Raw genomic sequence first — 121,896 nt, 5'->3', positions numbered from 1 at the left:
CATCGATCACCCCCAGGGACCCACACTCGCGCATGATCGCTCCGGATGTACCTATGTGAGTGATCGCAGGATTCCACGTACTTGTTTCGCTCGTTCTCGATCGCCGCCGACGCCGCTGTCTCGCGTTTCTAGTCCCGGACGTCAGGCAAAGCTTCGTGTTTCGTTTCAAGTGTGCTTACGCCTCGCACCCCGCACGCCCTGAGGTCCGGTGCGCAATGTTTCGTGCGATGTAAATTTTTGCTTTAGTTATATTTTAATCACTCGCGACGACGGTCGATCGTAGTTCAACTGCCCGTTTTGGTTCGAACGCGCAGTCACTCCTGCATTTCATCCCAGTTTCCTTTGCCCAGTCGGGGAAAACGAGGACCGTTTTGGTGGTTCTTTTTTTGTGATTTTTGTTGTAAATTTTTCTCGGAACGTGCGGCCCTTCGTTAATGTGAGTGCCATTTCTCCTTTTTATTGTTGCTTGTAACTGAACAGAAGCAATTTTTGCACTGCAAACAGAACAGATGTCGCGAAAGTGATCATCATTTCGAACGGAATCGAGCTGTGCTTCCCGAAGAAACTCGCCAAAGGTGCTGACTGTTTCATTTTTTTTTTTTTTTCATTTCAATTTATTATTCACGTCCAGTTTTACGACCGTGTGCCGCGGTGGAATTTGTTTGCCATTTGGATTTGCAGATACAAGAAAAAAGTCTGCTGTTTAGTGCCCGGCGAAAGGAGAATAGAAAATTCGCAGCAGGTTTTAAAAATAAGAATACGCGATTTCTTTAATCGGAAACGCAGCAACAGCAGCAGCAGTAGTGTCACGTCCGGCAGGAGCGAAACTTTGCGTTGGAGTAAACAGCGGTACCAGACAGTGTGTAAGTACACCATCATGGTCGGAATGATTAATTAGCGGTGATGGGATAATGATGGAAAGCTGCTAGTACTTTTGAGAACAGTCCACTGGAAACGGTTTCCAATATTGAGTGTGAAAAACTGACGCCAGATCACAGCTAGAGTGGTGCATGAGGTGGATTTCGTTTCGGTATTTCAACAAATTGATCTCATTATCGTACATAAACCTGATCTAACAGTTACTAGAAAACGAATTTGTCTGGATTTAGATTAAATTTGATATTGTGATACATTGATTGCGAAATGTGTAAGGTTTTCGAACAATTTCGGAGGGTAAGAATATGTTATAAAGGAAGATGTAGAAAAAATTTCACTTAAGAATCTAATGAATTATGAACTACATTCAACACATTTTGTTTAACTTAATTGTAAACGAAGCATATATTACAAGGTATGGAACATAAACTTTCCAATTCCAATAGAATTTCCAAGAACCAAACCAGAGAATATGAAATTCCAGGGATAGGCAAAATAAAAACTCGCTTTCATTCAATTAAGGTGTACGTGGCATCGAAGAGGTTGTAAGAAATCGATTCGACATTCTAAAGAAAAACAATGAAACACAAGTTTTAATCCACCTAGTGGTGTGATGATGCGTTTCTCATACAACTTATACTTCCTTGAATATTACCAGAAGATTCGTCAAATAATTTTTCATTCCGAATGAAAACAAGAATTGACTAAGTTCCGTTTTCAGAGTTTTTGAGCATTATTCCCAGTACCTTCGGAGCCGAGAACTAAGGACCGATGTAGTTGAAATAGATGCGTTTGGATACTACGTGGAATGAAAAGTCCCGGGTCTCTCACAGCAAAGACGAGAATAGTTTCGAACCTTGTATATTTTTGCCTTGCCGATCCCCTAGATGGCCCTATACTAAATCACATGACAATTTATTCACTAGTGTTTGAATAACAGCTTATCGTGTCAGACGAGTTCTAGTTTTCATCAAGCTATGGAAAAAGACGAGTTTCGTGTCCTGATAAAACAGCAACGGTGAAAGATTAGTCCACCACTCCTCGTATTCTCCAGACCTTGCCCCTAGCGATTATTATCTAATTCCAAATCGCGGTTTCTCCAGGGAAAGAAATCTGACTCTCTGCGGAAAACCGGAAACTTCTTGCTAAACTTCGGAAACGCAATTTAATCAACTTTTGCTTTATTATTCAGTTGGGTTGAGTTGAGTTGAGTGGAGAAACCCTAATCAAGAGCAGTGTTTTCGAATAAAGTTTAGAAAGGGCCGAATAACCGGAGCTGGTGCTGGTCAGACTCGAGTTGTTCGAGAGCTTTCACTAGATTGGGAAATGTTAGCTAGAATACTGTACTGCTTCTCTCGTCTGAACGGTGAAATCATGTTTGCAGGTCTCGGTTTCTTTCGAAATCACCGTAATATGAAGCATTTCATAAAGGCCTGTTAGGTCCCAATGGTTACCCATTGTTTTCGGGGTAGTGACCGGAATCAACTACTTCAAAGTAGCGACGCATTTGTCGTGTGATTATTTCGTTTGAGAAATTCACTGGATTATTTACAGAATAGCAACAAATTGCCTGCCAGGGGACGGGTATAGCGTGATGGGTTAGTCGATACCTTTCACGCAGCCCACCACCTGGGTTCGATTCCCAACCCCGTACATAGTGTCAGAAAGTTTTTCTGGCTCGAAGAGGCGAATGACATTATGGTTAAAACCTCTATAATCAAACCAAAAAAAAATTCTTGTCAATTTTTTTTTACTTATACCCTTTTTCATACCTAAATAATTTTTTTTTAATAATTTTTTTTATTACATCTTCTTTTAAATCAGTTTTTGATGAATATTGCAAAATTTCAAATTTCTAAAATAACTAAAAAATCCATGAAAATATTTTTTTATAGACAGCAGCAACGAATTGCATGCCAAACAATTTTTTTAATCAACTTTGATCACTTTTTACTTTTGCAGTTCTTTCAAAATCTGTTTTCGATCAAGAGCCAGATAAATATGCTAGATTTACCACGTATGAAAAATTGTGAAAACTACAGATCATAAAATTTTGGAAAATTTCAACTTTCTAAAATCACCAAAACAATTCATGGAAATACTTTAAAATTTAAAATAAAAATTTACTCATAAACATTTTAAACATTCAAAATTACTTTTTTCGGTTTTTTAACGATATCAAACTAACTGGAGATTATAAGAGGAGAAAGAATATGAAATCATAGAGCCATAGTACTCAAGGAAGAGCAAGGATGTGAAGAATAAAGTGCGGAAAAGTGAGACGTGACAAGGGTCATTTAAGTAAGCAGAAGGCTTCTCGTATCTAAACTTTTACTTTCTACCAGAGGAGTCGAACTTAGGCATCTTAGCGATACGAGTTATCCGAGTCTCTGATATGTCAGAAAGTAAAGGCAAAGGTCATTTGCCATTTACTGTCCGAACCGGCAAAAGTGAAGTTACGAGAAGTTGTCACATTCTGCCCACGACGGTTTCTCACACAATGTGTTTTTCATTGTGTTGATATTTTCTCATACAGTTAGTTATAACACCGGAATGCCGGAAAAAAAAATCAAAATTACTGGGTTTGGATTCCCTCACAATCGGTAGCAACAAATTGCTTGCCAAACGATTTTTTTACTTTACCCTTTTTATGCCTAAATAATTTTGTCGTGAATATGACTTACTTTACTATGGGGCGCCTTTTCAAAATTAGCCATATGGAAGAATGGGCAGAACTTAATCGTGAATATCTCGACTTGTATTAATGGCAGCAACATAATTCATAAACTATTTCATCAAAAATATGATCAGGAATTTAGGAAAATATTCTGAACAGTGTGAGATAACCATAAACAACTCAAAAATTAAGTTATCTGAAAATTTTGAAACAACGCGGAAAACTCTTTACATTTGCTTGGGTTTTTCGCGCAAGGACGACGATTTTGAGGTAGTCAGGCACATCTTCAACTGAACGTTATAAAAGGGGAACCGTGATCGAAAATCGATCATTTCTTCTTGTGCGTTGGATGGAAGCAGACGTCGGGGCGAGAAGGCACTGCGAGCGGATGTGTCGGTTTGTTCGCGAAGCTATTTTCAATTCAAGCAAGAACAATCGCATCATCTGCTGGTCGTTTGTATTGGAGAGAAAGAAAACAATAACGAATAGTGGACAACATTATATAAAATCAACCATTCTAATGGCTCTGAATATTATCTAAAGAACTATTAAGATTACTTCTTTGCTAATCGAAGGTAAATATCATCAAGTTAGTGAAAATCCAAAATGATTTGATTTGGTTCGTGCATTTTTCGCTGTGCGAAAATCGTTCGAGAATAATGTTCCGAACTGTGCTAAAGATCGTAGAGAATTCCACAATCTGGTCCTTCTAAAAGTCAGAAATGAATCCTGTACAGCACCTTGATAGTATCTTTCAATGAAATATGCAAATCCGAAATGAGATAATCGACGTCAAAAATCGTTTAAAATTTTAGTAGTGAAAAGGGGGAAAGTTTCGCAATTCACACAATCGATCAACTATCAATTCGAAATCGAAGGTGTAAAGAAATCATGTCAGTTTAATTCGTATTCACGACATCCAGTTATGTCTCTAACATTACACACCCGTACTTTTTTCTCCATAATTTTAATCGCTTTGTTTTTTTTGCAATTCTCCTTCAATCATATTTTGATGAAGATTGTAAAATTTAAAATTTCTAAAATAGCTAAGAAAATTCGGGGAAATATTTTTCAATTTAAAATAAAATTTTTCATAACAAAATAGAAATTACTGGATTTGCCAGAGAAACTTCGGAAAAATTCTTCATAGTCTGCAGCAACAAATTACTTGCCCAAAAATCACTTTTTAATTTTGCAGTTCTATTAAAATCTGTTTTTGATCAAGAGCCAGATAGACATAAATGTATGAAATAGTGTAAAAAACTACTGATCTTAAAATTTTGGAAAATTTCAACTTTCTAAAACTATTAAAAATACATGGAAGTGCGTAAAAATAAAAAAAAACCTAACAACATAAAAAATTACTGGATTATTTCCAGAAACTTCGGAAAAATTGTTCATAACCGACAGCAACAAATTGCTTGCAAACATTTTTTTTTAAATCAATTTTGATCACTTCAATTTTGCAGACCTTCTTTAAAAATCAGTTTTCGATGACGAGTCAGCTAGATCATGAATGTATGAAAAATTTGCAAAAATTTAAAAAATCTTCCAATCATTAAAAAAATTTAATCGAATTGAAGAAATTTTTCTGAAGAAGATTTCGGAAAAAAAACGGAGAAAGCTTTCTAGTAAGCAGAAAAAATGATAAAATATTAAAAGAATTTAAATATGAAATAAAAAAATTAATAACATTCCGATAGACCTGAGAAGTCTAAGAGAAATATAAAAAACTTAAAAGTTGAGAAATTCTTAAAAGTTCTTGAAATTGTACAAAACTAATCTAAAATTGTAGGAAAATGAATAAAAATCTTTAAAATATGAAAAGAGGAAAATACAAAACAGAGATTTTCGTCGAAAGCTGAGGTCATTGCAAAAACGGAAGCTTATTTTGAAGTCCTTAACTAATTTATTTGATTAAAATGGATAACAATGGAAGATCTATGAGTCGAGTGTATCACTGTAGATGGAGATTATAGGGGAAGGTGTTCGGTTTCCAGCACCCCACCGTAACTTTTGACAGAAAGCATATAGCGTCATTCCGACAAATGTCATGTGTGTGTGTGTGTGTGTGTGTTATAGTAGCATGTTCTTTTTGTGCCGAATAACGAAACAAACAGACGCTTGTACTTTTTGCTGCACTCAAAACAAATTTTAATTACGTGGAAATAAACACCAAAGTTGTTTCTGACTTTTTATAGTATTATAAATTGAAGAGCATCAATCGAAAAGGTGAGTGGATTGAATATTTATTAAGTGAAATCGATCTATTTCGTGATTTAATACCGGATGCTATCGAAATTTTCGCAACCAAAGTTTTATGTAGTAATTTTCAAAACGTCTACCGATTTCGATTACCCGTACCCCAAGGTATTCAGTTACCGACACCCAATTTATTCCACAAGTCGTACAAAACTGATATGCAGAGATGCCAAATCTGCAAATGCCGACATTCGTTAGAACTTACAGACTTTTTAAAATTGGCGCGATCTTTTTTGTTTTTGCTAGCAAAACTTATTGTACTAACTGGCATCTCTGGTGATATGCAACACGTGGACAAATTGACAGCTTCAAAACATCCGTCATATAAGTAAAATAAGTAGATAAGAAGCTAGGAAAATTCAGCTGCCGTAACGTATTCAATGTCGCGAAGCCGGTGGAAGGCCGGCCAAATCAACACCAGAGGCACCACCATCCAAACCATCGGCCAAGAGAGCCAAGGCGAAGTCACCATCAAGCAATGAAGACTTTTGTCCAAAACGTTTCCGAAAAGAACAAATTCCGTTTTTTCTTTGAATAATTGCAGTTTTTACTTACACAGAAAAAAATTATGAATTTTACAAACGATACAAATCAGAACTACTTTTTTTTTTTTTTTTTTAAATAACTATTTATTGGAATATGAGTTAAAATTAAATTATTAAGATTTAAATTGGGTGTTCAGCCACAAGTGGTGACTTTTCAGCCCTGTTATATATATATATATATATATATATATATATATATATATATATATATATATATATATATATATATATATATATATATATATATATATATATATATATATATATATATATATATATATATATATATATATATATATATATATATATATATATATATGATTTGGTTATTACCATGAAGACATCATTTGCTTCCGCAATTCTGAGATTTTTGTGTAGGGAAAATTCTAAACCTACTTGTATTGTGTAATGGGGAAAAGGAACTTATATACTAACTTACTAACTAATACAGAGCGCGAATCGATTCAATTGAAGATTGCATCGATTTTTGTCGGAATTTGCTTATAATATTATGTGACATTACATCTAATGGTTCTATATTTGTGAGTCTGTGTAACTCATTTGTACTAAACCAGGGAGGACGCTTCAGAATCATTTTCAGAATTTTATTCTGAATCCTTTGAAGCGTTTTCTTCCTGGTGGAACAACAGCTTGACCAAATTGGTACCGCATAAAGCATGGCTGGTCTGAAAATTTGTTTATAAATTAACAATTTGTTTTTTAGACAGAGCTTAGAATTTCTGTTTATAAGAGGATATAAACATTTAATATATTTATTACACTTTGCCTGGATTCCTTCAATGTGATCCTTGAAAGTGAGTTTTTTGTCATACGTTAAACCTAAGTATTTAGCTTGATCAGACCATGTCAATTCCAAGCCATTCAATTTGAGAATGTGATTATTGTTTGGTTTAAGAAAAGAAGCTCTTGGCTTGTGAGGAAAGATAATTAATTGCGTTTTTGCTGCATTTGGTTTAATTTTCCATTTTGACAGATAAAAATCAGAACTACTTAATTTTTCAAATGAGGCATTATTCCACTCGCAGAGAATTCTACACGCTCCGAATGTAATTTACACTTGGCTACAAAGTGCCGTTGTACAGATATGAGCTCTGTGGTTCAGTCAAGTAACCGACGTGCTTGTGATCTAATGTTTCTCGGTTCAAGTGGCGCTGCTGCTAACGATCTTTAGTTTTTTATTTCATTCTAATTCAAGCCATGTAATTTTCAAATCACACAATTTCACATGTTCTTGAATAAAAATTTGTGTGAACTGCGACGCTCCATTTATGTGCATCTTATAAGATGTAAAATCACAACATGTTTTCGAACTGTGTATATTTTTCCATTTTCAGCGAAATTTCATGGGGTGCCGGTAACCGAACACCTTTTTTGAATTTATCACTTAACTAAATTGATGATAAAGTTTTCCCAATCAAATAGATCAACTTGGTTGCTTAATCAGTTGTTGCTTAGGGACTTTAGCTTTCCATTGATGTATATATGTCCGCATAATGTGCACTTAGTCAGAAGTTATAAGTTAAAAATAAGAGAGTGCCGGAAACCGAACACTCTCCCCTACAGAAGAATAAAAAAGTTTTCATGGTAACAAAACGACTTTTTCTTTGTTAGGCCCGGGATTTCTAATTCCATGTAGTAATCTACAGTTTGAAACCAGTTACAGCCAAATTTGAAAAAAAATTCGTTTGCTTGTATCGTCGCACTGAATGATGGTTCGAAATTTCAAACACACTTCACCCAGTAATTCCAGAGTCGCTTCGAATATAGTCAATAGCAGCCAATAAGGACCGTAATACCTTTCATTTGAGCCGAAGTTTACGAAAATTGGTTTAGGCATCTCTGAAAAAATGAAGTAAGTTCCGTGTTTTAAGTTTTTGGACTTTCGGAACCAGAACATATCGGAAATAAAATTTCCTGACTAAACACGCACAAAATATGAATTATAAGGCTAGTTCAGAAAACGTTTTTCGCTTTAACGTCGTCATGTATTAAAAATTACAAGTGAAATCATTTGCTTTACTTATCACACTGTAACTCCGGAACTGAATACCATTCCGTTCCAAGATAACGCAGATTTCATTCCCAGAACCTAAGTACAAATTCAAGATGCAGAATTCAGGTTCATAATCCATGTCGAAAATTCATTTCCAGAATCCTAGTATTGGGCGAAAATCTAGAATTCATGTCCAAAATCCAGTTCTATGTTATTATTCAGATCCAGAACCCAGGTCCCGAATGCTGGTCCAGATTCAAGGTTAAAAATCCAAGTCCAGAAATCGGGTACAGAGTCCAGGTTCTGAATTAACGTTCACGAATCAAGTCCAGAACTCCGGATTCTAGAACCAGAATCCAAGTTCAAAATCCAAGTTCAAAATCCAAGTTCAAAATCCAAGTTCAAAATCCAAGTTCAAAATCCAAGTTCAAAATCCAGTTCTCAATTTAGAATCCAGGTCCAAAATTTATTTACAAAATCCAATTCCAGAATAGATTTCGAATTCATGTCCAGAGTTCAGATACGGAATCTAGATTTATTTTAAGATCTAGAATTCAAGTCCAGAATCCAGAACTCTTGTCCAAAATCCAAGTCAACCCACTTAAAACCGATTCTCGAGCTCGACATATTGACATGCCGAATTAGATCGGCAAAACGACATTTTACTGATTCTTCAGTAATTCACATGCTCTTCTCCGAAATTCGTTTCAGTAGTATGCTGATATCTTGGTAAAGCGCATTCTTTTGCCGAAGTTACTGTTTCACAACAGTAATATTTGCTAAGTGGAAACCGGAATTGGAACTGCTCAAATGATCTTGTCGTACAATCAGTTGAAAAATCGGATGTGGAACTTAATCCATTCAGGTTTTTGAGTTGGTTTCACAAGCAGTAATATGAATTAATTTCACATCCCCTACAAAAACATGTTGAATCAACTGTCTAACATATCTAACAAAAATAACCGATATGAAGCAATTGTGAAACATGCCAATTATAACAAGTTTTAATTGTTACTTGGGATTATACTATGCAGAGCTTGTCAGTAAACAACAAATATACCGAAATCAGCAAATCTATTTGCCGAGATTTCGCACAATGAGTTAGCTTTAACTGAAACTTGGTGAGGCACTTAAAGACTGTCCCAGAAAGTATGGACGCACTTTGATTTCGTTATAAATAATTCATAAGTGTTAGATATTCAAATTTTATTCGATATACTGATAATATTAGACTACAAAAACAGAATATTATTCTCAACATTTGCTACTCAGCCATTGTAGACTAGCTGGCGCACCTTCTTACACTTGCCCTTCTCGCACGGTATAATATTGTGGTCCCGGCAAAGATTTGTAATCGAGTTTCACGTAGGTTTCGTCGTCAATGATTATGCAGTTCAAATTTCCAGCAAGAATCGTATCTGATCTATGCTTCTGGTGTCGGACTACGTTTTGGTTATATTTGCTTCTTATAGATTCGAAGATTCAAACGTTCTTTAGAACGAAGAACATTTGACTTCGAAGTGCCCACTTTTTTGGCCACATCCTGAACTGAAACCTCCTTCTTTTGCTCGAACGCCTTCAGTATACGTTTATCCAACTGAGGGTTAGCAGGACCTTACAATTTATTTACAAAATCCAATTCCAGAATAGATTTCGAATTCATGTCCAGAGTTCAGATACGGAATCTAGATTTATTTTAAGATCTAGAATTCAAGTCCAGAATCCAGAACTCTTGTCCAAAATCCAAGTCAACCCACTTAAAACCGATTCTCGAGCTCGACATATTGACATGCCGAATTAGATCGGCAAAACGACATTTTACTGATTCTTCAGTAATTCACATGCTCTTCTCCGAAATTCGTTTCAGTAGTATGCTGATATCTTGGTAAAGCGCATTCTTTTGCCGAAGTTACTGTTTCACAACAGTAATATTTGCTAAGTGGAAACCGGAATTGGAACTGCTCAAATGATCTTGTCGTACAATCAGTTGAAAAATCGGATGTGGAACTTAATCCATTCAGGTTTTTGAGTTGGTTTCACAAGCAGTAATATGAATTAATTTCACATCCCCTACAAAAACATGTTGAATCAACTGTCTAACATATCTAACAAAAATAACCGATATGAAGCAATTGTGAAACATGCCAATTATAACAAGTTTTAATTGTTACTTGGGATTATACTATGCAGAGCTTGTCAGTAAACAACAAATATACCGAAATCAGCAAATCTATTTGCCGAGATTTCGCACAATGAGTTAGCTTTAACTGAAACTTGGTGAGGCACTTAAAGACTGTCCCAGAAAGTATGGACGCACTTTGATTTCGTTATAAATAATTCATAAGTGTTAGATATTCAAATTTTATTCGATATACTGATAATATTAGACTACAAAAACAGAATATTATTCTCAACATTTGCTACTCAGCCATTGTAGACTAGCTGGCGCACCTTCTTACACTTGCCCTTCTCGCACGGTATAATATTGTGGTCCCGGCAAAGATTTGTAATCGAGTTTCACGTAGGTTTCGTCGTCAATGATTATGCAGTTCAAATTTCCAGCAAGAATCGTATCTGATCTATGCTTCTGGTGTCGGACTACGTTTTGGTTATATTTGCTTCTTATAGATTCGAAGATTCAAACGTTCTTTAGAACGAAGAACATTTGACTTCGAAGTGCCCACTTTTTTGGCCACATCCTGAACTGAAACCTCCTTCTTTTGCTCGAACGCCTTCAGTATACGTTTATCCAACTGAGGGTTAGCAGGACCTTTTTTGTCGTGAATACGACTTACTTTACTATGGGGCGCCTTTTCAAAATTTACCCTCTGAGAGTGTGATAAGTTTTTGATCGTGAATATATCTTGTTGTATCTAACGAATCAACATAATTTTTGCTACAGGCTATCGGAAATATGATCACAATTTTATGTTAAAATTTCCAGTTGTGTGACAAAATCTCAAACAATGCAAATTCATAAGGCGCGTTTGCCTTTCTCGTATTTTTAAAGCTCATAGCTCTGTGAAAGGAGTTATATAATTTAACTACCAATAGAAACTAAATTTTTCAACTTAAACGTGTATATCAACAGCATTGAAGTATTTCAATAGTACACTATTGAAAAACCATTTGACCCATGTCAAATCACAACTTATTCTGAGGAAGAGAACAAAATATCTGCTGCTGTACAACAAATCGTTCGAGAAAAATGTTCCGTGCTTAATATCGTAGTGAGTTCCACAATTTAGTACTTCTGAAAGGCAGGAATGAATCCCGTACAGCATCCTGATAGTTTCAATGAATTATGCAACTCCGAAATGAAATAATCGACATTAAAATTCTATATGTTGCCTTTTTTATTGCCGTTCGGACCGCCCGTTAGTGAAAAAGCTCCAAACGAAATCACGTAAAAAGAAACTTCCTAACAAAAATTGGATCAGTTTGGATTTTATCGCCACTTCGAGGAGATGTATTGTGTGTCGTTTGCAAAGCTAGTTTTGCTTCCAACTGCGAGTCGTTTGCATTGGTGAAAAAACAACCAAAAGTGGACAACGGTGGAGAGCATCACACAAAATCGGCCGTTCTAATGGCTCTAAAAGTTTTCTAAAGAACTATCAGGATTTCTTCTTTGCAGATCGAAGGTAAATATCCTCAGTTTAGTGCAAATCTAGAATAGTTTGATTAGATTTGTGCACTTTTCGCTGCGTGAAATTCACAGTAATAAAGATTAAGTGAAGCCTTCTTTGTTGTTTGAATGCTTGCATAATTCATACAATTGATGAACTGATTGATATTCGGAAGTGTTAAGGAACATGTCAGTTGTTTTCGTATTCACGATATCCAGTTATGTCTCTGACATTACTCATCCACCTTTTTCGACCCGTTTTCGGTTTATCCTTAAATGTGTTATCCTCACCGAACTCCCTGATTGCATTTCGCACGGCTTTTTCACCTACTCCTTCCATTTTTGCTATCTTTCTCAGTGACAGTCGATCTATGCACCATTTGTACACAACTTTTCGAAGTTGTTCTGCTGAAAGTCCACGCATTTCGAAACAAACTAATGAAAACGAATAAACAACTGCACAAGTGATTAGAGAAGAGTGTAAACAACAGGACGCAGCCATAAAAATTGACAGATTCTGAACCATTGCGAAATGGCAGCGGTTTTTGGTTGCGTCCATACTTTCTGGGACAGTTTTCATCATCTAATGTCTTTTTTCGATTTTGCAAAGCACCACGTCGCCGTTGCTCGTGGAGCTAGAAAAAAATTGGAGTGAGGAAATAGATTTGTATATTTCGTGCAAAGATAAGTGAAATAAAAAACTATCTACAATGGTCATTTAGGGGTTAACCTTATTTTGTGCTAGGGCACATAACAAATTTCACTATCTTTACGTTTCGTCATATGGGGCATTCTAAGCAAATTAAGCCACCCAAAATTTTTTATTTTCATCTAACTAATTTTTTCGGTTTTTATTTCAATATGGTACGTGGAATTTTCGAGATATGATTTTTTGAAGTTTCGCGTTTACAAAAAAGAGCCTTTTTTCAAAAGCCTATACTGTAAAATCTATTGAAGATACAAAAATTTGTCCAAGACATGAAATGTGCGTCTTTTCCTTAGCTTTCAAATAAGCAATTCCATAAAACTACCTTTATAGTTTATTTAAATGCAAAAAGTTCAAAATTAATAAAAAAAAACCCCTTCTTAATCCACCTAGTGGTATGATAATGCCTTTCTCTTCTTTCATAACAGTCTCATAAAAATATATTTCTTTCATTGATTTTTATTACTATTTTTATGACTTTTATTATATTTAATTACTATTAGTATATTACTATATTTTATTACTTTTAATAAATATGTTCGGATACTAAATTTCGATGTTTTATGCAGTTTTAAGAGTTTCGAGATTAAAAAAAAAATTCGATTTTGCAAATTTCATGTACTCCCCCCTATGGTGCTTTTTCAAGATCGAAAATTGTCAAACCTTTACCACCGGGCAGCACCCCTTACGCATTTCCGATTTAGCTCAAATTTTGCATGAAGGTTTTTTTCGAGGTGCTTAAACTTTTGAGCACTAGAGCTTAACGAAAATAGAGGTGATCCCAAAATTTTGGCACCCTTATATATATAAGAGCGGTAAAAATCAACGTGTTTTGTCGGTTACGTCACATATACCATCATATCTCTGGAACCAAAAGTCACAACAATTTGATCCTCGAACTTGATCAATGGTTCGACAGTAGCTTTCAAACGAGCCCAAGTTTGTTAAAATCGGTTCAGCCATCTGTACGTGTAGAATGCACACACACATACACACATACGTGCACACACACACACAGAGAGAGAGAGAGAGAGAGAGAGAGAGAGAGAGAGAGAGACATTTTCCGATCTCGTCGAACTGAGTCGAATGGTATATAACACTATGGGTCTCCGAGGCTCCGTTCGAAAGTCGGGTTTTTCAGCAATTCTAATACCTTTTCTTTTTTAGTTGAAAAACGAAGCCTTAAGGGTTTAACTCAATCTTGGCAAAGTTTCAGAGTGGAAAGGTTAATACTTTCGATGTAGTGAATTTTTTTAACCATGAACCGCTCGCGCGAACCCTACCGCAGCGCAACTCGCTCGAATATGGGCTTAACTTGTCGACACATGTCGCGCTACTGATCGAATCCTAACTTTGACAGTTTATTGTTAGCAACGTTTCAGTTAAGATTGCGGTGTAAAAATGAATTCAAAAATCAAAAACATTCGTTGCATCGAGTTTTTTCTTCCCTTCTTGAGAAATTCGATTTTTCGCAAGCAAATAATGTTCTATGTTCCTTCTCGTAAAATTGTTTGATTTTTATTATTATTTCAGGCGAAAATTGTTTTCCTGTAAATATGAATATACATGATTTTTAATATACAGGCTTTAAAGTTTGATAAAAAAATTAGTTCGAATTTCGATCGAGATTCAGGATCCAGGATCAGAGTTCTACTCCGAAGAAGGCCCAGAAAGTAGGTCCAAAGTGTAAATTCAGAGTTAATGTTCAGAAAACAGACCCAAAATTCAGATCCAAAATCCAAGTGCAGAGCCCAATTTCATAATTCCTGTCCGTAATCCAGTTCCAGAATTCATGTTCAAAATACATTTCCAGAATCCAAATACTGGTGCAGAATCTAAGATTTGTGTCCAAAAATCAGCTCCTGAGTTTTCACATGCAGGGTGGCTTAATTAGCAAAATAACTTTCCTGAATAGGAGCTAGCTACGGGTTCGAGTCTTGCAATTTTCATAACATACAAACTGTTTTCCTCGTTAGATACAGATTAAATTTAAATCTGGCTCAAGGTGGTTCTACGTCTTAACAAGACTTAAACAAACCATTCAGATTTATATTAATGAATATTCCCATATTCCCAAATCAGTCACTTAATCAAACAGATTTCATCAGAACAGCCAATGTCTATGTTCGGAAACATAATCTTCGAACCCAGTGCGATATTTGACATATGCTTCAGAAATGTTCGTTCACTTTCTCATGTCCAGTATTTTATTTATCTCCCACATCGTCGTGATCTGGCATAGGCCACCATTTACAAACCATCATTCTTAATTGTATTCCATTTCCAAACCACACAAAAGCAACCTTTCAGCACGACGTCCAGCTTCCTCTCGGCCGGGGCGGTTCAATTTCATTCCATTCTGTTCTTATGGTGCTATCTTTCCCAGTTCGGTTGGATCAGCAAATTGCTTGCCTCAGCGCAGCCAATAGCTAGCACTCAACAACAGCAGCAATAATACTCGACTTAGTACGAGTGGGTCATCAAGTAAACCACTTGAAGCTTGCGGAGCACTATCACCGTAAGGTTTTTCAATCTTGGCCGGTGAGTCGCCCTGCATCCGCCAATCTTTTCAACCCACGCGACTAACTAGACGTTCGTTTGTGGGTTAGTGGTGTGTTCTGTTGGTTATTGAATTACTACTGTTGCCCTCGTAATTCCCTGCTCTTGCCCTACCACACCGACCATAGTTTGGTATAGCCATTCACGACGGCAGCAAAGATCACAGAAACTGTATGGCACGGCACGAAGAAACCCGGCTCCGCCCGCGAACAAACCTCAGATGACTGCCAGCATCTTGGTAGCGAGTGTTGTGCTACTCAAACAGACGGATGCTCCGCAGCGCAGTGTGTTTGTTGGCAGATCCAATCCGAAGACCTTCACCGGCATACACGACATTCGTCTTGGTTTGCTTACTCAAAGGGCCATGTTTGGTTCACTACTCGTATCTCCTAGCTGTCCCGGCCTGTGAGTTCGCCTGTAAACGATCAGATCAAATTGTCTGACTTTGCAATGTTGTTGTCACAATCTTATTCGACAATCGAATGCTGTGGTGCGTGGGATGATGATCGAAAAATAATATTTTCTCTGCTGAAATTGATTCGTTATTTTATGGTACCGCTCGGCACCGTCTCGATGTGCTATTTTATTCGACGCCAAGGTTTCGGCAGGTTGATCGGGACACCTGCTAAAGTGTGCGTACGGAACCCCTGGCTGATTTCAGCTTGCTGACGCTAATCAACAGGGTAATCAAGAGCAATGTAAACAAATGAAAATGAAAACAACCCGCCCTGAATAGGCTTTCCGAAGTACTAATTAGATTTGATGTGACATAAGTGCTAATTTGATCCCGGCGGTTGTTTGATGAACTCTTTCGTAGTTTTCCTACGACACGTAAACTAATTAAATCGTGCTTTCGGTTCGAATTCATAAAAGCGAACTCAATCGCCTGATGATGAATCAATTTACACACCGTAGATAAACAACTATCGAATTCGACGCCTATCCGGCAACAGTTCAAAAGCAAACGAGATTTTAGAATTAACAGCATCAAAAGGTGAATTCAATTCCTAGAATGTTCTCAATTTCAATAAATTTTCAATCTCGAACTACCATTGAACGCCCTTATTACTCACATCCGGCAATTGCCTCGCTCACGCCTTGGTACGCCACCGAGAGGTGACAGGTAACGAAGAATCCTTAATTTAATCCGATGATTTCATAACACCTTGGCATTTCATTATAATGTGTGTGTGTATACGCGTTCACTTGTGTGAATAATCCACACAAGAGACCGCAGCGGAACGGTTCGAAAACAAGAAAACAAGCCCACGCATTTTCCGACAAACTCCCGCGCTCTCACCGTCTCAGTTTCAGTGTTTCCCTTTCACACTCTGACGTTTGGCAGATGCTGCCGAGGTAGGAATAGTTAAGGTAAATGTGTTCAATGTTGTACCACTCGATCCGTTCGGTTCGGACAACAATGACAAAAGACTTGGTCGATAAACCGACGTGCTTTGCCGTGACTCTTTGCAAACGATTTCTTGGTAACATCATCGGATTTTGTAAGAAAGATATATGTTAGGCTGATGACAACCGCGTTTAGTCGTTCATTGTTGGTTCTCTATTTAAATAGCTTTCGCTGAATGACGCTATGTGTGAGCTTGTATGCGCAACTAGTAAGCCGTATAAGGAGGAGGTAAATAGGCACTAATCCTCACGAACACCATTTATTCCAAGGCGTAAGTTGAGCCCAAACCGGCTACCTGAAATTTTTAAACCTTTCTCACTATAACCTTTCTTAATAACAATCAGAGAAAAAAAATTATCAGCTCTTGTAACGGATTGATAAGTGAATTCAGGCGTGTGAGAAAGTACACATTTTTTCAATTTTTTTGGTACATATTACCCTGTAATTCCGGAACCGATCAGATTGGGATAAAATTCAATAGCAATCTATGGGACCTAATACATTATTTGTCACATACACACATACATGCACACATACATACACACATACACACAGACATTTGCTCTGTTCGACGAGCTGAGTCGAATGGTATATGAATGGGTTCAAAAGTCGGTTTTCACAGTGATGGTATATCCTTTCTATACAAGAAAGGCAAAACGGTGTATCTCTGCATGAAAATTTCTTCAAATCGTTCAAACTCGGTTATTGATCGAAGAATTGTATCGAAAAGAAGTGAGAAGGATACCGATGGGGTACTTCAAAAATCTATAGACTGAATAATAAGTCGAATGTTTTATTATATATTCAAGAAATGACCAAAATATATAGTTATGAGAAAAAAATAAAATTTAATGAAAAAGCGAAACTGTAGAAATATAAGCTAAATTATGCCTAAAGCTTCAGGCTCACATGAACATTGCTAGAAGCATGGTTGCAGCCTGGGAACAGATATAGCGTAATGGGTAAGTCGATGCCTTTCACGCAGCCCGCCTATGGGTTCCGATTCCCAACCCCGCATATAGGGCAGACAGTCTTTCTGGCCCGAAGAAGCGAATGACGTTAATGGTTCAAATCTCTATAATTGAAAAAGAAAGCTTGCAGCCAGGCAGCGAACGTAACGTAAAGCGATACAACACGATTGCATGCTCTGACAGACTAACTTTGATCAAATATGATTCACTTGTTGATTGAAAAGCTTGGGAAATTAATGAGTTAGAAAATATTTTTTGAATGCTTACGATTAATTCCTAATTTCGATTACAGGAACACATTTTATTATGAAATTTGCTCATACCTTCTAACATAATCACAAACGTAACCCCATATTGCGAACACAAATCTCTATGCAACACATTCCGAAGTGAAACTCAACGCTATAAATTTATTTCATACAAGCAAAACTTGAACACTGAGTTTAAAATATGTTTGTATTTTTTGCATTTATGTAACTTTTAAAAGGACATCAAGAACGGCCGAAACGTCGGGCAATTTAAGAATTAAATCGCTTACCTAGTGATTTGGGACTAAGAAAGCCGTCAATACTTATATAAACCCAACTTCCAGTCGTCACAACCATCATACTTGAACACAGATTTGGCGTTAAGGGATCAAATACCTGAATACAATTCACAAAGGGCATTTTCAAGAGTGTTCTAGTTTTAGATGCATACTTTATGTCAGTTTTAAAATTTAAATCCGTAATCAAATACAGAAAAATAGAACGGCACATCTAAGAGCAAATTCAGCAGCTGGAAGTTTTTAATGGACGATCTATAATAGAACTAAAACTGAAACAAACTTATCCCCAGCCAACCGTTCTAGCTATATTTATTCGAACAGTTCTACTGTCAAAGTTAAAACTGGTATACAGAGCCGTTTTATTTTTTTTTTGTATTTTCGAAACACGAGTAAAGCGCTGCTGGGGCTGCCAGTTTTTTTTTTATAATTTTCAGATTCAAATTTTAAAACTTACATAAATTATGCATTTAGAACTGGAACACTCCTGAACATGCCCTAATAATGTTGAATTTGGCAGTATAAACTGTTCGAATAAATAAAACTATAAACTATAAACTAAGCCCATATAAAACTTCCAGCTGCTGAATTAGCTCTAAGGCTTTATATTATATTATAGTGCTAAATATAATTCCATACATTTCGGCATTTAGTCGTATAATCAACAAATGCAAGAGCACGCCATATGTTATTTGATTTCATATTTTTCCGTTATTTGAATGCATATTTTTCCAAATCACAAATTGGGAATTGTAGCTGAAGATTGAATCTACACAACGGTAGAGATTACTTGGGTAAAAAACTAGTTGTAATGGATGGTTTTTCCTTTTTCCAAAAAGTGTCCGGTTTATCCCCGGTCTCCTCTATATTATTAAAGCTATTTTCTTTAGATATTTATGTCAATTATAAAATGTAAAATTCCCAACATACGACTTAACAACCAACAAATTTTCAAATAATTATACACTGAGGTCTCTTTTTACGTGGGGGATACGTGCCGCGTAAAAAGAAGCCGCCTAAAAAACGCGTAAAAAGAGACCCCAGTGTATACATATTTATATACGTATGGAAATTTATAAACATGTTCTGAAAACCCCGAAACAAACTTCTGAGTACGCGCCTGCCTAGAACAATATTGATAGCTACAATTCGAAACATTTTGGTAGATACCTGAATAACATAACATCATAGTACTAGTTCGTTTTACTATCATTGCTTATTTAGGTATTATTTCATTATTCAAATAGCAAAATAATGCTTCAATTTGGTATAATAGCTTGTTTTACTCTTGTTCCGCAATTTAGAGATAATGTGATTTATGTAGGTAAAAGACCAACGTATTTCATAAATTGTTATATTAATGTTGATACCTTCTTGTTATCAAGTTTAAGGAATGTGGAGTGGATTTGGTGAAAACGCAAGAATTACTCGAATTTCGTGTGATATTTATTCAAATTTTGGATTATAAATTGTCAAACGTAGAAAACTAGTTATTCATCTTTCTATTTTATTGCGGCAAGTTCCATGAAATATTGGGGGTGCACAAAAACTTATTACTACAGATCATTAAATTTTTCAATACATAAAACATTTTTGTAAACGAAAGTGATAAAGTGTAGCACATTTCACATTGTAGTAAATTAGTTTGAACATTTTAGTAACTTAGTTAAGAAATATGAACGATTATGGAGACGAATTACGGGGACAACAGAAAAAAGTGTTACATCATAGGATACTTCTAGCAAATTTTCAAATATTTATTCCAGTTAACAAAACATTGGGAGGGCAACACTTTTTTTGGAGGGGCAAAAAGTTCTTTGCATCGACAAAAGAAATAATTTTTTCGAAACCGTCAATCGTATTCTCTCAAAGATAATTCAAATACATTTCATGTTTAGTCACTGACTTCTACATTTAAATTTTTCTGTACTATTGTTGAGGTATTGGAAATACCTAAATTAGATATTACTCTGTTCATGCGGGTGACTATTTTTAGTATTGACGAATTTCGAGCCAATTCGAACCCTGTTGGCACCCTCTCAGATTTGAATGAAACTGTCTGGACAGGTAGATTTTGTCACAAAAAGTCACTTTGCATACTTTATTTTTCCATAAATAATCTAGACTGTGTTTTGAAAAGGGTCAATTTCAGATTTTCAGCCTATTTTTTCAAATAGTTATGGTGGAAAAACGACAAATTCTTTAAAAAAGTGTTGCAATACATCGCGGTCTCTTTTTACGCTGGGGATACGTACCGCGCAAAAAATTTCCACAGAATTAGTCAAATTTTCGAATAAACGTACTTAAACTTTGTCTCAACAAGGTAATTATGGTAATTATAAAATTTTTACAGTAAATTTTGGAACACGGCTTGTCACTTAAAATGAATCTGCATACTATCGTGAAGACATCAAACAACTCAGTTCAACCGTTATAGCATAATAAAAGTACACAGTTCGAAAAAATCTTGTGATTTTACATCTTATAAAATGCACATAAATGGAGCGTTATATTTCACACAAACTTATATTCTAAGAACATGTAAAATTGTGTGATTTGAAAATTACATGGTTTATAATTGAATAAAATTAAAAAAAAAACAGATGATCGATAGTTACAGTGCGGCTTGAACCGAGACACATTAGATCACAAACCACGCCGCTAATCAACTAAACTACAAAAGAACATATTTGTTTTAAGAATAATTGATACATATAAATCCATACATATAAATAGCCGAATGCAAAATACACTCGGAATCAGTAAAATTCTGTGCGAAAGGATTATGACGTCACATGACAAGTTAAGTAGTTATGAAATGTACCATTTGTAGAATTCTGTTACCTGTAAAATTTTTAATTTTTTCCTGTGTAAGTCAAATCATATTACGAGCACTAACAACAGTGGTGCCTGATATATTGAGATATGAGCCATTGTTCGGACCTTGAATCGGTTTTCCTTTAATAACTTTTTCTAAAAAATGTCAGATAGTTTTGTGGTCTTAGAAGGGTTTCTTGGTTCCTACAAAAATAATACATGCGCTGATTTGTAAAGTCTATAAGATGATCTCCAGCCCATTTTTTTGTGTTAAATGTCCATTTTCGCATACAAAATCCCATACAAACTCCGGCGTGAAAATATAGTTTCACTTAACTAGCTAAAATTTTGCCTAGTTCTTAAGGGATCCAAAAGGTATATACAAAGTTAGATTGAGCGAGGAAATGAACCTTTTCATCTTTTCCCATAGAATCTTGTGCCCATCTTAATGTATGAACGATTGGTAGAGTACATAATCAGCTATCTTGAAACAAAATTTTATCAAAATGAAAAATGGAATTTATTTGTAAATCAATGTAGAACTCGGTATGGATTGCTTTGTTCAATATTTTTATTCGAAAATTTGATTTGATTTTGTGAAAATCAGAATATTCAGAAAGCGTCATTTAAATCTGCACAGAAAAAAATTATCTGTCAATTTTTATGGCTGCGTCCTGTTGTTTACACTCTTCTCTAATAACTTGTGCAGTTGTTTATTCGTTTTCATTAGTTTGTTTCGAAATGCGTGGACTTTCAGCAGAACAACGTCGAAAAATTGTGTACAAATGGTGCACAGAACGCGGACTGTCACTGAGAAAGGTAACAAAAATGGAGGGAGTAATTGAAAAAGCCGTGCGAAATGCAATCAGGAAGTTTGGTGAGGATAACACCTTTGAAGATAAACCGAAAACGGGTCGACAAAAAGGTCCTGCTAACACTCAGTTGGATAAACGTATATTGAAGGCGTTCGAGCAGAAGAAGGAGGTTTCAGTTCGGGATGTGGCCAAAAAAGTGGGCACTTCGAAGTCAAATGTTCTTCGTGCTAAAGAACGTTTGAATCTTCGAACCTATAAGAAGCAGAAATAACCAAACCGTAGACCGAAACAAGAAGCATCGATCAGGCCGAGGGTTCGAAAGCTGTACAATACGATTCTTGCTGGAAATTCGAGTTGCATAATCATGGACGACGAAACCTACGTGAAACTCGATTACAAATCTTTGCCGGGACCACAATATTATACGGTGCGAGAAGGGCAAGTGTTAAACCAGTCCGAGACATCGATTGAAGTCGAAAAATTTGGTAAGAAAGCTATGGTCTGACAAGCAATTTGTAGCTGCGGTAAGATTTCGAAACCCTTCATCACCACTGCTTCAATGAACAGCGAAATATACATCAAGGAATGTTTACAAAAACGACTTCTACCCATAATTCGAAGCCACACGGATCCTGTTGTCTTCTGGCAAGATCTTGCTTCTTGCCACTACTCGAAATCAACGGTAGAATGGTATACTACCAAAAATGTCACTTTCGTCCCAAAAGACATGAATCCACCAAATTGCCCACAACTTCGACCAATTGAGAAATTGTGGGCATTAACGAAGGCACATCTTATTAAACATGTCACGGCAGCCGAAACCATTCAACAGTTCGAAAAAGATTGGAAAAAAGTGTCAAAACTTATCGCCAAGAAGTCTGTACGGAATTTAATGAGGAACGTTTGCAAGAAGGTGCGCCATCTAGTCTACAATGGCTATGTAGCAAATGTTAAGAATAATATTCTGTTGTTGTAGTCTAATATTATCAGTATATCGAATAAAGTTTGAATATCTAACACTTGTGAATTACTTACAGCGAAATCAAAGTGCGTCCATACTTTCTGGGACAGTCTTCAATTCTACAAACAATACAATTCATAACTACTTAACTTGTCAAGTGACGCAATATTCCATTCGCACAGAATTTTACTGGCTCCGAGTTTAATTTGCGCTCAGCTACCAAGTGCCGCTGTATGGATTTATATGTATTAAATTGTTCTTATGTGGCTCAGTCGATTGACGGCGTACCTTGTGATCTAATGTTTCTCGGGTCAAGTCGCGCTGTTGCTATCGATCTTTTGTTTTTATTTCACTCGATTCAAGTCATGTAATTTTCAAATCAACATTTTTAAATGTTCTTGAATATGAGTTTGTGTGAAATATGACGCTCCATTCATGTGCATCTTATAAGATGAAAAATCACAAGATTTTTTCGAACTGTGTGAGAGAGTGTTGCCAACTGCGAATACGATTTGGCACGAAATTCGTCAATATTTTTTAGCTATATTCCGCTCATAGTAAAGAGACATGTCACGTTTTAGCTTTACGTAGTTTTAATGCTTCGGCATTTCGCTACTTTAAGACCTTTTTCCAAATTTTCAAAGTTTTCGAAGATTTTGGCTATGCAATCACTGTGAAAAGCGATTCTTGAACCATAGCCCGAAGGTTCAAGTGTCATATACCATTTGAATCAGTTCGTCGAGATCATATAATGTCTGTTAGTGTATGTGACGATATGCACTCACTTCTCTTCGAGATGGCTAAATCGATTTTCACAAACTTAGATTCAAATGAAAAGTCTTACGGACCTTAACAAAGCTCCTGAACTTTGTTCGAATTTGGCTTCCGGTTACGGAATTACAGAGTGATACAGAAATCCCAATCCGTCGTATAGAGCGACGATGCAAAAGAGAAAAACTCTATTCTAAATTGAACTCAAAACTGTGCCAATGCATAAGTAGCTGGCCATACGAGCCGACTTCGGCTATACCGTTCCACAGAATACGGTCCCGGAAGTACCGGAAACAGAAATCAAAATTTCCAAAAACGGTGCTCACTCTTTTTTCTCCGAGATGGCTCGACTGATTTTCCACAAACAAAAGGTAAAAATAAAAGGTATTTCAGCACTACAGGAAGAAGTGTGTTTAAAATTTCTGATACTGTAAAAACGGTAAAAAAATCTTCTGATTACGACTCAAAGCTATTTCGATTTGTAGTCTGAGCTAGTTTACGTCGGAACAAACTTCCCTGTTTCTATTCAGTGAATAGCGTTTCCAAGAATACAGCAGTAATATTTCTGAGAATACGAGTATTTTGAAAAAGGGCATCATCACACCACTAGTGGATTTTGCTCGAGGTAGGATTGCAACCGGAATTAAGTCAATACCATTGAAAACGAAACCGTTAAGTAAAATTGGACATGACCGAATTAAAAACTACAACTAAAATCAATATCTCCTTAATGATTCTAACGTGTGGAAAAAGAAGAATTTTTCTAAGTCATAGAACCCACTTACCAATTCGACGAGAGAGGCCAGCTCATCGTCATCGATTCGGAATGCATCGAAATTGCTGCCACATTTCACAGCAAGCCCTCGCTCTACTGCCGGGAACAATTTCCAAAGTCTAATTTTAACCAGTGTTTCGGTAAATTTTCACAATTACTTATTCCCACTGGCCAGTCTGGACTGTTTCAGTCGCACAGTTTTCGATATTTTCGACAATTTTCAACCATATGAGTAATGGAGGCAGTCTCGGCATTTCCAGCCGTCAACATGTATTTCATCATCATCATCATCATCATCATCCTCAGCACGACTAACGCACATGGGAATTTTGTTTATTGAGCATATTGTCCCGAACGACGCTAGACTCCCTATTCGGATGTTTGCGTAGGCCAGTATTTAGAACGTGTTTCCCTTGGCTGCGTCGTGTAAAGCTTCTCAAATATGTGTCGATCGATCATTGATCCTCTTGAGTGTGACTGACCGGTTTCTTTGATTACAGTAATACATTTCGATAATGTTCAATTGATTTCGCTTGAATTATTGTTCACAGCTTCAAACACGTCCGGTTATTTTTTGATATTGATTCTGTTCCGAACTCTCCTTCATAATCCAATGTTTGTTTAATGACGTATGGGATCATAGTTCTCTCCACATATCCCAGGGCTCCCAGCCAGTGCAGTGCAAAAACTCGAAACACATGTTCGCCATCGACCGAAATGTTTGTTTATTTATTATTCTACTCAAACCCTCAACCGAAACGCAAAGCAAACGGTAACTATATAGCCAGTAGTGTAACTCAGTTTCTTGAAGTATGAAGGTAAAATCTTGTTTCACCGTTTGCTACACTGTGTTAGTGATCGCAACATGTTGGCCCATTTGGATCGCGTTGGAAGCGATGTTGTTTCAGTTGGGGATACACAAGCAGTCACTCTCCGGCTCCACCGGAGACAGCGACCGGACAACATGTCTCTCGTGCCGACATGTGCATATGGTGAAAAAAGGGGCAAGGAAATTCCGTTTTGATTTGTTTGCCGTACCAAGGCTGGTTTTTGTCTTGGTAGTCTGGTGACACCCACTTCTGTGGTGGAGATAATTGCAAAAATATGCTAATTATTAAACCACTTTTTGCGAGAGAGGCAAAAAAAAAACTCTTTCCAACCGCTACGTTTTCTACTCTACCAAATCCAGATATTTTAAATATCGAAGATATGATTCTAACAGGTAGTTCGGTTGAAAATATGAGCAATTATCTGCGGCAGAATATACTTGTTGGCTCGTTAAAATAAAATCAAAATCTAGGTACTGTGACAAAAAAGTGCATAAGTTTAACGGATATGGTTGAACCGCTTTTAGCAAACTGGAAATTCAAATAACAGGTCATTTTGCCTTATAGCTAACTCATATTAGTTCGATGTACGTTTCACAGGAAGTGAAAAATTGTTAGTGAACATATGAATATATACTATCATCATGTGACGAGGTAACTCGGTCCCCTAGCCTGCTATTGAATTCTATCCGAATCCAGCTTCTGGTTCGAAAGTAACGAGGTAAAATGTGCAAAAAAGTAAAAACAAAGTTCGCTCGATTTTCTGCTCAACCAATTTTTACAAACTTAGGTTCAAATAACAGATGTTTAATTTCATATTGCACTACCGAATTTCATCCGGATACGACTTCCGGTTCCGGAATTACAGGTTGATAAGTATTAAAATTACTTATTCAAGAGCGTGTTTTTGTACATGACACTGAAAAATAGAGCAAAATACTTTCAACTAGTCGCATAATTCTTCAATTGACGGGTTTGGTTAGTAGATGATCAAATATATTGATTTTGGGCATACCGGATCTTCGTTCTCGGTTCAGGAAGTACCGAAAATAGTGATCGTGTACTCCAGACCTGAAATCACTCCTATTTCTTAAAAACGGATGGACCAATCTTAACAAACTTAGATTCAAATGATAGTTGCGAATGGATTATGCTCCCATAAGTAGGTGTAGAATTTTATTGGATCCGATTCCAGAAAAACAGGGTTCAGTGTCATTTAGAGTTTACAACCCGTCATTTAGAGCGATAATGCGAAAAAAGAAAAAAATCTAAAATCGATCCAAAAATTTTTTCAATTTGTAGGTTGTGTTAGTTGCTGATCGAACTAACCGATTTCTGTTATGCCGGTTCCTAGTTCCCGGTTCCGGAAGTCCCGGAATTAGGAGGTCAGATAAAAATCCATTGCCCGGTGGATACCAGTGGATGCAGGTAGACTTCAAGTCTATTCGCACTATGCCGGGCGGCCTATCCGGGACTATGCGGGACGTTTTTCGCACCGTCGGTACCAGGAAAAACTCGGCGAGGAATATCGGTGGCAACCAAATGGATTTTATGAAGGGTCCGGCATTCCAATACATGCATACGCCGGCAGCTCGGTCATCGCCTATGAGGAAAAGAACGTCCCGGATAGCCGCGGATCGGCCGTCCCGGCATAGTGCGGATAGACTTTTATCGTAGATCCGAATTTGATTATCAGATATTACTGCCGTTTAAGAAGGCCAAAATGGGTTTTGAGGACTCGGCGCCTTCCAATATAATATAATATAATATAATATAATATAATATAATATAATATAATATAATATAATATAATATAATATAATATAATATAATATAATGTAATAAAATACAATATCATATAGTACAATACAATATATTTTTATATAGCATAATTCAATTAAATATATAATAATAATAATAATAATAATAATAATAATAGTAATATTATTATTATTATTATTATTATTATTATTATTATTATTATTATTAGTAAGAATACTATTGCATAACCAAGACCGTCAATACATTTCAGAACAGGTCATTGCAATTGTCTCTTACTGGAATTTCGTGAAGAATCAGATATCATTGTACACGCAGAGAAAAATAATGTAAAAATAACTAAATTTGGGTTTTATACAAAGATTATTTTTATTGAAATAGTGACAAAGAACATCTGCGTTGATATTGCAAATATTGCTACTTGAAACTACAAAACATGATTAATAATTTTTCTCAGTGGATTAGTTTGTTGCAATCAATATTTGATAGAAATAACAAATATTTTACTTGTGCATTCCTGTCAATTTCTTGTCAAACAATTTCACAGTAAATTTAATTTGAAAAATTGGTTTTAAATTAACAAACTCTAGTTTTAGTTAGTTTTTTAGCGCTTTAAATTTACAAACTTTTTAGTTGAAATAAATGAGTATAAATTTAGCTATTTCTACTAACGCTTTGGTTTGGTTTCAAGATTTCTTTTTAAAAATTTCTTTTAAAATAATTTGCAAGGTAATTTTTTATTTTTTCGATTTATGCTCGTATTCAGGTTCTTCAAAATTATTCAAATTGAAGCCCGGGTATTTTAATTAGTATCCAATGTTTTGGTGCTTCTTCAGTCCGGTATCTGCATCAAATAATTGTTTTTTAAAAAAAGTTTTATTTAATATTATGCAAATTTCAAGAATATTATAAATCATCAATACGTATGCTTAGATTGATGGGGGTTTTAAATGAATGAATAGAATAAAAGAAGTATATCAAATACTTTCAAAACGCGCACAAACTTTATCCACGAGAGAAAAAATGCTGTTTATTCACGCGGAAAAAAATGTCTCTTGATTATAAGGAATAAATTTAATATGGTCCATTTAAATAGTAAACTTTGTTGTATCGTAACACAAATAAGATCACAAATAAATTGAACCAATTTTTGTCGTGATATAAAGGTACAACAGGATAGTATCAACATAGACAATCAGCCGAAAAAATATTTTTTCGTTTGACTAGACAAAAATTTTGATTCAAATCAAACAGAGAACATTGTTGATGTTGAAGGGAAAAATTCGTTCAAAACAATCATATTCTAGGTAGAAACCATCATGAATCAAATTTAAAAATCTAATAAAAGTTTTTACTTAATTGTTTTCAAAAGAAATACAAATTTGTTGTACCTAGCCTATATTAGCAAATTAGAAAAATTGAAAGGATTCAGGAACCGGGAGTCCGGATGATATTCAGTAATTCATTTGTAATTTTTATAAAAGAAACGGAGAGGTTGGAGCAAATAAAAAGCAACCAAGTATAAATCACAAACATTTTCCCTGCTATTCCAGTAATAACCAATATTCGAAAGTGGTGAAGTATTGCACATTGCACATTGTAGTAAATTATCTTAAAAATTTTAGTAACTTAGTTAAGAAATATGTAGGATTACGGAGACGAAATACGGAGATAACATAAAGTGTTTTGTCCCCCCATAATTGCCGCGCATGATAGCAGTTACAACGAGTGAATAATCACGAAAAGATTCATAAATACAATTTGATTAAAATTTGTAAGCTGCTTTAAAATGTATTGCGTGTTTTGTAAACAAAAGTTACTATTTTATAACAATAAAACCTGAATAAAAGTATAATAGCAGTTTTTCACCCATGAAACAAGAAATGGCTTCAATTTTCTCCGTAAAAAAAACTTGTGCACTAGCGGGCCGCTTAACAAAAAATGACCAAAAAAGCCCCGGTTATAATTGGTAATTTTATCTATACATTCATGATGAAAAAAATTACAAATGTTTTATACATTAGAGACTTAAAAATCAAGGTCAACTTAAAAATTAAAACTTAATGTATTCTTACTGTAAAATCAATAAACGAAATGAGAGATTATTCATTACGGAATTAATTTCATCCTAAAAAAAATGTTTTAAAACTTTCAGGAACTTTGAATCGTTTTGAAATAAATTTAACGCAAGTTTTTGCTGATTTTTCATTTTGCTTTTAAACCACTATAAAATATAAAAATAACAAACTTCACGAGTTTAGTTGGTTTGACGTAAAGTCGACATAACTAAGTTCAGTTTTTGCAATTACTGAGTGGAAACATATATTGGAGAAACCAAATGAATTAAAAACTTACAGATAAGATGATTTTTTGGAAACAAGATGTAGATGAAGATGTATATGAAGATGTAGACCATGTTCGATGTACGCTTTATCATGCCTAGTCGTGTGTTTGAGCTGTGGCTTAGGGTGACGAAACGGTAGCTCGTATGCACGGAATGCAGAAGAACGCAGGTTCGAGTCCTGTCTCTGAGCGTATCTTTTTTCCGAAAAATCATCTTTTCTGTAAGTTTTCCATTCATTTGGTTTCTCCAATATAGGTTTCCACTCAGTAATTGCACAAACTGAACAAACTTCACGAAACTTACCTTTTTCGCTTGATAAAGATGTTTAAGTATAATGGAACTAACGCTCTACTACAATTCGGTTACTCAAAAACTAGCTCATATCAAAAGACAACTTCACACTAACCGGTGTTACCATATTTGAATTGAACATGTTTTTCTCCGTTCCGATATGAACGACTGAATGGCAAAAACGGATAAGTGCAACTCAGTTTGAAAACCCCCGTTTTAGTATTTTGGAATGCAAAAACCGGATAAAAACATGGAACGCAAAAACCGGGCACGGATTTTACAAACAACAAACAGCTGCTTTGCAAGAACCGGGAGGAAAAAACTTCGAATGCAAAAACCGAATAACAACTAAGCCGGTTCTATCGAAACAAATGCTTTTATCCGGATTTGCACTTAATGTTTTTACCCGATTTTTACATTCCAAAATGCTTAAACGTGTTTTCCAAAGTAAGTTGCTCTTATCCGATTTTTGAATTCAGCCGTTCATAGATACGACTCTGTTCCAACAGAAGAGCCATATCTTCCACAAGGAATGATAACGAAAGTTTCATCGGCTTTTAAAGATGGGATCTATGCAATGAATAGGGGAAAGTAGGGAATTTCGAACAATTAGTCTTAGCGATCATTATCTGACATCGATCTATACGACACTTCTCTTCATATTATCTCAGTTCCATCTAATTTTTTCATAAGCAGTCAAAACGTCTTTATAGTTTTAAGACTTAATTTATTTTCCAATATTTTTGGGAAAAATCTAGCTGATAAATAGCTATGAAATCACTGTGTGTAAAAATTATTTACACTATTAAAAAAACATTTGTTCTTCTGTCTGATTTTGTAGAACATTGCTTGTGGGGAATTTCGATCCACTATGTAGTTCATCACTAATGTTCCGTGTTACGTTACGAAACATGATCGATCGGAAACAGCCCCTTCGAAAAAAACAACATCAGTTTGTTATGTACATTTTTCATTAAAATTCTATGTATTTTTATTGCGAAATCAAAAATATACGATTCACGTTACTTTCTGTTCAAAGATCTTGAAGTTGCCCATGATTTTTCAAAATGAGAAAATCGAGTGTTTTTTTATAATCCCTATAAGTGAGATATTAATTCTCATTTTCAAATTCTGCAACTTTAAAGCTGTGCCATTTTGCTTCTACTTTAAACTCTATTGCTACAATTTTGAAAGATTAAGATTTTCTGGTAAGTTATCGATCTGAATCAAAGTGTAGTTCGAATTTTCTCAATTATCTTTAGCTTCTATCGGTAATCATTATCACAAAAACATAGTCATAGTGGCGTTTCTAGGAGGGGTAGCGCAACGTTTTTAGGGGAGCGGCAAACCAATCGTTAGGATTTTTTTGCTCTTCTAAGTTATCATTCCGGAGGTGGAGTACAGAGTATTATCATTCCGGAGGTGGACTCCGCAGCCGACTCATGAGTGTATAGGACTATTTCATGACCAGTGCTACGATCCTACGGACATTAAGAATCCTTCCAAGTCAGGACTCGAACATACGACATCCGTTATGTTATGTTAACAGTTATGTTAATGATAGTTTGTGAAAAGTTTTTGTGAAAGTTGTTGTTTACAATAATACAATAATACTTCATATGTTTAGTAGCATTGAAAAGTCTTTCTATTTTGAAATTTGTACATTGTGTTTTATAATAAAATTACTAAGACAGAAATCAAGCAATCAATTTTCATTATTACAGCTTTTGTTTGCTTTACTGTAAAATGTAAGACTGACAGGTTTTTAGTGGCAATGCTAGGTCATGAAGTAAATATGATATAACATTCTACCAAACAATTGCAGCGTGATGACTTGTTAGCAACTTAGATGAGTTGTTAGCAGTTTCCCAAACTGTGAAATTTTTGCACTAATAATAATAAAATGACAATTTTCGGCTGATGTCATTTAGGATTGCATTCACGTTCAGCTTCGCCACAATGACATCATCTCGCCCGCACAAATGCTCGCCACAGCATTCATAAGTCTACTGGTTAACCTGCAAACTCCACCTCTCCAACGCAGCAATAAATTGATACGGAAATGGCGTTGGCGGATCTCGGAACTGACACACTGTCATAGTGCTGTCCGTGTATTTCCGCGAGGTCATCATCTATCGGAGTGGGATAGGAGTTATGAACTTCCTAACGATGCGTTCATGAGATTCATGTTTCATATGGAAGTGTTGGAAAACACTTTTGGTTTTGCCATTTGGGGCACTCGTTTATCATTTCGACGTTTTTAGAGATGCTTTCACTCAATCACTCCTACAATAAACTGTTTAGGTGATTACAATCAGGTACAAGCGTTTTGCTTCTCACAGTTCGCTCACTGAGTCAATGTTTCAACTCTTCCAAAACCACTAAAACGTGCTCATTTCTGGCCCATTTATATTCCACAGTGTCACTCCTTTTATGGAATCTTCATGGCATAAGAGCTTATTTTTATCTCCAGTGCACGTTTCCTGATGAGCTCAATCAGTTATTGTCTCTCGCTCTCGCTTCTTCTCATCGTTTCCCTGGTTTTATGTATCATTCCGCAAATGCAAAACCTGGCTAACCCCAGGGTCTAAGCGTGCAACCGAATTCCGGCAAAGACCCCCTGAATGTTGTGACACTTCACCGTAAACCTCAGATTACTCTAACAAGATTAATCATACCCAATCAACCATCCGGAATTCGTTTGTTCCGTTACCTTGACTCGGTGACGACTCTCGACTTGGGCCGGCCCGAAATCGGAGATTCGCTAAATAAGGCAAGACCACACACTCGGACTGGCAAAGGCCTTTGCCATGGTCAACCTCGTAGCGGTAGCAACGGCAGCACTTTATGGCAACAATACGCTGCACCGGAGAGATCTCGCTGAAGCAATGCGGGCACTTGTAAACTTTGCGCAGAGCAACTTCGGAGCACGAGGCTTTTGGGCGGTGCGCTGATCGTCAGTATGTGACTGTTATTTATTTATTTTGTTGTTGTGGTGCGCGACCTTCGCCGTAGCAAGGGTTAATAAACTGTGCAGCAGGAAGCTCACTATGTTGGTTATGTTATAAGTACTTTTTTTATCCTGCAATGTTTACGGAGATCGGATGATTTATTTCAAACTTCTAAGTTCTTTCTTCAAAATGATTCATTATTTGGAAAGTGTTTAGCGAATGACAATCAATTCCAGTATAGCTTAAAACAAATTTTATCCAATAGAAAATCCATCAGTAGTACTAATCCAATCTTTGGTTTCTATTTGCAGGACTGCTAAATCATGACAACCACCCGAGAGCGACGAGAAGAATATCACTCCAATGTAGTTCGCACATTGACCCCTTCAGGACCACTTTCACCCGGTACGCACACGACTGAGTTCGATAGTAATCTAGGTAAGAACACGTGAGATATGAGACATTTTTTATGTTATTACTGGAGTAGCGAGATGAATAGCGTAGGAGTTGAAACAGTTGTCTTTCAATATGGTTAACATTCTAATAAAATTCTCCAGTTTACTGCTAATCAAGGCTGTTCTGTCCATCGTCATGTGCTTCTCGAACAAGCGTTGACCAAAAAGAAATCGCATAATCTTTACTTTGCTTAAATAACAACTAACACGAAATACAATAAACAATTTTTAACACATCCGTTTAAAATAATGCCTTGTTCGATTTGCCGTTCTTCATAGAGAGGATATAGAATTGCTGGAAAATCCTAGTTTTGATCGAAGACCCGTAGTGTTACAAACCACTCTACTTAGCTCGATGAGATCGGAAAATGTCTCTGTGATAAATCGGTTATCACTTCCGGTTTCAGAGATATAATGGTATAAGTAACGTAATCAACAAAACGCTCTTAAATTATATTCGTTTAATTTCCTAGAAAATGTCGGAACCGATTTCACCATGCTAAGAATCGCTTGAAAGCTATTAGTGTTTTATTGGTCAAGTTCGAAGATCTAAAGGCTGTCGCTTCTGATTGCGGAAATATAATGGCGTAAGTGACGTAACCGGCAAATCGAATATTTTTCTCGACGTTCAATTTCCTCAGAGATGGCTGAACCGATTTCAACAAGCTTGGCATGGGGAAAGCTTCTATTGAGTCATTGATCAAGTTCAAATATCAAACGGCCATCACTTCTAGTTCCGTAGATATAATGACGTAAGTGACGTAACCGACTAGCCGCACTTTGTTATGTTTTTCGGTTTTTGTTTTCATGTAAATTTAAATTAAAAACGTGATTAATCCACCTAACAGTGAGATGATACCTTTTTTATCAATCCGCATGTGTTTTTTGCATGAATATTCTTCGGTGTTTTAGTTCTCATGACATTATTTTAATGACCGTCGTTTTACGAAGCAGTTTGAGAATTCAGTCATTCTGACATTACCGTGTAATGTCTAAACTGCAAATCAATTTAAACGGGTGACAGTCGATTGAACATTCCATGAGATGTCGAAGTAAATTCCACTTTAGAGTTTACGGTTATTCACGGTACTTCAAGAGCCGGTATTCAGGAACCAGCATAACCTAAACGGATTCGTATAGCCATAAATTAATATGACGAATGAACTGCAATAGTTTTGAGTCCAACTTTGAAGCTTTTTTGGGATGGAAATCTTCTATACTACTTTTCATATGAATCTGAATTTGTAGAAAACGGTTTAGCCATCTCAGAGAAAATTGAGTGAAATTATTTCTCACACACGCATTTGCTAATCTCGACGAACTGAGTCGTATGGTATATGGAAGTTATGTTCTTCCAGCATTTATTGCTGTAAGTAGTTTGAATCAATTTAATTATGGAATTACTTTCAACTCGAAAATGCTGATATCATCTGGTTTACAAATGCCATATTCGAACGATTATGTTGCCAAAAATGAACCGTGCCAAAATCGGTCCGAGGCAAAATGTCATAAAAAAGATGCTGTACACAGTCTTTTTGGTACTTAGGAACAATTGTATGTAACAGTATAAAAAATCGCGTCTCACGTTGCTCCCAAGCATTGCTTTATCATATAGCGCTCAAAACTCCTACTACTGGTATAGGGGGAAAAGTCGCTTATACAAAAATGTCGATATCTCCGTTGAAAATGGATGGATTTTAACAATCTATAGCTTGTTGGATAGCTATTACCTTGTGGAATCTGGGTATAGAAACATATTCTGTTTTCAAGGTCAAGTGTGACAGATACTGTCAAAAAACTAAAAATTTTGACATAAAACTTCGTATAACTCAAAAAGTAAACATCCGATCTCAAAACCATTCAATAGCGTTCTGGGTGACGAGGAGACCTTTTATTTGCGACTAGTTTGATCAAAATCGGTCCAGCCATCTCTGAGATCTCGACCTCTTTGTTGACAACACACACACACACACACACTTACATACACACACACACACACACACACACACACACACACACACACACACACACACACACACACACACACACACACACACACACACACACACACACACGGACATTTGCTCAGTTCGTTGAGCTGAATCGATTGGTATATGACATTCGGCCCTCCGGGCCTCGGAAAATTTTTCTAAAGTTTGAGCGAATTCTATACCTATTTATTAAATTTATAAAGAAAGGTAAAACAACGATTTTATCCCAAGATAGGTAATTATGCAATGTTGTAAATTGCAAAATGGGTGTTTTCACGGAAAAAAACTATTTGAGTAATTTTTGAAGAAAACACTTTTTTAATCCACCTAGTGGTGTAATGATGCCTTTCTCATATTACTTATATTTTCAAAAATATCACTAGAAGATTTTGTGAAAAAACTTTTTTTTTTAAACTTGAACAAAATGAAAAACATTCTTTGAGTATAAACTAACATAACCTTTTCAATTTGTAAACAGTTATGTCAAATTAATATAAATTTTTCTTCAATTTGCATTGTCGCAGTAAATGATTTAACACTCTTTACCCTATAGTACTGGAACCGGAAGTGGGATGCGGATGAAATTAAACAGCAACCTTTGAGACTATAGGAACTTTTATTTAAGCCTGTTTGTTGAAATCGATCAAATCATCTCTGAGAAAATTGAGTGAGTCTTATTTTAAACTTTTTGACCACTATTTCCGGTACTTATGGAACCGGGTACTTGGAACCAGTATAGCCGAAGTCGGTTCGTTTAGTAAGTAACTGATATAGCCTACAAATTGAATCAGTTTTAAGCCAAATCTAGAAGAATTTAACCCTTTTTTGCATCGTCGCTCTAAATGACGGTGCGAAATTCAATAGCAACCTATGAGACTATGAGATTTTTCATTTTATGAGTGACATTATTTGACACATACTCGCACAATTTTTCAAGTGATTGCATAAACTTTCTATATGAGAAAGGCAATAGGTGTACTTTTATAGAAAAGTATCATTATCATGATCTTATAATAACACTAACAAGTAGGTACAAATTGAATAAAAGAATCAGAAATTTACATTTTTTAACCTGAAAAATATAAATTTTAATGCGGCAACTCGGCACGCTATACGAAATTGAACAAAGCACTCTGCGAACGGAGCAAAGCCGCACGTACTAGTTTTGCATCGTCATTTTGAATGACGATTTGAATGTTTTGACACTCATCGCCCTATAATTTCGGAATCGGAGGTCGAATCTGAACGAAATTGAACAGTATATTTAAAGACCATAAGAGCTTTATTTGAATCATGATTATATAAAATCGGCTTAGCAGTTGCTGAGAAATCGAAATGAGTTCCGTTTTATGAGATTTTCTTCACTATTATCAGTGCTTTCGGAAGCGGAAACCGATTACTAGTAGTCCCAAATTAGTTTTGTATATTCACACCAACAAGATCTACCAACTAGATGAGTTTATCAGTAAGTTTTATAAAAATGTGCACCTCGTTTCGTTATCGCTTGTGAAAAAATACTCATGAAATTGAAAATTTTCACTAATCCCACTGTAATACCGGAAGTAAGATCTGGATCAACTTTTCAGGGACTTTTTAAAGAATTTTAAGACCTTTTATTTGCTTCCTGGTTTGTGAAAATCGGTTAAGAAATTTCCGAGAAAATTGAGTGCGCGTTTTTAATAAGTTTGCACATATTTTCTTGTAATTCTGGAACCGGAAGTCGGATCCAAATGAAATGTCAAAAAATTGTCTGAGGCTATTAGATCATTTATTTGAATCTTAATTTGTGAGAATCGGTTCCGCCGTCTCTGAGAAACGTGTGTGACTATTTATTTTTTCCTTTTTTTGGTGCATATCATCCTGTAATTCAGGAACCGGAAGTCGGATCCAAATGAAACTCAGGAACTTTGTATACCTTTCATATGAATCTAAGTTTGTGAAAATAGGTTCAGTCATTTCTGGGAAACTTGAGTGATATTATTTGTCACACACACACACACACACACACACACACACGCACACACACACACACACACACACACACACACACACACACACACACACACACACACACACACACACACACACACACACACACACACACACACACACACACACACACACACACACACACACACACACACACACACACACACACACACACACACACACACACACACACACACACACACACATTTTGTGATCTCGACGAACTGAGTCGAATGGTATATGACACTCGGCCCTCCGGGCCTCTGTTATAAAGTCGGTTTTCACAGCGATTGCATAGCCTTTCTATATGAGAAAAGCAAAAACGTTTTTCCAACTAAAACTTTTTCTTGTGCAAGCTAATTTTTTCCATTTCTTTTTTGTATTTTTATTGAAAACTAAATCAAACGAAAAGTCAATATCATTAAGGAATCCAATGAAACTAAATTTATGAGGAGATTTTAGTGAACAGATTTTTTCCCTTAAATGCGCCCATCTTGCAATGTATGAAAGGTAAAATTTTAAATTTTAAGTTTTACTTTAAATTTTTATAATTGCACTGAGGTTTCCTTTTACGCCGCGTGAAAAACCGCCCAAGACAAACCGCGTAGCTTCGGAAAACTGCGTAAAAAAACACAAAACAGTAAACTATTGTTTTGATATCAAATATTTTATAAATGAATGAAACGTGTCAAAAAAAAAATTCAGAAAGATCGACTTTGGGACTTAATTTTTTTTGAAATTTTCCGAAATCGATTGTTTTTTTATGCCAAATGTCTTATAAATGCATAAAACGTTGACATCTGGTGTAAACCCAGAAAAAAAAATTTTTCACGTTCGAGAATTTGAGACCGCGTAACTTCGGAAATCCGCTTAGAAAAAAAACCGCAAAATGGAAGAAATTTTTTGGTTGATGCCAAATGTCTTGAGATTTCCGAAATGGAAAATTATTTCTTGATGCCAAATGTCTTATGCCAAATGAAAACGCATGAAACGTCGAGATCTGGTGTAATCTAAAATTTTATTTCAAATCGAAAATTTTCTAAGTGTCAAAAAGTTGATGTAAAAAAAAATTCGGGGTAGCACCAGATCTCGATGTTTCATGCATTTCTAAAACAAAACAAGAAAACCGCGTAACTTGGGAAATCCTCGTAAAAAAACCTCGTAGCTTTGGAAATCCGCATAAAAAACTGCTTACTTCGGAAATTCGCGTATAAACACCGCATAAAAAATCGCCTAAAAAGACCTTAGTGTATAATTATAAACTTGTCTATCGCTTACTTCGATTGAAGCTGATGTTGTATTTCCATGGATACAAACAACATGTAATCATGGATACCACTTTATGTTATTTCCACTGCTATATCGTTCCTACTGGTCGTTCTTAATATAAATTAAGGAAAAGGTATTCACATACATACTATAACAACGAACAAACCATTAAGGAATAAGGTAGCTGACGCGTAATATTTAAGCATAGCCTCCACACACTCAAAACTAGTTTTACCGAAAATTTCAACATGTTTTATTCATGCAATAGAAAGTTATACACAAGTGTTGAATTCTTTTTTTCGACTACATTTTCAAGTCCTGATGTGTTTATTATGTATTTATCAAGCGTAATACCAATACTACGTAGGTCATCATCAACTTGATCACTATGCTCTCTCCTCTCTATCTGGTTTAAACGGGATCAGATTCAAGAATTATTTTTACTAGGCTGTCGTCCAGCATCCTAACGATAACATGTCCGGTCCGTCGTAGCATCGCGGGTCTCCAGAAGGCAAAATAATACATCTATTACATATCTTGTACATTATCAAAGATAATCCTGTCCTATGAGAATGTAGCAAATATACGAAAGAATCAAACCAACTGAAACATTAATTTCAGCTCAAACCAAGCTTTGCTATATTGGGACCCGAGCGCATTCTTTCATTCAAAATTTTTTTTCTCTAGAGTTACTCGACTGCACGACCAAACGGGAGCAAGAGCTGGTCTCATTACTAAGATTTCCTTTTTTTCTTTTCTTCGCAGATAACCTTTTGGAGGACCTACAGGCAAGTGTTTCCCGCCCGGGTAGCTCGCTAGGTCAACCCATTACCGGCAGCTACCAAACGACCCGTGAAGTGCAGTATTTGCAGCCAGCCAATGTCACCACCGTTGCCCGGGAGCGTTCGCTCAGTCCCAGTGTTCAGACGGTAAGTGTGGGAAAACAGCAGGAAGGTATAATAACTTTTTAGAGTCGGGTCGCTAAAGCGCTTATAAATGCAGTTTTTACTTCATTGAAGTACTATTTTCCTGTAGATTATCTGACTGTCTTTAAATTTAAATATATAGAAAATTCTAAAAAATTCATGCACTAATTTTTCCCTTTTTTGCATACATGCAAATGAAAATAGCATCATGATTAATACCTTTCTCTTTTCATGACATTCGACACGACAGAGCGAACGTAAATTATACAAAACATCCAAATACGAATACAAGAGTAGCAGTTCCAGTGGCGGCGGACCTGTCACCGGATCGGAAGGGGTCAGCGAAGTTTACCAGCGCAACATCAATCAACTTGACACGCTGTTGAACGACCTTGAAAGAGAGCGCGACTCTTCCTTGGACCGAAGTAAGTGAAGATATTCGATACCCTTTGTTTAGATTTGACGAATCTCAAGTTCACCGTAGTCTAAACAAACTGCAATGACAACCTAGGTTAGTTCTACAGTCGAACACAGTTTCCATTTGAAATTTTAACGGCCTGCAAGACGCCGTTTTTCGTTCAACCGATGATTAACCGTGACGGCGGAGAACGCTTCATGAGGGCTGGCAAAAGTGTTACAATGTCATTCAAATTCTTAATTTAGACTGTGCCGAGAAGCAAGAGGGCGCAACACACAAAACGACGGATTCATTCACGGTGTGAAATTTCGTGACACAGCGAGACGAGCAAGTGAAAACAACCGCACAATAAAAAAAAAACAAACATTAAGGCGCATTCGCTGTTGAGTCAGTGTGATTCATCGAAAGAGTAGGGTTTTAGTCAGCAGGAACGAATTATGGCCGGCTGATAGTAATCTGGAAAATGTTGTTTATGGAAGATGAGTTATGTCCTAGAAATGAAGTATGACGACACAGTCTAATCTGTTAAAATAATCGCTTTGTACAAAGCACATCTGGATTCATCTTTCAAATATCCGCTCTTATAAAACTCATCTCAAGGAAAGAGAGTTATGAAATGTGCCACATTGAGCAATAATTACACAATTAGTGGCATGGTATGTGGTGGTTCAACATATATACGATTTTTTGGTACGCCACTGTTTGCGCTGTCTACAATTTCAATAGGTATCCGCTGTTGACCTGCAGTCGAACCACGGTCACAAAACTTTTGGATAGAAAAGAAAATTCCCGTCAAGTTTTAGTAATTCCCGTCAAGTTTTAGAAGAAATTATTTGACAGTTGACTCTTCAACTTTTTTGAAAAAAAATAATTTTGGATTTTAGTGTTAAACTAAAAAACCCTTCTATATCCGCCTAGTGGTGTGATAAATCCTTTCTCTTTCTTCAAAACAGTCTCATAAAAGCATATTTTATCTTTTTATTAAATAATTTGTGACACTAATTTGGGCTCATTTTTGACACCAATTGATTCAGATTGAATCCAGTAGTTCACAAAAGCATTCTTCACTGTTCATATCACATAGTAGGCATCATTTTTCCAACCAATTGTTCGACATTTGCCGTGCCTATTTGTATGAGAAGAGTGATGCTAATCTAAAAACCCTTCCTAATCTACCTAGTGGTGTGATAATATCTTTCTCTTCTTTCATAACAGTCTCATGGAAATATATTTCATACATGAAATTTCCGAAATCGTTGATGCCAAAAGGCTTAGAATTGCATGAAACGTCGAGGTTTAGTGTCATCTCGAAAAAAAAAAATTTTATTGAAAAAATCGACTTTTTGGGACTCAAAATTTTTCTAAGTCCCAGAAAGTTGATATTTTCGAAAAAAATTTTTTGAGATGACACTAAATCTCGACGTTTCATGCAGTTTTAAGAGTTTCGGCATCAAAAAAAAAATTCGATTTTGGAAATTTCATGTATGGTGCTTTTTCAAGATCGAAAATTTTCAAACTTTTACCGCCGAGCAGCACCCCTTACCCATGTCCGATTTAGCTCAAATTTTGCATGAGGCCTTTTTTCGAGGTGCTTAAACTTTTGAACAAAAGCGCTTTACGAGATTAGAGGTGATCCCAAAATATTGGCACCCTTATATACATTAGAGTAGTAAAAAAACAAAATGTTTCGTCGGTTACGTCACTTATACAATTATATCTCCGGAACCAAAAGTCACAGCCATTTGGTCTTCGAACTTGATCAATGACCTACCAATAGCTTTCAAACGGGCCTAGACTTGTTAAAATCGGTTCAGCCATCTCCGAGAAACTTGCGCGGTAAAAAACTATACGTTTTGTCGGTTACGTCATGTATACCATCATATCTCCTGAACCAAAAGTCACGGCCATTTGATCTTCGAACTTCATCAATGGTCCAATAGTAGCTTTCAAACGAGCCTAAGTTTGTTAAAATCGGTTCAGTGATCTCTGAGAAAATTGAGCGCGTAAAAATACAACGTGTTTTGTCGGTTACATCACTTAGACAATCATATCTCCGGGACCGAAAGTCACAGCCATTTGATCTTTGAACTTGATGAATGGTCCAATAGTAGCACACACACACACACACACACACACACACACAGACATTTTCCGATCTCGTCGAACTAAGTCGAATGCTATATGGGTCTCCGAGGCTCCGTTCGAAAGTCGGGTTTTCAACAATTCTAATACTTTTCTATAGAGAAAGGCAAAACAATAGGGGAACCTCTGGTATGAAATGCAGGCCTAATTTCTTTGATATAAAATGCATTAGAGATGGTCGATTAAGCCTTTTTGCAAACCCGTCGGCAAGGATGGCTTTTATCGTATCAAAGAACGTTCACTCACAACTCTTCCACGATTGAATCAGTGCCATCAAAGTGAAACGGAAATCATCGCAACAACAAAAAAAACCGGCATGGTATATTTAACATAGAATAGACACCAGTGCAAGAGCGAATTTCGCTCGGTGAACCGTCTGAGAATCAACGGCTAGCACGCTGCTGTGGGGATTCTCTCTGAAGCAATAAAACGGTCGCTTATTCTCGTTTCGCGATCCGATTCTGTATGGGCAGTGGATAATGGCGATAGAATCATTTTACTATTGCCGCTTATTCTAACTATGTGCATATAACCTTTGTACAATTTGTTTCTATGAAAATGTCTGTGAATGCTCCACACAGGGGGTTTTTAAATATTGCAACCTAGTATGAGAATCATCAAGTCGAATCATCGATTCGATTTTCTGCGATAATTGTCAACTTGCGATCCTCTCTTGGTAAATTCCACACAGCGGCGATCATTATCAAACTGAAATTTTTTTAAGGGCCATGAAATACTCAGAGTATGAAGTGGAGCGAAGAAATGTAGAAAAATTCTCTCGCGTTTCATGCATTGAGAGTCTCGAATTCTTGTAGCATCTACTACCGGATTGAAAATGTTGTATACAATATAGATAAAAATCGAGCAGCTTCTGTCAAATTTTCAGCAATCACCAACACTGCCCGTCGGGTTTGGGTACCCAAACCCAAGATTAATTTTTCTTCCCAATCCGACCTGTACCCGATAAAAAAAACTAAAAACCATTACCCGAAAAAAAGTCCCTAAACCCGAAAAAACATATCTTTTTATATACTCGAATCCGACCAATACCCGTCGGATTCAGGTTCTACTGTGAATTCTTGAGATAGATTCTCAGAGTAAGATGGGGTAAAACGTACCTCCTAAAGAAAAATTGCTATAACTTAACTAAAGAAAATAAATCGTGAATGTTCCATGCACAACTACCTGAAGTCCCCATTATTATCAGAATTATGACCAAATATTCACTGTATGCATTGAAAAATAAGTTGAATATCTAATTTTTCAACGCTCTTGCAAATTTTCCATTCAAATATATGTGGGTCCGATCATGAAAAACATAAAAAATACGCATAATCACGGATTCAACAACGGGTCAACAAGGCAAAATGTACCCTTAAAAGTTTTTTCGTTAAATAAAAAAAGTCTTTTCATTGACGAAATACTGTCTAGACGGAAGATTGTTCGTTATTATTCTTTAAATTGTTAACTCATACGGAATTTTTGAAAGGAATTCCTAAGCATTTTACCCCACATAATTTGAGTCAATTTTTCCCTTTAAACATGAGATGATAGCTTTGACAATTATTCAAATTAATTGCAAATACATCATCTGAATTAGGCTGGTTTTAGAAAAATGAAAAATTGGCACAGAAATTCACTGGATACGTGATAAAAATCTGAGACTCAACATGGATTTATGCCCAAACGTTCAACTTCCACAAATTTAAAATCCTACACTCCCTTCATCATACGATCTTTGTTAGCACGACTGCAAGTAGATTCTAAATACACTGATTTCTCCGCTTCGTTCGACAAGATAAATCACAATTTCTAAGTTGAGTAATCTGGGATTTAGCGGTTCATTTTTGAATTGGTTTCAATCATATCTATTTGGCCGCGAAATGATAGCGAAAATAGAAGACTGTACTACAACACCATTCGCTGTTACCTCTGGAGTTCCTCAAGGAAGTCATCTTGGAACGTTCATATTTTTACTTTATCTTAACGATTTAAATTTCTCGATCAAGTGCATGAAATTATCTTATGCTGGTAACTTCTAACTATTTCTTATTATTAAATCAACAACTGATTCAGAGTTCTTACGGGAACGATTCGATAAGTTGACAGATTGATGTTATATTTTTGAACGCCTCCAATTGCTCCGTCATTTCTTTTAGTCGTAAACAGTTTTTAGTCGAATTTGACTACAATATTTCTACTATTCTCGAGATTATCAGTAAAAGACCTAGGTGTCCTTCTAGATTCTAAGTTGAATTTCAAGCAGCATATTGAATCTACTATCTCCAAAGCCTCCGAGTAGTTAGGATTCATTTTACGCTTTACTAAAGACTTTGAAGATATATGGGAAGATGGGGTAAAACGTACCACCGAGGCATAATGCACCTTTTGCTTTTCTCAAAAGTTACCAATTTTTTCACTGATATTTTAATGAAACTGAAAGTCCGCCATAACAACAGATCAGTGTTGGTGATTTCCGAAAATTTGACAGAAGCTGCTATATTGCCATCTATATTGTATACAACATTTTCAATCCGGTAGAAGCTGCTACAAGTACTCGAGTCTCTCAATGCATGAACCGCGAGAGAATTTTTCTACATTTCTTCGCTCCACTTCATACTCTAAGTATTTCACGGCCCTTAAAAAAACTTACAGTCTGATAATGATCGTTGCTGTGTGGAATTTCCCAAGAGAGAATCGCAAGTTGACAATTATCGCAGAAAATCGAATTGATGATTATATTTGATACTAGGTTGCAATATTTCAAAACCCTTGTGTGGAGCATTCACAGACATTTTCATAGACACAACTTATACAAAGGTTATATGCACATAGTTAGAATAAGCGGTAATAGTAAAATGATTCTATCGCAATTCGACGTGAACATTTCATAACAGCACATAAACCAATGGGAGATTCTCTTTGTTTACTTTCTCTTCTGTTAATAACACCTAAATTTTCACGTTCACTTACCAAATTTGCATATAGAATGAAAGAAAATATCTCCAGCTTTGTAACAGTATCACACATGTAACGAACAATTGCCTAATAACGCAGATATAATCGAAAGAGAAAGTAAACAAAGAGAATCTGTCAATTGTTTTAAGGCCCTTTTGAAATGTTCACGTCGAATTATCAGCTGCCTGTATAGAATCGAATCGCGAAACGAGAATAAGCGACCATTTGTGGCTTCAGAGAGGATCCCCACAGCAGCGTGCTAACCTTTGATTCTCAGAAATGTCATCGAGAGAAATTCGCTCTCGCACTGGTGCCTATTCTATGTTAAATGAGCCATACCGGGTTTTTGTTGTTACGAAGATATCCGTCTCTCTTTGATGGCACTGATTAAATCGTTTGAAGAGTTGCTGGTGAGCATTCTTTTAAACGATAAAAGCCATCCTTGCAACAGATTACTATGAAACTTTGGTAACGATGGTTCAATCATATCTGTAAAACTTTTAAAAAACCAATTAAGTTTCTGTTATAAGTAATTTTTTATGTTCGTTCCATAGTAATTTTCTACGGCGAGGAAGACGATTTTAATTGTGTAACCAGTGAACTTCTTTGCCAATCATTCGGGTTTCTAAAATTAATTTTAATACAGACGATGTATTTGCCATTTTAAAGAAAAATCGTCAAATTTATCGTCTCATATTGTTGGGGGCAAAACAACCCGAATTATGTGAGGCAAAATGCTCAAGAATTCGCTTACAACAATTATCCATAAATTATCAATTTAATGAATAATAGTGAACAATCTTCCACCTGGCAAATATTTCGTCAACGAAAAGTCTAAAGCTTTATTTAAAGAAGAAGGAGAAGTTTTATGAGGATGCATATTGCCCCGTTGTTTTGATGGATGTTTACCCGTTGTTTATGATCATCCTGCCTCTGTATTCAAATAATCGTCACTTCGCGTAATTTAGAATGTGTATTTTTCATGTTCTCCACGATCGGGCGTCATGCCCCGCGTATATTTCAATAGACATATTTTAAGGGTTTTAGAAAATAAGATATTTCATATATTTTTCAATGTATTCAGCGAGTAATTATACGTAATTTTGAGAAATAATGATGACGGAAGATAGTCATGCATGAATCCATAATCCTCTTCCGTGTTATTCTCTATAGTTAAGATATTGCTACATTTCCTAAGGGAGTACATTTTACCCCATCTATCCCTACACTGCTTAAAATCACTTTATTGCGCTTTGGTGCGCTCTACGTTTGAGTATGCTTTAGTTGACCACCTTACTACCAAAACGATGTCCGACGTATTGAAGCATTCCAACGCAAATTTGTCCGTTTCGCACTACGTCGTCTTCCATAGAGAAACCCTTCCAGACTTTCGAGTTAGCAAGACAGATGCAAAGTAATTGACTTCAAATTATTATCTGTTCGTCGCGGTGTTTACAAGGCAGTTTTTGTTGCACATCTTGTTCAGTCACGAATCGATTACTCTGAGCTCTGACAACTGTTACAGCCGGTTCGAATAGTAAATGGTAAAAGACCTTTATCACTACTTTCCGACATACCAGAGACTTGGGCGATTTGCATTGTTCAGATGCCTAAGCCCGACTCCTCTGGTAGAAAGTAAAAGCTAAGTTACTAAAAGATTTCTACTTGCTTAAATGACCCTCTGTCACGTCTCTCCTCTTTCGTTCTATATATTCACATCCTTGCTCTCCCTTGAGTACTATCATTCTATAATTTTCATTTTCTGTTTCTACAAAAATGGTCTCTGGTTAGGTGAATATCGCATAAAAAGTTACAACTAGATATTCATCGTCGTAATCTTCGCACCTATTCTTTTCTTCGGATTCCCCGCGCTATAACTTATTATGGATTCAACGAACCCTTTACTAACATGTGCCGCGTGTTCTATCACTGTTCCAGTACTTTTGACTTCCATCTATCACGTAATGTTCCTTAGATTGCTGGTTTAGATTTAGTTAGTTTTAGTCTAATCAGTATTAATAGACTATTAGTCTAATTAGTATTACTAATAAATTGAATTAAGTATGTGTCATTTGGATGATTGTAATTTTTTATGCAAAAGATAAGGAGGTTTTATGCCTGCTGGAGAGCAAGTTTGACAGAAACTAACACCAGTGGGTTTTTTTTTCGTGAATACGACTTACTTTACTATGGGGCGCCTTTTCAAAATTTACCCTCTGAGAGAGTGATAAATTTTTGATCGTGAATATCTCCTGTTGTATCTAATGAATCAACATAATTCTTGCGACATGCCATCGGAAATATGATCACAATTTTAAGATAAAATTTTCAGTTCTGTGACATAATCTCAAATAGTTCAAAATTAAACTTTCCGGAATTGTTTGGTATAATCGAGTATCAAAGGGGGTTATTCATAAGGCGCGTTTGCATTTCTCGTATTTTGAAAGCTCATAGCTCAGTGATCTGTGGAAGGATTTATATAATCTAACTATCAATAGAATCGAAAATTTTCAACTTGAACGTGTATTGCAACAACATTGAAGTTTTTCAATTGTACACTATTGAAAAACCTGTTTAATTCAACCCATGACAGCACCAGCCAATCAGAACGCGAGATGTATGCATCTATACAAGAGCATCCATATAAAAGTTGAGTGGTTCATTTTTGCTACCATTTGCTGAGCAACTGTTCCCGAAACAAGACACGCGAGAGCAACATCGAGGACCTGTCGTCTCACTGTTTCCCGTTCTGCGAACATGAAAAGGAATTTTGGCAAAGGGGCTGTCCGTACACCACTGCAGGAGCAGGTATAAAATGAAATGTGATGTGAGAAATAGCGTCATTTAAGTTAAAGCAGCTACTCTGAACGCACGAGACACCGCCAGCACGATGACGCCGAAAACCGATAGAAAGACCAGGCCATTTCAATTGTCTCGTACTGAAATTTCGAGACGAATCAGATATCTTCAAACTTCATAGCTTCAATAAAAATAAACTACAATTAAATTAAAAAGGAATTGTTTCAAGTTTGGAATATATAGTTGTAGAATAGTAGCTGTTTAATGTAACTAATCTGTACTTTAATGGAGGTGCATCGCTTCAAACTCTATTAGTGAAAAAGGGGAAAGCTTGCACAATTCATACAATTAATCAACTAACTGATATTCGAAAAAGTGATGGTAGCATGCCAGTTTTTTCGTATTCACGACATCCAGTTATGTCTCTGACATTACCCACCCGCCTTTTTTCTGTTTCTTAACAAACAAAAATCGTCTTCATAATTCTAGAAAAGTTACTATAGAACGAAAACTAAAAATTACAATAATAACAAAAGAACTTGCCAGAAATGTCGTGAAATATCAACGTTTCTGAAAACGGGCCCGTTTAGCACATCATCTTATGGCAAACATCTGAAAGGATTGTGTCTCTTCAGTTGATTATCGGATGATGAATTTTGGTGAAGCCCGGGATACTCTAACCCCCCAGATCCTCGGTAGTTACGCCACTTTCCCGTTTTTTATGACCTGAGCATACCAATTTTTGCCTTAGTCAAAAAAAAAAACGTTTTCCTTATTTTTTTTTATTTAAAAGATATTTTTATTCAGGCCTATTTGTGTACAAGCTTTACGTGGCCGAATTAGACGATTTTTTAAATAAAGAATTTTTTAAAGTGGATCTCGTTGTCACTCTTTTTCTAGGAGGAGAAGAGCTTCCATTTCCCTCCTGCGAGGGTTGAGGGGCACTTTGTTCGTAGCTCGTCTCATCCTCCATTGCCGCATCGGTGGTTTTGTTGTTGGTTTCCGTCTTCTTTTCGTTTTCCTTGTTGTTCGTAGTCTTGAGCTCGTTGCTAGTTGCTGTAGAAGCGCCTTGTTGTACATTGGTTGCAGTTGTTGGTTGGTTTAATGGTAAAACAGGAGTACTACGCTCACTAGTTTTCGTTGTTGAACGGTTGACCTTGTCTTTGGTTGAAGATGTTCTTTTCGCAGTTTCAGTGCAAGGTTTACCGTAGTGTGCAGGTTGTTCACAAAACTGACATGTAACCAGCCGATTTCCATAGGTAATCAGCGTTTTACACGGATGTGTCCCACCTTGACCACAAATGATGTAAGATTGAATTGCCTTACGTAGTTGCATACGTACCACTCGCACGCCATTCCGGATGCCGGGGAAAAAATTCCGCCATACTTCTCTTTCGATGGAAAGAACTTCACCGTACTGCGACATGATTTCCCGAACGCACTGATCGCTGGTCTGCGGGGGCATTGTCCACCATGTGTACAGGAATTTTGTATTTAATGTTGTCACACTCAACGCTGTGCACCTCGTTGTTAACCGAAGCGAATGCAATTGCATCGCTTTCACGTTTAAACATAATGTACACACAGTTCGACGCCTTGTTGAATTGAATCTCAGTTACAATATTAGCGTCTAGATGCATTCCTTCTTTAAGTAAGATTTCAATTTCATTTGCTGCTGGTCTAACTTTGCAAGCTTGAAATCAATACAAATTGAATTTAGTCTTGTTGGCCAAGTTTCAGGCTTTGTTAAATCGTAGTTGACCATTCCTTACACTCTATTGTTCACTGCACTGTACTGTCTTTGTTGCTTTTGCTTCGACCGCAACCGATTTTCGACTGTGTTGGGTGAGATGCGAGCACGAACTGAGTTTTCCTTATTGTTGTAAAACGTTGGAAATGCATGACAGATCCCCGGAAATCCTTTCCAAAATAGATTTCTACAGTTGGTTTAAAGACTGAAATTATGAAATTTGCGATAATAATTATCGTTAATTTTGATTGTGTTTAAGAAACCGGAAAGTTTAGATCCGATATTATACCTTCCTCGTTTGCATTGTTGTCAACGATGAAATTATACGGTAAAATTCACAGATATTATCACATTACGGACTAATGATGAATTACATAACGCGCACGGAGAACCCTTCGATCATAAAATTGCGATATCGCAGTTTTTTATTTTTGCGATAGTTGATTTAACTAATTTATTTTTGATTCAACCAATATGGTTTTTGATTTGCATATATTCAAGTAGTTGAAAATTATGTTGTTTTGAATGCTGTCAAATGCCGGAGACAGTTGAAAGCAAAACAATAATTGCAATGCAAAATCAGCAATTTTTTTAGTTAAAATCTGTTCGCGTCGCTTCAAAATGTCAATGAAAACAACATCGATGTGTAGACTTAAGAATGGAGGATTCCGACACGATGGTTAAAGTGTTTGGTGAAATTGTGTTCATTCGATTTAAGAATTTTATGATAACAAGTGTTTATCTAACAGCGGTGTTGTGGTAAAGTTAACCTCGTTTGAGATGAAAAAGATTTGGTGACAAATTAGAAAATGTTAATGAATGATCATCTCGTAATCTTTCAGGTATGCGCAAAATTTTTTTGCTTCAAATTCGATCATTATTTACTTCCAGCAGACTGTTTTACTTCCAGCTGTTTGATACCGATGATGATGTTCATGCATTAGCAATAAAACGCTTCTTGACATGAATTTAATTTATAAAAGTAACAGGAGCGAAGGGTTTCAAACGCACAGAACGCGCTGCGATTGAATGGCGCGTTTGAATTGCCGTCGCAAAATTCCAATTCCCAGCCGTTGATGCACTCAAGCTCATTTAAATTGACTAAAATTATCAGTGCATAACTTTAGTTCAACCGTTTGAAGGCATCATTTTAGGTAAATTTAATAATTTATTTTTTTAGAATTTAGATCTTTACTGATCTCAAAACAAACAAACAAATAAAACCGATTTATTTTTCAACTAACAGAATTTTGTTTCAATAACAACACCAGTTATTTCAACTAAAATATTTGTTGAAATTGAAAGGTATGTGTCCTCACTAATTGACAGCATTTTTTTCTCAAACAGTTGAATTAGTTGTTTCAACCATCGTTTCTGCTAATCGAAAAACAAAAATGACAGTTTAGTTAAAACAACAATCGATTAGTTGTACCAAATTTTAACCAATCGAATTCAGAAAATCAACTAATATTCTGGTTGAAATGGGATCGCGGGTGGTTCCGTGCGAGTAGTAAAACCATGCTCAGATAGCAATTCAGAAAATCACAAGATTGCTTATGAAAATCTCTACTTCTTAATGGAATTGAATACTGATACTACGAATCTCTTAGATTCGAGGTTTGAACATGTGACAGTTGTTTTGCACCCCTTATTCTGATCCGAGATACATCATTAGTAATTTGCAGTTATTTACTTTGATTGAAAACATCACTACGTAATAATTATCAATCATCAACCATTTGCAGGTCAACGTAGCCACAGCCGTACTGGCATCGATTCTGGATTAACGTGAGTAATATTTTTAAAAGTAACTATTATTTGAATAATAATGTTTCTTACCCCTTATGACGCTAGTGAGTCTGGATCGAAAATCGTCAAAACTACTCACACTTATTCGTCAGCTACCGGCAAACAGCCTGTCTCCAGAGAACTAGTATTTGATTCCCCGGGTAGCTACGAAGTCCGTCAGTCCCGATCACGCCACCGTAGTCCATCGTATGAAAATGACTCGACCACGGTAAAAAATGTATCCTACAGTTCCGACCAGAGTGGTATCTACGGAGGAATAAATCGTTCTCGCACGGTGACCCCGGTCCGATCCGAACAGTATTATACCGAAACACGTACCGTTTCACCGAACGCCGAACTTGTACCACGAAATGTTCATTACAACGAAACGGTCTCCGTGGATACTATTCCGGCGTCAAAAGCTTTGGCCAATATTCCACTATCCGACAATATATTGCCGCGACCGAATACCAAGGTAACCACAACGGTAAGTGCGTGAACAATTTCTGAAATTTGTTCAAATGTTTACAATTATCTTTAATTTTAGGTTCGCACATACACATACGAACTTCCGCCTGACAGCGAACTGAACCAAACGTTATCCTATCGCAACGAATCGTTCAACCAAACCTCTAACACCTTGCCTGTTGCCTATCCGGAACGTGATTTGTCTCCAACTCAACATGTGACGCCAACTTCTAAGACCATTCTGGTCAAGAACGAAACCATCAACACAACGAATAACGTTCAAGAATACCCGGTTCCGACTATTCTAGACCATCAACTACCGCCGAACACAGCCAAAACCATCTACTACAAGAAGGATACCAAACACTCAACAACCAACACGTATCCAGTCTACCCGGATCACCCGACCGGTCCCCTTACGACCAATTTCAGAGCGATCGATGCCCCTCCAATCGGAGACAATCCCCCACCACGTCCAATCAAGTACACGGAGAGCCCCTCTTACCCACCGGGAACAAACACATATATTTACCGCGAAGAACGCACCAACAGAACCAACAATCGGTACGGATCCCCAGTTCCCATCGTAGAATATCCGGACCGGCATGGAACATACCCGAGAGAGCCACAACCAACTACCGTGACATATAAGTACAGCTCAACCACTACCAACGCTTCTAGGAATATATATCCACCACCGGAGGAACGAGAACCACTGCTGCAGCCCTTCCCCACAGAAGGAATTCCGCCTAGTGAGATAGACGGAAATCCTCCCAAGAGGGTTGATGATTTAATGGCGACACTTGGAGAGGTTAGTGCTTTTGGGTTTTCCCGGTTTAACTTTTTGGTTACGTTACTGCCGAATGCGGCGTTATTGATTTCTTAAATAATTTGAAATGTGATCTTCCTGCCAAATAACTAATCTTGTAACCTTCATTCGCAACTACTTCTGCATGGAGAACTCTCCAGGCATCATGTCAGATTGCTAGAAATTCTAGATTTACTATTGTCAAAATCTAGCAATCTTTCCATTGGGTACTGAGATTTGCATTTCTCATAAAAAAAGGTTATGGAATCTCTCGAAAATTCAGTTATAGTAACACTTGAACCGAATTGACCAGTATCAAGTGCCTTTCAACTTCGTTCGTCGAATTGAGCAATGATTGTGTGTATGTGAATGGGTCAATTAATGTCACTCAATTCACGGAGAGATGGCTATATCGATTTTCACAAATCTTTGATAAATTGAAGGTCTTATGATCCAATAGGTTTCAGTTGTATTTTAACTTGTAGATTTCATGTTTCGGAAGACAAATTCTTTCACTGAGTAGGTAGGTAAAAACTTGATTTCTATGATTTACATGCTCAAAATCATGGTTCAGAATTCTGGGCCAGAATACTATACCAGAATTCAATTCTATAATTCTAGAATTCAATAATTTCACTCCAGAATCTAAGCCAAGGTACATAATTTAAGTCTTGAATCTAGGTCTAGAAATCAGATTCATGTCCCGAATCCAGGGTGCAGAGTCTCAGCACTACCTCAAGCTCTAGAATTCCGTTTCAGAATTCAGGTTCTGGGCCAAAATTCAAGTCTAGAGCTCAGATTCAAAATCTAAGTTCAGGTCCAGAGTTCAGGTCTATGTTCAGAATTCAGCTATATCAGAGTCCAAATTAGTGATGGGCGAGCGCTCATGAGCCGTTCATTTAAACCGACTCGTAGCAATGAACGAACGAACCACGGCTCTTTAAAATTGAACCTCGGCTCTCAAGAATAGCCTTGGCTCTCAACATTAAAAGATAACCAAGCTACGAACCGTGGTTCATCCGCGCTGCCGTACAAATTTGACAATCGTGGCCTTCTAACGACAATTCGACATGTAGATTGCGTTGTTGTTTAAACGATGATGTTTTTTAATGAAGCTTTCAAAAATACATAAGAAAATTTATTCTCCAGTGAGTTTTCGATGAATTCTGTTGTAATAGGAGAAGAAACCTAGATTTTTTCTAATTGGAATTTCAACTACCTCCAGTTGTGAAACACAACGTTAGATCGCCCATACCGCTCATGTATTTCCGTGGCTCACACTCACTCTTTCGAAACCACTTCTCAACGTTGACATTTGTTGACAAAGAACCAATGAGCCGTTCAATTAAACCGGCTCATACTAAAGAGCGTTCGGTTCAGAGCCGCTCATTGAAATGAGCCGTATTGCCCATCACTTGTCCAAATCCAGCTCCAGAACTCCGATCTAGATTCTAGATTCTAGATCCAGAATTCAGGTGCAGATTTTATATCTAGAATCCCGGTCCAAACTCCAGTTCTAGAATTCAGATCCAGAATACAAAACCTAGTTCAGAATCCAGCTTCTGAGCCAGAGTTCAGATCCAGGACCCATGTGAGGAATCCTGATCCAAAGTGCAGGTTTAAAAATTAGGTGCAGAATCCATGTACAGGCTCCAGTTCTAGAATTCAGGCCCAAAATTCAGGTCCCGAATCAGAACACCGGTTTCAAATCCTGGTTCTGAGTCGAAATTCAGGTCCAGGATCACAATCCCGGTCCAGAATCCAGGTTATGAGCCAGAATTTAGGTCTATGATTAGAATTCTAGTACAGAACTCCGGTTCTGTATTCATTTCCAGAGTTTCGGTCTAGAATCCGGGTCAGGAGTTGAATTCAGAATTCATGTCCAGATTTCAGATTCAGACTCTTATTCTAGAACTTCGGTTCAGAGTCCTGGTTCAGGTTCAGAATTCAGGAATTTCGCTTCATAATCCAAACCAGAACTTCAATTTAAAACTAAAACTTAAGCCCATCTCCTGAATCCAGATCTTCAATCTTAATCTAAAACTCTTCAGTATCTAGTTCCAGAATCCAAATCCAAGTCCAGAGTCTAGGTGAAAAAATTTACTTCAGAATTCAGGTTTAAAAATCTGGTGCAGAATCCCAGTACAGACTCGAGTTGTTCTGGTCCTAACTTATAGTCCAAAATCCAGATTCTGTGCCAGAATTCAGGTCTAGAACTCAGCTCCAGAATCCAGTTCTAGATCCAGAATTCGGGTCTATTTCCAGAATTCTTGTCCAGAATTCGGGTCCAGATTTCTGTTCCAAAACTCCGGTTCAGCATCTAGTTCCAGAGTCTAAATCCAGTTCCAGATTCTAGAGATCAAGATTCCAGATCAAGAATTCTGATCAAGATTTCCGATCCAGAATTAAGGTGCAGATTTTAGATTCAGAAATCTGTTCCAGAATTTCAGTCCAGACTCCTGTTCTCGAATTCAGGCCCAGGATCCAGATCCAGGTCCAGAATCTCGGTTCAGAATCCAGATTCTGATCCAAAATTCAGGTCTAGAACTTCGGTCCAGAATCCAGGTCCAGAATTTCGGTTCCGCATCAAGTTACCGAGTCCAAGTTCAGCTCCAGAAACCAGGTTCAGAATTAAGATCCAGATTTTAGGTCCAGAATCCTGATTCAAACTTAGGTCTAGAATTCAGGTCCAAAACCCATGTAAGGAATTCTGATCCAGAGTTCTTACTTACTTACTTAAGGCTCCTGCGCACCCCGAGTGGTGCAAAGGGCCGACTAGAAAGATCTCCATCCTGGGCGATTGCCCGCCATTGCCTTAGGTTAGATTTCGGTCGACTTCTTTTATTTCTTTATAGAGGCTACGCCGCCATGAGCCTCTGGTTCTGCCTCTGGAAGGGGTCACCGTGTTCACATCCAACGATTTGGTTTTGTTGACATTGATTGCTAAGCCTGCCGATGAGGAGCGTTCGGCAAGGTCGTCAAGCTTACTCTGCATGTCAAGCTTACTCTGCGCCGTTGTGCTAGGAGTGCAACGTCATCAGCCAATTCGAGGTCGTTCAGGTGCTCCATAGTTATGCCATAGCAGCCCACGGTCAATCGCACCCACCAGGATCTCGTCGATTACGATGAGGAACAGTAGCGGTGATAGAATACATCCTTGCCTCACGCCAGCTACGACCCGGATGGGTTCAGACAAGACCCCGTTGTATAGAACTCTGCATGAGAAGGCCTCGTACTGCGCTTCGATGAGGGCGATGATTTTCTCAGGTACTCCCTTGCGTCTCAGGGCGTCCCATATATTATAAACATATAAAACCAAATAAAGGGACTCTTGGAATTCATTGACTTGCTTCAGGATGATACGGAGCGTGACAATATGGTCCGCACAGGATCTTTCAGCCTGCTGTCGACGGAGAGTTGCATCGATCTTCTCCTGGATCCGGAATAGGATCACTTTGCATAGAACTTTTAGAACGGTACAGCGGCCTTCTCTCCTTCGTCGGCGAGGGAGTCCGCCCATGCTCGCTTGTCCCGTCTACATGAGCGTTTTACTTTCTTCTCCAGAGCCGACTATCGTTGACGGGCCGAATATATGGCTCCTCGGGATTTGGATCGCTGTATTGCGGCTTTGGCTCCTCTTCGCTCCTCTATTTTCGTCCAGGTCTCATCAGTGATCCATTGCTTTCTCTGGGTGCGCAGTTCACCCAGATATTCTCGCTGGTGACGATGAAGGCATTCTTGATGGCAGTCCATTGGTCTTCAACGCTGCCACCTTCCGGAATATCTGCAGCACGAGTCTGCAGTTCCACAGTGAAGTACCTTTTCATTGTGGTATCATCCAGTCGGCGTGTGTTAAACCGCCTCGAACTATGGCGTCCCATAATGCGCTCATAATTCGAGTTATCGGATCCGATCTTCGCGTTGAAGTCGCCCATACAGATCATGAAGTCGCCCTTCGGAATTCTATCTACGGTGGCATTGAGTTAACTGTAGAAGTTCTCTTTGTCTTGCAGGTCGGTAGCATCGGTTGGCGCGTAAGTATGGATTATAGTGAGGTTTCGAACCCTTGTTCTGAACCTGGCAACGATTATCCTTTCACTTATAGGCTCCTACTTCATAAGCGCAAAGTGTGCCTGGGCGCTCAGTAGGAAGCCAACTCCACGGTGCCGGGGAGCGTGTTCACTTCGTAGGTCAGAGTATAGCAGAATTTGTCCCGATGGTATTCTGTGTTCTCCAAAGTTCGGCCAATGGACTTCACTGAGTCCTAGGATCTCAAGTTTCATTCGACGCGCCTCGTTGCAAGTTGTGCCAGTTTACCCTGCTGGGCTAGGGTTAAAACGTTCCGTGTTCCTATTCGTGTCCGTTGTTTCATGCTAAATGTCGTTGCCGTTAAATCAGTCCGTATCAGTCGGAGTTGAACAGTCGTTCGCACCGCACGCGTATAGCTCTTGGCTCCTGGAATTTTTTTTCTGGCTACCTAGAGTTTCATTGATTCAAGGCTTCAGTCTTTTTCAAGGCTACCTGAATCACTAACTAAGTGACTAAGTGATACAAAGAGTGATATTAGAGTGACTAAGAAATTAATCAGCCTTTTTTAAGGCTAGCTAGGAGTCTAATCGAAGACTAATTTAGCCTAGTTAATTTAATTTAAAATTTCATTAATTTCAAAAATGCCTGCGTCCAACCGGAAAGGCAACAAGCCTAAGGCTAAAAATAATTCAATACGGAATAAATCACAATCCGTTATTCAACATTTTTCTAATAACATTCACGATCTTATAGAATCTGAATGTAAAAATAAAAGACAACGAACGGATTTCCCTTCCACTGATCCTCTGCCGTCTAACAATATTTACGAGATTCTTCCTGAATCCGATTGTAGCGACATAGAAGAAAATTCTTCAAAAATTTCCAAAATGGACGCTCGTCGTTCTGGGAAGAAACATCAATCTATGCCACCAGTGACGGTGATGATTTCCGACTTCAAAGCATTCCGTACTGAGCTTTCTACTTTTCTCCCGGAAGTAAAAGTCTCATTTCAAATCGGACGAAGAGGAGAATGTCGAGTCTTGGTGGATGGATTGGAAGATTACGAACGTCTTATTCGATATTTGACCGAGAAACTTCATAAATTTTATTCATATGATATAAAATCAGACAGACCCTTCAAGGCTGTCTTGAAAGGATTATCAAATGATCAAAGTATTGATGAAATTAAAAATGAACTAAAAGAATTGCTTGGTTTTGCCCCTTCCCAAGTAATACTTATGAAAAAAAGAGCGAATGGTACTTCTAAACCACGCTCTGGAATTTCCCATGAACTTTACCTAATACACTTCAATCGAAGTGATGTAAACAATTTGAAAACTTTAGAAAAAGTACGTTTCATTTCCCACATTAAAATTCATTGGGAACATTATAAACGGCATAATCGTATTGCAAACTTAACGCAATGTCGTCGTTGCCAAGGCTTCGGTCATGGAACCAAAAATTGTCATATGGATATACGGTGTTTGAATTGTGGTAAATCGCATTCGAAAGACGTTTGTCCAATGAATGAAACCACTGATAAATTTCCATGTTCAAATTGCAATGGAAATCATAAATCCAATTATTTGAAATGTCCTGTCAGGGAAAAAATTTTAAACGCTCGTTCGCTTCGACAACAAGTCAAATCAACGACCTTAAATTTACAGAACATACCTGAAAATCAAAAAACCGTTACAAATGCCACGCCTAATTCTTCTAAGGCACTGATTTCTTCGAAACAAAAAACAGGTACGTCTGCCAATTCGTCTTCTAACGAAAACAATTTATTGACAGGTAGATCGACCTCGTCATCATCTTCTTCTAATGTCAGTTATGCTGGTATATTAGGTAGAAATCTATCACCTATTTCTTCTAATGTAAATAATCAAAACACAGGACCGCCTTGCAGTTCTTCTTCTAACGAAAAGAATTTATTAATAGGTAGACCGGCCAAATCATCTTCTTCTAATGGCAGTCTACCTACAAATATTCCTTCAATGCCATTCGCTTCTTTAAATGAAGTCGATTTAGGCGATATAACTGAAAATAAAATGATCTACCTACAAGATCAACTTTTTCAAATGATCATCCAAATGAATTCGACTTCATCACTTTTTGAAGCATTTCAAATCGGATGGAAATTTGCAAATAATATTATAATGAATTTAAAATTTAACAGTGATGTTAAATAATTATTTGAATATTTTAAATTGGAATGCTCGATCATTGAAATCGAGTGAAGATGAATTTTATAATTTTCTCAAAGTTCACAAAATTCATATTGCCATTGTGACAGAAACTTTTCTTAAACCAAATGTAAAATTGAAAAGTAATCCACATTATGTGGTTCATCGATTTGACAGGTTTACTGGAATGGGTGGTGGAGTTGCCATTTTTGTCCAACGGCAAATTAAACATCGAATTTTACCTTCTTTCAATACTAAAGTTATTGAAAGCTTGGGAATCGAAGTTGAAACCATTCATGGAATTTATTTCATCGCTGGAGCATATTTGCCATTCCAATGCACCGGCGAACAATTAAATTTCTTTAAAGGCGATTTGCAAAAACTCACAAGATATCGACCGAAATTTTTCGTAATAGGGGACTTAAATGCTAAGCATGTCCAGTGGAATTGTAGGCAAAATAACAGTAATGGTAAAATACTTCATAATCAACTCTCAGCTGGTTACTTCACAGTTCTTCATCCCAGTAATCCTACTTGTTTCTCTTCCGTTAAAAACCCGTCTACAATTGATCTGGTTCTAACAGATCAAAGTCACATTTGTAGTGAACCGATTACTCATGCTGACTTCGACTCAGATCATCTTCCAGTAACATTCAGACTTTCCAACGAAGCTATAATTAATCCAATTAGTTCTATTTTCAACTATCATAGAGCCAATTGGTTGGATTACAGATCTCACATTGAAAATCATGTGGATCATGAAACTATTTTAGAAAATTCTGCGGACATCGACACAGCAATTGATAATTTGAATCATTATATTATCGAAGCTAGAAATCTTTCAGTTCCCAAAGCTCAAACTAAATTAAATTCTCCTATCATCGATGACAATCTTCAACTGCTCATTCGGTTGAAGAATGTTCGTCGACGACAATATCAACGTTCTCGTGATCCTGCTATGAAAAACATAGTTAAGAATTTACAAAAAGAAATTAAACATAGATTTACTCTTTTGCGAAATGAAAATTTCGCTAAAGAAGTTGAACAAATTAAACCATATTCTAAACCTTTCTGGAAACTTTCTAAGGTTCTTAAGAAACCTCAGAAACCAATTCCTGCTCTCAAGGAAGGAAATCAAATACTTCTTACAAATGGTGAAAAAGCTCAAAAACTTGCTCAGCGGTGCGAGAGTGTCCACAATTTTAATTTAAACGTTGTGAGTCCTATTGAAAATGAAGTCTCACTGAAATATGATCATATTTCAACCCAAGTGTTATCACACGATGACATTATTGAGACGAATTTTGATGAAATTAAATCAATTATTAGGAAACTCAAAAACATGAAGGCTCCTGGTAATGAAGGAATTTTTAATATTCTTATTAAAAATCTTCCCGATGTTGCCTTGAGACTCCTGGTTAAAATTTTCAACAAGTGTTTTTCATTAGCTTACTTCCCAAAAAGATGGAAAAACGCTAAAGTAATTCCTATCCTAAAACCTGATAAAAACCCAGCAGAAACATCAAGTTATCGCCCAATTAGCTTACTTTCTTCTATCAGTAAACTTTTTGAAAAAATTATTTTGTTGAGAATGATGACTCATATAAATGAGAACTCAATTTTTTTACCAGAGCAGTTTGGATTTCGTCATGAACATTCAACTACTCATCAACTTGTCAGAGTAACGAACATGATGAAATCAAAAAAATCTTCTGGGTTATCCACTGGAGTTGCTCTTCTAGACATAGAAAAAGCATTCGACAGTGTTTGGCATAAAGGTTTAATAGCAAAAATGTCTGATTTCCAGTTTCCTATTTATTTGATCAAAATGATTCAAAATTATTTAACTGATCGTACTCTTTAGGTTAGCTATCAGAATTGTAAATCTGAATTGCTACCCGTACGAGCCGGTGTTCCGCAGGGTTCGAGTGTAGCTCCAATCTTGTATAATATTTTCACTTCTGATCTTCCAAATCTACCCGTTGGTTGTCAGAAATCGCTATTCTGTGACGACACAAGTCTATTAGCCACAGGTAGAAATCTAAGAGTGATCTGCAGTCGCCTACAAAGAAGTTTAAATATTTTCAGTGATTATCTGTCAAAATGGAAAATTAAACCAAATGCAGCAAAAACGCAATTAATTATCTTTCCTCACAAGCCAAGAGCTTCTTTTCTTAAACCAAACAATAATCACATTCTCAAATTGAATGGCTTGGAATTGACATGGTCTGATCAAGCTAAATACTTAGGTTTAACGTATGACAAAAAACTCACTTTCAAGGATCACATTGAAGGAATCCAGGCAAAGTGTAATAAATATATTAAATGTTTATATCCTCTTATAAACAGAAATTCTAAGCTCTGTCTAAAAAACAAATTGTTAATTTATAAACAAATTTTCAGACCAGCCATGCTTTATGCGGTACCAATTTGGTCAAGCTGTTGTTCCACCAGGAAGAAAACGCTTCAAAGGATTCAGAATAAAATTCTGAAAATGATTCTGAAGCGTCCTCCCTGGTTTAGTACAAATGAGTTACACAGACTCACAAATATAGAACCATTAGATGTAATGTCACATAATATTATAAGCAAATTCCGACAAAAATCGATGCAATCTTCAATTGAATCGATTCGCTCTCTGTATTAGTTAGTAAGTTAGTATATAAGTTCCTTTTCCCCATTACACAATACAAGTAGGTTTAGAATTTTCCCTACACAAAAATCTCAGAATTGCAGAAGCAAATGATGTCTTCATGGTAATAACCAAATCATATATATATATATATATATATATATATATATATATATATATATATATATATATATATATATATATATATATATATATATATATATATATATATATATATATATATATATATATATATATATATATATATATATATATATATATATATATATAACAGGGCTGAAAAGTCACCACTTGTGGCTGAACACCCAATTTAAATCTTAATAATTTAATTTTAACTCATATTCCAATAAATAGTTATTTAAAAAAAAAAAAAATCAGTCCGCAATCTTTCATTATCGGTTTCTCGAACAAACTTTAAGTTTCGGGAACAGTAGGTTGTTGGCCCCAGGGTTCCCTGTCCTCCGGGACGGGGCTGTCGTCGTATGTATAGCTTCCGGGGAAAAGCATTTCTTATTCAGTCGCTGGATGCCAGGACAGACGCTGTTTGAGCCGCACCTCCTTGATGAACAGACGCTCGGTCAGTGGCGTCAGATTTGTTTAGAGTCCCACACCACATCAGAACTGGGCTAATGCGCTTCGAGCGGCACACGGTCGCATTCTTGAGGCCTGTTTGCGGACACATGCAGCTTTTTATAGAGGTTTAACAGAGCCCACTGCCAAACCCAACCACATCCTAAGCAGGCCCCATAGGTCGCACCCCCTCGCTCTAGGTGATCCAGAGTTCAGTTTTATAAATCAAGTGCAGAATCCCGGTACAAATTCGAGTTCTTGAATTCAGGTCAGAATCCCGGTTTCGAATTCAGATTTTGAGCCGAAACTCAGGTCCAGGATCAGAATCCCGGTTCCGAGCCAGAATTCAGGTCTATGATCAGAACTCAAGTATAGGATTCCGGTTCAGCAACCCAGTTCCAGAATCCTGGTTAGGAATTAGGTTCAGAATTCATATCCACATTTCAGGTTCAGACTCTAATTCTAGAATTCCGGTCCAGAGCCCGGGTTCTGGTCTGAAATTCAGGGTCTGAACCAGAATTTAAGTCTAGAACTCCGGTCCGGAATCCAGGTCCAGGATTCCGGTTCAGCATCCAGTTCCAGAGTCAAGATCCTTCTTCAGTATTCAGGTCCAGATAACAGGTCTATAATTTGGGCTCAGAATCCAGGAGCAGGTCTAAAATTAGGCCCCATGTCTAGTATTTCAGTCCAGTATCCTGGTCCTGGTCCTGGTGGTCCTAGATCCAGAATTCATGGTCATGATTTCCAGTTTCGAATCCAGTTCCGGGATACAAAACTAGATTCAGAATCAAGGTCAGTAATTGAAGTCCAGAACTCGGCTCAGAATCACGCTCTAGAAATCAGGACCAGGCTCAGAATTAAGGTCCAGATCCAGAACCTTGATCCAGTATACTGGTTCCGAACCCAGGTCCAGATTCAGAACAAGAGCTCAGATGCAGAAATCCAGGCCAGAATTCAGATCAGAGATCCTGGTCTAGAATTTAATTAGACTGTCCCCCTCCTCGAACTAACAACCGTCAGTTCAACAAGATGAAGAAGAAGTTCCTGAACTCAGGTTCAAAATCCAGGTCTACGTCAAAAATTATGGTCCAGAGGTCCAGGATACAGTTCTAGAATTCAAATCCAGGTCCAGGAACCAGGTTAAGATTAAGGATTCAGGTTCAGCCTTAATTTAATTCAGTTCCAGAATCCAGGTCAAGCTTTCAAGTCTCGAATTCAGATATTAAATCCTGAAACCAAGTCCAGGTCTAGGTACAGATTTCCGGTCCAGACTCCAGGGTTTGAATTTATGACTAGAATCCAGATCCAAATATAAAAGGGGCTGGGGTCCACAAAATAGGGGCTGGGGTCCACTAGGAGATTGATAGTACCTATTAGCTCTCTCCGGACAGTACCAGCCTAGATGCCGTGTGGAATCCGGCGGAAAAAAAAGAATCAAGAATAGATCCACTGGGTTCCTGCTTCCATGTCGTAAAAGGCGACAATTGCAGGAGTTTCTTTTTCCTTTCAGTTATCAGATATTTTCAATGTTTCACTTCTGATTACTCTATTTTACTATACCCTACTATTACTTTACTTTACTTACCTGTTCATTCAACCTATCAATTTCCGTCTAACTTCGGAGAAAAGTTTTATGTGAAATGTTTTCTTCTTCTATGTTACTGATTGTCTTTCAGGATTTTAAATTGAATGATAAAAATCAACTATTGCGCCAATCCGTTGATATTACAAAGTTAATAACAGAGATAACATATATCGGTATATTGAATACATGGTAAAAACAGTTTATATTAGTATTTCAAACAATAAATTAAAATTTTTCTCGGTAGCCGGCTGCCCAGATCAACCAATATAACCAATCAATAATTTTAATAAATAATTAAAATAATATAGCAGAAATAATAGAGAATCAAGACACGCCTGAAATCTGTTGACCTTTATTTGGGGATTTTAAATGATTTTACAACAACTGTTTAGAATATGTCAATGCAATGCATCAACTATTTTGTGTAAATCTTATTCACTCGTTTATTTTGTATCACGTAATTTCATTTATAAAAAATAGGAAAGTTTTTATTCTTTACGCTATAGTATTGCAAATTTTTCTTCAATTTCCTCGAATAAGAGCTGTGAGTCGGGACTTCCCTGACTTCAATTTAGGTTATTGTGGAAACGTTCACTCGGGAAGTCAGTGAGTTTAGAGTGCATCCGAGCATTATGAATTCGCGCGCGAATAATACCAATACTGAAATTTTTACTAACAAATAACCTTCTCCCGTGACACTTGTGGAGTGCGCAGTAGTATATACGGCCTCTAGTAACAACAAGTGTTGGACTAACATTCCTTCCCATTCCTTACACGATCTACGTTCGGGCCTGGCCGGCGCCGGTACTGATCAATAAATTCTGGGGTTACCAGAAGATGTACATTGAAGGATGATTTACCAGTCCCAGGTCGGATCATCTAAAAATTCCCTGTACAATTTCAGCTAATCCCGATCAGTAACGGAGTAGCAACCAGGGGTGGTCGCTCAAGCTCAAGCAAGCTCAAGCTCAAGAATCCAGATTCAAATATAAAGTTCTGATCCAGGAATCTCGGTTCAGAATACAACTTCAAGCCCCAAAATTCAGGTATAGAATACAGGTCCAAAATCATGATCCTGTATACCAGTCGAACTTCTAGACAATGAATTCAGTTCCAGATTCCTTACTAAGCATCAGAGTTCAGGTCCATAATTCAGGTTCAGGTCCAATCCAATCAGAACCCGTTCCTGTGTTTAATCGTTTATAAAGATTTTAATAGTAAGATCATTCGCTTCTTAAGGCCAGAAAAACTAGTATATTTTTCTGTTGATAGCAATCCTCTAGATGACCCAATACCGAATTTCATGACAATCTTTTCATTAATGTTTGAATAATAGCTGATCGTGTCAGACAAGTTCTAGTTTTCATCAAGCTATGGCAAAAGACGAGTTTCGTGTCTTGATAAAACAGCAACGGTGAAATTGAATGATTTGCGATGCAGATTGGTCCACTATCCCCCGTATTCTCTAGACCTGGCCCCCGGCGACTATTATCTATTTCCAACCATGAGAAGGTTTCTCCAGAGAGAAACATTTTCGTTGAATGCTGAGATCGTTGCAGAAACGGAAGCCTATTTTGAAGGTTTTCACGGTAAAAAATCTACTTATTCTTTACTAGATCCGGGACTTCTCATTCCAAGTAGTATGAAAAATCTATTTGAATTCTGAAGAAGTTTTGTCTACATGTGGAACAAATCTTTGCTTTGGAAGGCATATTTTCTTTTTTTTTCGATGCGGGTTAATGTTGTTTCAAATAAAGAGATGGCTTTTTGGTCAATTGGTTTCTCGTCTAAACATTTATTTTTCGTTAAAGGCCAACGTTTCGAAGGTTATACCTTCATCTTCAGGACAAAACGACTACAAATATTTTTGTCAAGTATGGTGTAACATTTATAATAGTTGGTTGAAAAACGGCTACTCTACAACAAGCACTTCCCACGCACATCGACTTCGATTGAGCACTCAACGAAAAATAAATGTTTTGACGAATACCAATTGACCAAAAATCCATATCTTTATTTGAAAAGGCAGATTTTCTTTACCAGAGAGATAATAAGAAAATTATTTGAATAAAAGTTCGACCGGTTCGGCTACGCTTAGTTGTTTTGGTTGAACACTCATCACCTTAAATTCCAGAACCGGAAGACAGATAGATCCGGATGAAATTCATGAGTTTTGTATGGAATCCGAAAACGGCAAACCGGAGACTGGTATAACCGGAAAGGATACGTTTGGCCGTCAACAAAACTTTCGATTAAAACTGATTTGAGCCCCCAGCAACCCCATTTTCCTGCACTGCTCTGTATAAACTGCTTGAAACACTCTTTACCCGATAATTCCGGAACCACACGTCGGATCCAGATGAAATTCAGAAGTTTTGTATAGGACTTAGACTATTCAATGGAAACTTAGATTGTGAAAAAATGAGTAAGTAATTTGAAATTGAAATTTCTACATTAATCACCCTGTAATTCCGGAACCGGATATCGGATCAAGATGCAATTCAGGAATTTTCTATAGGACCAAACGACCAAATTTGAATCGAATTTTGTGAAAATCGGTTTTGTCATCTTCGAGAAAAGTTAGCACTCATTTCAGACATCTTCTATAAAATATAGTGCACGTAATTCCATATTTTTTGCACATTTTACCACATAACTCCGGAACCGCCAGTCGGATCCAAACAACAATTTTCTGTGGGACCAAAAGATGTTTCATTTGAATCTAAGTTTGTAAAAATAGGTTAAGCCATCCGGATGCAACCCCGAGAAATGTTTGTGCAAAAAACGTTACATACACATATACACTCACAGACATTTTTCGTACTCGACGAACTGAGTCGGGCCTCGGTTCAAATGTCGAGTTTCGCAGTTATGGAAAAACAAAATATGCAAAGTGGTTTTCTATGTGTAGTCTATATAGTCTATATGTCAAGAAAGTTTCATTAAAATCTGAGAGAGTGTTGTTAACTGCGAATATGATTTGGCGTAAAATTCGTCTATTCAAAACAGTTATCAGGAATCAGAACAAATTGGCTCAAATGGCACGTTCCCCTTGATATTTGGAGATTTGTGCCTTATCATCAATTTGTTTTTAGCATCATTTTCCCGATACATAAGAGGAAAGGATTGAAGGGAAATGGTAAGGTTTGGACTAGTATGGGGAAAATTGACGACACAAAAACACAAAAAAGCAGAAGTAAATTCTGCACCCCTAAGGGATGCTGAACAATCTGCTGGGGATCACATTTAGTGGAAGCAGAAGTATATTCTGAACCTCTACGAGGTTCCGAACAGTCTGCTGTAAAACCTATTTAGGTTTGTTACTATGTGCGTTCTTTCTGATGAACGATGCACAGTTAATAAAACCTCCAACCCCCGAGAGGAATTAGAGATTTTACAAAAGCGACACCATTCTGCACTCCCAGAACGATTCGCAGTATGTACGAGCAGAAGTAAATTCGGTACCCCATAAAGGATGCCAAACAATCTGCTAAACCCTATTTAAGGTGAATACAGAAAGGATTTATTCACTACAAGAAGAACAATGAATCCTTCTGACTATAGCTCCTTATCACATTGGGTGAGAAACGAGAAACATTGTTCCTTTTGTTGGCATGTTTGGATGCAGCCCAAGAACGAATCTTGTGCTTTATCCTACTAGTTGAAAGTGGTAAAGCTGGTTCCGGACCAACGAAATCATTCGTTGCACCAGCTCTAGCCAACTCATCATTGCCGATTGTATTCCACACAGAATCGCGTAGATTTCTGCTTCGAACACAGTACAGTATTAACTAAGTGAATGAGACTGCTCTAACCTCATTTCACGAAAGTAGACACCAGCACCAGTACGACCATTCAACAGAGAACCGTCCGTATAATAAACAATGTGTTCATCAAGTTGTCGTTCCAAATAACCAGACAACCATTCCTCACGAAGAGGATAGCTCACATTGATTGTTTTAAAAGGAAAACTGCATGTGAGAGTTAGGTCACTAGGAGCGAGTAAATACTCATCCCACGTAACCATTTGAGACCACAAGCGAATGTGGCTAGTACCATAATCTAATGGGTTATTGTTCCAAAGCCCTGTAACCTTAAGACGGTATGCACAAGATAATGCTTCTTGGTTTAGGATCACATGTAGTGGTTTAATGCACAGTAGCGCCTGTAGAGCAGCAGTAGGAGTTGTCGTGAATGCTCCTGTCATCGCCGTTAGGACCATCCTTTGGAGATGATTTAGCTTTGACCGAACTGTCGCAACTTCTCCTTGCTGCCACCATACAAGACATCCGTATGCTAAAATTGGTCTAACGATAGTTGTGCAGATCCAATGAATGTATCTGGGTTTGAGACTCCATGACTTTCCAAAAGCTCGTCTGCATTGGCCGAAAGCCTCGCAAGCTTTTTTAATCCTGAAGTCAATGTGAGCAGACCAATTCAGTTTTGAATCAAGAATAACCCCGACGTATTTAACTTGATCAACCACAGTGACCTCTGAACCGAAGAACTGTAACGGACGAGCTCCTGTGATTATCCTACGATAAGTGAAAAGCACCATTGATGTTTTGCCGGATTTACAGATAATCTAACCTGATAACACCATTGTTGAACAGATCTCAGGGCTTGCTGCATTAAATCAAAAAGAGTGATAATGCTTATACCGGTCATCAATATATGATAATCGTCGGCAAAACCATAAGTCGGAAATCCACGGATATTAAGTTTCCTTAACAAACCATCAGCGACTAGGTTCCAAGATATTCCGTTCACGACTGCATTGTTTAACCTCCTGCAGCCATTCAGTCTTCGGCACGGAAATACACCTTGACTTAGGAGTTCCTATTTTTGTGGCCTTTTACGACATGGAACAGGAAACCAGTGGATCAATTCTTGGTAGAAAATAATTCCGCCGGATGCCACTCGGCTTACCTGTTTGGTGGACTTATACCACCGGTACAGGTGGACCGCAGCATTATTCTTAGCCAGTTGGGAAACCGCTACCGACACTACACGGCTATCTAGGCTGCTCAGAAAGGAAAGTTGACATTGATGGTCAACTTCCATGGATGGCCCGGCAGCCGTAAAGTTTCATTAAAATCTGAGAGAGTGTTGTTAACTGCGAATATGATTTGGCGTAAAATTCGTCTATTCAAAACAGTTGACTATTGGCTCAAGTTTCATACCTCGGAACGTTGGAACTCATAAATTATTCTTTCGATGGTGTTTTCTTTTCCATGACAATCACACCTAGTTTCGTACAGTAATACCGTAACGCTAAACTGTCTAGCAATCGCATTTTTTGCGGCTTCTTGATAATCCCAACAAGCCTTATCAACCCTGCAAAACTTTTGCTATCGAATTTAAAGTTTCTCCATCGTGTTACAACAGATTTTCTAGAATTTATCTTCATTTCTTCCTTTCGCAGTGTTTTAAATTCCTACGGTGTACGGCTTCGTTTTGCCTTCGTTATGTACTCCAGAGGACTAATGTAAATTATTTGTTTTTATTTTTTTCCAGAATGGACAGATAACGTACATGTCGCAACACACGCACAGCCACGAGAACGGCACCGGCCCGAAGAAACCACGGGAAGCTACTCCGCCCAGAAAAGTGCAACTGGAGGAACCCATCGACAGCAAAGTGGTTCCCATTTCTTCGAAAAACGTTGCCGGTCCACCGGTTTACTACCCGCCCGGACACGAAATGTTTGCCAAGAAGGAAAGCGAAGCCGCCGCTTGGAGGGCCCAGGTGAGGAAAAGTCTAGCATAATCTTATTTGGAAACATTCTAAAGATTGCAATTTTCTTACCAAACTTTCAGGGTGAATACGCCAAAGCCAGCGGAAAGTATATGTACGAAGCGGAGAGTAAATCGAAAAGCAGTTCTAAATCCGGAGCCGCCGTCGTTCCCGTTTGTCTTCCGCTCTGCTGTGCCATGCCGTGTAGCATCATGTGAAGGATGTTACTGTGTTGTTGTTGTTCTTGTTGTGTTGTAAAATGCAGGCTAGCCGTAGCGATGTATACCCAAAAGCATACTTACTTAAAATATTAACAAATGTTAACATTTCACTTTCACAAACAACGACAGAACATGTGCCATTCGCGAACGAACTTTTAACTTCCGGAAACGAATAGACTTTTTGCCCGAGAGTTCAGCCGTTCGGAAAACAATGTCTTGAAATAAAGCAACAAAATGCTTGGAATCTCTAAAAACTTCAATGCGTATTAACGATATTATTTTGTTGTTATTTTATAAATTCTAATTCATGATGCCAATAAAATTGCGATTCTTGAGAATATTTATCTGGTTAAGTTCAACAAAATGTAACGAAAGTTTTTTTTTTGAGGTAACCGAATTTCGTAGAATCATAAAACAAAAATTTATAATTTTTTATTATTATATTTTCTTACACTTACTTTCAATTCTAACGTCAACTATTTGAGAGACAATAATATCTGAGAAGTGAGAAATAAGCGAGTTTCAATTCAATTGTGAGGATTTCTTATTGGCCTATCAGAAACAGGAAGCTGAGCAGGGAAATGTTGTTTTGAAATTTTTTTTCACAACAAATTATCGAGAAACAAATACTTTTACAATAATGAGTTATTATAATAGTTTGTCTACGTAACTTGTTCGATACAGTCATATACTGCTTATGGTCGTCACGACAGAAACAAGAAAACAATAAACATTTAGGGGTTTCTCGTTTGTTCAAAAACGTACAGATTTTATTGCACGGAGGTGTAATATTCGTTCTGTTGGCTAGAACGAAAACGAGTGACGACTGACTACTAGTCGCCGAAAAAATGTGAACATTAAGGGGTTCTTTGTTTGCATAAAAAAACACTTATTTTATTTCTAATTTCTTCACGTTTCACCTTCGACTCATCTGTGCTCGGTGCAATATCCTAAAAGTGTTACAAACTTTGCGTCCGCTTAGTGGTTTAAATTGAACTGCTAGGCGGAGATGACAGTTCAATTTGAACTGCTTTCAGCACTGATGAGCCGATGGCGAAACGTAAACAAACTTGAAATAAATAAATAAAAGTAAGCGAACAAGGATCCTGATCCAGATCAAGCGCATCGAAATTCCAAGCGCTAGGACAAGAACCTGGGAACACCACTTATCATATTACGGGTCCAGTTTCTATGATCTGGACCTACACAAGTAACAACAGCTCTTTCGCATTCGAGGTAAATGAAATCTACATCGAAGAACTTGAGTGATCCTTTTTAGTCGTATTTACGTCATCCGATTATGTCTCGGACAGGATTATTCCAACTCCAAAAAGACATAGTCAACAAATGTGAAATTTCGGGCTCGGGGGGCTGCAAGTGAAGATTTTTAAATATCTTGGAAGCAAGGTAATATCTTCGAATTAAGAGATTTTTAAATACATTAAGTTAACAAAATAGTTCACATGCCAAATGGGCTTTTATTTTTAATATTTTATTCACTATGAAGAACAGAAAGCAATTTTAAATCTTCGAAAAAGTCTTGGTCCGGGTTGTTTCCACTCTTTCCCCCTCCCTCTTGGTGATCCTGAGCCTGTCGTAATACAAATCAGTCGTTCATGACAAAATGGCAATTTTATGATTACAAGAACTAAATATAGTTTTTGAATGTCCTAGAGCAATTACAATTGTCCTATTGATCGCATGTAGCATCACGAATATGGACTGAGAACGATAAGGTCCTTAATGTACTTTGTTACACTGGTAGATCTTAAGGCTTGAACTTCAGGTAGTTTTTAATGGATGGTTATGTTGGTAGACCTGAAGGCCTTTTCCGAGGAGGTTTTGGATGTGCAAGTTCTTCTACAGATCATATTATAACAGTTATGTAATATTATACGGACGGTTCTCTGTTGAATGGTCGGGCTGGTGCTGGTGTCTACTGTCCTGAAATGAGACTAGAACAGTCTCATTCACTTGGTAGATACTGTACTGTGTTCCATCAGAAATCTACGCGATTTTCAGCAGAGAATCTGTGGTAAACGAATTTATTTTTGTTCTGACAGTCGGGCAGATCTTAAAGCACTCAGTTCGAATGATTCACGGTTGAATCTAGTGATCGCATATCGAGCTCGAATTGAAGACCTCAGCATTTCAAATGCTGTTTACTTCTTATGGATACCCGGCCATTCTGGTTTTACTAGAAATGAATGGGCTGATGAGTTGGCTAGAGCTGGTGCAACGAATGATTCCGTTTGTCCGGAACCAGCTTTACCACTTTCAACTAGTTGGATAAAGCACAAGATTCGTTCTTGGGCTGCATCCAAACATGCCTGCTACTGGCGCAGCTTGCAAACTTGCGCTCAGACAAAAGCATTTCTACCAGATTTAAATCTGAAAATGTCAAAGTGTCTACTGCATTTCTCCAAGCATCATTGCAGTATTTTGGTCAGAGTTCTGACTAGACATTGCAAACTCAATTATCACATGGCTACTATTCAACGTGCTTGTATTTGTGTGAATGCGATTACAGTACTTCGTATCATCTGATATGTAAATGTCCCGCGTTGACGCAACTACGTATCCGGGTTTTTGATTCTCCGTACATGGTTGAGTGTGTGTATGCGGAGCTAAAAGTAAAGGATATTCTATCGTTTCTCACCCAATGTGGTAAGGAGCTGTAGTCGAAAGGGTTCATCGTTCTTCCTGGAATGAATGAATCCTTGTTTGGCATCCTTTATAGGGTGCCGACTTACTTCTGCTCATACATACTGCGAATCGTTCTGCATTCTTCCGGGAATGCAGAATGGTGTCGCTTTTGTAAAATCTCTAAATCCTCTCGGGGGTTGGAGATTACATTAACACTCAAACGCTCGGGTTGGGATTTTCATCAAATTTTTTTCAAAAATTTGTAACTACTGAATAAATTGACCGATCTTGATGCATTTGGTGTCAGAAAAACCGGATATTGTTTAATTTCATTCTGCCTTAATCGGTGTTGATATGGTCCAAAAACACCGGTGTTATTCCATATCGCCTGACAACTGACATCTTTTTCGAGAAAAAAACATTTCTTTTCTTCATTAAAAAAAAACGATCACATCAAAGTTACGTGAAAAGTTATGTGAATATTTTCCACCCTACATTTTTTATAACATGCCTATTTGATAAGACACACTGCCTTAGCTCTAAGATGTTGCGGTCAGACCCCACTTTTCACGTAGGTTTTAATGGATGTTTTCAAAACTGATTGATGCACAATCCAGTAAAAATGATTTTATTCATATTTAAAATGTAGTGTAGTACTCATGTCACATTCAGATACCAAAAAACTGTTATTTTAAATATTGGTTGGAGATTTTCTCAAATTTTCATATAAATCATTAGGATTCTAACCATAAAAACATAAATATTTATTTCAGAAAATCTGCATAGAAGTTCTTCTTATTCTTCATTTCTGGGTGGTGTCACCTCACTTGTAAGGCTATATTCCCAGTAAAATTTTCGTTTCTTTTCACTGGACTACAAATGAAAATCTCGATGCGTGACAACGTGGAGTCGCAAAAGTGCGGGTGAAAATCTTTTCTCGCGAAATACTCAAACCGTGTTCACTCGTTGAGGGTTCCACCGAAGGTGGCACAGAAGTTCAATGGCTGTAAAAACCACCAGCTACCGTTAACATCGTGGGTGTGGGTTTGTGAGGCTTACAAAACGGGGAATAGTTGACAGATTAATTTATATCAAAATCATAATTCATTTTGCTTTGTAGTAAAAAATTGTAACCAAAAAAAATTCTCACGAATGTTCAAACTACTTACACTTGAAGGATTCACTGTTCATCATTTTCAAAATTGAATTTTTCACACCGGGAATACACGTACATTGTTTGATGTTTGGTCAATTGACGTAAACGAACTGATGACACTATATTCATTTCAGGGGATGTTCGCATAACATTCATTTTCGTCACGTATAATATTCAATTTGACATTTGAAACCATTTTACATAATTTTTCAAGTGATTCGAATGTGAATTTTTATTTGTGTGGCAAGATAATGAGCACGCTTACTTGTGGTTCTAAAGAATTGGATCAAAAGTCGCACTGTTTCGTAAAAAGCATACCTACCCAAAATTGTATACAACGGGTATTACGACATTTTGGGTAAATATGCTTCTCGAAAAATTTGTGTAGATATTACTCCACATTTGTAAATGAGTATAAAGTACCAAAGGCATTGGAAATCTATTCATGCTTCACAGTGTATTTATATGTTCAAATAAAAACAAGCGTTTTAATGTATTTTACTTACCAACTAGAGCCTGATACCGCTCGCTATCTAAAAAACATTATTTTCTCCATCCTAAATTTTGGTAAATTTTTTACTACTCATTCGGGTCGGGTACGGGTACAGGTACAGGTAATTTTTAATCGGGTACGGGTCGGGTACGGGTAAAATTTCTAATTTTTTATCGGGTACGGGTCGGGTACGGGTAAATTTTTTTTGCTGATCACTCGGGTACGGGTTGGGTTCGGGTATAAGAATTTCTGTACCCGACTATCTCTACTCTAGAGCAGCAGTAGGAGTTGTAGTGAATGCTCCTGTCATCGCCATTAGGACCATCCTTTGGAAATGATTTAGCTTTGACTGAACTGTCGCAACTTCTCCTTTCTGCCACAATACAAGACTGATGTCTTTCTCATATCAATCATACTCGCCCTTATTCTGAATAACGTCGTATCGTTTTTTCGCTCGTATTTCATTTGTATTCCTCATAACGCTAGCAAAATCAAAGGTAGCTATGATTCGATCGAACCACATTCGATCGAAAAATCAATACGTCGTTATTCAGAATAAGGGCGACTATCACATATAATATTCTAGCATTCTTCAAAATAATTTTCTTCGATTCTTAAAAGAATAACCGAAATCGGTTTGTTGGACCATCTACTGAATAAAACTATCAATTGGAGACGATATGAGGTTGATTTAGAAAACTTTTTACGGTTTTTCGCCCTTTTCAGTGATGGTATAACATTTTTAACACACTTTACCCTATATTTCCGGATCCGGAGGTCGGATCCAGATTAAAATTCATGAATTACGTATGGGACCACAGGACGTTTCATTTGAACTTAAGTTTGTGAAAATTGGTCGCGCCATACATGACAAAAGTTAGAACACATATTTTCATTTTTTTGCACATTTTACCCCATAATTCCGGAGCCGGAAGTCGGATCCAAATAATATTTAGGAATTTTGTATGGGACCACAAGACCTTCAATTTGAATCTAAGTTTGTGAAAATTGGTGCAGCCATCTCCGAGAAAAGTGCAAAAAACGTTACATACAAACATGCGCACATACACACACATACACACACACATACATACACACAGACATTTTGCGTACTCGACAAACTGAGTCGAATGGTATATGACACTCGGCCCATCGGATCTCGGTTCAAAAGTCGATTTTCACAGTGATTGCGTAAACTTTCTATATGAGAAAGGCAAAAATTACTGTGATTTAATCATTGTTGTCCTTTCATTTATTCAACCTAGAAAACGTCAAGGCAATCACCAAATTGCGGTACCAAAATGCAAAATCAAACAAACTGATATCTCTAAGTAGCAAAATGAGCTTACCGATTTTGATCCAATTCAATTTATTCAGGATGACTCTATTTGAATTATGTACGGACGATTTGAACTTAAAGTTGAAAACTCAATACCAATCAAACCTAATACCAGACCGGTTTCCTTGCTTCACTCAATTTAAGCCAGTTCATTCTACTGAAAAGCAAATTCAGCATAATTTATTTAATAAGGTGCACCAAATAAAACTCAATGCCAAATTATAATTCCTCTCTATACTAGTTTGATTCCACTTCAAATAAGAAAATACTTTGGCCCAATGAAATTTCTACAGCTCGGAAAATCCTCCGGTAGATTGATAACGGCATCTTTCGCTCCACCCACGCTCAGCAGTACATCGAGCCCCCGAGACCAGCCGGGATGGGCACCCAGATCTCGCAGCATCCACAGCCCAGAATGGTCCGCCACGAACCTCAGCACCACCAGCGACCTTTTGGTAATTTTGATTGTATCCCGTTGGACCGGGCGGTCGAAGTTTCGTCGAATAGTTGGAAGCTGAAATGATAACAGCGTCATCCCAGAGATGAAATGGATTCTACCTTAATCAAAGAGCGGACTCTAAAGACGTTATTACGTAGGGAACTGTTCTCACCTGGCTCGTACAACCTTTATCACAGCGGGACGCCGCTAGTAGAAAGAACCGATGTCCGTGCAGATGGTAGGAATGGTCCGAGTCCGGATCTGAACAAAGGGACAAAAGATAGGAAGAATATATCAGGAAAATATGATTATAATTTTGGTCTAGAGGTGACAGAGCGAAATTCCGACGACAGGTGTGAAACCATCCGTTAAATACAACAGGGCGTCGCTCATGTCTCGTGGTCGAGATGTGATGTTCACAACTTTTGTCTTATTGCCAGGGAAAAATTAATGGTGAGATTTGTGATTAATGTGGTAGCTCATTAAAATAACATCTAAATAGAAGTGTGAGTATTTTTATTTGATATGTTCCGGATTGCAAATATCCGATACCTAATTATTATAGTTATTTTTATTATACATAGTTAATTTAGCTCAAGCTTTAACTTCTTTAGTCCTCCCGAATTTAAAGGTTCGCTTGAAGTAATCCCTCTTCATCCTTGCATCCACGGGGTGACATTTGTTCGCCACGTGGTCGTTTAAATCTTTTGAAACGGTTTTACGATCGCGGGACACGGTCGAGCTAACGACTCCCCAACTTCTTCGCGATCCACATGCGGGACTTGCCTGAATTCCACGCACGAACCCATAATTTTTTGTCGAAGCACTTCTGACTTGAAGGCCATCTCGATAACTACTTCAGACTATGCAACAAAAAGTTATACACAACTGAAAGTATTGCATTTTTTCGAGTACTATCTTTAGTATCCTATCGATTGAATTTATTTATAAAACTAAGTCCCTATGGAAGATCAAGTTGGATAGAAAACATATGACACATATTGTCTGCTTACCTTCGTTAATTAAAACCAACTCCACTCGATGGCCTGTTTCGATATGCTCAACATGAGCACATTCGCACGGTTCATTTGTCAGTTGGTGACATTTTCTTGGCATCCGACGATCGCCGCTGTGGTTGCTGCAAAGATGAAGCGTCAGCTCGTTGTGCGCCAAATTCGAAAGCATCAGAACCGAGGGAAATATGAAACTAAAACCATTGACGGAGTAGGAAATTTCGTGGAACTGTTCTAGAGACAAAAGTAATGCTTCGATTATGACACAGAAACTAAGCAGACTAATAAATATGCATTAAACCGAAAATTTGTTTGTTGTTCTGTACAAAACAATGGAGGCAAAACGACGCACCCGATTGCCGTTATATTATACGATTTTCAAGCATTATCTAAATTTTACGTATAATGTTTCACTGTTTTCACTGTTTTTACTGTTCTTTCTGTTTTTTTCTGTTTTTACTGTTTTTACTGTTTTTACTGTTTTTACTGTTTTTACTGTTTTTACTGTTTTTACTGTTCTTTCTGTTTTTTTCTGTTTTTACTGTTTTTACTGTTTTTACTGTTTTTACTGTTTTTACTGTTTTTACTGTTTTTACTGTTTTTACTGTTTTTACTGTTTTCACTGTTTTTACTGTTTTTACTGTTTTTACTGTTTTTACTGTTTTTACTGTTTTTACTGTTTTTACTGTTTTTACTGTTTTTACTGTTTTTACTGTTTTTACTGTTTTTACTGTTTTTACTGTTTTTACTGTTTTTACTGTTTTTACTGTTTTTACTGTTTTTACTGTTTTTACTGTTTTTACTGTTTTTACTGTTTTTACTGTTTTTACTGTTTTTACTGTTTTTACTGTTTTTACTGTTTTTACTGTTTTTACTGTTTTTACTGTTTTTACTGTTTTTACTGTTTTTACTGTTTTTACTGTTTTTACTGTTTTTACTGTTTTTACTGTTTTTACTGTTTTTACTGTTTTTACTGTTTTTACTGTTTTTACTGTTTTTACTGTTTTTACTGTTTTTACTGTTTTTACTGTTTTTACTGTTTTTACTGTTTTTACTGTTTTTACTGTTTTTACTGTTTTTACTGTTTTTACTGTTTTTACTGTTTTTACTGTTTTTACTGTTTTTACTGTTTTTACTGTTTTTACTGTTTTTACTGTTTTTACTGTTTTTACTGTTTTTACTGTTTATACTGTTTTTACTGTTTTTACTGTTTTTACTGTTTTTACTGTTTTTACTGTTTTTACTGTTTTTACTGTTTTTACTGTTTTTACTGTTTTTACTGTTTTTACTGTTTTTACTGTTTTTACTGTTTTTACTGTTTTTACTGTTTTTACTGTTTTTACTGTTTTTACTGTTTTTACTGTTTTTACTGTTTTTACTGTTTTTACTGTTTTTACTGTTTTTACTGTTTTTACTGTTTTTACTGTTTTTACTGTTTTTACTGTTTTTACTGTTTTTACTGTTTTTACTGTTTTTACTGTTTTTACTGTTTGTACTGTTTTTACTGTTTTTACTGTTTTTACTGTTTTACTGTTACTATAGTAAACGCTTTGAAAATGCAAATTGTATAGTGATTTGAAAGAATATCCCCAAACCGAATTTAAGAATTCTAAAATCTAAATTATAGCTATCCACTAGCCAAGCGTGGGGTAGAAGCATCCATATTTCTTTCAAAAATTCAAGAGTAATTGTAAAATATTATTCAATTATGTACTGATATGATTGGCACTTCACAAACTGCATATTTCTAGTGAATATCTTACAAGCTCTTGTTTGAATATTATTCAGTTCTTTTATAAAATGAGATTATAAAATCATGCCAAAGGTTTTGATCTGTAACAAAGAATGAACATTTTCGCAATAGGCGAGAAAACCAATTATTTGAGCATTTGGTTGTAAATTGAATGTCTAAATTGACCGTCTTAAAAACATGCACGAATATGTCTCCCTCATATTATTGAATTAAAAATACTCATGGTTCATAAGCATGCATAGTTAGTGTCTGTTTTACGAGCGAATAAAACATGTAAGCCCACTGCACTCAACCACTGAAAATATTTCGTATTACTTTGTATCGGTTATGCGTGACAAACTTTGTGCGATGATTTGTTCAATTCATGCAGTTGGAACTTTGCGCTCCTTGTTTGGTCACTGAATTTCACCTTAATGCTCGTTCATACCAAACATTTTAGAAAACTTCAATTTCAAGTTAGTTTTGGGTACTTCATACTACTGAAAAGTTGATTATAAATTATTGACCATATTTCCAATAATATGGAGAAAAAATTATTTTGCTGTGTTAAATACAACATGAGGTATTGTCAATTAAGTTCTACCCGTTCTTGTACAGGGTAAATTATGAAAATGAGCCCCATAGTAAAGTTAGTCGTATTCACGACAAAAATGTGTATGACCGATTTTGGTAGCCTTGTTCAACACCCACAGTTCGAACAACCTATGGAGGCTGTCCTTTCTAGTTTTATTTGGAAAATATTAGGAACGCTTAGATTTCAAAACTAATTCCTCTAACAAATTCGGTCCATGACTGCTTGCCGGTTTGTAGCGGTGCGAAACGTATATTTTTCTTTTCGAAAGTGAATAATTTACTTCCAATTAAAACATGTATTCGTTACAGGTGGTGAGAATTGAGCTGTAACTGTGCATAAACTATCTTGGTTTGGTAATGCATCGTATAAATTTTAGAATTCAGCGCTCACTTCGAGCGAAAGTGAACGAGATTTTACTGTGATTTTTGTCTCGAACTGAGTCGGAGAAAGATTAATCAGATATGTCGGAATGAAACACTTCACTAACTATTTCGGAAATCTTGGCAAAGCATATATTCCGTTCCTAATTACGAAATAAAATATTTTTTGCTTCTTGTTTGCTACTCATCCTTTCCCTGAATACCGCACAGTGCACGTACTCCCAGTAAGAAAACCAACAGCAGTATTTCTAAATCATACAAAGCCCATGTTGATCGTTTCATAGGACTCAAAATTGACTCGTTGCGTTTAAGCATAAATCAAATAAACATAGATTTCCGACTGTACGGTGACACTAACAGCACCTCTAGTGAGAAACGGGTGTACTTTTTTCCATTAGCTACTGTGGTTTTGTTAAATGCGCAGGCAACTTTATGCATTATTTTAGGAGCATTTACGCACCCATTCTCCACCAGACGGTGCTTTTGCTGTCACGGGTTGCTCAACTACATTAGTATTACACTGGGAAATCTATGTTTATTTGATTTATGGTTTAAGTATCTGTTAAATTGTGGACTTCTTGGATCTGAGATCATCGAAACAACAAAACAATAGATCGGTATCATTATTAAATCGCAATTTTGCGAGAGATTACCAGTATTTTAGTAAAAAAAAACCGTTGTATCATATCACATGTTACTGTCCTATCCAGTCAAAACAAAAGTATCACAAACATCCTTTCGAAACTTATGTTCAGTGGCTATTATACTTACCTCCTATCATCTCCCGAACAACTTTATGCTTCGAAATCACCAGATTAATCTGCCTGTCAGTGTCATGTAACGACAGTGGAAAGTTTTCTTCTACTCTACCGATGCCGCCAGCGTGATTGGATCGGGTATCAAGTAAGCAAACCTGCTGCTTCATGTGTTCATTCCCTTGGGAAATATTTACTGCAGTGTTTTTGGCACAAATCGTCCGACCCGAGTTGAATCCCGTCTGTCTGGTCAACTGCGACGACTGATGCTGTCCGCTCAGCGTTGCCCGCTCTGAAATTGTCCCAGCAGCGACTGGAATATCAAATAATATATTCAAATATTTCTCAATGAGTATTAGAAGAACGGTCCTATCTGTAAATTTTTCTGTTTGTTAACTTTCTCTTTCAATTCTTGCGGCATATTCCTGTGTTGGCCTATAGTTTCTTCAGTACAGATCGAAAGTTAAAGGTTTTCGTCATTTTCTGTGCAAAGAATTGTAGGTAAAGATTGCTGTTAACAACGTCATAATCGATAATGAAAGTAAACAAAGAGAACCAGGTTAAAAATCCCAGAAATGAGCAGCAGATCGTCAGACATCGCATACTCCGAATTAAACAAAACTTTTCCCGCCGCTTCTTCGATATGACAAACCATTTATTTTTCACGAGTGGAGATACCAATCCGGCTCAAGAGTAACTTTTAAGTGGGGCGACAAAGATTTTGCACGAATTTTTGTCGTATAACTGTCGTAAGCTCGGAAACTGTTGTGAAAAATAGGGTGTCGAGGGAGAAGCACTAGGAAATCGATTGAACACACTAAAAAAATTTACACTGGAAAAAAAAACCCAACACTTTTTCATGAAACTAAAGAAATCAAATTAAAAATAAACGTCCCTAAAATTTTTAAAGTCTAATTTCATTTATATTCAATTGCTTTTGACCTGCGAAATCATTTTCTAGTAATAAGTTGACTATTTTTCTTGAACTTAAATTCTTGAATATTACTAAAAATTGTTTCAGCTGTAACTATTTCATTTCTCAAAAGACACGACACGTCAATGTGTGCTTTCATTTACAGATTTGAAATAAAATTATTTAAAAAATTTCAGAGATAGATTTTTCTATTCGATTTTACCGGTTAATCTTTTAATTCTTGAAAAGGTGTCCAACTTATTTTCACATCTTCTTTCTGTCAGTAACAGTTTTCGTGTTACAACGGTTCGCAGACAATTTCATACAAATCACCTTTTCAAAAACCTTCCTTGAGCCAAGTTGGTCACTCCATCCGTGCAAAACAAATGGTTTGTCTAATTGAAGACGTATGTAGAATGTCATCCACATCGGAGTATTTGCATCCTGATTGTTTGTTACCCACTGGTAAAACAAAGCTCGATTCATTTAGTATCTAGCCGATCGTTTTGTTTTTAAATCGTTCCTGATTGTCGATCTATCTGATATTTTGACAGACGAATGTTTGGGAAACTCTTTGCTTTATATGATGAATTTTTTGTTGTGGTGAGAACAAGTTTCGATAAATCCATGAAAGTATTGATAGGTGGAACTAGTTTGTTAACCGAGAGAAGGAACATGATTCTGGTAATCTATGAAATTTGCGCGGAGCACCAAGCCTGAGAAAAAGTTGAAACGGAACTTTGAGCTATCATAGCTCTGTTGTTACTAGACCAATTTCGACAAATTTTACACCCTAGAATTTTGTGAAGTTTGTAGATTATTCTAAGTATATCATTATTGACTATCGTTTAGGGAAAACTTATGAAAATCTGATTATTCCCGTTCCAAGTTTTTTTTTAAGCTCAAAATATGCCCTATCTGCATTTATTTGGCACCTGCATCGCGAATAGGATATTGAGAACTTCAACTTTACCGAGTCATAACTTTGTTGCTAGTAAACCGATTTTCGAAATTTGTTCAGCGAAAAAAAATGCAGAAATAAAATGCACTGAAAAACCCGAAAACTAGGGTTGTCTACCCAAAGTTATAATGAAAACTGTAGATAGATGACCTCAGAAAAGGTGAGACTTTTTACAATGATCGTAAATATCTTGAAATTCAAAGCGATGACCTATATATGTTTATACATCATTCGATTGCTAGTGATACCAGCTACAATTTTCGCTCTACTACCAATCCTGCACAATCAAAAGAAAACATTAAAAAATCAATAAATTTATAAATATATATGAATTTTTCATTTTTTTTTCTAATGTTTGTATATAACTCAAAAATTAAAGCGATGACATGTACATTTTCTGCTCCAAAATATTGGAAACATTACCAGAAACAATGTATTGATGATCAAAATTATATATCCGTTTAAAGAATCTCAAGACTTTTGGTACAAATACAGAGAATTTCTATTATTGGGAAAAATTTTCCAAACAAAATCAAATCAAAACTTTTTAATTATGAAATTAAATTTATTATGAACAAAATTTACAAAAAAAAACTGCTACTTGAATTTCACTCACAATCTTAAAAATTTTGTTAAATATACCTAAGCTCTAAAAATAATTATATTTTTGTATTGGACAAAAGATCTAAACAATTTTTATGCACAACCCAAACGCAATTGATAATAACTACTAAAATTCCGATTTTGTTTTAGGTTTGCTAGAATCTCAAAAAAAGGTAGAAGATAGGAAATTTTAAAATATCTGAGTTATATTACAGGATCCACAATTTAGGGGGACAAAAATATTTGTGACTCAACCTTATACTTTAGAGCTAAGATGTCTTCAAACCAAATGATCAGTGGAAGATAAGCCATATTTTGATGTACATGGTATTAAGGTGGCTTTTATTATTAAGGTGATCCAAAAATTATTTTGCGGTTGTGTTGAGATAGAGATCTGCATCCTTCGGCAAAATTGTAGATAAACTTATATAAGTTTTGCTGAAGACACCATTGTGGTATCTCTAATCGTTTTAGTGTTACAGCTATTTTTAAAGAGCAACTTAGGGTGTTCCTAAAAAAATCTGATTTTTTGCTGTCGCATTTTTATTTTTCGCTTTTCGTATTAGGTATTTTTGAACATCTTTTAGAGTTTGTCAAAACCAATTTTTTTATGGATGGCGCATTCAGGTAGCAAAAGTGGTTAAAAAACAGGTTATTTTTAAAATGATATATTTCTTGCATTTCACAGAAAATACATTCGAGCATGTTTATATAAAAAAGCGGAGAAGATATTTTTTAAATTGTGTTCAAACATCGTTTGAATCTGTCATGTAAGGCATTTATTAGCCATATATGGAAATAAGGTATTTCTGTCCTCTAGAGTGTTAAAACTAATTCAGGTGCATATTCGGGAAGATGAAGTTCACTCACGTTGGTTGTTACCCAAATTGATAATGCTATTACAGAGATTATCTGACTTTGAAAGTAATCGTTTGAATACCTCCTCCAGATTCACTAAATGATTGAATTTTCCTATACTTGTGTATAGATTAATTTCAACTTTCCTGCCCTTCCTCACCGAACGTCGAGATCATGAGTCATCTCGAATTTTTCTTTTGAAAAAAATCGACTCTCTGGGACTTTTAATTTTAAGATTTCCAAAATCGAGCGTCGAAATCTGGTGTTATCTCGACGTTTTAGGCAATTATAAGATATTCGACATAAAAAATAAATTTCCGGTTTCGGTGAATTTAAAAAAAAAAATTTTATGACACTACAGGGTCCGGCACTTGAAGTGTAACCAATTAAAAAGGCCATAAATTCAGTTTGAAAAATTACTTTTACTTAATTCAAAGTACAAAATGTGTAAAAATAATACAAAATTCAGAATCAATTCACTTTTGCTCGATATGACCACCTTTTGCCTTGACTATGGCCTTGCGACGGTCAAAAAACGAATCGCAAGCTGCCCGAATGTGACTTGCAGGTGTATTTTGGCCCACTCGCGGACAATAACTTTTTTCAGCGCCTCGAGACTGGTGTATCTTTTAGTTCGGACTTTGCTCTCCAGAATGGTCCAAAGAGAATAATCCATTGGATTCGCATCTGGTGAATTCGAGAGCCATTGTGTGGACGTGATGAAGTTCGGAACGTTGTTTTTCAGCCATTCTTGGTTCACTCGAGCTTTGTGAGACGGTGCCGAGTCCTGCTGAAACGTCCATGGTCTGCCACCGAAATGTTTGTCTGCCCACGGCTTCAAAGCAACCTCCAGAATACTTTCCCGATAATATGTCGCATTTACCTTGACGCCAGGCTCGAAGGTCTGAAGTTGGTTACACTTCGAGTGCCGGACCCTGTAGATCTTAACGTATCAGACAATTTTAAAATATTTGGAATTGAAAAAAATTGTCGATTTCGGAAATTTCACGTAAACCGGTGATTTTTCCAAAAAGAAACTAACTTTCTCCATTATCTTTATGTTTCGTCTTAGACTCGTCAGTTCCTAGCAGTTTATGTTGAACTGTTATGCCACCTGCAGTTCAACATATACCAACGAGGCTAAACCAAAACGTAAACATAATGAAATTGGTTATGTGCCCTAGCACAAACAAGGGTAATTCCTAAACAACTTCCAATGACTGCCGGCACCACTCGCTCACCTTCCACTTTACGAAGTTAAAGATGTTCCCAAAATATTTGCATCCTACTGTTTAATTATAATGGTAGTAGTAATGATCAAAATCCCACCACAAAAAATATTTTATGTTTTTGGTTAAAAAGTATGAATTTTATATACAAAAGTAACAGAAGTACAGGGTTTCATTAAGTAAAAAGCATTCAAACGGAGTGGTTGTTTTTCAAGAAGAAGACAACTGTAAGCTGCAAGTAGATAACCTGTTGGTGCTAATCGCAAAGGCTGCGACAAAGCCAATATTCGGGGCGATTCCAGTTTCAGATGTACCTGGAACAGTGGAACTCACTTCACTGAGAAAGATGGCCCAACCGATCTAAGAACTGTTACATTCTGTAGGTCATGCACTAGCTTTCATATTTTCAAAAAATCAAACAAAATTGTTTGAAGAATACTATTTCTTTTTTATATGAGAATAAGAGATATATGAGAAAGGCATCATTACACCACTAGGTGGATAAAAACAGGTTTTACTTAGTTTTGTGAGATTTTTTGTGCTAAATTCGTAATTCTACTTTTTCTGAATTGTAAAGCAATTAGATGATAGATTTTCGAGTGGAATTTACTAATAGAAAATTCAAATAATTCTCGCATTATGTACATTCCGAAAAAAATCTAAGTTTGTGCAATATCAATTCTAATATTCTATCGGTTATAATTGATGTCGTTTAGGAAAGCGGAAAATTTAGGATGTATGTTTTTGTTCTTATTTGTTTGTTAAACAAAAATCTAGCAATGTATTATTTTTAAATTTGATTTTATCCATGGCCATTAGTATTGTGAGCTTATTAAATAACCTAATATTAGCTTTCAAACGAATGTTCGCCATTACCCTTTCAAATTTTATTGATATTGTTAGCTTTTAAATAAACCTAAGTTTATCGAAATTCATTGAATAATCTTCGAAAATATGCTGCCGATTAAAAATGTGCGGTAAGCCGTTTACGTCACTTATACCATTATATCCCCGGAACTAGAAGGACAGCCATTTTATCTTCGAACTTTGTCCATAATTCAGTAGCTTTCAAATAAGCCTAGGCTTCTTAAAATTGACCAAGCCATCCCTAAGAAAATTGAGCGGTAAAAACATAACACGTTTCGTCGTTTGCGTTACTTATACCATTATATCTACCAGTGGCATCTCGTTCTCATGTGCACTTCGTGCACTGCACAATCGATCAAATTGAAGGAACCAGTTGCATTCATTTATTTTTTAGAAGCTTTATTTATCGATGAAAGCACAGTCGGTTGGTGTCGAATATAAAATAAGCGATTTCGTTCACAGTACAATATGCACAAAATCACCTTAAATGTTACTGCATCGATTCAAGAAGAGAAGGAATTACTTAGTTCAGCTCTGAGATTTGTTGTCCTCACAATTACGTTGAGCACTGTTAGGAGAGGTTTCAGTGACTTATGCTCCTGGCAGTTGAAAGCAAATGGCTGACTCAGTTGCAACGTCGAAGCGGTTTTATTTATGAAGTTACATCTGATATCCATACCACATAAGCAGTGCACAACCAGTAAATTTTGTCACGAGAAGCCACTGATATCTACGGAACCAGAGGTGATAGCCATTTGAAAATTTCTGATTCAACAAATGAAATCAGCTGCGGCAAAATCTAAAATTTTCATTGTAATTGAATTCATGAGCTCGCAGCTCTACAACTCATTGCATCATCAATAAAAGCTCATCTAAATCCTGTGAAGTCTTTATCCATGGTATCAAGGATACTGCGCGAACAGAATTTCCTCGAATGTGACTTCAATAAATACCGCCCGATAAAAAAAAAGTGTAAAGTTGAAGCTGACCAAACCTGTTTTGAGTGGTGTGATGATGATTTTCTCATCATCGTTAATATAATAAATTAGTCCGGTATTACGGTTTCGTCAGAAACGGGTGTGAGCGAAGTAAGTTTCTGTTGACAGCAGCAAATAAGACCTATGTTTTGGGATAATATTACAAATTATTTTTACGTTTTCTGCAATGTCATTTAAAATAAATACCAAAAGTTTTAAGTTCTCATCGCCTCGATTCTCCGGAATCGAAATTTATATTAATGGCCACCTATAGGTTTTTATGACCTTTTATTTGAATCTAAGTTCATAAAAATCGGTTCAGCCTTTCCTAAGAAATCGATGAGAGTTACGTTTTGAAGTTGAATTTTCTGTGATAATCAACTTACAAGACCTGTGATTTAGAGGAATGTATTTACTATTAGCTCATCTTTCTCGTTTAAAACTATTAAACTAGCATTTTACTTTCTTCACCCAGTAATTCCGAAACCGAAAATTTGATATGAGATTCAAAAAAAATAAGTGGCGATAGTGATAGTCTAAATTAATGAAAATCGGTTCTGTAATCTCGGAGAAAGATGTGTGTAAATTTTTATCACATACACACATATGCGTTTTTCGATCTCGACGAACTGATTCGAATGGTATTCGACAAATGAATATCCGGGCCTCGCTCCAAATGTCGGTATTCACAGTGCTTGCATAGCCTTTCATTATGGAAAAGGCAGACACGGATTCAATCCAACTAGTAGTATACAGATAGTATGATAAATAAATCAAATTCTTCTCTAGAAATTTGATGACTTCTGCAGATATTTTCGTGACTGAATCCCGGCAAGAGTATAGAAAGAAGTTTCCATTGATATGAATCAACAAAACCTACAAACAGTTTTAAGGAATTTATTTCTAAACCTACTTGTATTGTGTAATGGGGAAAAGGAACTTATATACTAACTTACTAACTAATACAGAGTCGATTCAATTGAAGATTGCATCGATTTTTGTCGGAATTTGCTTATAATATTATCTGATAGCTAACCTAAAGAGTACGATCAGTTAAATAATTTTGAATCATTTTGATCAAATAAATAGGAAACTGGAAATCAGACATTTTTGCTATTAAACCTTTGTGCCAAACACTGTCGAATGCTTTTTCTATGTCTAGAAGAGCAACTCCAGTTGATAACCCAGAAGATTTATTTGCTTTTATCATGTTCGTTACTCTGACAAGTTGATGAGTAGTTGAGTGTTCATGACGAAATCCAAACTGCTCTGGTAAAAAAAATTGAATTCCCATTTATATGAGACATCATTCTCAACAAGATAATTTTTTCAAAAAGTTTACTGATAGAAGAAAGTAAGCTAATTGGTCGATAACTTGATGTTTCTGCTGGATTTTTATCAGGTTTCAGGATAGGAATTACTTTGGCGTTTTTCCATCTTTTTGGGAAGTAAGCTAATGAAAAACACTTGTTGAAAATTTTAACCAAGAGTCTCAAGGCAACATCGGGAACATTTTTAATGAGAATAATAAAAATTCCATCATTACCAGGAGCCTTAATGTTTTTAAGTTTTCTAATAATTGATTTAATTTCATCAAAATTCGTCTCAACAATGTCATCGTGTGATAACACTTGGGTTGAAATATGCTCATATTTCAGTGAGACTTCATTTTCAATAGGACTCACAGTTCAAATTAAAATTGTGTACACTCTCGAACTGCTGAGCAAGTTTTTGAGCTTTTTCGCCATTTGTAAGAAGTATTTGATTTCCTTCCTTGAGAGCAGGAATTGGTTTCTGAGGTTTCTTAAGAACCTTAGAAAGTTTCCAGAAAGGTTTAAAATATGGTTTAATTTGTTCAACTTCTTTAGCGAAATATTCATTTCGCAAAAGAGTAAATCTATGTTTAATTTCTTTTTGTAAATCCTTAACTATGTTTTTCATAGCAGGATCACGAGAACGTTGATATTGTCGTCGACGAATATTCTTCAACCGAATGAGCAGTTGAAGATTGTCATCGATGATAGAAGAATTTAATTTAGTTTGAGCTTTGGGAACTGAAAGATTTCTTGCTTCGATAATGTAATGATTCAAATTATCAATTGCTGTGTCGATGTCCGCAGAGTTTTCTAAAATAGTTTCATGATCCACATGATTTTCAATGTGAGATCTGTAATCCAACCAATTAGCTCTATGATAGTTGAATATAGAACTAATTGGATTAATTATAGCTTCGTTGGAAAGTCTTAATGTTACAGGAAGATGATCTGAGTCAAAGTCAGCATGAGTAATCGGTTCACTACAAATGTGACTTTGATCTGTTAGAACCAGATCAATTGTAGACGGGTTTTTCACGGAAGAGAAACAAGTCGGATTACTGGGATGAAGAACTGTAAAGTAACCATCAGAGCGTTGATTATGAAGTATTTTACCATTACTGATATTTTGCCTACAGTGAAATTGTGGACATGCTTAGCATTTAAGTCCCCTATTACGAAAAATTTCGATCGATAACTTGTAAGTTTTTGCAAATCGCCTTTAAAGAAATTTAATTGTTCGCCGGTGCATTGGAATGGCAAATATGCTCCAGCGATGAAATAAATTCCACGAATGGTTTCAACTTCGATTCCCAAGCTTTCAATAACTTTAGTATTGAAAGAAGGTAAAATTCGATGTTTAATTTGCCGTTGGACAAAAATGGCAACTCCACCACCCATTCCAGTAAACCTGTCAAATCGATGAACCACATAATGTGGATTACTTTTCAATTTGACATTTGGTTTAAGAAAAGTTTCTATCACAATGGCAATATAGATTTTGTGAACTTCGAGAAAATTATAAAATTCATCTTCACTCGATTTCAGAGATCGAGCATTCCAATTTAAAATATTCAAATAATTATTTAACATCACTGTTAAATTTTAAATTCATTATAATATTATTTGCAAATTGCCATCCGATTTGAAATGCTTCAAAAAGTGATGAAGTCGAATTCATTTGGATGATCATTTGAAAAAGTTGATCTTGTAGGTAGATCATTTTATTTTCAGTTATATCGCCTAAATCGACTTCATTTAAAGTTCTAAAATAGTTTCATGATATCTATAAGCGAATGGCATTGAAGGAATATTTGTAGGTAGACTGCCATTAGAAGAAGATGATTTGGCTGGTCTACCTATTAATAACTTGTTTTCGTTAGAAGATGAACTGCAAGGCGTTTCTGTGTTTTGATTATTTACATTAGAAGAAATAGGTGGTAGATTTCTACCTAATATACCAGCATAACTGACATTAGTAGAAGATGATGAAGAGGTCGATCTACCTGTCAATCAATTGTTTTCGTTAGAAGACGAATTGGCAGGCGTACCTGTTTTTTGTTTTAAATTCGAAGAAATAGGTGCCTTAGAAGAATAAGGCGTGGCATTTGTAACGGTTTTTTGATTTTCAGGTATGTTCTGCAAATTTAAGGTCGTTGATTTGACTTGTTGTCTAAGCGAACGAACGTTTAAAAATTTTTCCCTGACAGGACATTTCAAATAATTGGATTTATGGTTTCCATCTCAATTTGAACATGAAAATTTATCAGTGATTTCATTCATTGGACAAACGTTTTTTGAATGCGATTTACCACAATTCAAACACCATATATCCATATGACAATTTTTGGTTCCATGACCGAAGCCTTGGCAACGACGACATTGCGTTAAGTTTGCAATACGATTATGCCGTTTATAATGTTCCCAATGGATTTTAATGTGGGAAATGAAACGTACTTTTTTCTAAAGTTTTCAAATTGTTTACATCACTTCGATTCAAGTGTATTAGGTAAAGTTCATGGGAAATTCCAGAACGTGGTTTAGAAGTACCATTCGCTTTTTTTTTTCATAAGTATTACTTGGGAAGGGGCAAAACCAAGCAATTCCTTTAGTTTATTTTTAATTTCATCAATACTTTGATCATTTGATAAGCCCTTCAAGACAGCATTGAAGGGTCTGTCTGATTTAATATCACATGAATAAAATTTTCTCGGACAAATATCGAATAAGACGTTCGTAATCTTCCAATCCATCAACCAAAACTCGACATTCTCCTCTTCGTCCGATTTGAAATGAGACTTTTACTTCCGGGAGAAAAGTAGAAAGCTCAGTACGGAATGCTTTCAAGTCGGAAATCATCACCGTCACTGGTGGCATAGATTGATGTTTCTTCCCAGAACGACAATAGTCCATTTTGGGAATTTTTGAAGAATTTTCTTCTATGTCGCTACAATCGGATTCAGAAAGAATCTCGTAAATATTGTTAGACGGCATAGAGTCAACGGAAGGGAATTCCGTCCGTTGTCTTTTATTTTTACATTCAGATTCTATAAGATCGTGAATGTTATTAGAAAAATGTTGAATAACGGATTGTGATTTATTCCGTATTGAATTATTTTTAGCCTTAGGCTTGTTGCCTTTCCGGTTGGACGCAGGTATTTTTGAAATGAATGAAATTTTAAATTAAATTAACTAGGCTAAATTAGTCTTCGATTAGACTTCTAGTTAGCCTTAAAAAAGGCTGATCAATTTCTTAGCCACTCTAATATCACTCTTTGTATAGCCTTGAGAAAGGCTGACTAATTGTTAGTCTTTAGAAAGACTGTTTTTTTTTATTCAAGAATATAATGTTTAAGGCACACTGCTTAAGCTCTAAGATGCCAAGGGCTTTTACTAATTTAAAATTTACGACTAACTTAAAACTAGGGTTGTATCATTAAGTAATGTCATATTTGGGTCGCAGTGGTTGACTTTGGCAGATCCAGCCTTCATGTGGTGATCGGCCGGTGAATTGAATATTTCATGAGAGTCTTCCATATGGCGTTGGGGAATATTCATGTTGGCCGCATTCTTCGGTCCGTGTGGGTCCGCGGGAAACACCCCCAGGTTACGAATACCCGGCGGGTGGCCCGCATGCTGTTGATAAGTTTCCGTGGGCGATGATGGTGTTGTTACAGAAGAAAATGAAAAAAAAAATATAACGAAGTAAATATTGCGGAAAACGGAGTAAAAAGGGGATATGGGAATGAAATGACTAAAACGACAGAGATCTAATTAGTTGACATCGAGATGGTGAAGAGACGGGGAGGGGGGAAGCGAAGGTTAGTGACAGCAAAAAGATCTTGTTAGTTCCGATGAAGATGGTGGACAGATGAGGAATCGGGATAATCGGCGGAAGTTAGTGTCGAACCTGCAGTTGAGAAATAATTCTTAGCCACAGTTGAAACAACGTCGATAAATAGGAGGAACTTTCTAAGCCAGATGTAACAGATTACACTTGTATATTAATGTGTTTGAGAAACTGGTATATCAGAAGCATATATGAACTATCCCGACTCGCCAACACATCCCGAACCGGAACCTCAGGCGGTCTACCTCGGGCCCTGAGGGATTCCAGTAGCTTCGACCTGGCGTCGCGATACTCTACGCACGACCACACGACATGCTCGATGTCCTGATAACCGTCGCCACAGGTGCAGAGCCCGTTCTCCACGATCCCGATACGCCGGAGATGTGCGTTGAATGTATAGTGATTTGACATGAGTCGTGACATAACGCGAATGAAATCACGACTCACGTTCATCCCCTTGAACCAAGGTTTCGTCGATACCTTAGGGATAATGGAGTGTAGCCATCGTCCCAGTTCGTCATTGCTCCATGAAGTTTGCCAACTTTCGAGAGTTTTCTGACGAGAGATACTGAAAAATTCATTGAAGCAGATTGGTCTTTCATAAATATCACCTTCTAATGCGCCCACTTTAGCCAATGAGTCTGCCTTTTCATTGCCCGGAATGGAACAATGCGAAGGGACCCAGACTAACGATATTAAATAAGACCGTTCAGATAAAGTTCGCAAGTGTTCCCGTATTTTCCCCAGGAAATATGGGGGATACTTTCCTGGCTTCACTGCGCGGAGAGCTTCTATTGAACTTAGACTGTCCGTGACAATGAAGTAATGGTCTTTGGGCAAGGTTTCAATGATCTCGAGGGTGTACTGAATAGCAGCTAATTCTGCGACGTAAACTGAAGCCGGATCACTGAGTTTGTAAGAAGCGGTGATGTTTTGATTGAAGATGCCGAAGCCTGTGGACTCGTTGATGTTTGATCCGTCAGTGTAAAACACCTTTTCACAGTTGACTGTTCTAAATTTATTATAAAAAATATTTGGGGCCACTTGAGGGCGCACGTGAGCCGGAATTCCACGAATTTCTTCTCTCATGGATGTGTCGAAAAACACAGTAGAATCAGAAGTATCCAAGAAATGAGCACGGTTGGAAACAAACAAAGAAGGATTAATATTCTGAGCCATGTAATCAAAATACAAGGACATAAAACGGGTTTGAGAATTAAGCTCAACTAACCTTTCGAAATTTTCAATCACCAGAGGATTCAAAATGTCGCATCGAATGAGCAAACGATATGAGAGATCCCAGAACCGGTTTTTCAATGGGAGAACACCCGCCAGCACTTCGAGGCTCATCGTATGAGTCGATTGCATGCAACCCAAGGCAATACGCAAACAACGATACTGAATTCTTTCCAGCATGATGAAATGAGTGTTCGCCGCGGATCGGAAGCCAAAGCATCCGTATTCCATCACGGACAATATCGTTGTTTGGTACAGCCTGATCAGGTCTCCTGAATGGGCACCCCACCACGACCCGGTTATTGTACGAAGAAAGTTGATTCTTTGTTGGCATTTTCTTTTCAGATACCTGCCTTTGGAGTCGAACCAGACCCCGAGATATTTAAATGTGAAGACCTGAGCTATGGTTTCACCCCCTAGTTGAAGCTGTAATTGTGCTGGTTCTCGCTTTCTCGAAAATACAACCAGCTCAGTTTTCTCCGTAGAGAATTCGATACCCATTTGAAGAGCCCATGTGGATAAGTTGACAAGAGTATCTTGTAACGGCCCTTGCAGATTGCCAGCTTTGGGTCCTATAATAGACACAACGCTGTCGTCGGCAAGTTGTCTTAGCGTGCAAGATGTGTTGATACATTTATCGATGTCGTTTACGTAAAAATTGTATAGAAGGGGGCTTAAGCATGAGCCCTGAGGAAGACCCATGTAACTGAATCGTATTGTCGACAAATCACCATGCGCGAAATACATGTGTTTCTCAGACAATAGATTATGTAAAAAGTTGTTCAAAACTGGCGAAAGACCATGCTGATGCAGCTTCTCAGATAGGATATTTATAGAAACTGAGTCAAAAGCCCCCTTAATGTCAAGGAAAACTGATGCCATTTGTTCTTTACGAGCAAATGCCATTTGAATTTCTGTTGAGAGCAACGCAAGACAATCGTTCGTTCCTTTACCCCTGCGGAAACCAAATTGTGTATCTGAAAGTAAGCCATTAGTTTCGACCCAATTGTCTAGACGGAAAAGAATCATTTTTTCGAACAATTTCCGGATACAGGAAAGCATAGCAATCGGCCGATACGAATTGTGATCGGAGGCTGATTTTCCTGGTTTTTGAATGGCGATCACTTTCACTTGTCTCCAGTCATGTGGAACAATGTTGTCCTCAAGGAACTTATTGAATAAACTCAACAAGCGCCTTTTGGCGGGGTCTGGCAGATTTTTCAACAAGTTGAATTTTATTCTGTCTAATCCCGGGGCTTTATTGTTACATGACAAGAGTGCAAGTGAGAGCTCTACCATCGAAAACGGTGTTTCGTTTGTATTTGGTGTCGCGGCGCGGGTGATCTTCTGTTCCGGAACAGAGTCTGGGCATACTTTTTTAGCGAAATCGAATATCCAGCGGTTGGAATATTCCTCGCTTTCATTCGTGGTGTTATGATTGCGCATTCGTCGGGCTGTGTTCCAAAGAGTACTCATAGATGTTTCTTTCGTTAAGCCGTCTATAAACCGACGCCAGTAACCGCGTTTCTTAGCTCTAATCAAGTTTTTAATTTTAACGTCTAACGCCGCGTAATTCCGGTAATTATCAGGTGTTCCATTTTTTCTGAATATTTTGTACGCGGAGGCTCTCTCCGCGTTTAAATTTGTGCACTCTTTGTCCCACCACGGGTTGGGAGGACGGATGTTAGTTTTCGCGCCGGGTACACGTTTCGTCTGAGCTTGAGTCGCGGTGTCGAGAATCAAGCCAGCCAAAAACGTGTACTCTTCCTCCGGAGGAAGTTGTTGAGTTCTTTCAAGTTTCTCAGATATCGAGGTCGCATAGCTATTCCAATCAATATTTCGTGTGAGGTCATACGAAACATTGATTGTCTTCGATGGTTTTGAGCCGCTGGTGATTGATATTACGATCGGTAGATGATCGCTACCGTGGGGATCAGGAATTACCTCCCACGTGCAATCCAACCGTAGCGATGTCGAGCAAAGGGATAAATCCAGCGCACTTGGTCTTGCTGGTGGTGCAGGAATCCGTGTCATTTCTCCCGTATTCAAGATTGTCATATTGAAGTTGTCGCAAATATCATGGATCATAGCTGATCTGTTATCGTCGTGAAGACAGCCCCATCCCGTACCGTGTGAGTTAAAGTCTCCTAAAACCAACGTCGGTGCAGGAAGGAGCTCTACGATATCACTGAGCCACCGATGCCCAACCGAGGCTCTTGGGGGAATGTAGATGGAAGCAATGCAAAGGTCCTTACCTTTGATTGTAACATGACATGCGACAACTTCAATACCTGGTATCGAGGGGAGGTTAATGCGATAGAAAGAATAGCACTTTTTGATCCCCAAAAGTACTCCTCCATAGGGATTATCTCGATCCAGACGAATAATGTTAAAATCGTGAAAGTTTAAGGGTATTTCAGAAGTTAGCCAAGTTTCGCACAATGCAAATGCGTCACATTTCAGATTGTTTACTAGAAATTTAAATGAATCTATTTTTGGGATAATACTTCTGCAATTCCACTGTAAAACAGTGATTAGATCCGTGACCTCGGTGGATGATTTAGCCATCGAAAGATACAATCGCTGAAAGAAGGGGCCAATTTGCAGTCAACTGCTTCAAATATGTTTTTACTGTTGGCATGAAAGCAATTAAAATGCTTCTAAGAGGGTCTGAAATATTGAAAGTTGTAAAAATCCAGTCCACAACATCAGAGAACTTTATAAGTCCAGCACCTAGTTGGTTCTCTGGTGAATTTTCAGGGACGCTTGGGGATTTTTTAGTCCCTGGAAGCGGTGGGAATTCCATCTCGGAATTGAGTTTTCCGAGACCAGGAGCTTTTTGCTTCGGTGATTTTTCCCGATTCCCGTTAGCTGTAACTTTTCGAAGCCCTTCGGAAGACACCTTCGAACCCTTACTAGGTAGCTTATGAGAAGATTTATTCATTCTTTTCCTACAGCTATGAGGGACCGCTGAAGATGGACCTTCCAAAGGGTCGTCAGAATCGCTCTCGTCAGTTGACAAGCAGGCATATGGATTCGTTGCCTGTTTAGGAGGGGTGGCACTCTTAACCATCTCGGCAAAGGAACGCTTGGAGTGTTCCTTCAGGGAACGCTTCATCCGATCTCCTCGCAGTTTGTAAGCGGGACAGTCAGAGAGGTCATGCGGACCCTCCTCACAGTAGAGACACTTTTCAGCATCCTTACCGCAAGAGCCGTCCGCATGAGCTTCCCCACAGTTAGCACAACGTGGCTTATTGCTGCAATGAGTAGCTGTATGCCCCAGTTGTTTGCAATTGGTACAATTCATTATCCGGGGTACAAATAAACGAACAGGCAAACGAACCCGGTCCAAGAGGATGTAGTTGGGCAAAGCAGTGCCGGCGAAGGTCACACGATAAGAGTCTGATTGGGGATAAGACTTTGTTCCATCCCCGGCGATCGATACTGAATGCAATCGCTTGCAATCCAGTATCTTGACATTCTTAAGTGAGGGGTCTTTAAAACAACCCGCCCCGTACTTAAGAATATCCTCGCAAGTCAAACTCGAATCGGTGACCACACCGTCGATTTCGACTTCACGAGCTGGCACGTAGACGCGGTACTCCAGCGTAAAAGGATCCTTTTGAACAAGCTCATTAGCCTGTTTTGAGCTGGTAAACAGGACCCTGAGCTTGTCTGGCCGTATTCTATCTATACTTTTTATGGTATTATATCGCGAATTCAGGTCCCGCGATATTTTTAAAATATTCAGTTTTTTTTCCTTTGATTTGGTCCGAAAATAGACCGCGTAAGGCCCGGCCGGTAGTGCGAGCCCATCAGGATAGCTCTTTATGCGGGACTTTTTACTGACAAGGGAAGTCTCCATTTGAACATCGGGAGCGGGGGGGGCAGGATTTAAAATAGGCATAGCGGAACTACTTCCGCGCAAAAACAAATGATTCGGGGGGAAATATAATGGTCAAATAAAGAAATAAAAATAAACGACGTAAAGGTACTTAACTAAGATCCAACGGGGGACACCAAGCTGGACTTCGTCGATCGGCGTATCGCCGCTTTGATGGTGTGCAAAAAACCTCCGAGAGGAAAAGGCACACTTATTTATAATCCTCACACAATGGCCGCTTGTTTATAATCCTCACACTTGGCCTTGATCGGCGAAACAATAATCGGCTAACGGTACCGTTTCGATCGACCGCTCGCAATAAGGCACTGTTCTATTATATAATGCGAAAAAAAAAACCTCTCAGAGGAAAAAGCACTATTGTCTATCACACAATATCGTCCGACCACTTTATCACACACACACAACTGGTTTTCAATGCTTTCGCAGTAAATCCAAATCACGTCCGTTCGCTCGAAAGGTTGAAACGGCAATGGTTAGAAAGACTGTTAGTGATTCAAGTAGCCTTGAAAAAGAATGAAGGCTTGAATCAATGAAACTCTAGGTAGCCAGAAAAAATTTCCAGGAGCCAAGAGTTATACGCGTGCGGTGCGAACTGTTCAACACCGACTGATTTTTAAGGAATTTATGTTTTTTTGGAACATCATTTTGAACGATGGTTTAAAAATTTTCTATAATAACTAAACTGAAAGTGTGAATTAAAAACAATTTATCAGCCACATATGGAACTATAAGGCCTTTTTTAAGTTTAATAGAATTGGTTAGCCCTGGGAATTAGCACAACTTTGAAACAGATTAAATGATGCTGTCACGGTTCCAGGGCTTGTCTGTATCCTTACTCAATGGAGAACGATGCTTACTAATGCTGCCTTGGGTGATGTCTGATAAAAAAGGCAACATTACACAGAAGAGGAACAATGAATTTCTTCCTTATTTTGAGTACTACGCTTTGATCTATGGAAGAGAAGCGATCTACCAATCAAATTTGATCTTTTTGCACTATGCAGGTAACCATATGATGACCAAATCATGTCCTCTTTGCTACCTTTGGGAGTCGCAAACGGTGTGGACAACCTCGTCCAAAATCTCCACAGCTAGTATTTTAGTTGCATGTTAAAAGTACCGTCTTAGATTGCATTGTTGAATGTTTGGTACTTTCTCAAACATTCGTTACTTTCACGCAGTTCCATACTAATTCTCTTCTATGCGGATGCAAAAAATACATTCATTTATTTCAATTATTGAGATTGTAGATGAAGTGCATTTTTTTGTAACTTGTTAAACAAATTTGTGATACATTCTCATGTGTAACATCGACAAAGATAGGAACAATCGGAGCAGATTAGAAGTGACAAATTCTCTGGCGAACTTGCAATAGAAGATACTCGTATCTTTTGTTGCAACAATTTGGTTACCTTAAAGGAATTTGTCGTTTGGGTTACAATGATAGGCCGGTTTCCTCCTTCGTTACTAATGTACATTTGGGTACCATAGCCTAGTTCGTCCAGTATGGAAATTGTGGAGCCTTGTAACCACCACCCTCTTTCAGAGCAATCTTTGAGAAAATTAAGTCCATAGTTCCCTAATATATTTACATGCCTAAGCCCGACTCCTCTGGTAGAAGGTAAAAGTTAAGTTACTAAAAGATTTCTGCTTGCTTAAATGACCCTCTGTCACGTCTCTCCTTTTCCGTTCTATATATTCACATCCTTGCTCTCCCTTGAGTACTATCATTCTATAATTTTCAATTTTTTGTTTCTACAAAAATGGTCTCTGGTTAGATGAATATCGCATAAAAAAGAAAAAAAGAAATATTGACTACCATACTTAGTCGTTAAAAAGAAAGAGTATTTACATATGATCTCCCATTATTGATGAGCGGAATGCCAAACGTAAACAATTCAAACTAGTCTTGTGTTCTTCTTACGGACGTATTAAAAAAGTGTACTAATAAATTAGTCACTGAAAAGTACGTTAGTTTAAACAGCTCAAGTAGCTGGTACTCAATGGACCTCTTACGATTAAAACGAGAGAGGGATAAACAGTACAACAGGTTCTGTAGAACTAATAATGAATGTCACTGGCGTGCTTATACCAATGCACAAAACATTTATTCACGGGCCCTGAAGAAGACTAGATGTGAATATGTTCAGAGGAAGATCGATCAACATCAGAAAAACAGCAAGGAGTTATGGAAAATTCTTAAACAATTACTAAAACCTACACATTGCTCAGCAAAAACTTTAACATTTAATGGCAGAGAAGAGCACTCAGAGCAAGTGATACCAGAAAAATTAAACAGTTATTTCATAAATAGTGTACAGCAGATCAATCAAAGTATTGATTAGTTTGGTGAACCTGTTGAAATATCACAGCCGATTAGTAATTATTGTAGATTTCTTGAATTTCACCCAATCACTTTTGAACAATTGAAAGATATTTGTTCTAATTTAGGAAAATCGGCTGGTATCGACAATGTTAACTCAAAAGTGATACAAGATTGCTTTCATGTTATCGGTCACGATCTGCTGGACTTGGTAAATGAATCGTTATACACGGAGCATGTGCCAAAAGTTTGGAAAGAATCGCTGGTGGTTCCTATCCCCAAGGTTACTGGAACGGGTAAAGCCGAGGAGTACCGTCCCATTAACATGTGGCACACATAGGAAAAAATTTTGGAACTTGTTGTTAAAGATCAGCTGATTAATTATTTGAGCTTTAACAGTTTGCTAATACCGGAACAATCGGGATATCGGAAAAGTCACTCTTGCGAAACCGCTTTAAACCTGGTTTTAGCAAAATGGAAGGAGAAAATCGAGATTAAAGAGACTATTTTTGCAGTGTCCTTGGATCTCAAGCGCGCTTTCGAAACAATTTCTAGATCTATACTGTTACAAACACTACAACGGTTTGGCATCGAAGGAGTAGCATATAATTGGTTTAAAAGCTATTTATTTGATAGAACTCAGAGAACTGTTTTCAACGATGCTGTGTCTAGTTTCCAGGGTAATTCACTTGGTGTGCCACAGGGTAGTGTTTTAGTTCCGATTTTATTCATTATGTACATAAATGACATGAAGCGAGTTTTACGGTTTAGTGAAACAAATTTGTTTGCTGGCGATACTGTTCTGTTCATTACAGCTAAGGATTTGGATGAAGCGGTTGCACATTTGAACGAAGACTTACATTCTCTGGCTCAGTGGTTGAAATTCAAGCAGTTAAAACTGAATGTCGCAAAAACTAAATATATGGTTATTTCTTCTTTAAGCACTGGACGTGAAGCCAACATTGAAATTGATGGAGAGATTATTGATCGCGTTAAAGAGTTGAAGTATCTTGGAGTAATAATTGATGAAAAGCTAACATTCAAATCTCACGTTAACAACATCATCAAGAAGGTTGCCAAAAAGTACGGTGTATTATGCCGCCTGAAAAATGATTTAACGACCAGTAGTAAAATTCTCCTGCATAAATCAATAATCTCTCCTCACTTTGACTTCTGCTCATCGATTCTGTTCCTTGCTAACAACACGTAAATATTGAGACTCCAGCGATTGCAAAATAAGGTCATGTGATTGATTTTGAAATGTAATAGATATACTTCCTCTAATATTCTATTGAATGCATTACAATGGCTTTGGCAATGGCAATGGTGTTCATTTTCAAAATCTTAAATGGAATGCTGCCTCGATATTTGTGTGATCGGATTGAAAAAGGAAGTGATTTGCATAGGTACAATACTAGAAATGCGTCTGATGCGAGAACACCAAGCTTTTTGTCAGCCAGATCGCAAAACTCGTTATTGTACAAAGGGATTAGTTTTTTCAATTCGATACCAGGACGAATCAAGGGGGCTGCAACATTGAGGGAGTTCAAAAAAATGTGTATTTCACATACAAAATCTATTTTGTAATTAGTTCTTTAATGAATTAGTGCAATTTGATTTTTTCGAAAACTGTGTAAAATGACGAAGGTTGTATATATTTTATTTTTGTTTTTTTTTCAAGTAAGACGCATTAGGTTGTTATGTTCTGTATGATGATGATGGATTTTTAATAATTTGTTTAGTTAAAAAAAAGAGTTGTCTACAAAAGTATGAGCCTCGCGCGCGTAAAGCAGGTAGAGGCAATCTGGAAATTGAATATGACTGCAACTGGATATGTTCTCTTTTATTTTTGAGAGCTTAAGCATTCTACGTGTCGAGTTCGAATCTTGACTTTGTAAGATTTGATGAATTATTTATTGATTATATTCCGGAAATAATAGGGATCGGAAGTTGTTGATGGAATTGGGCTTGGCTCTGCTCAACCGCAGTCTCGTTACTCCATCGTAGCTGATGTTTGTAGCGATGAACTGGTCCGGCGGGAAGGGCCAGGTGAATTACTGTCTGATACTGACAAAGATATCGGTTTCGATTCCTGATTTGTTCAAGGATCTTCCCATGTTGGAAATTTTCTTGAATAACCCTGGATAGTAAATCGGAAATATTTTAATGTTTTCTTATTCTCAGTTGTACTTTAGAAGGAGAATCATTAACTTAACCAGATCGTTTTATATTTAGTTGACTGGTTCAAATATGTGATGCAATATTTATTATCATTTAGATAAATCGTCCAGCTCACACCTTTGTAGGGGTATGAGGCGGGACCATCATCATCATCATCATCATCATCATCATCATCATCATCATCATCATCATCATCATAATCACAAACCATCAAATGGAAATTCAAGAGTTTTGTATGTGACCCAAGACCGTTCAATTGAATCTAACCTCGAGGATATCGGTTCAGCAAAAAAAATTAGAGGGTTGTATTCAAGACACGACCGAGCACAATAACATTAAAAATGAAGCGTTTCTAGAGTCTTCATAATAAATACAAAATAAAGATGATATTGATGATGATACACTAAACTTCACTACACTTCAAAGTTACTTGAAAGCTCAATTTTAGATACAAACAACCTAAAGATTTAATCCTGAACAAATAAAACTATTTTATTTTATGATGATAATTTTCGAGAAACGTACAAACTTATTAATTTGATTTGATTTATATCGTTTATTTACCCCCAGTTTTAACCTAATAGTGGTCGTTCTCTGGGTGGACTTATTAATTTTATAAGCAGGTAATGCTGTACCAGTAATCTCAGTAATTGTGTAATTTTATTCATTCTTCTTCAAAATCGTCGATAATCTTCGGAAAGTGTCGGTAAATAATATGGCAACAATACGAGGAAGAAAACATGTAAAACAGTCCGCATAAAATATTTAGTTACTTACATTGATTTTCGCTTTGGCACATTAGGAATATACGGAATTGATACGCAATAAAATTTCGAAATTTTGTTCATATTGTAACTTGATGTTATAAACACATGAATGAACATTGTCATAGTTACAACGCGTGTAACCATCAGACGCTTATTGTTTTGAAGCAAATAATAATTGAACTGAAACTGGGCATTAACCAAATTCTACGAGGGTTCCTATTCAAACGATACATGTAAAATCGCAGGTAAACTTACCTTGAGTTTATCTTTGATACAATATGATATTGCATCTAATTGTACTGTATATGTGAGCCTGTGGAACTCATTTATACTACTAAACCGAGGAGACCGCTTTCAAATAAGTTTCAGAATTTAATTTTGAATCTTTTGAAGCGTTTAATTTCTGGTGGGACAACAAGTTGTTTAGTCACATTGTCACGTTTTGTTCGTATGGAAATGGAGATTTAAGTATGCAAACCGATCCGTTGACAAATTAAAACATTTTTAATCTTACAATATTCAAGCTTTGGAATCATTCAAATTAGAAAAATCCATTCAAATTATCGAGGAACAAGCGCTTCAAATTAGATTCGAAAAATCTATCGCCGATAATCCAAAATTGGCCTGATAGTTCCCAGAGAACCAAAATAAAATACTCAATTCAAACCAATTTTTCAATGGTATGCAATTGAAATATTCAAATGACGTTGTCTAATAAGTTTAAGTTAAATGTTTCCGAATCGATTGTTTGTTGAGTTATATAAATCCATCAACAAATGACTGAGTTATAAGCGTTCAAAATAATAACAGAAAAATGTTACGCGATTAGTTTTGCATGTTTTAAATTGACACCCAGCCTCGGGAAGCGAAGTGTAAGGCATTTTTAATGGCAAAATAGACCAAAAATTTGTTAAATACATGGGATATTTCAAAAGAATCGGTAACCACGCTAATTCGGTTCTTTAATAGATAGATGATATATAAGATACTCGAGCGAACACAATGTTGCGTAGACAACAGGAAATTTCACCAACAAATAATGCAAAAGCGACAATCCAGCAAGTAAACGCATATACAATCCAGTCATCAGCTCACTGGACAAGCTACTTGTTTCATTCACAGTCAAACATCAACTAGGCAAAGAAATATTTTGCAGCCTATATTTATAAATTTCTCTTCATACTACGCATAACGATACGGTGTTTTTTATGCATGACGCAAAGCCTCCTATGCCGAACAAGAAGTTGACGTCATTTTGTACAACTGGGATTGGTGGATGAAAACATAGGTCGATTCCAACCATTTTTTCAATAGTATACTATTGAAATACTGAAACGACGTCGTCATACATGTTTAAGTTAAAAGTATCCGAATCAATTGGTTGTTAAATTATAACAATCCATCAACAAATGACCGAGTTATTAACGTTCAAAATTATGACACAAAAAAGTTACGCGACTATTTTTGAAACTTTTAATTGACACCCGGCCCCATATTGTGAAGAGTAAGGCATTTTTAATGCCAAAAATATAAAAGATAAAAATAAAGTGGAATAAAAGGTGACCAACAGACCAAAACTGAATTAAATTGTTTATATTTTTATTTGGAAGTGCTTCGAAATTCATTGATTCTGACTGCTCAACTATTTTATTTTTTTTATAACAATCCCGATATAGAGTTGTTGTATTACGTCCAGATATTAATTTAATCGAACTATAATGGGTACAATTTTCTACGTTACGTTTCGAAGAAATTAACTGGTTCCATAGAGCAAAATGAAGTCGAAACAAAAGCTGTTAGTTATAAATTCGTAACTTTCACTCACCTCTACCAGTACTTTCAAGAAGGTTCTGAAGATCAGTTGCTCTGGACCCAATGTATTTCAAACGAAATCTTTCGTGCTTAATCGCACAGCTACTACCATTGGCAATGTCGTCACCGGTGGTTATACGAATAGCATAATCCCGTGCCATTCCCGTTGTTCGAACCAGCAAATCCACTCGTCCGCCATCCGACAGTGCAATGCGATCGACCAGAAATGGTTTAATTAAATTTCCATCCAGGGCAATGACGGTGAGCCGATGATTCTCAATTTCCAACCATCGTTCGCACTCTGGCTGCCCGACCGGGGCCATATAAGCGACCCGTAATCGGTAGCTTGCTGCAGGCTTAACGTACTGAGCCATTCTTCTTTTACCGTTTATTTGAACGTTTCCATTCGTTTCGGAGAGTATCCAAACAATATCTCCCTGGTGATTGCTCGTCAACGGATGCTTGGATTGTTCATACACCGAATGTACCAACAGGGCGCCAACCAGGCCGAGACTCCTTTCCTCGCTGGAGAAACCATGATACAGATGCGTTCCGACACGATCCGCTTGGAACTTATACTGGAATGTTGTGAAACTGACGATGGGACATTGGGTTATCCTATAATAGTTGGTTTGTTCAAATTAGCTAAACAAAATTGTCCACTTCAAACGTGAAATATCTGACCAAATCGACCATCACCGCTGAAGCGAAACGATGGAGACGTGCCGTCCTTCACCCCGAAAGGAAGGAAAACTACCGAGCGTTACCATCGAAGGTAACATATTTTACCCACCCAACTGCTCCTACTCACATTGGCACCCCATCCATAAAGGGTGTGTGTCGCTGACTCTGGCCGGTCCAGTGTATCGAAATACTTTGGCCCGGGATGCGATTCTCGACGTCAATTACAATAAAATCATTCTCGCACACGTTCAACGTTGGTCCGGTGTGCTTTCCGTTGACAAGGTAGTGGTGATGATCCCTGGCGCTGCCAAAGAAATGCCCGGCACCGGCTGCAACAGCCGGCTCATCGTCGCTAATTATACTTTTATGATCCACTCTGTAATTAAACAAACGGAACGCATTATTTTGAGCGAAATTAAAGCTCCGGGTACGGTACACAGATATTCCTTCGGGGTGCAAAATCAGTGAGCCAAACCATAAAATCCTCCCAGACACTCAATGGCCGCCGACTGATGATTCCTTCTGTTTTGTGAATTCTGTTAATTTATCTTTTTTTGAACGTCACAATAAGCTACAATAAATTAACACGTCGCCATGGGCAACAAACGAATACTTACGAGAACTTGCCGAAAGTGCGCTTCTCCACAATCAACCGGTAGCGGCATATTCGGGGCCAGTCAGCTCGATTGCAAGGCCGGTCACAAGGACTGAGAATTGCCTCTGTAAACGAAAAATACACAATTGAGGGACTGGTGTTTTGTTTTTTAGATAACAAGGGTCATTTCTGAACGACCTATACGCTTCTTAAGTGGACGAAAGCTAATAAAAACCCAAATTCATGAGATTTTGGGCGGTGCAATACTGTCTGCCAGAAAAAAAAACAAATCGGCCGATGTTAGAATGGAGCTTCCGAAGTGAAATTCCTTGAAGTTAAATAAATGACTGACGATTTTTTTTCTCACATTTCTTATCTTAATTTGTGAAATTCTAAGTTTTCTTTTCAGTGTCATGGAATTTTTCATTAATTCAACTGCAAGATTTGATCACGGATTTATATTTTATTATTCCGACTTGAATGCTAGAGTTTGATCAAGCAGGAGTTAATGTAGTTTGACATTTGGAATTATCTAGAATGGGCTGGTGTTCAATAGGAGATTGATAGTACCCATTATCTTTCTCCGGACAGGACCAGCCTAGAGGCCGTGTGAAATTCGGCGGCAAAAAATGTAGCCAAGAGTAGATCCGGATTTGGAAGTTCTTGACACCCACGTGTCGGGAATTTCGTCAGCTTCACGTATGATTTTTGACATTCCGCAAATCGACTGTAATTTGTAAACAATCAATATGGAAGCCGAAAGAAAGAAAAAACCTGTTTTAATCCACCTAGTGGTGTAATGATGCCTTTCTCATATCAATCATACTATCATATATAATACTATGGTATTCTTCAAAATAATTTTCTTCGATTCTTAAAAGTATAACCGAAATCGGTTTGTTTGACCGTCTAATCATAAAAACTATCAATTAGAAAAGATTTGAGGTCGATTTAGAAATTTTTTTAAGGTTTTTTCCCATTTTAAGTGATGGTATACAATTTTTAACAAACTTTACCCTATATTTCCGGATCCGGAAGTCGAATCCGAATTAAATTGTATGAAATTACGTATGGGACCAGAGGATCCTAAGTTTGTGAAAATCGGTCGCGCCATCTATGAGAAAAGTTAAAACACATATTTTCTTTTTTTTTTTGCGCATTTTACCCCATAACTCCCGAACCGGAAGTCGGATCCAAATAATATTCAGGAATTTTGTATGGGACCTCAAGAGCTTTCATTTGAATCTAAGTTTGTGAAAATCGGCTCAGCCATCTCTGAGAAAAGTTAGTGCACTTATTTTCACAAGTTTTCGCACATTTTACCCCATAATTCCGGAACCGGAAGTGGGATCCAAATAATATTCAGGAATTTTGTATGGGACCACAAGACCTTTCATTTGAATTTAAGTTTGTGAAAATCGGTTCAGCCATCTCCGAGAAAAGTTAGTGCAAAAACGTTACATACACACATACGCACATACACACACATACACACACAGACATTTTGCGTACTCGACGAACTGAGTCGAATGGAACATGACACTTCGCCCTCCGGGCCTCGGTTCAAAAGTCGGTTTTCACAGTGATTGCATTACCTTTCTATATGAGAAAGGCAAAAATTGTGCACAGTTATTTGGAAAATCCATGGTGGTCTGCATCTAGGCTAGCTAAACAGCTCCAATTGCCCAGAAATACCGTATGACGCGTTATCAAACGGTATAAGGAAACATTGAGATGCTTTTTTTTGTTTGATCAGTTTTTACCCCCACCGGGTTCGTACATCAAAAAAATTAGGAAAACTTACCGGAAAAGTGGGAAAAACCAATAAAGTTTTTTTGTATGGACAATGGAATTTTCCAATGATTGCTAGATCTACAATTGATGTTTGGCGCGCAAGGAGGTGCTCAGTATTTCGCCGTTGAAGAAAAGAATACTAGATCTTTGGAAAATCGTTTGGCGCGCAACGAGTAGATTTGGGTGGAGATTTTACATGCATGATTGATTCGTCATTTGGAAACACGTGCCTAATAGGGTATCAAAATCATTACTTGCCAAATGACTGTTTTAGCTATACCGTAAACAGAAGCACAAGTTCTAATGTCATTTGACAGTAGATGTAGTTAGATGAATTATGTTGGCCATCGTGGCCGTGAGTTGAACAAATCAAATTATGTAACGATTTTTTTACGTATCAATGATAGATTCTGCTGTTGAAATAATGAGTTCAGATGAAAATATTTATGGTATTCATGACATTTGTAAGCTGCTTAAGCCAAATCATTTCATTTTCTGAACTTTGGATTACTTGACGAATTACCATATGCGAATCGTGAATATCATATCTGAAGGAGAAATCGTGGCATGTAAGAACCATTAGTTGTGAGATCTGCTGTTTTATACATTGGCTTTAACAATAAGAAAAATACTGGTATAATCACTCCTCATGTTCACTCCACTAGAACAGAATATTGATTCTCAGGACTGAATACTAAGCAAAACGATGTGGTGGCTCGATGAATGAGAGGCCTTTTGATACAATTCTTGAACGAATATAGCTATAGTTCATGTCAAAGTTAATGGACACAATATTTAATAAAAGGGTAATTTGAACTTTCGAATGTCCAAGTATTTTTCATTTTATCGCTAATTCGTTAATCGAAAATTGATCCTGTCATTATCCTGCTACGAACATTCATCAAACACGACTAAGTAATATCAGTAGCGGTGAAGTAGGTTATGGACAACCGTTCAAAATTAGTTTATTACTTTCGATAATCCCTATCATCAGGAATCAGAACAAATTGGCTAAAATGGCACGTTCCCCTCGATATTTGGAGATTTGTGCCTTGCCATCAATTTGTTTTTAGCATCATTTTCCCGATATATAAGAGGGAAGGATTGAAAGGAAATGGTAAGGGTTGGACTAGGAGGATGGGAAAAATTGACGACACAAAAACACATAAAAGCAGAAGTAAATTCTGCACCCCTAAGGGATGCTGAACAATCTGCTGAGGATCACATTTAGTGGAAGCAGAAGGAAATTCTGAACCTCTACGAGGTCCCGAACAGTCTGCTGTTAATAAAACCTCCAACCCCCGAGAGGATTTAGAGATCTTACAAAAGCGACACCATTCTGCACTCTCGGAAGAATGCAGAACGACTCGCAGTATGTACGAGCAGAAGTAAATTCGGTACCCCCCAAAGGATGCCAAACAATCTGCTAAACCCTATTTAAGGTGAATACAGAAGGGATTCATTCACTCCAGGAAGAACGATGAACCCTTCTGACTATAGCACCTTACCACATTGGGTGAGAAACGAGAGAATATCCTTCAATTTTAGCTCCGCATACACAGACTCAACCATGTATGGAGAACCAAAAACCCGGATACGTAGCTGCGTCAATGCGGGACAGTTACATATCAGATGATATGAAGTACCATAATCGCATTTACACAAATCACACGAATAATACTCAGCACGTTGAATAGTAGCCATGTGATAATTGAGTTTGCAATGTCCAGTCAGAGCTCTGACCAGAATACTTCAATGATACTTGGAGAAATGCAGCAGACACTTTGACATTTTCAGATTTAAATCTGGTAGAAATGCTTTTGTCTGAGCGCAAGTTTGCAAGCTGCGCCAGTAGCTGGCATGTTTGGATGCAGCCCAAGAACGTATCTTGTGCTTTATCCAACTAGTTGAAAGTGGTAAAGCTGGTTCAGGACCAACGAAATCATTCGTTGCACCAGCTCTAGCCAACTGATCAGCCCATTCATTTCCAGTAATACCAGAATGGCCGGGTACCCATAAGAAGTAAACAGCATTTGAAATGCTGAGGTCTTCAATTTGAGTTCGACATGCGATCACTAGATTCGACCGTGAGTCATTCGAACTGAGTGCTTTTAAGGCTGCCTGACTGTCGGAACAAAAATAAATACGTTTACCACAGATCCTCTGCTGAAGTGCCGATTGTACTCCACACAGAATTGCGTAGATTTCTGCTTGGAACACAGTACAGTATCTACCAAGTGAATGAGACTGCTCCAGCCTCATTTCACGACAGTAGACACCAGCACCAGCACGACCATTCAACAGAGAACCGTCCGTAAAACAAACTATGTGTTCATCAAGTTGTCGTTCCAGACAACCAGACAACCATTCCTAACGAAGAGGATAGCTCACATTGAATGTTTTAAAAGTAAAAATGCATGTGAGAGTTAGGTCACTAGGAGCGAGTAAAAACTCATCCCACGTAACCATTTGAGACCACAAGCGAGTGTGGCTGGTAGCATAATCTAATGGGTTACTGTTCCAAAGCCCTGTAACCCTAAGACGGTATGCACAAGATAATGCTTCTTGTTTTAGGAACACATGTAGTGGTTTAATACACAGTAGCGCCCCTAGAGCAGCATTAGGAGTTGTCGTGAATGCTCCTGTCATCGCCATTAGGACCATCCTTTGGAGATGATTTAGCTTTGACTGAACTGTCGCGACTTCTCCTTTCTGCCACCATACAAGACATCCATATGCTAAAATTGGTCTAACAATAGTTGTGTAGATCCAATGAATATATCTGGGTTTGAGTCCCCATGATTTTCCAAAAGCTCGTCTGCATTGGCCGGAAGCCATGCAAGCTCTTTCAATCCTGAAGTCAATGTGAGCAGACCAATTCAGTTTTGAGTCAAGAATAACCCCGACGTATTTAACTTGATCGACCACAGTGACCTCTGAACCAAAGAACTGCAACGGACGAGCTCCTGTAATTATCCTACGATGAGTGAAAAGCACCATTGATGTTTTGCCCGGATTTACAGATAATCCAACCTGACAACACCATTGTTCAACAGATCGCAGGGCTTGCTGCATTAAATCAAAGAGAGTGTTAATGCTTATACCGGTCATCAATATATGATAATCGTCGGCAAAACCATAAGTCGGAAATCCAAGGTTATTAAGTTTCCTTAACAAACCATCAGCGACTAGGTTCCATAAAAGTGGGGATAGTACACCACCTTGAGGAAAAACCCAAGATATTCCGTTCACGACTGCAATGTTTAACCTCCTGCAGCCATTCAGCCATCGGCACGGAAATACACCTTGACTTAGGAGTTCCTATTTTTGTGGCCTTTTACGACATGGAACAGGAAACCAGTGGATCAATTCTTGGTAAAAAATAATTCCGCCGGATACCACACGGCTTACCTGTTTGGTGGACTTATACCACCGGTACAGGTGGACCGTAGCGTTATTCTTAGCCAGTTGGGAAACCGCTACCGACACTACACGGCTATCTAGGCTGCTCAGAGAGGGAAGTTAACATTGATGGTCAAATTCCATGGATGGCCGAGCAGCCGGATAATTGGCCGAGCAGCCACTAATTCGTTAATCGAAAATTGATCCTGTCATTATCCTGCTACGAACATTCATCAAACACGACTAAGCAATATCGGTAGCGGTGAAGTAGGTTATGGACAACCGTTCAAAATTAGTTTATTACTTTCGATAATCCCTAAGGATTTACTATTAAATTTTAAACGTCTTCAGTACAAATAAGTCTTAATATTCAATGATAAACAACAATCCCCGAGGGCTGCTTTTGGAAATTTGTGGGGTCAATTTAAAGTATTTATCTTGGTCATCTCTTTTTCATCCATCTGTTAATTTATTTATTTTTTTATTTAGGAGCAAGGGAAAAGCCTGCTGGAGCTGAGATTTTGGTTCTCCTTCTCCAGCAGGCATAAAACATTCTCATCTTTTGTATCAACAAATAACATTTGACCAAATGATACATAACGAAATCTTTAATTATCCTTATTTAAACTACAAAGCTAACTAATAGTCAATATGAATAGTTATTGACTAATTATCCTAATAAAACTAGCGGGAAAAGATTTGGAGAAAACGGGTTTTAATGGCGTTACGAGATAAATCGAAATTAAATCCATCAGAGCAAGTATTGAATACGCGACATATACTCGAAAACGGTTCAATGAACCCTTAGTTAGTTCTAGCACGAGGAATTCTGAGAAAGGGATTAAACCGCAAATTACGCCGAAGAATGTTAAAACTTAGCTGTTGTAGGAGATCTGCACTATCAATTCGAGATTGGATGAGGTCCGTGACAAAAACAGCTTTTTGTGTATCACGGCGGACAGATAGCAAATCAAAGTGTATGTCTACAGCGATTTTCGTAGCTTAGAAGATTAAATGGATCTCTCCAGGCGACGCAAAGCAAAACGAATGAACTTGCACTGAACAGTTTCAATGCGTAGCTTATCTGTTTGATAATATGATGCCCAAACAACAACAGCATTCTAGCGAACTAGAGCGCAATATAACGATTTCAGGCAGTATATGTTATTGAAATTTTTTGAGATGCGAAAGATGAATCCTAGCATCTTTAATGCTTTAGAGAGGGTATATTCTATGTGATCTTTAAACCTAAGTTTCGAATCCAATAACACTCCTAGATCCTTAATTGATGTCTCCTGTTTTAGTACAGCTTGCGAAATAGTGTAATCATACATGATTGTGGTTCGTTTACGAGAGAAGGAGATAACGAAGCATTTGAAGGCGTTAATAACCATTCTGTTGACGTTGCTACAGTTAGAAAATACATCCAACTGTGACTGCAAGAAGTTTGAGTCTTTCAGATCTTTGATGAGATGAAACAGCTCGAAATCGTCGGCGAATGATAGCTTCATGCAATGCGAAATTTAGATCATTTAGATATAGCAGAAATATGAATGGTCCAAGATGGCTTCCCTGAGGAACGCCAGAGCTCACGATGAATGATGGAGTAACGCAGTCGCCAATTCTCACGGTCATACTACGACCAGTCAGATATGATTCAACCCAATCCATCATCCCACATGTCAAATCTTTAGTTTGAGAGAGATCTACAATCTCTGTCCAATACACTGACTCGAAGGATGAGATGGCAAACGGTGCATTTGTTTAGTTTTTGCGTAACAAAAGCATTGAACATATCCACAATAATTCTTGATGATATTTCTTTTTCGAGACGAAGTTATTGTGTTGGATATGAATTTGTCGTAATTCGTTTATTGTAAGCCAAGTAATCAGTAAAATAATGGAAAGAAACATTAACGTTTGGCAACTCTGCTGTTCGAAAACACAAATTAAAAAAAAATAATTTCAGGCGAAACGAAGTTCGACGGGTCAGCTAGTTTTAAATAATAACCATTTGTTTATAAGCAATGTTTTAATCAACTGCAGCGTTGAAGACTAGTTAGACCGTAGAAAAATAGTAAACGCGGTCAAAAGGAAGAAAATTCTATCAAACCTAATCACCCTTCCGCTTAACAACAAGCTACGAATCGAATCGGTGTCGTAGAATGCTCCCAAATCAACTTTCAGCACAGCTGTGCGACAATTCTTTCGCCAATTTTTTTCCTAATAAATCTCCGTCAGTACGCATATATCACCGATTATTTTACGGACCGGGTGCGTAAGTAACGTTGAACATTGTAAACTAATTTCGGTGCAAAAAAAATATGTATAAGAAATTCACCTTGAACAATAGACAAACGGTCATGTTGTCAAAAAGAGAAAGTAGACAGAGATCTTAACTAACCACGCGGTTCGAAACGCACGCATCATTGCTTAGAAAATGTAAGGTAGAATTACAAATTTCGCGGGCTCAAATTGTGAAATTTGACAAAGAATTGATATGTAATACTAGTGTAGTTGGTTGAGACTTTCACCTGGTAGGCAACATTCAAGCTAGTATTGCCTAAAAAGACTGATTTTACCGTAGCGATAGAATGTTTTTTTTTATTTTGTGAACTCACCGGTAGTCAACTCATTTTCTGATTCAACACGGTTAAATAAATTTTCCTGACAGTTATTACCATTTCACAACCAACAAAAAAAAATACTAAAAATAGATATCCTTCTTGTCTTGATGAATTTGACTAAGCCGGGAAAGTTGCGTAGATTGGTTTAGTAGTAGGTATGATCATGGTCGTGTCTTTATAGCAACGTAGAGTGGATGATTGTTCTGGCAATTTGAGGTTGGTCAGGACGATAGAATTATTTCAAACTGGTATAGTTTTCTAACTGTTTAGATGTAAGGTATGTCACTCTCAAGTTTAGGGAGAAACACTTCACTTGGTTGCATAATCGAATATCGAGGGTATTGTATTTCTTATATGGAAGTTATACCTTTCTAAAAATACAAGATTATTCATCAAAATCGATATTGTTCCCTTCGAACTACTCCCAATCGACTGCAACACACTTACGCCAGCATTTTATCCAATCCTAGAAACATTTTTTATATACAGTTCCCGGTTTGACCATCAAAACCATCTGCGATTTTTTCATAATCTTATCTTGGGTGCTGAAACGCATTCCATAGAGCGGTTTCATGAGTCGACCGTATAGGAAAAAGTTGCAGGGAGCCAAATCAGGTGAATTCGGTGGTTGCTGAAAGGTTTTTTCACAGACTCACGGCCACTTCTGAAACATTCGTGCCACTGATAAATTTGCAATGTCTTCGTACCATTGAAATCGTTTTTACCGCAAAATTTTATGCAAATTCGTTGTTGAAAATTCAATTCCGTTTTGGAAATTGTACAAAGTCGAGGACACGCACAATCGCAGATGAAAATATAACTTTTGGCTGGGACAGCATTTACTACGGAATAGCAATACGCAATGCAAAGTTAGTAAAAAAAAGTTCACACCACATAGTGATTAATGCGACAAAAGACTTTGTTTTACTTCCAGCTGGTTGCATAATGATGTTCATGGACTATTTTGATTAAACACAATAAAACGCTTTTTAACATGAATTCAATTTATAGAAGTAACAGGAGCGCAGGGTTTGAACACACAGCATTTCTGTGTATGAGATTCAAGCTTAGTGCTTAGTGCAAATCTCAGCAATTCAATTTAAACCGCTAAGCAGACGTAAAGTTCCTAATACTTACAGAACACTTTATGTTTTGCAACGGAGTGCAATGTCTTTTCTGACGTGCCGAACGAAAACGTGTTTTCGACTATTTCTGGCCGATGCAGGTTTGGTCATTTAGGGATTAGCCGCATTTTGTGCTAGGGCACATAACCGTTTTTATTATTTTTACGTTTTGTCTTTGACTCATCAGTGCAGAGCAGTTCAAATTGAACTGCTTAGTGCTAAACTCGGAAGTAGTCGAAAACACGTTTTCGTTCGGCACGTCAAAAAAGACATTGCACTCCGTTGCAAAACAAAAAGTGAATTGAACTGCCGAGTTTAGCACTAAGCAGTCCAATTTGAACTGCTCTGCACTGATGAGTCAATGACGAAACGTGAAAAAATGATATTACTCCGCCAACATGGTATTGCTGAATAAATTTCAAATACATCAAGAAACGTGAAATCCCGATGCGACCGACCAAACAAACTCATTCAAATTCTTTCATTCTCTTTACATACTTCAAGTGATGTGTCTATGATTTTTCTCAATCGCTGCGTAAGTGCAATCAAAACCAAACACTGATAACAGACTTTCGTACTGGCATCGTGATACTAAATCGCGGTGTTGTGCTTTCTTAATCCTTACCAACACACACACCACCTCTACTTACCACCTATCACTAGATTTTGGGAAGTTAGAAAATCCATAATTACCAACGATTGGTGCACCCAAGCTCATATAAATTTCCAGAAATTATCAGTGCATAACTTAAGTTCAATCGTTTTAAGGCATCATCCTCCAATACTTGATTAATTTCGCTAGTTTACTCGCCCCTTCGTATCCTTTTGCAGATCACATCAGAAACGATTTTCTACATCAATAATTTCCGATCGAATCAGTAGTATTTTTTAGAACTTAGATCTTTACTGATCTCGACTTAACATGTGTGTAATCACTTAGAGATCAGATCAGTTGCAAAAAATGCAAAACTAACCGCGTAAATCTTTTCCTGTCATAGCTTTGAACGCTCATAACTCAGTCATTTGTTTATGTATTTATATAATTCAACTACCAATCGATTCGGAAACTTTTAACTTCAATATTTCTATAGCATACTATTGAAAATCGGCTTGAATTGACCTATCTTTCCACGAGTCAATCATAATCTACCGAAATGATGTCATCATCTCGTCCGATTTGAAGTACGAACTATCGCACTGAAAGGAATCTATAAATATATGCACCGACACATATTTTGCCAGTCAACGCACGGCTGTGAGCGAGGCAAGTAGTTCGACTGGTGAGTGGATGACAAAACCGATCGCTGGATAGTGCGTATGTGTGTGCTGTGAGTTTACTTGAGTATATTGAATACCGGCTAGCTGTTGATTTTGATTCTCAGGTAACTGACCAGCCATAGATTTTCGGATCAAATTTGCCACTTTTGATTCGAATCATCGGAAGTATCACTTCAGTATTGTACTGTTCGAACTGGACTAGTATGCATACTGGAATCTCCATTTACATACGATCAAAACGGTGGCTCGCAAATAGATTCAGATCAAATAATCATAGATACTTCTTTTTCAATAAATGTGGCTGAACACAATCACACGGAACGACCGAAATTAGCTCTGCGCCTAATTCGTATTACTGTTTTTGAATTAGTTGATTTTAACAACAAAATTTCTAAATTAACTATGAAATTAGTTAAAATTGAGAATTTAGTGTGCTGAAATAAACTCTTATTTTTAGAGAATGTGTTTAGTTGGCGAACAATTTAACAAACTTGGCCTACTGAAACTTGGCCTACAAGAATAAATTTAATTTGTATTGATTTCAAGCGCTGCAAAGTGAGACCAGCAGCAACCGAAATTGAAATTTTGAGTAAGGAACGAATGCATCTAAATGTTAATGATGTAAATGAGATTCAATTCTACAAGGCGTCTAACTGTGTGTACATTATGTTCAAACGTGAAAGAGATGCAATTGCATTTGCTTCGGGTAATAACGGGGTGCACAGTGTTGATCATGACAATGTTAAACATAAAATCGCTGTGTACATGGTGGACAATGCCATAGAAGTACGCGTGCATGACCTTCCCCCGCAGACCAGCGACCAGTTCGTTCGGAAAAGTCTGTCGCAGTACGGTGAAGTTCTTTCCATCGGAAGAGAAGTATTGCGGAATTTTTTTCCGGGTATCCGGAATGGCGTGCGAGTGGTAGGTGTGCAACTACATAAAGCAATTCCATCTTACATCATTTGTGATCAAGGCGGAAAAAAAAACGCTGATTACGTATGAAAATCAACCTGCACACTACGGCAAACCTTGCACTGAAACTGCGAAAAGGACATCTTCAAACAAAAACAAGGACAACCGCTCAACAACGGAAACTAGTGAGCGCAGTACTCCTGTTTCACCATCAAACCAATCAGCAACTGCAACTAATGTACAACAAGGCGCGTCTACAGCAACTAACAATGAACCCAAGACTGCGAATTACAAGGAAAATGAAGAAAACACGGGAACCAACAACGATATCACCGATGCGGCAATGGATGGTGAGACGAGCCTCGAACAAAGTGCCCCTCAATCATCGCAAGATAAAAATGGAAACTCCTCTCCCCCTAGAAAAAGGGTGACAACGAGATCCAGTGGTAAAAAAAATATTTTATCTAATAAAAACATGGCTCAATCGGCCACGTAAAGCTTGTACGCAAAATGACCTGAATAAAAAAACTTTCATAAATAAAAATTACAATATGAACAAAATTTCTTAATTTTGTTGCGTATCCATTCCGTATCCCATAAAGAAGGGTTGATAAAATTACACTATTACTGAGTTTACTGGTACATCATTTTTTGTTAAAAATATATAAAATCTTCTCGTGAAACGGTTCACTGTTTATAAAATTGGTAAGTTTGTACATCAATTATTATTATAAACTAAAATCGTTTTATTTATCCAGGTTTAAATCTTGAGATTGTTTGTATCTAAAATTGAGATTTGAAGTAACTTTGAAATCATCATAATTGACTTCCAGTTAAAGGACGTTATTCAAAAACTAACAAAACTAAAAAAATTTTGGGAAGGGATAAACATAGAATAGAATCAATGACCATGAAAAAATCTAATTGTTAATTTTATCATTCTCAAACAATCTCAGCGCTTGAACTAGAGAAAGTTTGAGATAGTGATTTTTTTATGTACAAGATTAGTGATCAGCAGTGATCTTAGATCAGCAATGATTTTTGATTTTCGGTGATTTTCCCAGCCCTGCTAGCATGTATATAACTGAATATACCGGCCTCAAATTACCAGAATGTTAAAATACTTGTACTAATTTTCAAATAGAACCGAGCACACATACGACTACTTTAACGACTGGTCAGCACTAGTTCCTCGTCAGTTCTATTATTCAACATTCAGTAAGCAAACAAAAACATAAGCTCACTTGGAGTTATTGACGTCAACTGGATCACTACCATGGCAGCCCAAAAAACTGACAGCGTAATTGACACACGTTGAATCACTATCGCTATCGTCCGAAGTCTCTTCATTGTTCCGGGGATAAAAAAAGATCACTTCCGATTTTAAAAAAAACAATCCCGATAATATGTAGGACACTCACTCAGCACCGGCTTGCCATAATCGGAAGTGGCACGTCAAATATTCTGTTAATTAATTGCTAAACGGTACGACGTCCGCGTTCAACCGAAAGTTCCACTCGATTACGACCCACTGCCAATCGAACAAAGCCTTCCGTTTTGCGAAACTGTAGACGATGCCGACTGTAGGTTTCGGGCTCGGCAGCCAGTACTCGGTTGTCCTAAAAAAAACTCACCACACTACGGAGCGAAACAAAAAATTATATAACGCCATGTAAGCACCTTTGTCCAGCACAGGTCGCGCATTGCCTGGTTTGCATTTGTCGATGGTCCATGGTCCGACCAGCCGACTGTTGCATACGTGTGGTAGTACCCTAGGGAAAAAGGGCACCGAAGCAACATGAATCGACCGGTGATGATGATCTCTTTCTCCGAAGCATCGGTTGACACAGAGATTCGCGATGTCGGTGGTTTTGATGCATCTCATTGCAAGTGCAGAAAACGCACACTCGCTGTTTCAAACCTGATATACTGGAAGCTGATTGCAATAGTTGTCTTTTCGTGGTTAAACAACGAATCGTAACATGACTGAAAGGATGAAGTCGGAAGTTTTCTCTTTTATCAAGAGGTAAATATTGCACCGTGCCATTGCATTAGCACCGGAGAGATTGCGCAACAGCGCAGCATACCACTGACTTTAATGCTCACTTACAAAGTCTCGTGGTTTAGCATTACTGACACAGTTCAGAAGAAAAATCTGTGCCAAGCGGCGCATTTGTTCCCCGAAACATAACACCTAAGCATTGGACAGATTATCAAGTAGGTGACTGCCGTTTGATTTACAGCCAAAAATGATTGCAATAAAAATAAAAACCCGTAGCTTAACTCAACTCCCAGGACATCGGTGTAAGAAATTTTACGGTCGAATAGAAATTATTACAACCATTAAAATCGATACACTACCAACGGCTCGGTAAGTTCTTACAAAACATTGTCACCGGTGGCCACCAGCTGAGCCAAAGGGTTTCTATTTTTGCCGACCGGGCAGGCCGCCAGTGCTACCGAATGCTAAATGAAACGAACGCACCGAACAATATAATTGACTTTTTTTTTGTTTCATTTTTCAATATCAGATTTTCGAAATCTGGCTCCCCGGCGACTCCCTGCTGCGGGTGGTGCCGACGCGGAGTGAAGTTCTTCTTCTTCTTCTTCTTCTTCTTCTTCTGTTTCCCCGCTTCTTGCTTCTTGACAAAACGGAACGGCTCGCTCGGTTTTGCCATCCGATAGACCCGTGACCTCGGACATTCAAACCTGGGCTATTTTCCTTTCGTCGAGCTGCAAGATTAATGAGTTTCAATCTGTTACACATCGGCGAGGACCGGGAAAACCGTGACTAACGATGGCAAAATCGACAATCAAACGAAAAGCGCCAGAATAGAAAATCCCGTAATGAACCAGTCCACGACAACGGCTAGAGAGACGCCACCGTTAGAGCTGAGGTTGCGTATATTTTTAAGTTGTAATCATTGGCACTAATGACAAATCACAGAATAGCAACAGACTACTATTTTGACTATTCTCATAAATGTATTATTAGTGCTTGTATGACAGATTATCCTCTACTGAAGCTGAATTCTAAACAGCCAGTGGGTTTCAGTGGGACAATGCGGCATAAACCAGATGCAATTCATTATCTGGCACCATGAAATGACACCTAGAAAGACAAATGACTGAATTACGCTGGTACATGTAAGGAGACAATACGGTATAAAGGTGAAACTTATTCCTATTTATTTCACAAAATGATATTGCTTATATAATATGTCTCATTACACGTACAAAGGGTAATGTGCGTCCTCCGAATGCTACATATTAAACGTAATCTGCAAAATATTATCTCATTAGAAGCCAACATTATTTTTATAATCGATTTCAAATACAAAATTTTCGCAGCTTTGATTTGTTTTCTGCAATACAACACAAAGAAAAAAAATCGCATGAAATTTCACGCAAAACCTTTCTTTAGAAGGATCTTGGAGGGTTAATGTTACTGAAACAATTTTCTGGGACTCTCACGGTAGCTAAAAATAACCGGCTTGCTAGTTTGTAACATTTTGCCAGTGCATCGCAACAATTATGAATGTCAGCTATACAGCGTGTAATAATTGCGGCATACATTTGGTTGTATATTCAAAGGTTTCAGCCAAGATTGGACTAGCATGAGTGCAACACGTGACGGGGGTATCTAACATACTGACATTACCTATCAACCAATCATTTCCATTTCCTTTGGGTCTCGTGGCCATACAGAACAACCGGTCTAATAAGTTTTAGTAGGTTTTTCCTGAGTTTAAAGTACGCATGATTTCCTGCCAAGATACGTCTCTAAAATTCTCTGCTAGTATCATTATCGGCGGTCACCAGTCTGCCAAAATACACGAACTCATCAACCACCTTGATATCGTCACCGTCTATCAATATTCGTGGTGGGAGGCGGACTGCCTAAGAACCTCTTCCTCTCATGTGTATTTTGTTTTCGATACTTTTGTAGCCAGTCCGGTACGCCTAGCTGCTCATTCTCAGTCCGATGTATGTTTCCATCAGCATTTAAAAGTTTCCTGTCTCCACATCAACGTCGTCATCGATGGCAAAAGTGTATGTATGTATGTATGTGACAAATAATGTCACTCGATTTTCTTAGAGATGGCCAGACAGATTTTCCTAAACTCAGATTCAAACGAAAGGTCTTATGGTCTTATGGTCATCCTATAGATCGATATTGAATTTTATCCCGATCCGACTTCCAGTTCCAAAAAGACAGGGTAAAATGCACCAAAAAATGAAAAAAATGTCATTAACTTTTCTCAGAGATGGTGCGACTGATTTTCACAAATTTAGATTCAAACGAAAGGTCTTATGGTCCTATAGATCGCTATTAAATATTATTTTTATCCGACTTCCGGTTCATGAATTACAAAGCAATATGTGCAAATCTATGAGAAAAGTGCACTCAATTTTCTCGGAAATTTCTAAACCGATTTTTACAAACTAAGATGCAAGTTAAAGGTCTTGAAGTTTTGGTTCCGGTATTATAGCGCGATAAGTTTTCAATTTCATGAGGATTTTTTCAAAAGTGATGGCGAATCGAAGTGCAGTTTTTTTTATAAAATTTGCTGGTAAATTCATCTAGTTGAAAGGCCTTGTTAGTTAGTGGATATATAAATCTACTTTGTGACTACTAAGTCTCCTGTTTTCACTTCCGAACACAGCGGTAAAAGTGAAGAAAAGCTCCAAAACCAGAACTAACTTCGATATCTAAGCAACGGTTAAACCGATTTTCACAAATCAAAATTAAAATTAAAGCTCTCATTGTCCTAAAATATGCTGTGCAATTTCATCCGGTTCCGAAATTATAGGACGATGAGTGTCAAAACATTCAAATCGTCATTCAAAATGACGATGCAAAATTAGTGCGCGTCAGTACGTGCGGTTTTGCTCCGTTAGCAGAGTGCTTTGTTCAATTTCGTATAGCGTGCAGGGTTGCAACATTTATATCTTTTTACGTGAAAAATATGTACATTTGTAAATATTCTATTCAATTTCTACCTACTCATTAGTATTATCACAAAAATCATGATAATGATGCTTTCCTATAAAAGTACACTTATTACCTTTCTCAAATAGAATGGTTATACAATCACTTGAAAAGTTGACTAGTGAAAATAATACCGTTTTCGTTTCAGAGCCTACACGCGGGCGACTCTGACTCCGAGTAAAACGAACACGTGGTACGCGCCCGAAACAACAACTCATATGAAAAAGAAAAAATAAACAAACTCGCATGGTGGTGCGACTCGAGAAACTTTTCAGAGCGAAACTACGCGATTTGAGTCCGATCTAGAGCGACCCCAGGTTGCTAAAACAAACTCATTAAAAGTTGTTTTGGCGACTCTGGGTCAGCTCTCGGACTACTCTGATCAATAAACGAAAACGGTATAAGTGTTCTATATCATCCGACACAGTTCATCGAGTTGAGCAATGTATTTGTGTGTATGGGTGTGTGAAATAATGTCACTCATAAAATAAAAAATCTCATAGTTCCATAGGTTGCTACTAATTTTCATCATGTTTTTAAAATTGCACACCATCATTTAGAGCGACGATGCAAAAAAGGGTAAAATTCTTCTAGATTTGGCTCAAAACTGATTTAATTTGTAGGCTACATTAGTTACTTACTAAACGAACCGACTTCGGTTATACTGGTTCCCAGTTCCCGGTTCCAGAAGTACCGGAAATAGTGGTCAAAAACTCTAAAACGAGTCTCACTCGATTTTCTCAGAGATGATTTGATCGATTTCCATAAACTTAGGCTCAAATAAAAGTTTTTATAGTCTCATAGATTGCTGCTTAATTTCATCCGGGTCTGACTTCCGGTTCCTGAACTATAGAGTAAAGCATGTTTAATCATTTAGTGCGAC

General features: G+C 37.2%; 2 protein-coding genes across 5 annotated transcripts; one reads left to right on the top strand and one right to left on the bottom strand.

Moving 5' to 3' along the window:
* Positions 1–239: 239 nt before the first annotated feature.
* LOC131435452 (uncharacterized) lies at positions 240–69,599 on the top strand. Of its 3 annotated transcripts, none has more exons than XM_058603350.1 (10): positions 240–436; positions 632–863; positions 32,830–32,956; positions 38,988–39,151; positions 39,399–39,573; positions 50,961–51,003; positions 51,070–51,490; positions 51,551–52,282; positions 68,820–69,050; positions 69,122–69,599. In XM_058603350.1, the coding sequence occupies exons 3-10, from the start codon at positions 32,842–32,844 to the stop codon at positions 69,254–69,256; spliced, it is 2,016 nt and encodes a 671-aa protein (XP_058459333.1). In that variant the 5' UTR covers positions 240–436; positions 632–863; positions 32,830–32,841; the 3' UTR covers positions 69,257–69,599. The 3 variants fall into 3 exon arrangements, with proteins under 3 accessions (XP_058459333.1, XP_058459335.1, XP_058459334.1); XM_058603352.1 differs by having other exon boundaries at positions 240–575; positions 682–863; XM_058603351.1 differs by having other exon boundaries at positions 240–575.
* Positions 69,600–75,095: 5,496 nt separating this feature from the next.
* On the bottom strand, positions 75,096–117,607 carry LOC131436742 (uncharacterized). Of its 2 annotated transcripts, none has more exons than XM_058605625.1 (8): positions 117,265–117,607; positions 104,903–105,005; positions 104,413–104,661; positions 103,615–104,219; positions 79,824–80,120; positions 76,346–76,579; positions 75,505–75,593; positions 75,096–75,407 (listed from the first exon to the last, which is right to left on the bottom strand). In XM_058605625.1, the coding sequence occupies exons 1-8, from the start codon at positions 117,368–117,370 to the stop codon at positions 75,147–75,149; spliced, it is 1,944 nt and encodes a 647-aa protein (XP_058461608.1). In that variant the 5' UTR covers positions 117,371–117,607; the 3' UTR covers positions 75,096–75,146. The 2 variants fall into 2 exon arrangements, with proteins under 2 accessions (XP_058461608.1, XP_058461610.1); XM_058605627.1 differs by having other exon boundaries at positions 103,615–104,195; positions 117,265–117,606.
* Between the last annotated feature and the right edge of the window lie 4,289 nt (positions 117,608–121,896).

Source organism: Malaya genurostris, chromosome 3 (genome assembly GCF_030247185.1).
Source record: "Malaya genurostris strain Urasoe2022 chromosome 3, Malgen_1.1, whole genome shotgun sequence".
In the NCBI taxonomy this organism is placed as follows: Eukaryota; Metazoa; Arthropoda; class Insecta; order Diptera; family Culicidae; genus Malaya; species Malaya genurostris.
The sequence above is the reverse complement of the archived record's forward strand: the minus strand, read 5'-3'. Positions and strand labels throughout refer to the sequence as shown.

What these genes read in the sequence shown, in the direction of transcription:
- LOC131435452 (XM_058603350.1), top strand. Translation starts at nt 32,842, where the DNA reads ATGACAACCACCCGAGAGCGACGAGAAGAATATCACTCCAATGTAGTT. An exon ending in TCAGTCCCAGTGTTCAGACG is followed by an intron (nt 39,152 to 39,398) that starts GTAAGTGTGGGA and finishes TCGACACGACAG; the next exon opens with AGCGAACGTAAATTATACAA. An exon ending in TAATGGCGACACTTGGAGAG is followed by an intron (nt 52,283 to 68,819) that starts GTTAGTGCTTTT and finishes ATTTTTTTCCAG; the next exon opens with AATGGACAGATAACGTACAT.
- LOC131436742 (XM_058605625.1), bottom strand. Translation starts at nt 117,370, where the DNA reads ATGAAGAGACTTCGGACGATAGCGATAGTGATTCAACGTGTGTCAATT. An exon ending in GTTGACGTCAATAACTCCAA is followed by an intron (nt 105,006 to 117,264) that starts GTGAGCTTATGT and finishes TTTCGTTTACAG; the next exon opens with AGGCAATTCTCAGTCCTTGT. An exon ending in ATAAAGGTTGTACGAGCCAG is followed by an intron (nt 75,408 to 75,504) that starts GTGAGAACAGTT and finishes TTATCATTTCAG; the next exon opens with CTTCCAACTATTCGACGAAA.